Source organism: Brassica rapa, chromosome A08 (genome assembly GCF_000309985.2).
Source record: "Brassica rapa cultivar Chiifu-401-42 chromosome A08, CAAS_Brap_v3.01, whole genome shotgun sequence".
Taxonomy (NCBI): Eukaryota; Viridiplantae; Streptophyta; class Magnoliopsida; order Brassicales; family Brassicaceae; genus Brassica; species Brassica rapa.
In genome coordinates, this window is record NC_024802.2 from 7457280 (window position 1) to 7601458 (window position 144179).

At 37.6% G+C, this 144179-nt stretch overlaps 8 protein-coding genes and 5 long non-coding RNA genes across 25 annotated transcripts in view; 5 read left to right on the forward strand and 8 right to left on the reverse strand.

Moving 5' to 3' along the window:
* The window catches only part of LOC117127469 (protein DETOXIFICATION 21), an 11431-nt gene extending 1528 nt beyond the window's left edge, over positions 1-9903 (reverse strand). The window contains exons 1-6 of one of the 2 annotated variants that reach the window (XR_004450528.1): positions 9390-9659; positions 5254-5795; positions 4716-4802; positions 4494-4550; positions 4159-4397; positions 3885-4072 (exon numbers count right to left, since the gene is read on the reverse strand). Coding sequence is in view for 1 of the 2 variants with exons in the window: in XM_033277958.1 (XP_033133849.1) it covers positions 3954-4072; positions 4159-4397; positions 4494-4550; positions 4716-4802; positions 5254-5795; positions 9390-9659 (1314 nt within the window). In the remaining variant the exon portion in view is untranslated. Of the gene's footprint in view, positions 1-3884; positions 4073-4158; positions 4398-4493; positions 4551-4715; positions 4803-5253; positions 5796-9389 lie in introns of both variants that reach the window. The other variant, XM_033277958.1, reaches the window with a different exon arrangement.
* Positions 9904-10333: 430 nt separating this feature from the next.
* On the reverse strand, positions 10334-11599 carry LOC117127495. Its single transcript, XM_033278032.1, has one exon. The coding sequence runs from the start codon at positions 11597-11599 to the stop codon at positions 10334-10336; it is 1266 nt and encodes a 421-aa protein (XP_033133923.1).
* Positions 11600-12823: 1224 nt separating this feature from the next.
* LOC103833711 (glutathione S-transferase T2-like) lies at positions 12824-13720 on the reverse strand. Its single transcript, XM_009109781.2, has 2 exons — positions 13489-13720; positions 12824-13395 (listed from the first exon to the last, which is right to left on the reverse strand). The coding sequence occupies exons 1-2, from the start codon at positions 13718-13720 to the stop codon at positions 12824-12826; spliced, it is 804 nt and encodes a 267-aa protein (XP_009108029.2).
* A 3452-nt stretch (positions 13721-17172) lies between these two features.
* Positions 17173-35128, forward strand: LOC103833712. Its single transcript, XM_033277957.1, has 5 exons — positions 17173-17857; positions 17936-18581; positions 18651-18767; positions 18842-20050; positions 32344-35128. Exons 1-4 carry the CDS (start codon positions 17220-17222, stop codon positions 18974-18976), a joined length of 1536 nt encoding a protein of 511 aa, XP_033133848.1. The 5' UTR covers positions 17173-17219; the 3' UTR covers positions 18977-20050; positions 32344-35128.
* Positions 35129-62965: 27837 nt separating this feature from the next.
* On the reverse strand, positions 62966-71729 carry LOC103833641. Of its 3 annotated transcripts, none has more exons than XR_004450310.1 (9): positions 66196-71729; positions 65902-66076; positions 65730-65827; positions 65421-65649; positions 65272-65345; positions 64865-65021; positions 63785-64787; positions 63404-63569; positions 62966-63309 (listed from the first exon to the last, which is right to left on the reverse strand). It is a non-coding gene; the product is annotated as an uncharacterized LOC103833641 (long non-coding RNA). The 3 variants fall into 3 exon arrangements; XR_004450311.1 differs by having other exon boundaries at positions 62966-63319; positions 65902-66004; positions 66196-71728; XR_626244.3 differs by having other exon boundaries at positions 62966-63319; positions 66196-71728.
* Positions 71730-76432: 4703 nt separating this feature from the next.
* LOC103833642 lies at positions 76433-86174 on the reverse strand. Of its 5 annotated transcripts, none has more exons than XR_004450315.1 (4): positions 79442-86174; positions 79026-79163; positions 77360-78930; positions 76433-77259 (listed from the first exon to the last, which is right to left on the reverse strand). It is a non-coding gene; the product is annotated as an uncharacterized LOC103833642 (long non-coding RNA). The 5 variants fall into 5 exon arrangements; XR_004450314.1 differs by having other exon boundaries at positions 77360-77388; positions 77610-78930; positions 79026-86174; XR_001955713.2 differs by having other exon boundaries at positions 76433-76950; positions 77025-77259; positions 79026-86174.
* A 4760-nt stretch (positions 86175-90934) lies between these two features.
* Positions 90935-94010, forward strand: LOC117127484. 2 transcript variants are annotated; one of them, XR_004450545.1, is made up of 2 exons: positions 90935-93302; positions 93471-94010. It is a non-coding gene; the product is annotated as an uncharacterized LOC117127484 (long non-coding RNA). The 2 variants fall into 2 exon arrangements; XR_004450544.1 differs by having other exon boundaries at positions 90935-93270.
* A 912-nt stretch (positions 94011-94922) lies between these two features.
* On the reverse strand, positions 94923-97133 carry LOC117127104. 2 transcript variants are annotated; one of them, XR_004449879.1, is made up of 3 exons: positions 95842-97133; positions 95448-95568; positions 94923-95263 (listed from the first exon to the last, which is right to left on the reverse strand). It is a non-coding gene; the product is annotated as an uncharacterized LOC117127104 (long non-coding RNA). The 2 variants fall into 2 exon arrangements; XR_004449880.1 differs by having other exon boundaries at positions 95502-95568; positions 95842-97042.
* Positions 97134-97383: 250 nt separating this feature from the next.
* Positions 97384-102585, forward strand: LOC103833644 (caffeic acid 3-O-methyltransferase 1). 4 transcript variants are annotated; one of them, XM_018654004.2, is made up of 7 exons: positions 97396-97774; positions 97850-98195; positions 98226-98934; positions 99032-99187; positions 99276-99439; positions 99567-99632; positions 99772-99942. In XM_018654004.2, the coding sequence occupies exons 1-5, from the start codon at positions 97615-97617 to the stop codon at positions 99423-99425; spliced, it is 1521 nt and encodes a 506-aa protein (XP_018509520.1). In that variant the 5' UTR covers positions 97396-97614; the 3' UTR covers positions 99426-99439; positions 99567-99632; positions 99772-99942. The 4 variants fall into 4 exon arrangements, with proteins under 4 accessions (XP_009107964.1, XP_018509520.1, XP_009107963.1 ...); XM_009109715.3 differs by having other exon boundaries at positions 97850-98934; XM_033276375.1 differs by lacking the exons at positions 97396-97774; positions 97850-98195; positions 98226-98934; positions 99032-99187 and adding exons at positions 101678-101994; positions 102078-102142; positions 102233-102585 and having other exon boundaries at positions 99425-99439; positions 99772-101581.
* A 3286-nt stretch (positions 102586-105871) lies between these two features.
* LOC103833646 (caffeic acid 3-O-methyltransferase) lies at positions 105872-109583 on the reverse strand. Its single transcript, XM_009109718.3, has 4 exons — positions 108771-109583; positions 107289-107608; positions 106503-106567; positions 105872-106363 (listed from the first exon to the last, which is right to left on the reverse strand). The coding sequence occupies exons 1-4, from the start codon at positions 109175-109177 to the stop codon at positions 106061-106063; spliced, it is 1095 nt and encodes a 364-aa protein (XP_009107966.1). The 5' UTR covers positions 109178-109583; the 3' UTR covers positions 105872-106060.
* Positions 109584-113371: 3788 nt separating this feature from the next.
* LOC103833717 (RING-H2 finger protein ATL81) lies at positions 113372-114742 on the forward strand (the record flags this gene model as incomplete). Its single annotated transcript, XM_018654017.2, is given in 2 exon segments — positions 113372-113551; positions 113554-114742. Coding segments are annotated over 2 exon segments (1035 nt in total), but the record flags the coding sequence as incomplete, so codon positions are not given.
* Positions 114743-122216: 7474 nt separating this feature from the next.
* LOC103833649 lies at positions 122217-126565 on the forward strand. Its single transcript, XR_626248.3, has 2 exons — positions 122217-125947; positions 126192-126565. It is a non-coding gene; the product is annotated as an uncharacterized LOC103833649 (long non-coding RNA).
* LOC103833647 (glycine cleavage system H protein 3, mitochondrial) lies at positions 126554-127644 on the reverse strand. The gene is made up of 4 exons (XM_009109719.2): positions 127386-127644; positions 127212-127300; positions 126955-127125; positions 126554-126867 (listed from the first exon to the last, which is right to left on the reverse strand). Exons 1-4 carry the CDS (start codon positions 127495-127497, stop codon positions 126739-126741), a joined length of 501 nt encoding a protein of 166 aa, XP_009107967.1. The 5' UTR covers positions 127498-127644; the 3' UTR covers positions 126554-126738.
* Between the last annotated feature and the right edge of the window lie 16535 nt (positions 127645-144179).

Genomic DNA, 144179 nt, shown 5'->3' on the forward strand with positions numbered 1-144179 from the left:
AATACCCTCAGGTCCTCTAGCAACTTCGAGACCAAGGAAGTACTTGATTTTTCCCAAATCTTTCATCTTGAAGTGCTTGTTAAGGTAGGTTTTAAACCGCTGAATCGTAGAAATATCGTTGCCTGCAATAATGAAGTCATCGACATAGACGAGTATGTGAAGACATATATTTCCTTGGATAAGTGAGAAAAGAGAATAGTCTTCATAACTCTGAGTAAAACCAAAGGCAAGAAGTGTAGTACTGAGCTTTGAAAACCAACACCTAGGAGATTGTTTCAAACCATAGAGTGATTTGCGAAGCCTGCAGACTTTGGATGGATCAGAAGATCGGAAGCCTGGTGGTAATTCCATGTAGATTTCCTCCTCTAAGTCCCCATGTAAAAATGCATTGTGAACATCCATCTGATGTACCTCCCAACGCTTTGCTGCTGCTAACTTAAGTAGAAAACGAACAGTATTCATCTTTGCGACAGGAGCAAATGTATCTTTGTAGTCTCGACCTTCCTTTTGTCTATTTCCATGCGCCACCAGTCGAGCTTTGGGTCGCTCTATTGTACCATCAGCTCGATATTTGTTGGAATAAAGCCATTGGCAGCTAATGGCCTTCTTCCCCGGGGGTAAAGTAGTGACGTCCCAAGTATGATTGTCTTCTAAGGCAGTGACCTCGGTTTTCATAGCACCTTTGAAGCGTTCATCAAGGATAGCTTCATTAAAGGTTGCAGGAACATAATCCGAGGTGATCTGAGCAAGAAAAGCCTGATGTTTCTCTGAAAAAACAGAGGAAGACAAGTAGTCAGCGATAGGATACAGTGTCTTACCTGAGACCGGTGGAAGAGAACTCTGATCAGAAGAAGATAGAACGTGAGAGGGGTTTGTAGATTCTGTAGTATGAGCAACAAAATTTTTGAGTAGAATGGACGGCTTTTTAGCACGATGACCACGACCAAGTACTTCCAATAGACCTGGAGATTTAGTGTGGTCAGGCTGTTCTGATTCTGACGTTGATGTCGTAGGTAACACAGCCTGAGTCGGAGATGTAGTTGGAGACAAAGGCAGTGGATCAGAAGGTATAGAAGTAGGAGACGTCGATGAAGGTAGAGTCTCAGTAGTAGGAGAAGCGTTTGTAGGATTTTGAGTTGTTGTAGATGGAATGGACGAGTCTGTTGGCACAAGAGAGGGAATAGGTGGCGATGCTGGCGTGCTCCCCCTAGATGTCACCGTCGGGAGTAGCCAATCGTCTATTACGTCCTCTTGCATAACTGGTGGTGTAACATACTCTGTATCAGGAAGCCCTGGAAACTTGTCTTCGAAGAAAAGAACATCGCGGCTTATGAAGAATTCATTTGTTTCTGGATCATAGAGTCTCCATGCTTTCTTGCCAAAGGGGTAACCAACAAACAAACACTTGCGACTCCTAGCCCCAAATTTATCTTTATCTCGCGCACGCCTATGTGCATATGCAAGACATCCAAAAACGCGAAGTTGATCAAAGACTGGAGGTTTACCGTGAAGCACTTCATATGGCGTTTTGCCATCTAAAACTTTTGTAGGAGTACGGTTAATAAGATGAGCAGCTGCTAAAATACTTTCTCCCCAAAACGTGGAAGGAAGGTGTGCTTGGAAGAGGCAAGCACGAGCCACATTAAGTATATGCCTGTGTTTCCGTTCCACACGAGCATTTTGTTGTGGTGTATCAATGCAAGAAGTTTGATGTACAATCCCCTGCTCCTGAAAATATTTCCGAAGGACTGTAAACTCTGTTCCATTATCCGTGCGAATCATTCGAACGGGACGTCCGAATTGCCTTTCCGACATGGCACAAAAGTTCTTAAGTAAAGTAGCAACTTCTGATTTTTCAAGCATCAAATACGTCCATACTGCGCGAGAGAAATCATCAACGATGGTAAGAAAGTATACGGCACCACATGATGCTGGTGTGCGATATGGTCCCCAAACATCACAATGAATAAGTTCAAACGGTGCAGAAGCTTTATTAAGGCTATCGGGAAAAACCCGTCGAGTTTGCTTAGCTTGAAAACAAATATCACATTGACTAGAATCAGAAAAATCTATAATAAGGGATTTAAAAGCCGGTAATGAAGATAGAATTTTGTATGACGGATGCCCAAGACGACGATGCCACAGAACTGAAGAATCTGAAGACTTTGTAGCCCCATGAACTCGTGCAACTTTGACTCCCGTAAAGTAGTACACCCCCTCACGTTCTTCACCTGCTCCAATCAGAGTCCTCGAAAAACGGTCCTGTAAAACACATAATGTATCAGTAAATATCGCGATACACCCCGTTTGCTTTAATAATTTGGAAACACTGATGAGAGTGCAATGAAAGTCGGGCACGTATAGGACATCATGCAACATGTAATCTTTGCTAAGTCGCAAAGTTCCCTGTTTAGTGGCCGGAGAGTTACGACCATTAGGGCATAGAACTGATGAAGTAGCTATGTCATGTACGTCATGTAGTAGGGCGAGATCGCCGGTCATGTGGTGCGATGCACCTGTGTCAATAATAACGTCAGTGAGTGTAGTTTTACCAGACAAACGTTCGGACGAGAGGTTGCTCTGCTGGTTTTGTAGAAGCGTGATCAAAGAAGCAATCTGATCAGCATTGATAGAAGTTGATGCATGAGTTGCATTTGCTCGACCGCGTCCGCCACGGCCTCTGTTTGAGTTGGAACGTCCTCCACGTCCACCACGAGTACCCGAGGTAGAGTTGTTTTGTCTCTCAAGATACCATTCGGGAAACCCATGTACTAGAAAGCACTCAGAAATATCATGCCCTGGCCTGCCACAATGTGTGCACGTACGAGCTGGATCCCTAGAGCGCGAAGGTGTAGAGTTATTGACCGACAACGACAGATCCTTTGAGGTCTCGTTTTTAGCAGAGAAGCCTAAAGCATCGGTTCGTTGTTCTGTAGATCGAGTTGTGATCATGTTCTGCTCCTCACGAACTACTCTGGAGTAGACTAGGTTAAGATCAGGTAAAGGATCCTCGTCTGTGATCCGTGACCTAATAGACATAAAGCGTGAGTCATCTAGCCCGAAGAGGAACTTGTGAACTCGAGCATCTTCTTTGTCTTTTTCAATATCAGCAGCCGCAGCACAGGTACACGTACGTATGGTTTTGAGATTCTGGAGTTCCTCCCATAGTTTCGTGAGCCTGCCGTAGTATTCCAGAACTGATTGTCCATCCTGCTTGCAGTTAGTAATAGCATCCTGGAGTTGATGAACTCTAGTCCCATTCTTGACAGAGAAACGCAGTCTCAAAGATTCCCATAGTTTATGAGCATCCGGTACGTGTGCCACCGTCGAACGAACTTTTGAATCAATCGACGTACGAATCCATCCGACGATCATTGAATTTGCTGCCAGCCACCGTGCTAAATCAGGACTATCCTCCGATGGTTTTGATATTGTTCCATCAATAAAGCCAAGTTTCTGCTTAGCTTGTAAAGAATTCCGAAGCTCTGTCGACCACTCCTGGTAATTTTCATGAGTGAGAAGAACAGATGTGATAAGAACCCCGGGGTTATAGGATGGATGGAGGTGATAAGGAGATAGCTCCGGAGGAACGCCTGTAGTTGCGGAAGTAGGAGTAGTAGTAATAGACATCTAGAACGATGAATTTAGAAGTAGAAGAAGAATTAGATCAAACGTTGATGAGTTTGATTTAGAAGAAATTTTGGTAAGATCTTAGCTCTGATACCATATAATGAATATAATGTAGAATTGTGTGTCCTTTATTCATTCACCAAGAGGTGTTTATATACAACATCTTTAGCATAACCTAGCTAGGAAAAGGAAATACATAGATCGTCTAAATCCCAACAATATAGGAAACTTTATATTTATCCTAATCCCAATACCCACCATCCTATGTTTCCAAGAGAATCAATGAAAATTGAGAAAAATCAAGGAAGAAAAAGAAAACTTACTTTGACTTCCAAACCGACAACATAGCCAAGGATAACACCAGAAGGAATTCCGATAAGGTAATAACAAGCAAGGTTGACGTATGTAACATATCCTTGCCATCCTGCTCCAACAGCAACTCCTGTTCCGGTTTAAGACGGTTCAAAACTCATATTAGTTCAAAGATCGGTATGATATTAGTAACCAGGTCAAATAGCAAAATTATACCTGAGAGAACAGGCTGAACACTGTTCATGAGGATGGAACATGCTAAAAGTGGAGAAAGATCGGCAACTTCTGCTGCGACAGCTTCACTTGTAGTGAAAATGTAGGAAACTCTTCCTCTTAAGAACAAGAAGACGAAGAATAGGAAAATTCCTATAGATAGAGACGTGAAAACCGCGTTCAATGTTGCAAACTTGGCTCCTTTCGAGTTTCCTCTGCCGAGCTCGTTGGACACTCTTACACTATGTTATATATAAATAAAAAAAAGAAAAATAAAAGAATCAGATGATGACATAAATAGCATCAATTATTTTGTGTAAGTAAGTATATGTACGTACCTTGCTGCTGCCAGAAAACCAAGTGCTATCATCATCTCCAGTCCATTAATGTTGATACTACAAATAATTGGAAAAGAAGAGTCGATCGATAAATACTTGGATACTGCTATATATCTTTTACTATTCATGATCATGTTTTAATTTAAGAATCAAGTAAAATGTATTAAATTTGAAAAGATAACGGAATGGACCGAGAAGAGAGCTTAATTGTGGTTTACATACCAGATTGCAAGTGCATCTAGAGCCACCTCTGCGTTTTTCAAATTTCCAGTGAGCAGTACCAAGATCGAGTTATACCATAACTCCAAGCTGTCGAAATAACCACATAGTAATAACCAGTACAATAACTTGCGAAACTCTCAATATTTATATGTGTATATATATATTTTTTGGTTAAATGCGTAAATGTAACTATAGTTTAGAACTAGTCTACACATACGACTCGACTTATTTTAACTGAGTTATTAATATTTGACAATGTCACTCCTCATAGAAGAGCTTGTAATTTTTTTACTTTTCTCTTACTATTTCGAACATTTGTCTCATTTCCTATAAAGCTATTCTATATGAACTTTCTCTTTTAACCAAATATGTTCAATCAAATTCTAAACTAATTAATAATCACATGGGCTCCATCTTCCAGCCACAAAACTACTAGATGGATCACTCGTAAAACTTTTCTATGCAAATGTTTGGTTGATGAGACATTCCTTCATATATATATATATATATATATATATAAATAACTAACTAAGCTTACCAAAGCATTCCACCGGAAGACATGGATAGTTTGAAGACGGGCCATAAATCTTTGAAAGCCAACATAGAGAATCCTCTCCACGTGTCCTTACACCCACCGCAAGTGACGAACAAAAGCTGAGCAATGTTAGGTAACCAGAACGCAACTAGCGTCGATGTCATAGCACCAGTGATTCCAAAATCGAAATGAATCATTAGGAGCCATGACAAGAACACGTGGACCGCTAAGGAGACTGCAGCCACGTAGGCAATGATCTTGTTCTTGCTCTGAGCTTGGAGAAACATTTGGCAAGTGAATGATGGTACGAAGGAGAAGTTGACGCCAATGACCCATAGGGCTATGATCCGAGCCACACGGACGATTCGTTCCTCTTGTCCTAAGGCTAAGAGAATAGGGCCCGAGAAGATGTAAACAGGCATGAGGCAAATTGTACAACCTGTGAGAACGATCCATGATCTTTGAAGATAGATTCCGAGCATATGGTTTTGTTTTGCTCCGTAAGCTTGACCACATAGTGTTTCTAGTGCACTGGCCATGCCTAACTGTATTACAATATGTTTTTAACAAATTTACACGACGATTAATATATATTTTTAACAAATTTACACGATAATATTTAATGAGCGAGTTATAAAACAATACTATCACCACATGTATTTTTAATAGATATATTAACCTTTAAAAGCATATTAATATTATGCTTTATGAATAAATACACTAGAAAATATATTACTTTAATAATTCACTAAATAACAAATGATTTTTATAGCATATCCTCAACGTTTTAAAAACCAAACCAGGAATTATAATTTGAGTCAACCAGTTTAAATAGGTTTTAATGATAAAATTTTATAATATATATGGTAATATCACCTGAATATGTATATATACAATTATCAATCTATTTTATTTTATTTTTCTACAATTTATAGTATTAGAATATTCTAAATTAAATAATAATGAATAATTGTTTTTTTTTTGGAAATTGCTAAAACGGAACAAAAATTCAGCAAAGTTGTTCATTTGGTATAAAAAATTATTTGTCCACTTTTTTCTCTTTTACCTTTTCCAATAAAAATAATTGATAAAACATCCATATACACAAAATAATATTTTTTTGGTTGAAAAACTTGATAAATTAAATTTTCAAATTACGTTCTACTAAAATTAGAATCCATCTTCTACGGAAAATGGGTTAGTAGAAAGTGAATTCTAAATTTAACAAGTTTGTCTACTTTTTTAGAACAAAAAATCTACTTTTACTTCAAATTCTAAACACGGGGAATTTGAATTCTACTAATTTTAAAGATAACTATGTTTCTGTCAAATGCAGCTAGCTTCAACTTTTATTACGTATTCTACAATTTTTATATTAATATAAAAATTTGAAAAAAAAATTATTTTTATTAATATTTTCTAAAAAGTTGACTTAAAATAATATATATATATATAAATATTTTTTTATTTTTATTTTTAATTCGTTTTGTAATATTTAAATAGTTTTAAAATGTATTTATTTGATTAATTTGATTAATCAAGGATTACTTTTGGGATTATGAAAAATATTATACTAAAGGAACAACTTAATGATGGTATTATACCAAAAGGACAACCATGTTGAATTTTGTTCCGTGTTGGCAATTTTCTCTTGTTTTTCTTCTTTCTAAAAGCAACATCTAGGTGTTCATGCTTCTTCTTCTTCGTCTCCATTTTCATCTTACATTTTCATGTATAAATTTTTCTAACTTTTTTTTATTTCCGTTGACACAGAATTTTTCTTCTTTATTTTATCCATCATTGTATCCAATTTATTAATAAATCCAACTAAATCAAGGCTAATTGAAAGAGAAGAAATAATATTTGATGTACAACCACTGAAAGAAGAATCGTTGAAATATAATTAAATTTATAAAGCGAGTTTTTCAAGTTATCAATTCTAACAGATTTTAGCAATTTTTTTGGGTCAACACAAATCCGATTTTATAAACAACCCCAACTCCGTTTAATGACGGAGTTACGGTTGAATCCAACCGGTCGGTTCAATTTTTAAAATAATGCATATAATTTTGTTTGATTGAATATCTAAGACAATATATTAACACAACGCAAATACAAATAAAAACTATGATCCTTCAAAATAAAAAAAAATACACGGGTCAAAAATCTAATAGTTATTAATTCATTGGCACAAGTTGGTAAATATTAAAATCAAGTACAAGTTATTTTCAAAATGTATTTCAATTTTAATAATATCGATATTTTGGTTAGTATCATCAGATTAACAGTTATATTTCTCATAAAGCCAACTACTTAGTTTATAGCAACGAAATAGAACAAACTAGACATAATATATATATATATATATATATATATATATATATATATATATATAGCTGTCACAAAAGGAACTTATCCAAATATTATTAGTTTCAATATATGAAATTAAGCAAAACTAAAAATAGTAAACATAAACCATTTTTTATTTGTAAAATAAAAAACATTTTATAAAAAAACACAAAACTAGTAAACATTGCAATGGCGAATCAACTCTATTATAGTTGTATCGTTGAAGAAGCCCTAAGATATCATAATCCAGAGGAAAAAATAGTGTTTCATTAAAGAAGCCCTAAGATACATAATATAATACTACTTTGGTCTTTGGAATGTAATTGTCAACCCAATGACACGCAAGAAAAGAAACCAGCACATTCTACGACAAGTAATCAGAACAATTATATAGAACACGAAATTATTTATGCTATTTAAAAATTTCCATCGGAGAGGAAATAACTATCAGTAGTCGGTAGTCACAAAAAACAATATCAGTAGTCTACAAGAAAACACGTTTTTTTACTTTTTTTTGGTCAATCACGTTTTTTACTTTATTAGTGAATAAATGGCTGGTACACATAACTGCGAGTAGGTAAGAATTCAAAGTGATTGTTTGAAAGACATTTATTTCTAAGGCCATCCATATAGGTTAGAAAGTGCAGTAGTTTTTTACATTACTATATTTTATTTTCTAAAATCAGACTACCAAAAAAATAAAAATAAGAGAATTCTTTAGGTTTCTCAGAATTGCTAGTGTACCAAAAAAATATTTTCTTCTCCATCTATATATATATAGTAAAAGTTGTTATAATAATAATATACTCCCGTAGGATCTGGATTTCAAGATTGATGTTTATGGGTTTTTGCGGGTTGGATATAAATTGGATTGGATTATCTGTGGGTTGGGCTGGATTGAGTTATTTTACCCTACGTTAACATCTCTATATTATCATGTTATACATATCTGGTAGAGGGTCAAAAAAGCTGACATCACTGCTTACCATTTTGGTCTTCAACTAAGACCAGACACTATATAACTGAAAACCCATTTTTCCTCAATAGTAAACAACAAAATCTTTTTTTTTTCTGTGAAAAAAATAATTTATTTTTAATAATGCATCTCAATTATTGAAAAAGTGCAACACGATGACAAAAATTAAAAACCAAAATAGTACACATTGCCTAGAGTGTTTTATCATCAGAACTCTTGAAGCATATTCATGGTTATAAATCGTTATTGACGAATCAAAACCGCGTTTTCATTTATTAGTGGTCAGTATCGACGACTAGATGGACTTATCAACGTAGTGTTTTTGGAAGAAATCTTTATGCTTTGATCCATCATCATTAGAACATCTCCAAAAAAAAAACTTTATTTTAAAGTTTCTAAAACTCTATATTCGAAATTTAAAAATATTATTTTTCAAAAACAAAACTTCAAATTTAATTTTAAAACTATTTGTATTTTATATTATGGTCTTTATATTTGTCATAACTAATTTGAACATAAACATATTACAATAATATTAATTAATAAAATATTTTAAAATAACTAACACATATATAAACATATTACAACAATATTAATTAATAAAATTTTAAACAAAATAACTTAATTAAATAAAATATTATATTAAAATATAATTTTTTTTTAAAAATAACTTAATTAATATTAAACTTCAAGCAAAATACCATATTATTTCGTAAAATAATTTTTGTAATGCATATATGAAGTTATAAATTGTCTTCCGGAGATGCTCTTACCTAGATTATATAACGAAATGGAGAAGTAATAAAAGTCTTACCAAAATACCATTACTGAAACGGAGGAGAACGGTGAAAGTGATCGAGTAAGCGGCTAACTCGATAGGGCCAAGATGGCCGATGAAAGCTTGACTTATCATCGAAACTCCGAACGTAGAGAATCTCGTGAATATCGCTGGCGCTGCCACAACCCATAGCTTCTTTGATTCATTCCAAACCTTCTCCTTCATCCCCAGCTCATCCTCTTCTCTGTCGTTCTCCGCCGGCTTATTCAACAGAGCGACCGTGATATTTGCTTCTCCTCCAGACATGGTGGAATCTCGGTTGTATGTGATGGACAAGAGAGGTAGGAGGAAATGAAAGACCAGAGAAGGTAGAGAGAGGACAGAGTTTGATGGATTGGTTTGGTTTGTGAGAAGCAGAATGTGTTCTCTTTATAATTTATGTTTTTTTAGTGAAGTATTTTTCCTTTTTATTGGGAAACGAAAGCCGCCTACGCCTCTTGCAGCAAGTCGCAGTTGGTAGATAAAAAAATACTCCGAGAAATAATAAGATTTCATGACCCAAAATCACCTCATAAGATCGTCCAATTTCACCTTTTATTATTTCTTTAAATGTCATGTTACACATGAGTCTCGTGTCCGAATTTAGTTGTGTGTAACGTTATCAACCATAAAAAGAAAGAGCGGAGAAGTAACCACTTAGAGCATCATTATCCATTGTCCTTAGAATGGTGTCCTTATGATTTTTTATTGTTATTTTTAGGTTAGGACATTTGTAAGGACTTTGTGTTGAAATGATGATTATTGGTGGGACTTATTCTTGGTCTTTAGGATTTTCTTTTTTTTTAAATAATTAGTAACATATATATAAGATAAAACTTATTTCCATTTTACATATTTAATCTAACACACAAATTATCGAAAACATACATAGAGAATTAAAAGCAAACACACATTTTATTCAATTCATAGAAACTTTAAAATTACATTGGGAGATGTCCAAATTTATCCCATATATTTTCAACCAAATCTGCTTTTAATTGGTGATGGCCTGGTGTATCCCGAACATCTGCTCGACGTCCCAATGTAGCACCGAGATTTGTAGGTCGTCTGACTACAAAAGTGGGATCCTCATCTTCTCCTTGTTCAAATACTGATGCGTTTCCGTAGGAATCTCGTTCATCTTCGACAATCATATTATGGAGTATGATACATGTTCTCATAATATTTCCTATTTTGTTTTTATCCCATAAATTAGACGGATTTCTAACAACCGCGAATCTAGCTTGCAGGACTTCGAAGGCACGCTCAACATCTTTACGCACAAATTCTTGGTGTTTAGCAAATAAACAATGTTTTGGACCTTGTGGGAGTCGGATAGATTGAATAAAAGTAGCCCATTTCGGATAAATACCATCGGCGAGATAGTAAGCCAAATCGTACTCCCTTCCGTTGACATGGAAATTGACTTCCGGAGCGTTTCCGTTAATAATGTCATCAAAAACAGGTGATCTATCAAGTATATTAAGATCGTTCATAGTACCTGGAGCTCCAAAAAATGCGTGCCATATCCAGAGGTCTTGTGAAGCTACCGCCTCCAACACAATTGTGGGTTTTCCGGTTCCTCGTGAATACATTCCTTTCCAAGCGGCTGGGTAATTCTTCCACTCCCAATGCATACAGTTGATGCTTCCAATCATTCCTGGAAATCCACGTTCTTGTCCAATATATAGTAGTCTTTGCAGATCCTCCGGTGTTGGACGTCTTAGGTAGTAATCGCCAAACAACTGAATTATTCCGGCGGTAAAATGGTGCAGACAATTTCTAGCTGTTGTTTCACCCATCCGGATATATTCGTCAACGGCATCAGCCGCACCACCATACGCCAATTGACGAAGTGCTGTGGTATATTTTTGGAGCGGAGATAGGCTAGACCGTCCGGCTGCGTCTTCTTTTGGTTGAAAATACTCAATTTCTTGCGAGAGACGATGCACAATACCCATGAACAATGTCTTGTTCATCCGAAACCGTCTTCGGAATATATTGTGCGGGAATGTCGGAGTGTCGCTAAAATAATCATTCCAAAGCTTCATGTGGCCTTCTTCTCGGTTTCTCTCAATATGGATACGTTTTTTTCGTTTTCTCGGTTCAGGAGTAGTATCTGGAATTTGTAAGAATTCTTCTACCATAGTTTCAAATTCATCATCATCATCCTCTCGGTGATAATGATAATGAGAAGAAGATCCCATTTTGAATAAAAAAAAAACAAATAAAAAGTTGTAATTGTATTTGTAGATACTGGAGAAATTGTTTTTGATATGAGAAATTGAAGTGTTGTAATTGTAAAGACAATATGTTCTATAATTTATAGGTGAAGAAGAAATAATCTTGTAATTGTACATTGTTTGTTTTGTGACCCTTTCGTACATCATGTGACAATTGAAACCATTTTTTTGACATCTACTCAATTATAACACGAGTTCAATGTATGTGGAAGTGGTTACGAGTTGTATAGTCACATGTACTGACTTATAGTCACAAGTAGAAAGTAAATAATTAGAAGAAAATTGGAGATTCAAAGAGCAGACCAATTAACCAAATCCACAATACAAAGTTACACATCCGAGTCATTCAGAGCTAAGTAGAGTCACATTTTACACTAATTACCAGTCACATTACACATTAGATAAACACAATGACGAGGCCTATGAAGACTATGACAATAACCATAGCCGCAACTAAGGACTCGAAACTCCACGTTGATCTACTCTTAGCCAACTCACAGACCATGTTCTCTAGTCTAAATAGCTTCTGGTCAGTGTCATAGTCACTCAACAAGGTCAGAGCATCTACCTTCTCATCTAACTGAAGTGTGTGTCGATCCCTGGCTCTCATCTCCTCCATTACAGCCTCATCCCACCACTTCCACACATGACACTCTCCATCATCTGCATTACCACAAGTATAGTATCAGCGGAAATCCTTAGACGTAGCTATCTTCGGTGCACTCCCACAGTAGCAAACCTGTGGAATGCCGAACTCAACCTCCGGCTGAGGAGGGTACACAAAGGCCTGAGCGTTTTCGTACTCTAACTGAGCTTGGTCCTCCTGAATGAGAGCTTCTACTTCGTTGTACTCACTGTCGAACCCATCCCCACCAAACGTCTCGGACTGTGAAGGTTGTGAATAGCTGTAATCAAGACCCATGGCTAATCCGAAAACTGCAAAATATTACAAGATAAATATTATTAGAGAATTAATTTTAAAAACTGCAAACAATTACAAGAAATCATGGAGAATGACAACGAGCAAGTAAACATACTACATTAATTCATAAAGGTTTTAGTACACATCGACCACGAAGCAAATTAAACATAGTACAGGAAGCAAACAAACATATAACAGTAAGCAAATAAAACATAGACCCCGACCACATTACAAACTTAGAAACCAAACTACAGGAAGATATCTCTCTAGAAATACTCGGCGAGGAGCTTGTTTTTGGCTACTTCTTCAGCCTCACTGAGTGGTCCGGTTCTGGCTAGAAGAGTGTCTAAGATGGCAAGCTTTGACAGCTTTTCTTTCCTCTCCAAATCCTCCTTCCTCAGCTCCCAAACCGCCGTACAGTCAGCAACAGATTTTCCCTTACCCATTGCACTCCGATTAGCTTTTGCAGCCTTTACTCCTTCGGGGCGTATCTCTTCTCCACCAACATTTGGGGTGGTAGGTTGGGAATCTGATACACCGGTTTTCCGCTTTGAACTTACAGTAGCGTGAGTGGTGTTGAGGTTAAGCCATTTCTGCTCATACCTCAACACACACCACGCATGTTCAAGTGTAAATTTGGACTGGTGATCGAGGTAGAAGATCTCATGGGCCTTCTTAAGAACATCATTCTCATGCTGACCACTACTTATCTGTCGCTCCGCAGCCGCATATGAAGCACAAAACCTGTTGGTTTCTATATTAATCTTGTGCCACCTCTGCTTGTAATGAACATGTTCGCTACTTTCAACAACATTTCCGCCATCTCCACCATTCAGAGCTGCGAAGAAATAATCTCCCACTCTTTTCTAGAACGTTGAAAACTTTTGGTTATTGCCCACTATAGCATCCTTCGATGTATTTAACCAGGCACTGATCAGCATCTCATCCTCGGATGGGGTCCATTTATGTCTCCTCCCACGCTCCACGGGTATCTCTGTAGGTGGAGTTGGAGCCTCACTTTCTTGTGAACTAAACTGAGGGAACTGTTGAGATAGAGAAGGAAATGTCTCATATGGAGAGTTTTCAGGACAGACACTTCCTTGTTGACTGTTAAGAAGGCCCATATACCCAGTGGACTGGCTATACGGAATCCTTGGATCCATAGAAATTCGAAGACAGAAGCAATAAGAGAAAATATAGCGGAAGAGAATACAAGGTAGAAAGAAGATGATGGAGAATGAATGAGCTCTATGAAGGATGGTTTAATAGACAATTCCAATTAACTCAACCATAATGACCTATCTACCACAGTACATATCACTTAATACGCATCCCATTACCATAATGGGAGAAAAATAACAGCGCATTAACTACCTAAAACAAACTAGACTATCAAATCAATATACAAACAACAGTTCAAGTCTACTTGAAGTCACAGCAATGAAACTAGATAGTTAATTACGAACTAGACTATCAAATCAATATACAAACAATAATTCAACTCTACACGCTAAAGTTGCAATCAAACTTGAGTGTTCAAGACGCTTTGGTTGCAATCAAACTAGAGAGTTCAAGTGTACCACAAGTCGACATCAAGTCTACTACAAGTCTACAGCAAGTCTACAGCAAGTCTACATCAACTCTACTTCAAGTCAACTTCAAGTCTACATGCTGTGGACGGAGATTAATTACCTTGAACACTGGACGAAATGGTTGTTTCCTAGTTGTGTATCACTGGCTCTCTTTAGACGAGCCTCACCTCACCTAGTTACCTCAGAAGCAAAGGAACACACATCAGAAAAAGAACACACATATCACCCCAAAGAACACATTTCACTAAATATACACGATAACAACAGAACATCAAATATAATTTAAATCCATAAATCAACACCAGCAACTACAATTAAAATTTTATGATGGATTAATCAAGTAATCAAAGCAATGAACGAGTACGAAAATTATTTCAGATTAATCAAGTAATCAAAGCAACCGTCGGGTAAATCTTTCAATCAGATTAATCAACTAATCAAAGCAATGAACGCGTAAAAATTTCTATCAGAGTTTAAACACAAACCGAAAACAATAAAATTCCCAACCAAGTTTATCGAGAACCAACTACATGCAAATACTGAATACAGAGGAGGAACACCCACCCTTCCACCTTCGAATCGCAGAATATGATGTTGATGAGAGGGGAGAACCGTCGACAGAACCGTGGAGAGATCCGTCGGGAGAACCGTTGAGAGACCGGTCGAGAGATCCGTCAAATAAATCCGGTGGAGAAGAGAGGAGAAACCTCGGGAGGAGATCCGTCGGTGGAGAAGAGAGGAGAAGTCTCGGGAGGAGATCCGTCGAGAGGAGAAACCTCGGGAGGAGATCCGTCGGTGGAGAAGACAGGAGAACCGTCGGGAGGAGATCGAAGAGAGGAGATCGATGGCTCGAGATTCGTCGGTCGAGAAGAGAGGAGATCGAAGAGAGGCGATTCGTCGGTCGAGAAGAAGAAAAGGCAAGAAAATTAAATCACAACACTTACCCAAATCGATTATCCACACCCCGGTTTCATCGCCCAATCACACCAAGCCACGTATCACCTAACGACGACAACAAAAACATCTTAAGTTAGATATGTCCTTAGATAATTGTCTCTTTTTGATTTAAATTAAATGTCATTTATGCTAAGGACATCCCATTGGGACGCCGTTAATCTTGCCCTTACAATCCAATTGAACCACCGCTATTGTCTAATTCATGTTGACTCTCCGTTTAATTCATTTAAATTTAATTCATTTAAATGGTATTCATCCGTGATATCCGTTTTCTCGTAAAGGTATACTAGATTTTGTCCCGCGCTTTCAAAGCGCGGGTTTATTTTCCTTGAAATGTTTTTAAAAAATTTACAAATATTTAGTAAATGTCATATTTTCATATATTTGTGTTTAATTTTATAGAAGACTTAAACTTTTTTTTTTTATCTTTCTTTAGATTTTGATCCGCGCTTTGAAGACGCAAAATAATTTTCTTTTTAAAATTTTATTTTAAAATATATTTGTAAACTGTAATTTGTTTCATAGATTTTATCTTTATTTATAATATAATTGTATTAATATAATTGCGTTGATTATTTATATTTTTGTTTTTAAATGATTATCTTTGTTTATAAAATAATAATAGATTTCTAATACGTCTACACAGAGTTAGAGTAACATTACATCATCATGTTTTAAAAGGTTTCAAAACTTACTGTGTATGGAATAGGGTTTTTAGTAATTAAAACCCCCAAGTAAAGATGTTTCGTAAATAATCTCCCCAAGTATTTATCTTGTGATTTAAACCCTGAAGTAATATTCTGTTAGATTTTGTTACCCTCTGTGAACAGTGCCGTTATTTGTAGACGGGAACCGTTTACCCAGACTCAGCGTTTCATTAAAACAAATAAACAGCATGTTTTTTTCTCTTCTAAACGACAAGGAGTGTGTTCAAAACGACATGACGTTCGAAAACTCATCTTCTTAATTGATTAAGCGAAGAGAATAGAAAATCCCCAAAATTGATGAACCCTAACTTAGTTCCTTTGTGATTCTCTTCAATCACCATGATTTCGTGGTAGATTCAGACCGTGTAAGAGTTGGAGTTTAACATCGAAAGGGAGAGACAGCCGTTTGTTTTCGAGAACAGTGGTCGCAATTGTGATCGGATCAAGTTTCTTGTAAAAAGAGAATAAAGAGGACCGAAGGTTGAAAGATGTCAAAGTAAGTTGGTGTGGTGTTTTTGTACTGTATCAGATAAAAATTTTAAAACTTGTTGAGTTTTTGATGAGTTTTCATTTTTGGTTTTATCACAGGACAATTTTCTTTAGATTACACGTTGGCGGCTACTGGGGAGATGATGGCTCATATAATGGTGGTGAAAATAGATGTCGTCGTCTTGATTTTGAAGAACCAAGTATCGCAATGGTGAAAAAAATGGTGTTGGATGCTGGATTTTCAGAAAATATGAGTAGGTTCTCATATTTTCCATCTGGTGTTGTTGACGGCAATCGTATGGAGTTGTATGATGATGGTGATGTTAGAATGATGGTTAGGTCATCACAGGAAATAGAATCAATGAATCTTTATGTGGTTAGAGAAGATGATCCGTTTCTTGATGATGTCCTTCTTGGAGAAGTGGAAGAAGAAGAGGAACCGCAAGATGATGGTGAAGAGTATGATTTTTACCGTCATGATTATGTGGAGAGTGATGGTTCAGATGGTGATGGTGATGGTGATAAGATAGAATTTTATGTAGGCCAAGAGTTTGTTTCCAAGGAGAAGTGTAAGACGACAATAGAGAAATATGCTGTGAGAGAGAAGGTGAATATTCACTTTCCGAAGTCTGAGAAGAAGAAAGTACAAGCTGTATGTGTTCAAGATTGTTGCAAATGGCGTCTATATGCTTCAATAAACAGCCGGTCAGACAAGATGGTTGTGAGATCAATGGAAGGAACACATAGTTGTTATCCTGTTGGAGTTGTCGACCTCTACAGTGCACCGAAGATAGCTGCTGATTATATCAACGAGTTTAGGACCAATCCTAAGCTCTCAGCGGAACAAATTCAACAAAGATTGGGGACTTGTTGGGCTTCGGGTTACAAAAACAAAGTGTCAGAGTGCCCGACAGATTATGAAACATATTATCAGTGATGAATATGCTGAGCAGTTTACAAGAATGTATGACTATGTTGAGGAGCTGAGGAAAACCAATCCTGGATCTACGGTGATCTTAGGTACGAAAGATAGAGTTTTTGAGAAGTTCTACACATGTTTTGCGTCTCAGAAAAATGGCTGGAAGAGTGCATGCCGTAGTGTTATCCATTTGGATGGTACTTTCCTCAAAGGCCGAATGAAAGGGATACTATTGACTGCTGTGGGAAGAGACCCAAATGATGCAATGTATATCATTGGATGGGCTATTGTACCAGTGGAAAATAAAGTCTATTGGGAATGGTTTATGGATCTGTTGCGTGAAGACTTGGGTTTGGAAGATGGTAATGGCCTTGCTCTCTCTTCAGATCAGCAAAAGGGACTGATTTATGCAATCAAAAACGTGTTGCCCTACGCAGAGCATAGGATGTGTGCAAGACACATATTTGCCAATTTGCAGAAAAGATACAAGCAAATGGGACCTTTGCATAAAGTGTTTTGGAAGTGTGCACGGGCATATAACGAACAAGTGTTTACAAAACAGCTTGAGAAGATAAAAAGCATTAAACTTGAGGCTTATGAGGAATTGAAGAAGACTGTCAGTTCAAACTGGTCTCGGTGAGGTTCTTTTCTCATCTCTTGATTTTTATTTTGTTGATTGTTGCCTTGCTTATGTTTCTGTTTAAATAATTTCAGGGCTTTTTTTAGTGACATAACAAAGTCTGCGTCTGTTGAAAACAACATCAGTGAAAGCTATAATGCTGTCCTAAAAAACGCTCGTGAGAAACCGATTGTTGGCTTGCTTGAAGACATAAGACGCCATATAATGGCAAATAACTTGGTTAAGCTTAAAGAGATGGAGAACGTAACAACCCGTGTCACACCCAAGGCGTTGGCAACAATAGAGAAGCGGAAAAAGAGTTTGAAGTGGTGTCAGCCATTGTCAAATGGAAGAGGAATTTACGAGGTGGATCATGGGAAAAACAAGTACGTGGTGCATGTCCGAGATAAGACGAGTTGCTCTTGCAGGGAGTACGATGTGAGTGGTATTCCGTGTTGTCACATTATGTGTGCATTGTTTGCTGAGTATAAGGAGACAAAGCTTCCAGAGTCGGTAGTTTTAGATTGGTTTTCGGTGGAGAAATGGAAGCTTTGTTACAGCTCTCTTCTATTTCCTGTGAACGGTATGGAGCTATGGGAAACTCACAGTGACGTTGTAGTCATGCCTCCACCAGACAGGATCATGCCAGGAAGACCTAAGAACAATGACCGTGTGAGAGACCCATCCGAGGCAGCTTCTCAGCCTTCCCAGCCTTCTCAGCCTTCTCAAAAAGCTATAGTGGTAATGCTTCCATAATCCTTTATTATACTTCATTTCTGATGCTTCTTCTATAATATTTTTTTTATGCAGACATGTAGCAACTGCTTACAAACGGGTCATAACATACGGACATGCCAACAAGAGCTTGTGCCTAAACCACCAAAGCCAGCTCCACTCTTTCCCTCCTTTCATGCGAAAACTGTCATGGTAATAGACTTTGTGATTCAGTCATTTTGTTGTCCACACATGTACTGATTCACTTTAGTTCTTTTATTGTGTAGACATGTAGCAACTGTCTACAAACCGGACACAACAAGCGTAAATGTACACTCGAGCCGGTGCCTAAGCCCACCAATCAACCCCGTGGAAGACCATGGAAGAAACAAAAGACCATTGAAGACACAAACCTGGAGTAGTGTTTCATTTGGTGTAGTAGTGTTGTTATGGTGAATGATACTGCTTTTTCAGTGTTGTTATGGTTATTTTAGACAAAACTTTAAACTTAATAATGAATGAAGCTTATGGTCCTGTTAGAAACCTTCGAATTCATACAAAGACTAACTCAAACATAAACAATATAGCATACAAAGACACCTTAGAAACTGATTCATACTGAATACAAACAACCCATCCTACATAGACAACTCAAACATGAGTTCTTATTAACCGAACAAACAACCCATCCCTCAGACGACACCACAGAACCAAGAAAACTCAAATTTTTAAAGCTTAGTTCTAATAACCTCAATCAATTCTATAACCTCTCTCATATCATTCTTCAGATCAACAATTTCTTGCTTTATCTCTGCCAAATCGTTTATCATTGCCTCTTGTTTGCTAGCCAAAACACCAAATTCTTCAAGCTGAGCTTCATCAACCCATTTAAATAGGTGGTTTGGACCAGAAATTGCTCCACAACGATAGAATTTCCTTCCTGGATTGCGACTTGTTGTTGATGTTAACACAATGCTCAATGCTCCACACTGGCAGTTTCTGGGTATTCCTGGTGCCATCTCCATCGATGCTCACACTCTTCACCCTGTAAAGACAAAGCCGAAACACAATTATTCGACTTCGACTTAGGCGAATTCTATCTTCCTACTATAATAAATATTGAAAATCATTCAGACTTACCTAAAGCCCACTCGATTTTTTACCAAACAAATGAACCCTAATCTTTCGATTTGGGATTTTGAGCTTCGTGTTTTCTCCTTGTCGTTTAGAAGAGAAAAAAACGTGTTGTTTATTTGCTTTAATGAAACGCTGAGTCTGGGTAAACGGTTCCCGTCTACTGATATCTTCTCAATTTGCATTGTTTTAACCATTCATTTTTGCACATGTTGATCATTTAGGATAGCATTTAGATATGTTTAGGTTGCATTGCATTACATATGTCCTTATCAGGTGATGGAGATTTCACATGGTGACTTTGGAGTATCTAGAGATGATTTGGAGGCAAAATTGGTGATTCTCGGAGAAGAGACGCAGAGGTAAACTGTCCCAGCGGCCTTTAGCCCCTCAAGAAGCCGCTGCAAGCGTTGAGAAACGGAGACCAAGTGTGAGAGCGGCCTAACGCAGCGGTTAAGCGAAGCCGCTGTGAAAATAGATCATCCCCTGCCGCGTTCGTACTTGTCGCAGCGGTGTACCGAAGCCGCTGGAGACGCGCGAGAGATGAAGACTCAAGAAATGGAGACCAAGTGCGGGAGCGGCCTGACGCAGCGGTGTGACGAGACCACTGGGAAAATACCCCGTTCCCTGCCGCGTTCGTACTTGTCGCAGCGGTGTGATGACGAAGCAAGGAAGCCGCTGCGAGTGTCCCAGGGGCTAGGCGGAGCGGTTTCACGTGGCCGCTGCAAGTCAAGAAAGTCAACATTTTCCGGTGGGTGGTCCTATTCAAGAGATTCCTCCCAAGATTAATGAGGTTGATGGTTTGGAAGGACAAGAGGAGCTGTGCTTCATCAATAACAATGGTTCTTGGTACAGGAAGGAGCCTAACTTTCAGTACAACAACTATCAGCAAAAGTCCTACCCTTACAACCAGCAAGGAGGATACCAACATAAGCAAAACACTCAGCAAGGGAGCTATCAACCTAGGCAAAACACTCCTCCTGGTTTCAACAATAACAACAATCAGTCTACTCAAGCTCAAGGAAGTTCTTCACAAGCTCCAGCTTCAGATACAAGTGTGGATGCAATGTTCAAGAAACTTTTGGATTTTCAGGCCAAGAATGAGAAGACAATGGGTTATGAGTTCACGAAAATTCACTCCAAGATTGATGGAAGCTACAATGAGCTCAACAACAAGATCCGACATTTGGAGAATCAGTTTGCTTCAATGAACTCTCAGCCAAGTCGCCAACAAGGGGCATTACCTGGAAAGCCAGAGCAAAATCCCAAGGAAACAATGAAAACCATCACCCTTAGGAGTGGAAAACAGCTACCACCAAGAACTCTCATTAGGGATAATGAGAAGCAGGATGGGGAGGTGGTCATCAATGTGGATGATGATGTGGTTATTATGGATGAGAAAACCAATGAGGAGATCTTGGAGAAAATAGTTGAAGCAAAAGGAAAGGGTAAAATTGGAGAAGAAAAGAAGGGGGAGAATAAGAATGAAGCTGCAACTTCATCAAAAGGAGCTCTATTCAATCCTCCTCCCTATGAACCAAAACTTCCTTTTCCCGGTAGATTCAAGAGACAGCTTTTGGAGCAATACAAGGCCTTATTTGAGAAGCAAATGAGTGAAGTTCAGATTACTATGCCCATAATTGATGCCTTCATGCTAGTACCTCAATACAGCAAGTTCCTCAAAGATGTTGTAACTAAGAAGAAGAAGGAGATGGAAGGCATGGTGGTTCTTACTCATGAGTGTAGTGCTATTATCCAAAGGCTAACCATCCCTAAGAAGCTTGAAGATCCAGGAAGCTTCACTTTACCTTGTGCCATCGGGCAATTTGCTTTTGAGAGGTGTCTATGCGATTTGGGAGCAAGTGTGAGCCTTATGCCTCTCTCCATTGCTAAAAGGCTTGGCTTTACACAATACAAGAAGTGTAGACTCTCTCTTGTGTTAGCCGATCGCTCAGTGAAGATTCCCATTGGTATCCTAGAAGATCTCCCTGTTATGGTTGGAAATTGTGAGATTCCTACAGACTTTGTGGTGTTGGAGATGGATGAAGAACCAACGGATCCTTTGATATTGGGGAGACCTTTCTTGGCTACAGCAGGAGCAGTTGTGAATGTTAAGGAAGGGAAGATTGATCTTCACCTTGGAAAGGGAAACATTCTTCACTTTGACATCAAGGAAGTGATGAAGAAGCCTATTACTCAAAGCCAAGCATTCTACATTGAGGAAATGGAGGTTTTAGCTGATGAGCTTCTAGAGGAGTTGGCACTTGAAGACTCTCTACAACATGCCTTAACAATTGAGAGAGAGGTCCAAATGATTGAGAACAAGGAAAGTGATGCCTATGTGAAGATGCTGGACTCTCACAAGGAGATTAGTGATGAAGAACAGAATGAGGAGCTTTCATATGAGGATCACCATGCTTCCTCAGCTACTCAACAAGAGAATCTCCAAGAGGATGATTGGAGTGAACTCAAAGCACCAAAAGTGGAGCTTAAACCTCTTCCCCATGGTGTAAGGTATGCTTTCCTTGGCCCTAATGAAACTTACCCTGTCATAGTGAGTAGTGAGCTTAGTGAAGATGAATTGTCTAAACTTTTGAATGAACTTAGAAAGTATAGAAAGGCAATAGGCTACTCACTAGATGATATTAAAGGGTTATCACCTTCTTTATGCATGCATAGGATACATCTAGAGGATGAATCTATGACTTCTATAGAACATCAAAGACGGTTGAACCCCAACTTGAAGGATGTTGTTAAGAAAGAGATTTTAAAACTCTTAGATGCAGGAGTCATCTATCCTATTTCGGATAGCAAATGGGTGTCTCCTGTGCATGTTGTTCCAAAGAAAGAGGAATGACTGTGGTTAAAAATGATAAGGATGAACTAATACCAACAAGAACAATAACAGGACATAGGATGTGCATAGACTATCGAAAACTTAACAAAGCATCTAGAAAGGATCATTTTCCATTGCCATTCATTGATCAAATGCTTGAGAGACTTGCAAATCATCCCTATTATTGTTTTCTTGATGGGTATTCAGGGTTCTTCCAAATCCCCATACATCCAAATGATCAAGAGAAAACGACTTTCACATGCCCCTATGGTACCTTTGCTTATCGAAGGATGCCATTTGGGCTATGTAATGCTCCAGCCACTTTCCAAAGATGCATGATGTCTATTTTCTCTGATCTTATAGAGGATGTTGTGGAGGTGTTTATGGATGATTTCTCTGTCTACGGATCTTCGTTTTCTGCTTGTTTGTCAAATCTTAGCAGGGTCCTCAAGAGATGTGAAGAGACAAACCTTGTGCTGAACTGGGAGAAGTGTCACTTCATGGTTAAGGAAGGGATTGTGCTTGGACACAAGATTTCAGAGAGGGGGATTGAGGTAGACAAGGCCAAGATTGAAGTGATGGTTGGGTTAGCTGCACCAAAGACGGTTAAAGACATTAGAAGCTTCCTCGGTCATGCTGGATTCTATAGAAGGTTCATCCAAGACTTCTCGATGATAGCAAGGCCAATGACTAAGCTTCTATGCAAAGAGGATGCATTCGTCTTTGATTGGGAATGTCTACAAGCCTTCAAGAAGTTGAAGGAGAAGCTGGTTAGCGCCCCCATTGTGCAGCCACCAGATTGGGATCTCCCCTTTGAGATCATGTGTGATGCTAGTGACTATGCTGTGGGAGCTGTCCTTGGTCAAAAGAAGGATAAGAAGACTCATGTGATCTACTATGCGAGTAAAACTCTTGATGAAGCCCAAATGAAGTATGCTACAACTGAGAAGGAGTTGCTAGCCATTGTCTATGCCTTTGAGAAGTTCAGAAGCTACTTAGTTGGGTCAAAGGTCATAGTCTACACTGATCATGCTGCATTGAGACACCTCATGGCCAAGAAGGATGCTAAGCCAAGGCTGTTGAGGTGGATCTTGCTGCTACAAGAGTTTGACCTTGAGATTAGAGACAAGCCAGGAGTTGAGAATGGTGTAGCTGATCACTTGTCTAGACTAAAGATTGAGAGTGGGATCCCTATTGATGAAGGGCTTCCAGAAGAGCAGATCATGGCGATTGAAGCAGTGGTAGCAGTTTGTGAAACTGGAAAGAAGCTTGAAGAGGTGAAGGCAACTGAAGAGAAAGGGCCTTGGTATGCTGATTTGGTGAACTACTTAGCTTGTGGAAGAGAGCCACATGATCTTGAGGGATATGCCAAGAAGAAGTTCTACAAAGATGTGAAGAGATACTATTGGGATGAACCTTACCTCTACATCCTTTGTAGAGATCAACTCTATAGAAGAGCAGTAGCTGATGAAGAAGTTGAAGGGATCCTCACACACTGTCATGAATCATCCTATGGAGGGCACTTTGCTACTTTCAAGACTGTCTCAAAGGTGTTACAAGCTGGGTTTTGGTGGCCTCATATGTTCAAAGACACTCAAGACTTTGTCTCTAGGTGTGATTCATGCCAAAGGAGAGGAAACATCACCAAAAGAAATGAGATGCCTCAAAACCCAATTCTAGAAGTAGAGGTGTTTGATGTGTGGGGTATTGACTTCATGGGACCATTTCCATCATCTTTTGGCAACAAATACATCCTTGTAGCTGTTGACTATGTCTCCAAGTGGGTAGAAGCTGTGGCAAGTCCCACCAATGATTCTAGAGTGGTGATAAAGATGTTCAAAAGCACCATCTTCCCAAGGTTTGGAGTTCCAAGAGCTGTCGTCAGTGATGGAGGTTCTCACTTCATCAACAAGCTGTTTGAAAGTCTTCTCAAGAAGAATGGTGTGAAGCATAAGGTTGCAACTCCCTACCATCCTCAGACAAGTGGTCAAGTTGAGATCTCTAACAGAGAAATCAAATCTATTCTAGAGAAGACTGTGGGGACTACAAGGAAAGATTGGTCTATCAAGCTAGATGACTAGGGATGTTGTCGTGGGCTCATTTCTAAAGGGTTAGCCCGGCCCGCATGAAAATTTATAACCCTAAACCCGTATTTTTTAATGTGGGCTAAGAATGGGCCGCCTAATTTTACGCTAAGGTACCAATAGGGTTAATTATTTCTCATCTCTCTTTCAGTCATCGACATCGAAATCAAAATCAAAGATCGTTCTGAATCAAAATCAAAGGTTCTGGGTTTATTCTAAATCGAAATCAAAGGCGAGGGGTTTGTCCAGAATCGAAATCGAAGGCCATATGTTCTTATGAAGAAAATGAAATCGAAGGCTAGGGGTTTGTTCTGAATCGAAATCGATGGGCCATCTCACATGGATCTTCTGAAAACGAAAACGAAAACGAAATCAAAGGTATCTCTCGATCTTCTGGGTTATTTTCACTTCTAGTTGTTGTTGTAGATGAGTCCTTGCTTAGATGTTCCCTTTTGAGTTTTGACAATGTACGGATAAGTCTTACAGAAACTTGAATTGTTATTAGGGAGCGTTGATCTGTTCTGTACGTGTACGTCGTGCTTCCTCCTGACACCGCTAAGCTTCTTCCCAAGAATCGTCTTCTCTCCGAAGTAAGTTTTCTTCTCGTTCCTGATTCTCTCCGTTTAGGGATTGCGATTTCTTGAAGCCATTTAGTACAATCACAACATACTTCTCTGGAGTCAACTACCCCACAGCGAGTGTTTATTTCATGCTAGTATGGAAGATCGAGTTGTTGTTGAGGAGGTATGCAAGGTGTAAGGATAATGAGATAAGATTAATGGCTGTGGATATGCAAAGTAAGTTTGCTAAATACTGGGACGAGTACAGTCTTATTTTAGCTATGGCAGCAGTACTAGACCCAAGGATTAAGCTGCAGATGCTTAAGGAAGCTTATCATAAGCTGGATCCTAGAACTTCTGAGAAGAAGGTTGAAGTCGTGAGGAAGAGCCTGGAGTTGCTTTATAAAGAGTATAGTTCAAAGTCATCAGAAAGTTCTTCCAAATTTCCAAGAAAAACTCCACATGAGCTCCTTACAGAATCTCCTCTTGAAGATGATTTCGATGATGTAAGTATCTGACATAAAGTTCTTGTTTATTTTGACCTCTTAATAATTCGCTAATTGCTTCTTTATCTCTGATTTTGTTTGAATATAGGATCTGCTTGAGCTTGAAAGGTGTATCCAGTTTGGTTCAAACAACGAAAGGACAAATCTTGACATGTATTTGGCTGATACTAAGGTTGATATTTCGGCTTTCTCAGATATGGAGGTGTTAGACTACTGGAAAGATAAGCAACACAGATATGGTGACTTAGCTTTGCTTGCCCGTGATATTCTTAGCATCCCTATTACTACTGTTGCGTCTGAATCTGCGTTTAGTGTGGGAGGTCGGGTTTTGAGTCCTTTTAGAAACCGTCTCCTCCCTAAAACTGTCCAAGCATTGATCTGTACGCGAAACTGGCTACGCGGGTTTGTTGAGTTTGAAGGTAAACTCCTTGTCTTGAATTAAGTGTTTTAAGAATTAGTGTTGTTGGTTAACTCATTGTTTGAATGATTTCTTTGATTACTTGATGCAGGAGACATTGAGGAGTACTTTGATTATGATGATGAGGATGCTAATAAAAGAGCAAGTAGCTCAGGAAATGAAGATTCAAACATGTGGTAACTTCCGTGAATTTAGCTCTTATTTTATCTTGCTGTCTGTGATTGTATCTTGCTGTCTAAGATTGTATCTTGCTGTCTGGTAGACTATAGGCTTGTATCTTGTTGTCTAAGACTGTAGCTTGTGTCTTAGCTTATGGGTTCTGTAATATTGGTTTAATAATATTGGACTTTTTAAGCAGATTACTTATGGGTTCTGTAACAAAATAATATAACTTGTGTTCTTTGTGGGTTTTACATTGTGGATTTTTTGTACTTGTTTTGTTTATCTGAGTTCTTTTGCAGACTGCATACTCTTGTAGTTCACATGCTTGTTTATTAGTTTGTGACTGCTTTAGCTCATGACATTTGTTTCATCTTTTTTTTTTGGATGTTCTTTTCGTTTGTTGAATCGATCTTTAGTTGTCTCATGTTTGTTCTAGACTAGAACTTCTAGTGACTGCCATCTCTCTTGTTTTTGCAGAGAGGAGTGGAAGTTGAAACGAGTGTTAGAGACTTGAGAGTGGAGCTTTGCTTTATACCACCATCTCTCTTGTTTTTGATTTTTACACTTTATGAAGTTAAGTTGGAACTTTAATTTTTACACTTCATGAATAAAAACATGTAAACTTGGTTTTTCTAATTTCATACTTTGAATTTGAGAACAAAAATAAATAAAAGAGACTTTTTTTCATTTATATAATCACATTTTGAGTTTTTAAAAACATGTAAACTTTGATTAAATTTGATATACAAAACATTATTACATTGCATAAAAATTAATTGGGCTAACCCTAGTACCAGCCCTAACCCTATAATTAAAGAATGGTTAAAATAGGGCTGGGTTAAAATAGGGTTGGGCTTATATTACACTAGAGAGGGTTGGGCCCTAACCCATGACTTAACATCCCTATAGATGACGCACTTTGGGCCTATAGGACTGCTTACAAGACTCCTTTAGGAACCACACCTTTCAACCTTGTGTATGGGAAGGCTTGTCATCTACCGGTTGAGCTTGAGTACAAGGCATTGTGGGCTGTTAAGTTGCTGAATTTTGATATCAAGAGTGCCAAGGAGAAGAGACTTCTCCAACTCAATGAGCTTGAGGAGATCCGACTTGCTGCTTTTGAGAACTCAAGGATTTACAAGGAGAAAACCAAAGCTTTTCATGACAAGAAGATCTTGAAGAGAGAATTCAGTGCTGGAGATCAAGTGCTTCTCTACAACTCTAGACTGAAGTTGTTCCCCGGGAAGCTCAAGTCAAGGTGGTCCGGTCCTTTCAAGATCAAGGAAGTTCGGCCATATGGGGCAATCGTGTTATGGAACAAGAATGGTGGAGACTTTACAGTCAATGGACAAAGAGTTAAGCTCTACATGGGAGCCACAACAGAGGATGAGAGAACGTCGGTTCCTCTCTCCGACCCCATTCCTGCCTAGCCAAAAAGAAGGGAAGTCAAGCTAGAGACTTAAAACAAGCTCACTTGGGAGGAAATCCCATGTCTATCCTTGTACATATTTTTATCTTTTAATTTTTTTATTTTCTAGTATGTCTTTGGCTATTTTTCTGTGTCTATCAGATCTTCAGGTCCAAGAGGAGAGATTGTGGCATTAAACGAGGTGTGGTGAGGTTCAAAACGCTCACAGCGGCCAACCACAGCGGCCTAAGCATACCGCTGCGACCAAACGAGAAGATGAGAAATACGCTTCAAGTGTCACAGCGGTCTCTCGGAGCGGTCTCCTCAAACCGCTGTGAAAATACTCTACTCCCTGCCCGATTCGTACTTGTCGCAGCGGTCTTTGAGGTTTTGTGGCAAGAAGCCGCTGTGAGAGGCGCAGCGGTCCTGTGGAGCGGTTTATGGTGACCGCTGCGAGTCTCAATTGCGCGTACCGGCGTCGATTTCCGGTTCAATTCAACTGAACCGGATCGAAATCACCAAACCGGTCGCGAGCATCTCATCTTCTTCCCCAAAATCGTATCTCTCTCTCTCCCCTTATCACAAAGCTTCATACTTTCATTCTCAAAAGCTTAAGAACTCATAACTTTCTCAATTCTACACCAAATTCGTTGATTCAAGTTGCTATCTCCGTGATTTCACTTCGACTTTCCATTTCTCTACCCTTGCTTATCTGAAACAAGCTAAGGTATAGAGAAATCGCCATCTAATTTTCGCATTCAAAACTCCCAACTTTTTAAAAGTGGTTGCATGGTTGATTTCTTGTTCAATACTCGTTAATAATGTCCTCTTATGCTTGATTGATGAGTTGGGTAGATGAAAAACGACTCTAATTGAGCTGAATTAGGATTTGAAAAGTTAGGGTTCATATTGGGGGTTTTCGAAAATTGACATGGGAGTGATGTATTGATGTTAGAATCGGGTCTATTGAGTTATATAAGATGAGTATGAACGCCCCATGCTGTTTTTGAACTCATTAACTCTTTCCAAGCTTTATTTTGTTTCTTATTGATCATATTACTTATACATTTTCGAGCTTGTTGATAGCAGGACATGGGGAAAGATCGCGGACCCGGAACTGATCGCAATGTGGATGTAGGCACTTCGTCTCGAGCTGGGACAAGAACCAACCCACCACGAGCAGGCCGACCAACGCCAAACCCACCAGCTCAGGTTTACCGGCGCAAAGCTCCACAGCAAAAAGAAAAGTCGCCAGCTGAAAAAGCGACATTGGAGGCAGAGATCGAAGAGATGATAGAAGAGGGTCTTAGAGCTGAGACTGAAGATGAGGAGGAGGAAACACCTGCTCCCAAGCCGGCTAAGAAGCGGAAGAGAGTGCCTCCAACCAGCAAACCGACTTCAGCACAACTCTATGAGCGCCTTTATGATGATGTCAAATGGAACCCCATGAGATTTCCGGATGCTGAAGCTCTTCATGCGCTTGGGATCTATGAAGATGTAAGGATGATTCTCCGGAACATGGGTATGGAGTCACTACTTGGCATGAGCTACGGGGTTCACAAGGAGGTTTCTTGTGAGTTTTTGTCTACATTCTTCGTGCAATACCATTGCGACGCACATAGGACCGAGGGGTTTGGGCGCATCAGCTTTGAGATCAATGAGAAAACCTACAAGGTGGGTTTCAAGAAGCTAAGCTCCATTCTCGGTTTCTCGGACAACCGTGGGTCGTTTCTACCTGCTAGGTCGGCAATTGTGGATGATATATGGGCAGTGATTACCGGGTGGTCGCGTACAGCGGGAGAGGACAAGAGCAATGACATCTCCAACCCGGGAGTGAGATATGCCCACAAGGTTCTTACTCACACCTTTTACTCACGGAGGGAACCGGGCGGAGCAAACGATGATGAGCTCAAACTTCTAGCTCTTGGACTTCTCCCGATTCTTGAGGAAGGAACACTACTCCACACCGATCCGGAAGATTTTGAGGATTTGGGACTTGTGGGATTGTTGATGAAGCGGTTTGAGTACTATCGAGATTGGGCTTGGACAACTCCGAATGAAAAACCGACGCTGTTTATCGGGAGCTTCATTACTCCGATCTTGGAAGCATTTGGGATAGATTTGGGACCTCGGGATCAAGCTCCAGCCTCCATTGATCTTGCTTACTTGAAGAAAACCCACTACCTTACCGGCCAATCTGGAGATCGCTATGGATACCCCTTTTGGTCCACTGATCTCGAGCCTGCGCAGCTACAGATATTCCTCCCTTGAGAGGTTGACGACGCTATCTGATCCTCGGCATGTACTCTTCGCTCCAGCTGCTCATGAGCTCATTCCCGCACATTTTGGTTAACTTGAGACCATCACCAAAGTGCGCAAGAAGAAGACCAGGGCCAGTTCTTCTCGGGCAGCTCGTCCTAGTGATGCTGATGACGAAGGACCGACCACACCAGCCCCGGTGTATGGGACGGAGAAATACCACTTTCAGCCTTATGGTGGAGTTACACCGAACATTGCATTGCGCCAAGCTCTCTCTCAAAACGCCAAGTTGCTTCGGTGGAACAAGATGCAAGATTCCACCATCTACAAGCTGAAGAACTCAGTGAAAGCGCTTAAGAGACAGATGAAAAAGGTCACTGCACTTCTCTCTCAAGTGTCTATCAGTTCTGGTTGTCAACGGGACGACGTGTCGGCTGGTGCTGGTCCATCTACTCTCCCATACCCTGTCTTCTATGGACCTCCTCGTTCCCCGGAGTACCGACTCCGTCGTAGACGCAGGAACACAGCCCCTCCACACCGAGCCTCCTCCAACGAGTCTCCTTCAGTCGCTACCGATGACGACGACGACACGGAGGGAGCATCCTCCTTTGCTTAGCCAGGTATCATCCTCACCTTTCCATTGTATATACCAGTTTTTCTTCGCAATTGTTTTCGGTATCTCCTCCAACTTCCTAACACAGGGACTGTGTGAACTAAGTTTGGGGGAGGTATCAAGTATTTGATCATGTTTTCTTTGACGATTTGAGTCTCATGCATTGCATTGTACATATATATATGCATAGAAAAAAAAAACCAAAAAAATTAAAAAATTTTGAAAAACACAAAAAGAAACATGTAGTTGCATCACTTGCACTTTTAAGATTGAGTCTAGAGCATATAGGTTGCATTCACTTGCATTGGGAACAATGATTTAAAATACCTTGCAAAGAACCCTTGTCTAGAACTCAAAATGACACCCTAGTTAAACATATCAAGTAGCTTAAGCATCTCTTGAAAACCTTGCACGCTTCGAGCCTTGAAAACTCTTCTTGAAACTTGTTTGCTTGCTTGATGTTAGCATTGTTCTTAAGATCAGCTCCAATCTAAACTTGGCTTGAATGAACTTAATCTCTCTTGCATATGGGCATTTGCATACTTGATCATGGATCTCATACACATTTGGGTTATCTTATTCCTTCATGCCTATCTTTGTTAACCCAAATGGCACTCCTTACCCTAAAACCCTAACCATTCCTTGAGACCAAACATTGAATTGCATGAGTGAGGCCTCTTTTGATAGCTTGTCATGTGCAAAATCTTGAGAGTATTGGAGGCGACATAGGTTTATTCTCATCTCTTGCTAGCACAATGAGTTAGCATTTGGGGATGGTGAGAGGGGTCTGTGTGTTTTAAATTTCAATATCTTGGGTTTGGAGAGTGAGAAAGATGAGAGATATGAAAAGAGAACTCCTAGGGATATAAAAAAAAAAAAAAGATAATAATAAAAAGCTCTTGATTATGGAACAAAGAACCTTCCCCCTAATAAAAAAAAAGAGAAGATCAAAAAGAAGTTGGGGAAGGAAAAAAAAAAAAAGAGTTAGAGCTTGTGGAAAGTGGATTAAAATCCCTAGTGAGTGGGTCAAATGAAAAAGAGAGTTGTACATTGGGTGAGTGATGTGAGGGGTTTAGATTGATTTTGAGATGATGATAAAGAGGGTAGAACTTGTGATCATTTATAACAAAGTGGGGTAGAATGATGAGAATGAATCTATGTATGCATGAGTTGCTTCTAATCTTAGATAAATTTTGCATAATGATCAAGCTCCTTGTTTTGAGTGATAACCACCCTTAAATAAAACATTTGAACCCATCTTTTCATTCATATTAGACCATTGCATACCTAGCCAAATGATTGAGATCATGTGCCCATTTGTGAGACTTCACCTTGTGTGTGTGTGTGTGAATCAATGTGAGAGCTGATTGAAGGGACTTGTTGGTAGAGAGTATTGCAACTTGAGTAGAGGAAAAAAGAGTATGGATAGGCCTAGAGAAGCTAGAGTATAATAAAGAAATTGCTCATGCTATTTGCTATGTTTCTTTAGGATGTTAAGTTGAGTGCTAGGAAGTGTTACTTTTGGCTATGAGTTCCCACCTTCAAACCTCTCTCTCTTATGAGTTCTTACAAGGTCACTTGAGGACAAGTAAGATACAAGTTTGGGGGAGTTGATATCTTCTCAATTTGCATTGTTTTAACCATTCATTTTTGCACATGTTGATCATTTAGGATAGCATTTAGATATGTTTAGGTTGCATTGCATTACATATGTCCTTATCAGGTGATGGAGATTTCACATGGTGACTTTGGAGTATCTAGAGATGATTTGGAGGCAAAATTGGTGATTCTCGGAGAAGAGACGCAGAGGTAAACTGTCCCAGCGGCCTTGTGACGTCCCAGCGGCCTTTAGCCCCTCAAGAAGCCGCTGCAAGCGTTGAGAAACGGAGACCAAGTGTGAGAGCGGCCTAACGCAGCGGTTAACCGAAGCCGCTGTGAAAATAGATCATCCCCTGCCGCGTTCGTACTTGTCGCAGCGGTGTACCGAAGCCGCTGGAGACGCGCGAGAGATGAAGACTCAAGAAATGGAGACCAAGTGCGGGAGCGGCCTGACGCAGCGGTGTGACGAGACCGCTGGGAAAATACCCCGTTCCCTGCCGCGTTCGTACTTGTCGCAGCGGTGTGATGACGAAGCAAGGAAGCCGCTGCGAGTGTCCCAGCGGCTAGGCGGAGCGGTTTCACGTGGCCGCTGCGAGTCAAGAAAGTCAACATTTTCCGGGTTTGACCAGATAATTACCAATTTGTGTTTTGGTTAACCCAGGTTTGTTGGGTTAAACCAGGTTCGACTTTAAGCTACTATAAAGGTCCTTCAGACCTAATTGTAGGATCTTATCTTGTTTTCTATCTAATCACAAAAGAACTTTTAGGTGAAAGATCCTATCTTGATCATTTTTCTCTTGTGATTGCTTGATTATCTTGATCACTAATCATGATTAGCACCAAATCATCTTTGATTCTTGGGCTCATCATGGAAAGTAGTGAGTAGTCATCTTTGGATTCATGGGTTAGGGAGATTAAGGGTGATTAAGCTAGATCTAAGGTGTTTAGGTGTAGATCAATCTTATTCCTTGCTAGTAGAGGGCTTTTAATGCAACTTTAGAGTTGGCCTCTCTAAAGTTGAGCTCTAGGCATTTCATACCCGGAAGGTGTTTGATGAAATGCCTGAACCAACTCTCCTAAGCTTTTAACATCCTTTACCAAAGGGATTTGTTGTTAAAGGTGTTAAGATGGCTAGTAGACTTGAGATTAATGATTACCTAGATAACATTCAACCAAAGGGATTTGATGCTTGAGTTATCTAGGTAAATGAGCATTCATCTAGGGATAGAGTTTGCTTAGGATTGTGTCTAGGCCTAAGGTAGATATAGATTGGTTCAAAGTTGACACCTTTAGGTTGAATCTTGATCACCCAAGATCAAATCCCATAGCCCATGAGTTCTCCCTTCTTATAAGAAAGAAAGCTTTGTCCTTTATTGCATTTTAGGTAGTAATCTAGTTTAAAAACATCTCAAAAACTGGTAGCACTTAGATTAAGCATGGTCTTGCATTCCCTTTGCTTTAGAATCACTTAGAACTGGTTTGACATCCTTTATACTACAACATTTGATTAGGAGCCTTGAAACTCCTATCATCATCTACAAATAACGGCACTGTTCACGGAGGGTAACAAAATCTAACAGAATATTACTTCAGGGTTTAAATCACAAGATAAATACTTGGGGGGATTATTTACGAAACATCTTTACTTGGGGGTTTTAATTACTAAAAACCCTATGGAATATAATATAGGAATTGTATAGATTAGAGCGTGTAGTTAATATATGTAATGTTGCCCAAGTTATTCTTTAATCTGTTTATTGGAGTTTAGGAATTTGTTACAATATCAATATCTAATTTTTTAAACAATAATAATATATAAACCATTGGTGATAATTGAAATAGGAAATTAACTTAAGTTTTTTTTTTTCATTGATTAATCAACTAAGTTTAATTTGTTTGTTCATGCTTTAATATTTTTGTATTCCTCTCAAATGAGATTCGGAAAAAGTTCTTGTTTGTTTGCAGTGCCTAGAATTTGATATTTTTCTGAAACAGTATAATAAAAGCGTCTGTTATACGTACGACATGTCCACCGATACACTATTCTTAATGAAAAACTGAGAGTATACATCTGTAAAAACTGACTAACCTCCCAATCAAATTTCCATGGAATCTATCCAGAGAACAAACCTCTGCCTACTGGTTAGCCCCTTGAACATCTTGTTAACATCTTATTGTCTACAACAACAGGGAACTTTTCTCCATACTCTTTACCCATTTAATTTACATTTTTTTCGCTATGCTATTAGTAAAAGTTCCTTCCAATGAAATATGAATACATAAACAACCCGCTATATATTTCCTTGTTATCATAATAAGACTTGGACTGAAAGATGCATTCTTTGATTAACCAGCCATGTATTATACATAATACAACTATGTTCAAAACTCGCAAAACCGTACAGCACGATAAACAACCATCAACCCATAATAAGGACCTCCCATAAATTATTGCATCCCATAGACCTTTGATCGTTGAGAAACCTATATAAATGAAGGGTGTACCATGTGTCCATCAAAAACTCATGTAATATATACCAAGATAGACCACCCGATTTCCTTTCTTGTACTTCCTTTGAGATACTATGTATCCACAAAAACCTGGGACCTTTTAGTTTTTTTTTTTGCAACCTTTTGTTCCTTGTATATATGACTCTACATCCCGCTTAACGTGAACCCCAAGACCCCATGAACACATGTAAAGTGTTTAATAGAATAAGAAAAAAAGTACCAACCATAGTGAATCAAGTGAGAGAACTCTATATGCTTGTAAACACCAGAGCCACGAGAAAAGGTTATAAGACCTAAACAGTCATACTAATCCTAACATGTCAAAAGCCTACCAACCTTGTATTATCTACTTGATAAAGCTGTAATGACTTTACAAACTTTTGTGTTAAAAACCTCAAACAAATATCTAATAAGCTCAAAAAGAAATGAACAGAAAAAAAAAAACTCAAAAGAAACCAGAGAATCCAGTTCAATATTCCAAAACCTTGAAAACAGAATGGGAAAATCAATGCATAAAGAGAAATCATTCCAGAGCCACAACAATCGAATCCTCAAAAATATTAAAGATCTCGAGCTAATTTTACGATATGAGTGGTTTGTTTAGAAAACGTTTAACAAAGCCATATTTATAGTAATGAGAAATCGTGTCTGTAAATCTAGGGTTAAGATAGCTTTAGGAATATACGTATAGCATATTCCAAACTTGAAAGATATTGTGTATCAAAATATAGGTATACTTGCTATTCTCCATATATTGTGGATCTTAAAGATCTCGAGCTAATTCATATTTCAAACAATGTATTAATGATTTTGATAGTTACCCAAGTTTGAAAATATCTTAAATTATTATAAAAGAAGTATTCTTAGTTTCATTAATAAAATAATTTATATATGACCAAGTAAATTTCGTAATAACATGAAACTTTAAATTCATATTTGCTATGCTGAACATATTTTAAAAATGATATTTTTTTGTAAATTATAACAATATATTTTTAAATGTAAAACTTTCGATGGGATTAGTTTAAATTATATATTTACGTATTATCAATATTCGTTAGATTTGGTTACCTTTAATTGTTATTAAAATATTATAAAATATAGAATATAGCAAGAAAATCCAGAAAAAAATTGTGGCTTGCATTAAATCTAAAATGTCATAATTACCCTAATGAAAGAGTGTCAATGTTAGTAAAGAAAAGGGCAGACTAAGGTAAAAAGGACAATAGGATACTGCTTTAATAGTATAGATGTTTGCTTAGATATCGGTCTTTTGTTTCAAGTGGGATATAAATTTTTATTGAGATACTAGATTCTGAGGGTATATTTTTTGACTCCCGCTTAAGAAGCTGCAGAAAATATTTTTATTGAAAAAATTATTTTACGTAATGAAAACAATGATTTTTAATAAATCATATATGTTAACTTTTTTTAAAAATTATCTCAAATTTATTTATATGACTTATTTTTGATCTTTCTAAATAGGATAAAATTTTTGAAGACTCAAAATAATTCTGACGTGTATTATGATTTTGTTTATTTAACCCGTTGTTAAACTTATTCCACACTGATTTTATTTTTAATATTTTAATTTAAATAAAATATTTTATAATTAAATAATTTAAATGAAATTCAGAATTAAAAAAAGGTTGGTCCATCTTAATTTATATTATACCTTTTTAAAACTAACTATTAAATTGATTAATAATGTACAAAATAATAATCTCACACTTTCCTTAAGTAAAAGTTACGGAATTACCTAATATGATTAATGTATATATGACAATTAATGATTATGAATAATAAATATTTGATAACAATTTTTGAATCTTAGATATTTTTTTGTTTAATCTTATATTATTAAAAGATACTAAACAATCACATTAACCTTATAATAAAAATTAATTTTTTCTTATATGTTATACTTTGAATTTTAAAACGACTATAAATTACTAAAAACGTTAAATGTCTCAAAACTAAATTTTTGTGATCAATGGTTTAACTTTTTTTGTAATAACAAGATACAAATGATCATAAATCGTATGATTATATATTAATATAGTTTTAAAGTAAACTATATAACATATACAATACATAAATATGTTAATTTCTAAATTTGTATTGAAAAAATATCGAATCCTTAATATTTTAATTTTGAAATTTGCATTGAAAAATTTGCACATTAGAAATTTTGTGTTTATCATATGAGTATGAATTCTAAACAATAAATATTTATATTAAAATAAACTATATATCTATGTTCATGTCATTGAAATTTAGTTATATACCATATAAAATAAATAAAATGATTGTTTAGATTTATTTACCAAAAAAAAAATATCGTAAATAAACAAGAGATATTGTTTTGATTTATATGCTTACTCTAATTTAATTATATACATAATAAATAAATGAAACAAATACATAATACAATATATAAAATATTTTGTTCATCCCGCGCAATTGTGCGGGTCTTAACCTAGTACTCTAATATTCCTCTAGTCTTCTTCTTTTTTTGTTTTGCTGGATAGCTCGGTCTTCGTCCACATCGAGAGGTCCACGCCCAAGCCTCAAACTTCCCTGTCACGAAAACGCACCTCAGCTCTATCTGCAGTCGTGTGCTCGCGCCCAGGGGTGGACCCACTTGATGGGCATTAAAATCACTTTATATCACCAAAATATGTTAAAATGTTGTTCTGTATAGGAAATTATCAAAATATCAGTAGCAGAATTGGTAAAATATGATATCCGAATTGGTGAAACCACGCGTTTGTGGTCGGGTGGTTAAGGCGTTCCATGGATCCTCAAGGGATCCGAATTCGAATCCGCACCACACCAGATTTCCACAGCGCGGCACCACCGGGGCTTTCACATTTTCTCTTCGGAGAATAATTTACTATTTTTAAAGTTATATGATATTTGACCCCACAAAATTAGGGTTTGATTCCCACCAATGACTCCTTAAATTTGTTTGAACCCAGTCAGATTTAATACTGGGTCCACCTCAGCCCGCGCACCCAAGCTTGGTCTCGAACCTGACTCCTGGTCGACCAAGGGTGCATCCCCTCCGCGTCGTGAACCCATGTTGCTCCTCTCGAAGCTGTGGCCTTTTTCTCTTTCCGGTGTTGCAGTCATCGCGCTAGGCCGTTGTGGGAACCGAAATTCACACTGTCGATTTCCGTTTAAATAAGGAAACTAGGAAAACCCTAATTTCCCAGAGGACCCGGATATCTGTTAATTACCACACGTCAAGCAATCAGAACACGAGAATAACAACGATAAAAGTAAGAAATCGAAAAGAGAGAGAGCAAAGTAGATCTTTATTCCGAATCTGCGTATGAGCGTTACAACAAGGTATAAGCCTGGGCTCGAGAGCTGTCGGCAAGATTCCTAGTTCTAGCAACCCTAAGACGGCTAAACCTAATTGAGTCGCAGCTCGAAATAACAAAAACGGAAAATTGCCTAAATTGCTCTAAGTGCTAAGTTTGCTCTGAAAAAGTTCTTTTTACTGCTCCTCGCCTAGGACTCCTTATATACTAGCTCCAAGGTCGGTTTACGCTTTTACTCTTCTGCCCTTAAGCCGTCATAGCATAAAATGGAGATTTTCCATTTTTCCCGATCTTCATAATTATCTTCGAAACTTCCGTATTTATCCGCGGAAACTTGACATTTATCCTTCCTTGTGGGCCAAGCGTAAACCATGATGTGGTTTACGGGCTTTTGGTTAGGAAAATCGTAGGATGGGCTTCGAATCGTGTTTTAGGTCCCTTTGGGCCGTTTTCCGATTCGACACGTTTACTACGAGTTTTCCGCGGTTTCTAATCCGCGAAGTTTGATCGATGACTTAGAATAGCGGGGAACATGGACTGAGCTTGCTACGGTCTTCGGGAGATAGCATTCGAAGGTTTGACGAGAATGCATGGACTGGTGTCGTATCGATGTTCGGAAAGGTTCAATCGCTACACAGCGACCGAACTTTGGCTCGAGCCCGGTCGCTTCGTAGCGACCGAGCGGGACGATCGCTCGGTCGCTGCGTAGCGACCGAGCTTGGCTCGGGTTTGGTTGCTACGTAGCGACCGGACGGCGTGTATACGTAGCGACCGAGCTTGGTTTGTTTGGTTTGAATCCCAAAGGATACTTCTTCGTAAAAACCTCGTATAGGTTATTTTTACGAAAATTACATCTCTTCTTTTACTAACTCTTTCGGAAATACGATCTCCGAGGATTTTCGGGTGGTAATTCCATCGTAACCGTTTTTGACCCCAACAGTTAGCCCCCCAGCCCGTTAGGATCATGTATCGTAGGATCCTAGCGTGCGGTTAGGCATGTTTGGCAAGTTAGGCGTGATGGATGGAATTAATATCCAAAAGTCCGAGCTTGAATAGTAAATCCTCATGTCTTATAAGAAGAGAGGTAACTTGTTCCATAATTTTTTCACTTTCTTGTTTTTCTCTAAGATCTTTCAAAAACTTTCTATCTTTCTCTCCACCCTTTTCCTCTATTCTCTCAAGAGAAGCGTAAAGATGTCGAGCAAGAAAAAGATTGCGAAAAAAGGGTCTTCGTCCGCGAGCCCTTATGAAGAGCTCGTCGTTCCGAAGATGGAGTTCGTGCCTCACTCGGTGCATCCTGCCGAGAACGAGGCATGGTGGGTTGCTCATTATGGCTCGTTGACCCCTCCCAAGGAGAAGCTGTTCCCGGTCCTAGTCCATCGTGGAGTCGAGGAAAAGGATGCAAGCAGGACTACTGACGAGTTTCTCGCGACGATGCGATCGTTCTACTACATCCCGGATGCTGTGGAGTTCCGGGTTCCCTGCCGCGGGGAATGTGCTAACAACCCCCCGAAGGGTTACTTTACCTGTTATGAGGCGTTCGTAGTGCGTTGTCGCCTTTGGTTCCCCATACCCGAAATTCTCGTCCGAGTGTTGGACCGTTTCGAAGTTGCGATAAGTCAGTTGACACCCCTTGCCATTCAGCACCTTATTGGGATCCTGATCCTAAGCTACGAGCATGGCCTTTCCCTTTCCGTCGATCATTATGAAGCGCTTTTGAGGCTTCAACTTGTCAGGGGTACGGATAAGCATAGGTTGGTCCCTCGGAAGTTTATGTCAGTGGTTAAGAAGTTTATTTCGAACTTCAACTCGTGGAAGAAGTTCTTTTTCTTTGTCCGTATAGACGCTGCATCCGTCGAAGAGAGTTGCATTCCATTGTTCCGGAGGTTGCCGAATGATCGTCCCTTCATCAACCCTTTTGCTCCGTTCCCCGAGGACATCATTTCGGTGAGGGATCTTCTCAGGAATGGTCCCTTCTTCTGGACTTCTTTTACGCCGAAGAGGGTTCGGAAGGCACTGAGATTTGCGCAACCTGGTCCTGCTTTGGATGCGGACACGGGAAGCGACTCCGAACCCGACGACCAGAATCCCGTCGAAGCTCCGACAGCTGCGCCGGAGTCGAGCTCTTGGAAAGGAAAAGATGTCGATCTTGGCGACATAGAGTTTTCGATGGATGACTCTATGCTTCCAGGATGGGATCCGAACCTTGCTTACGGCGACGGGAGCGGTTCGAGCGAGGCCCCTATTCCGGACTTCGATGATTTCTTTGCTGGGCTGCCATCGGGTTTCGATGCTCCTCCTCCTACGAAAGAATCGGCGAGGCCGAGAGTCGTTGCGGAAGGATCTCGCATCATCAATGGGGTTAGTTTTTTTTTTGAGAATTTCTTGGTGATTGTCCTATGTATATATTTATAACATGCCAATCGATTTTGCAGGGCCTGAGCTTGCTGGGCTCGGCCATTGAGGCGGGCCATAGAGAAGCCATGGTCTACCGCTTCAAGGCGGAGAAAGCGGAGCGGGATCTCGCTCGCGTGCAAGGCGAGATGCTGGAGCGAGAGGCGCAGCTTACTCGTGATCATGCGCGGGCTGTTCGTAAAGCGGAGAGGAAAGGCAAAAGAGAAATCGTCGAGGTGATGAAAACTCGTGCATCTCAGTTTTAGGTTGAGCATGGGAACCTCAAGAATGCCTTTACCTCGGTGGGTGACTTTCGCGAGTGCCGCGGTTCGGTCGGCAGTCTTTGGAGGACGCGAGCCGATGACTATGTGTTTGAAGAGGAAATGAGCTTGATGAAGAGTGGGATGAGTGACCATGCCCATGCCGAGGCGCTTATCCCTCCGATTGATGAGAGGATTCAAGGGTTCTGGGATTCCATCCCGGTTTCCCCTGATACCGAGGAGGTTCCGACCGGTTTTCCCGATGGTGGCGAGGAAGTGGATCGTCCCGCGGATGCGTTCGGTGCTTCGTTGTCCGGGGACTTTGACTTTGGATTATGAGGGATGGATCGGTTATCCTTTTATCTGTTTTCGGCCGAGTGTGGCCTTTTGAATTCTGATTTCGTTTAGGCCTGGATGGCCGTATTTGTATTTACCGGGACTAGCCGTTGGTGGCTTTGAATCCCTTGCCGCTTTACGCGGTTTATTTATATGATAAATGTTTTTGTTTCGAGTTTTCCTGAGTAGGGTTGAAGTAAATACGAGTTGTCGTCTCGTATTTAGTTCTGATTAGACGTCCAATCTGTCGGTTCGTTCGTGATTTTCGTAAAAATTTAATTATCTTTACGATTTTCGAGAACCTTGAGATATGAACGGAGAGACATGGTTTAGGATCTCGTATCTTTTAGATATCATGCCTTGAGATGTTTGAGACCAGAGCGTTGGGTTTAGGGCAAGACCTAGGTTTACTTTCGGTTAAGGTTTGTGCGGTGACTAGCCGGCTATCGTTTTTCCTGTTGCGATTTCTTCCTGACTCGCACCGATTTAAAGTCCGCGATATGTTCTCGGCTTATATGACTTGTATGGTACGAATCGAGCATCTTCTCAGAATCAACTGGAAGTGCTAAACCAAAATTTCGGATTTTTGTTGTAGCGCGCTTTTGTCCTTGTGCTGGACGTTTTTAAAGATCAAAAGAGTGATCGGATTGCGTTTGTTTAAGACGGCTGGTGTGTTCGTCGGGGCCAATCGACGAACGGGGTGTAAGGTTTTTGGTGGTCGCGTTCGGACAATTTGTTAGCATTGTCCTTGAATTTTAACTTTTGCGACGTCTCGCAGTTATTTCGAGGATTATGCGTGTATTTTTGCGTGTTTGAAAGATGATAATCTTTACGATTTTTGGGCCGGAAGGGGCCACAGACAAGAGTCTTAACGTTTTCAGGCGTGTTCTGAAAGTTTTTTTTGTGTTTTACTGAAGCGTAAACGTTTTCAATAAAAAAAAGGACAACGTATATTGTAGTAAAAGTTTTTGAAGTTTCTAAAAACTCGATTACAATAATGAAGATTTTTCTAAGTGGGAGTATACGAGTATACGCACCCACTCCCCCCCCCTTTTTAGAGAGGGGGATAGCTGAACTCGTCTTTTGACGAGCTGCCTACGTACCCCTTTCGAGGATCAAGCCATCTCGTAGTTTTGTTTCATGCCGCGAGTGTTCTTACTCGGCGGTAGATGTCGCGATGTCCGCCTTGACCGTGTCGATCGTGGCTGGGTCGACGCTATTTTCTGGATGTTCCGGTTGAGTTGTCGCGAGGGCTTCGGATTTATGTCGAGCTTCGACGTCCGATGCGTTTGCGTTGATAGACAATTTTACTTCGTCTTCTCCCGGGGCGCTTTTGGCTGAACATCGATCTATCTTTGCGCGTTTGCCGTTTGCGGAAGTCGTGATTTGCCTTAACTTGTGCTCCGCGAGGAAGCATAGTCGCGACTGTTTTTGGCATCCCCAGATTGCCGCGACTCCGCTTGGCGTTGGGAACTTGAGACCCAGGTGGTAGGTTGACGGAACTGCTTGCATGGCATTGAGCCATGGGGTTCCCATGATCACGTTGTAGATAGCGGGATGATCGACTACCGCGAATTCGACGATTTTCGTGATCTCCTTGGCCATGACTGGCAATTGGATTGACCCGAGAGTCATCGACACTTCGCCTGAAAAACCCGTGAGCGGTTTTGGCGTCGGGATTACTTCTCTGAGTTCGATACTCATCCGCTTGAGAGTGTCACGGAAGATTACGTTGACCGTGCTTCCCGTGTCGACGAGTACCCTTCCGACTTCTAAATCTCGTATGACGAGATCTATGACGAGCGGGTCGCAGTGAGGTTGGTCGATACCGCCGGCTTCTTCCTCCGTGAAGGTGATCGAGCAACTCTGGCCGTCTCGAGGAGGAGACCATGTAGGCCAATTTGCACTTGACTCTGCCTTCCGTTGGTAAGCCTTGATGGCCGACACGGTATCGCCGCAGTATTGTGATCCTCCTATGATCATATTGACTCTGCGATGATTGTTATCGTTCCCTTTGTCATCCGGCCTCCTACCGCGTTTATCCCCAGGATGGTTTCGTTGAGGAGATTTTTCAGCGGGCGGATTTCTATCCGTCTTTGGAGGCCGATCAGAATCGAGGATGAGATCCTTGACGCTAGTTACTTCCGAAAGCTCTCCAGCGAGTAGCTTCGCGGCCAGTCTTGCTCCCAAGACTTTGCAATTGGTCGTGGAGTGTCCTCGGGATTGGTGGAACTCGCAGAAGGTGTTTTCGTCATACCCTTGATTGCGAGTCCATGTGTTGCCCGTGGTCCGGCCTTGATCCGAACTGATCGCATAGTTATGCGCCCCTTGGAGATCTTCCCCCTCGTGATGGACGTACTTGTCGTTACGAGAGTTCTTCTTTTTCCCCTTCGGATCTGCGTCTTTCGAGGATGGTCTTGCCGGCTTATGTTTTTGCGATAAGACTTTAGTTTCTCCTCGACTATGATGTAGTCCGTTGCTTTGTGGAGGGCGTCCTGGATCGTTCGCGGTTTGTCGAGAGTTATCCATTTTCTGAATTTCGACTTGTACCAGAGCGTCTTTCTCAGCGCGTCGATGGCCACTTTGTCGCTTATCCCGCTGACCCTGGACATTATCAGCTTGAACCGACTGATAAACTCGCGGAGGGGTTCGTCTTCCCTCTGGGAGAGACTCCAGAGGTCAACATCGGAGGTTTCCCTGTCTATGAATACTGTTTGAGGAATTCCGATGCGAGCTGTCGAAAACTCCCGATGTTGTTGCGACGAAGGCGTGCGAACCATTCGAGCGCTGCTCCTTCGAGATTTTCGACGAACAGGCGGCAATAGCCGGCATCTTTTTCACCGTCCTTCAGTCTTGCTCTTCCCATCGCGATGTGGAAAGCCTGAAGGTACGCTTTCGGATCGGCCGTACCATCGTACTTCGGTACTTTGATCTTTCCCGGATCGGATACCCTCATGTCCGAAATGCGACTGGTAAAGGGGGTCTTTCGAGCTCCTTCCAGCAGTCGATCGATCTCGGGGGCAGCACTAGTAGCATGATGGATTTGAGATTTTACGGCTCTCACTTCTGCCGCAGTTTTAGTGATGTAGTAGCGAAGATCGCGGATATCCGATGTCTCGTCAGTAGATTTCCGAGCCTGTCGGCGTTTACTGCGAGTGAGCTCGGTTTGCCTTTCGGCTAGTTCCTCTTGTTCGTTCCAATAGGCGACTTCTTCTTCTTCCGTCATTGGTTTTTCGAACGGGGAGCCTTCCCGAGCGGATCGGCTTCTGGTCCTTCTTGGATGTCTGTCGACATCCTCGTCGGTGTCGTTGGAGACATCGCTAGGATCCAGGTCAATGTGTTCGGCTTCGTTATCCTCCGAGTCCTTTGCAGGGGGCGGAAGATTTTCAGGGTTCCCCTTTTCGACGGGAGATTTCTCGCTAGGGTTTTGACCGGAAGGTCGTTCCCGCGCGAGTCCTGCTCTATCGAGTGGGGTGGCGAAGTCGAGCCTCTTCCCGCGGATTTTGGTGGTTCCGCGGGGACGGATAGCTTGGGTCCTTGCCGTTAAGGTTTCAACCTGTTTGGTCAAGGTATTCACGAGCTTATCCTGTTCTTCCGACCTTTTCTCATAGGTGGCGAACATCTTTTTGAACTCCTCGAGCGTCGCGGCGTTGGCTTGCGCGTTGGCCGCGGATACGTCCGCTACTGGAGTGTGGAGATCGGTGCCGCTGCCTCCATTAAGAGGAGTTTGCACGTTATCCGCGTCGTTGGTTGACATGTCAGATTGTGTGTGGCTTTTGCGGGTTAGATTGATCCGTAAGTCCCCCTCCTTCTAGCGCCAAACTGTGGGAACCGAAATTCACACTGTCCATTTCCGTTTAAATAAGGAAACTAGGAAAACCCTAATTTCCCAGAGGACCCGGATATCTGTTAATTACCACACGTCAAGCCATCAGAACACGAGAATAACAACGATAAAAGTAAGAAATCGAAAAGAGAGAGAGCAAAGTAGATCTTTATTCCGAATCTGCGTATGAGCGTTACAACAAGGTATAAGCCTGGGCTCGAGAGCTGTCGGTGAGATTTCTAGTTCTAGCAACCCTAAGACGGCTAAACCTAATTGAGTCGCAGCTCGAAATAACAAAAACGGAAAATTACCTAAATTGCTCTAAGTGCTAAGTTTGCTCTGAAAAAGTTCTTTTTACTGCTCCTCGCCTAGGACTCCTTATATACTAGCTCCAAGGTCGGTTTACGCTTTTACTCTTCTGCCCTTAAGCCGTCATAGCATAAAATGGAGATTTTCCATTTTTCCCGATCTTCATTATTATCTTCAAACTTCTGTATTTATCCGCGAAACTTGACATTTATCCTTCCTTGTGGGCCAAGCGTAAACCATGCTGTGGTTTACGGGCTTTTGGTTAGGAAAATCGTAGGATGGGCTTCGAATCGTGTTTTAGGTCCCTTTGGGCCGTTTTCCGACTCGACACGTTTACTACGAGTTTTCCGCGGTTTCTAATCCGCGAAGTTTGATCGATGAATTAGAATAGCGGGGAACATGGACTGAGCTTGCTACGGTCTTCGGGAGATAGCATTCGAAGGTTTGACGAGAATGCATGGACTGGTGTCGTATCGATGTTCGGAAAGGTTCAATCGCTACACAGCGACCGAACTTTGGCTCAGCCCGGTCGCTACGTAGCGACCGAGTGAGACGAGTGCTCGGTCGCTACGTAGCGACCGAGCTTTGGCTTGAGCTCGGTCGCTACGTATCGACCAAGCGGGACGGTCGCTACGTAGCGACCGAGCTTGGCTGAGCTCGGTCGCTACGTAGCGACCGAGCGGGACGAGCGCTCGGTCGCTACGTAGCGACCGAGCTTAGCTGAGCTCGGTCACTACGTAGCGACCGAGCGGGACGAGCGCTCGGTCCCTACGTAGCGACCGAGCTTGGCTGAGCTCGGTCGCTACTTAGCGACCGAGCTTGGCTGAGCTCGGTCGCTACGTAGCGACCGAACTTTGGCTCGAGCTCGGTCGCTACGTAGCGACCGAGCGGGACGATCGCTCGGTCGCTGCGTAGCGACCGAGCTTGGCTCGGGTTTGGTTGCTACGTAGCGACCGGACGGCGTGTATACGTAGCGACCGAGCTTGGTTTGTTTGGTTTGAATCCCAATGGATACTTCTTCGTAAAAACCTCGTATAGGTTATTTTTACGAAAATTACATCTCTTCTTTTACTAACTCTTTGGGAAATACGATCTCCGAGGATTTTCGGGTGGTAATTCCGTCGTAACCGTTTTTGACCCCAACAGCCGTATCTTGGCGTTCAATCTATATGAGATATTGCCTCACGGTGGTTGTCAAGTCGTTGCGACTCCATGAAAGCACGATTCACCACCACAGTTCTTCTATCCAACTTGTTTCCGTCTTTGCTGTGTTCTCAGCTCTCACCGCCACGTCGGTCACCGTGTGTTATTGATCTGGGCTCGGGATCAAAAGCTCATTCAATAATGGCCAAGTTCTGATAATTGCATCTTAGGTTCTTAACTAAAGATCTTGCTTCTTTTCAATTAGACCCAAAGTCTAAACAAACATTCACATATTAGTGTTTAATTTCACCTCTTAACTTTCAATTGTCCACTATACACATCTAAATGCATCCTAAAATGACTTATAAAAATATAAAAACAAATGTTAAAACTCAATAAAATTATGAGATATCATCTACCCATCTATACTATTAAATTAGAATTCATAATAGGATCATGCCTTTACTTTTTAAATTTATTTACGTTGTCATGTCATTCTCTTATTTGGATTATTTTTTACTGCTACCTTTTTCAATAATTTACTCATTCTGCCATTTATTTTGAACGAAAACTATCACTCATTAAGGGTAAAAATGTAATTGAGCATTTGGAATATATTTCCCCTATTTACACACAAATATATTGTCTGAGCCCATCAAAAATACAGCCTAACATCTACAAAAGTCAAACTAATATAAATAATGTATTTTATTTCATAACTTTCAAAGTATGTATTAATTCATATATACTACATATACAAAATATTCATTCTTCTATTTTACAAGCATGTACATCACATATATATGCTATCAGAAATTACATGTTAATGGTTTGTATCAATGTATAGTTTCTGATATAATTCCTAACAATTTTGGCAGTTTAAAATGATTTGATAGCCAAAAAAAATATAGCATCGTCGTGAACTACATTAATATTTGCCTAAAAAATTGTTAATAATATTTGGTCCATGTATTAGTTTACAGCTGCAAATACAATAATATTTCAAGAAATTATGCTATAGATACGAATATACCTATTAATATTTTAAAAGGATTTCAAAAAACGGTAACGAAAAAGACTAGTAATGACTATACAATTTTTTTTTTTAGAACACTTAGGGGGTATTGACTTAAATTTGAAGTGATTTGATTTTAGTGAGTTTTTAGATGATTTTAGGTAAATATTAGAATTTGGTGTGATTTTTGTTAAAAAACTCTAAAATCTCATCTAAAATCATAAGATTTGTTTTTTTATTTATTTTTATAACTAAGAAACTCCTTTCAAACACTTTAAAAACATTTAAAACACTCTAAAATCGCCAACTTAAATTTTGTTCCTTAACAGTGGATTTCAGAGTGCTTGTTAAAATGACAAGTTCAATAACACTTTGTTTTAAAATGGTTTTTTAAATTCTTGTTTGAATAACAGTGGATTTGTCATTTTAATACAAATCATCTAAAACTCTTAGTTGAATACACCCCCCTAAAGTATTAACTTCACCTTTTAATATTATAGACTTATCAAAACGAACTCAAACCAAAACAAAGCTCATTTGAAAGTGTATTGTTTTTATGAACAAAAATAAATTCCATACTAACCATATGTTTATTATAATTCAAACTTTACATATTAATTAAAATATGTATAATGAAAAACGTAAATTTTTATAAATTTGTAATACAATAGTATATATTAATAAGTTAAAATTGTAAATAAAATAACTTATTAATTTGTATAGTCACTACATTATTTTATTGATTTAAAGTATACCACTTTCATTAACTTTTAACAAATTTAGTTAGTATTTTGTAAACATAAAAAAATCATTTACCGTACGTATCGCTTCTCAGTCCGCCCACAAAGGGGCGAGGAGGGATTTGAACCTCCGACACCGTGGTTCGTAGCCACGTGCTCTAATCCTCTGAGCTACAAGCCCCACCAGTCTCTATTGGGGGTTATTACTCATTTTTGTACTTGCTGTTTTATTTTCGAATTATTTCTTTAATTAAAGTTAAGCAAAATTAAGAAAAGAGCGTAGAATAATAAAATAAAAAACAAAGAGTAGTAATTTTCTTATCCCATTCGGATGGATTGTATATCATAATTATATCTGACTGTTTATGTTTCTAGCATGACCACTCGATGAAATGTGGAGGGAAATGGCTGATACTACTAGAAAGATTCCTCTTTGGCTAATAGATACTGTAGCCGGTATTCTTGTGATTAGCTTTTGTTGCTCTCCATGGTGCTTTCGCATTAATAGGTTTTATGTTACGTCAATTTGAACTTGCTCGATCTGTTCAATTGCGACCTTATAATGCAATCGCATTCTCTGGTCCAATTGCGTCTAGTTTTGGTGTAGCGGCTATATTTCGATTCATCCACTTTTTCCAACGGTTTCATAATTGGACATTGAACCCATTTCATATGATGGGAGTCGCTGGTGTACTGGGCGCGGCAAAGTGCCTATGGTACCAGTTCATATTTGGTTACCGCCTTGGCTTTGGCATTTCCTCGCTCAATCTCATAAGAGAAGGGTGGGATTGACAGGATAGATCACTCTTGCAGAAGGAGGTAGAACCGGGGATCTTTGGAAATTTTTTTGATGTAGTGAGTAATAGCTCTGGTAGTTCACGATGAAAGAAAGAACAAAAAATTGAATATTATTGATATATAATTCCAATTTGGAAAATGAGGGGGCACCCCTTCACCCAAAGTTACGGGGCTATAAAATAATAATAATAATAATAATAATAATAATAATAATAATAATAATAATAATAATAATAATAATAATAATAATAATAATAATAATAATAATAATAATAATAATAATAATAATAATAAGGAATGAAAGAGAACAATTAAATTGAAATTTGCTATGAAATTTATGAAATTTATTTTTTAAATTTTAGTAAATATTAATTATTTTTAAATGCAATTTTAAAAAGAAAACGATTTTAGTAAAATCAGTCTATACTATTAAAGTAGAATCCGTAATAGAATCCCACATTTGTATGTTTTCTATAAACAATATCAGTAATACAACATTAGTTGTACCAGTAAACGGGTTGTTAACAAGTTTGTGTAATGAGTTGTACGATGTTGGGGTCAAAAACGGTTACGACGGAATTACCACCCGAAAATCCTCAGAGATCGTATTTCCGAAAGAGTTAGTAAAAGAAGGGATGTAATTTTCGTAAAAATAACCTATACGAGGTTATTTCTACGAAGAAGTATTCTTTGGGATTCAAACCGAACGATCGTCCCGCTCGGTCGCTACGTAGCAACCGAGCTCGGGCCAAAGCTCGGTCGCTACGTAGCGACCGAGTGATCGTCCCGCTCGGTTGCTACGTAGCGACCGAGCTCAGCCAAGCTCGGTCGCTACGTAGCGACCGAGCGATCGTCCCGCTTGGTCGCTACGTAGCGACCGAGCTCAGCCAAGCTCGGTCGCTACGTAGCGACCGAGCGATCGTCCCGCTCGGTCGCTACGTAGTGACCGAGCTCGAGCCAAAGCTCGGTCGCTACGTAGCGACCGAGCGATCGTCCCGCTCGGTCGCTACGTAGCGACCGAGCGATCGTCCCGCTCGGTCGCTACGGAGAGACCGAGCTCAGCCAAGCTCGGTCGCTACGTAGCGACCGAGCGATCGTCCCGCTCGGTCGCTACGTAGCGACCGAGCTCGAGCCAAAGCTCGGTCGCTACATAGCGACCGAGCGATCGTCCCGCTCGGTCGCTACGTAGCGACCGAGCTCAAGCCGAAGCTCGGTCGCTACGTAGCGACCGAGCACTCGTTTCGCTCGGTCGCTACATAGCGATCGGGCTCGAGCCAAAGTTCGGTCGCTGTGTAGCGATTGAACCTTTCCGAACATCGATACGACACCAGTCCTTGCATTCTCGTCAAACCTTCGAATGCTATCTCCCGAAGACCGTAGCAAGCTCAGTCCATGTTTCCCGCTATTCTAATTCATCGATCAAACTTCGCGGATTAGAAACCGCGGAAAACTCGTAGTAAACGTGTCGAGTCGGAAGACGGCCCAAAGGGACCTAAAACACGACTCGAGGCCCATCCTACGATTTTTCTTAACCAAAAGCCCGTGAACCACAGCATGGTTCGCGCTTGGCCCACGAGGAAGGATAAATGTCAAGTTTCCGCGGATAAATACGGAAGTTTTGAAGATAATTGTGAAGATCGGGAAAAATGGAATATCTCCATTTTTATATGACGGCTTAAGGGCAGAAGAGTAAAAGCGTAAACCGACCTTGGAGCTAGTATATAAGGAGTCCTAGGCGAGGAGCAGAGGAGGGACTTTTTCAGAGAAAACTTAGCACTTAGAGCGATTTAGGCAACTTTCCGTTTTTGTTATTTCGAGCTGCGACTCAATTAGGTTTAGCCGTCTTAGGGTTGCTAGAACTAGGAATCTCGCCGACAGCTCTCGAGCCCAGGCTTATACCTTGTTGTAACGCTCATACGCAGATTCGGAATAAGATCTACTTTGCTCTCTTTTCGATTTCTTATTTTTATCGTTGTTATTCTCGTGTTCTGATTGCTTGACGTGTGGTAATTAACAGATATCCGGGTCCTCTGGGAAACTAGGGTTTTCTTAGTTTCCTTATTTAAACGGAAATCGACAGTGCGAATTTCGGTTCCCACAGTTTGGCGCTAGAAGGAGGGGGCCTTACGGATCAATCTAACCCGCAAAAGCCACACACAGTCAGACATGTCAACCAACGACGCGGATAACGTGCAAACTCCCCTTAACGGAGGCAGCGGCACCGATCTCCACACTCCGGTAGCGGACGTATCTGCGGCCAACGCGCAAGCCAACGCCGCGACTCTCGAGGAGTTTAAAAAGATGTTCGCCACCTATGAAAAAAGGTCGGAAGAACAGGATAAGCTCGTGAATACCTTGACCAAACAGGTTGAAACCTTAACGGCAAGGACCCAAGCTATCCGTCCCCGCGGAACCACCAAAATCCGCGGGAAGAGGCTCGATTTCGCCACCCCACTCGATAGAGCAGGAGCCGCGCGGGAACGACCTTCCGGTCAAAACCCCAGCGAGAAGTCTCCCATCGAGAAGGGGAACTCTGAAAGTCTTCCGCTCCCTGCAAAGGACTCGGAGGATAACGAAGCCGAACACATTGACCTGGATCCTAGCGATGTCTCCAACGACACCGACGAGGATGTCGACAGACATCCAAGAAGGACCAGAAGCCGATCCGCTCGGGAAGGCTCCCCGTTCGAAAAACCAATGACGGAAGAAGAAGAAGTCGCCTATTGGAACGAACAAGAGGAGCTGGCCGAAAGGCAAACCGAGCTCACTCGCAGTAAGCGCCGACAGGCTCGGAAATCCACTGACGAGACATCGGATATCCGCGATCTTCGCGACTACATCACCAAGACTGCGGCAGAAGTGAGAGCCGTAAAGTCTCAAATCCATCATGCTACTAGTGCTGCCCCCGAGATCGATCGACTGCTGGAAGGAGCTCGAAAGACCCCCTTTACCAGTCGCATTTCGGACATGAGGGTGTCCGATCCGGGAAAGATCAAAGTACCGAAGTACGATGGTACGGCCGATCCGAAAGCGCACCTTCAGGCTTTCCACATCGCGATGGGAAGAGCAAGACTGAAGGACGGCGAAAAGGATGCCGGCTATTGCCGCCTGTTCGTCGAAAATCTTGAAGGAGCAGCGCTCGAATGGTTCGCACGCCTTCGTCGCAACACCATCGGGAGTTTTCGACAGCTCGCATCGGAATTCCTCAAACAGTACTCTGTATTCATAGACAGGGAAACCTCCGATGTTGATCTCTGGAGTCTCTCCCAGAGGGAAGACGAACCCCTCCGCGAGTTTATCAGTCGGTTCAAACTGATAATGTCCAGGGTCAGCGGGATAAGCGACAAAGTGGCCATCGACGCGCTGAGAAAGACGCTCTGGTACAAGTCGAAATTCAGAAAATGGATAACTCTCGACAAACCGCGAACGATCCAGGACGCCCTCCACAAAGCAACGGACTATATCATAGTGGAGGAAGAAACTAAAGTCTTATCGCAAAAACATAAGCCGGCAAGACCATCCTCGAAAGACGCAGATCCGAAGGGGAAAAAGAAGAACTCTCGTAACGACAAGTACGTCCATCACGAGGGGGAAGATCTCCAAGGGGCGCATAACTATGCGATCAGTTCGGATCAAGGCCGGACCACGGGCAACACATGGACTCGCAATCAAGGGTATGACGAAAACACCTTCTGCGAGTTCCACCAATCCCGAGGACACTCCACGACCAATTGCAAAGTCTTGGGAGCAAGACTGGCCGCGAAGCTGCTCGCTGGAGAGCTTTCGGAAGTAACTAGCGTCAAGGATCTCATCCTCGATTCTGATCGGCCCCAAAGACGGACAGAAATCCGCCCGCCGAAAAATCTCCTCAACGAAACCAACCTGGGGATAAACGCGGTAGGAGGCCGGATGACAAAGGGAACGATAACAATCGTCGCAGAGTCAATATGATCATCGGAGGATCTCAATACTGCGGCGATACCGTGTCAGCCATCAAGGCTTACCAACGGAAGGCAGAATCAAGCGCAAATTGGCCTACATGGTCTCCTCCTCGAGACGGCCAAAATTGCTCGATCACCTTCACGGAAGAAGAAGCCGGCGGTATCGACCAACCTCACTGCGACCCGCTCGTCATAGATCTCGTCATACGAGATTTAGAAGTCGGAAGGGTACTCGTCGATACGGGAAGCATGGTCAACGTAATCTTCCGCGACACTCTCAATCGGATGAGTATCGAACTCGGAGAGGTAATTCCGACGCCAAAACCACTCACGGGTTTTTCAGGCGAAGTGTCGATGACTCTCGGATCAATCCAATTGCCAGTCATGGCCAAGGAGATCACGAAAATCGTCGAATTCGCGGTAGTCGACCATCCCGCTATCTACAACGTGATCATGGGAACCCCATGGCTCAACGCCATGCAGGCAGTTCCGTCAACTTACCACCTGGGTCTCAAGTTCCCAACGCCGAGCGGAGTCGCGGCCATCTGGGGATGCCAAAAACAGTCGCGACTATGCTTCCTCGCGGAGCATAAGTTAAGGCAAATCACGGCTTCTGCAAACGGCAAACGCGCGAAGATAGATCGATCTTCGGCCAAAAGCGCCCCGCACAAGGACGAAGTAAAATCGTCTGTCAACGCAAACGCATCGGACGTCGAAGCTCGACATAAATCCGAAGCCCACGCGACAACTCAACCGGAACATCCGGAAAATAGCGTCGACCCAGCCACGATCGACACGGTCAAGGCGGACATCGCGACACCAACCGCCGAGTAAGAACACTCGCGGCATGAAACAGAACTACGAGATGGCTTGATCCTCGAAAGGGGTACGTAGGCAGCTTGTCAAAAGACGAGTTCAGCTATCCCCCTCTCTAAAAAGGGGGGGGAGTGGGTGCGTATACTCGTATACTCCCACAATCGCCATTATTGTAATCGAGTTTTTAGAAACATAAAAATTTTTACAATATACACTGTCTTTTTATCGAAAACGCTTACGCTTCAGTTTACGCTCGTCTGCGGCCTCATCCGGCCCAAAAATCGTAAAGATTATCACCTTTCAAACACGCATAATCCTCGAAAATAACTGCGAGACGTCGCAAAAAGTTAAAATTCGAGGACAATGCTAAACAAATTGTCCGAACGCGACCACCAAAAACCTTACACCCCGTTCGTCGATTGGCCCCGACGAACACGCCAGCCGTCTTAAACAAACGCAATCCGATCACTCTTTTGATCTTTAAAAACGTCCAGCACAAGGACAAAAGCGCGCTACAACAAAAATCCGAAATTTTGGTTTAGCACTTCCAGTTGATTCTGAGAAGATGCTCGATTCGTACCATACAAGTCATATAAGCCGAGAACATATCGCGGACTTTAAACCGGTGCGAGTCAGGAAGAAATCGCAACAGGAAAAACGATAGCCGGCTAGTCACCGCACAAACCTTAACCGAAAGTAAACCTAGGTCTTGCCCTAAACCCAACGCTCTGGTCTCAAACATCTCAAGGCATGATATCTAAAAGATACGAGATCATAAACCATGCCTCTCCGTTCGTATCTCAATGTTCTCGAAAATCGTAAAGACAGATAAATTTTTACGAAAATCACGAACGAACCAACAGATTGAACGTCTAATTAGAACTACATACGAGACGACAACTCGTATTTACTTCAACCCTACTCAGGAAAAACTCGAAACGAAACATTTATCATATAAATAAACCGCGTAAAGCGGCAAGGGATTCAAAGCCACCAACGGCCAGTCCCCGAAATACAAATACGGCCATCTTGGCCTAAACGAAATCCAAATTCAAAGGGCCATATTCGGCCGAAAACAAGGATAACTGATCCATCCCTCATAATCCAAAGTCGAAGTCCCCGGACAACGAAGCACCAAACGCATCCGCAGGACGATCCGCTTCCTCGCCACCGTCGTGAAAATCGATCGGGACCTCCTCGGTATCAGGAGAAACCGGGATGGAATCCCAGAACCCTTGAATCCTCTCGTCGATCGGAGGGATAAGCGCCTCAGCGTGGGCACGGTCACTCATCCCACTCTTCATCAAGCTCATTTCCTCTTCAAACACATAGTCGTCGGCTTGGGTCCTCCAAAGACTTCCGACCGAACCACGGCACTCGCGAAAGTCGCCCACCGAGGTAAAGGCATTCTTAAGGTTCCCGTACTCAACCTGGAACTGAGATGCGCGAGTCTTCATCACCTCGATGATCTCTCTTTTGCCCTTCCTCTCCGCTCTGCGAACAGCCCGCGCATGATCACGAGTAAGCTGTGCATCTCGCTCCAGCATCTCGCCTTGCACGCGGGCGAGATCCCGCTCCGCTTTCTCCGCCTTGAAGCGGTAGACCATGGCTTCTCTATGACCCGCCTCGATGGCCGAGCCCAGCAAGCTCAGGCCCTGCAAAATCAATGGGCGTGTTACAAATCCATACATAGGATAATCACTAAAAAATTCCCAAAAAAAAAACTAACCCCATTGATGATGCGAGATCCTTCCGCAACGACTCTCGGCCTCGCCGATTCTTTCGTAGGAGGAGGAGCATCGAAACCCGATGGCAGCCCAGCAAAGAAATCATCGAAGTCCGGAATGGGGGCCTCCCTCGAACCGCTTCCGTCGCCGTAAGCAAGGTTCGGATCCCATCCTGGAAGCATAGAGTCATCCATCGAAAACTCTATGTCGCCAAGATCGACATCTTTTCCCTTCCAAGAGCTCGACTCCGGCGCAGCTGTCGGAGCTTCAACGGGACTCTGGTCGTCGGGTTCGGAGTCGCTTCCCGTATCCGCGTCCAAAGCTGGACCAGGTTGCACAAATTTCAGTGCCTTCCGAACCCTTCTCGGCGTGAAAGAAGTCCAGAAGAAGGGACCATTCCTGAGAAGATCCCTCACCGCGATAATATCCTCAGGGAACGGAGCAAGAGGATTGATGAAGGGACGATTGTTCGGCAACCTCCGGAACAGTGGAATGCAACTCTCTTCGACGGACGCAGCGTCCAAACGAACAAAGAAAAAGAACTTCTTCCACGAGTTGAAGTTCGAAATGAACTTCTTAACCACCGACATAAATTTCCGAGGGACAAACCTATGCTTATCCGTATCCTTGACAAGTTGAAGCCTCAAAAGCGCTTCATAATGATCGACGGAAAGGGAAAGGCCATGCTCATAGCTTAGGATCAAGATCCCAATAAGGTGCTGAATGGCAAGGGGTGTCAACTGACTTATCGCGACTTCGAAACGGTCCAACACTCGGACGAGAATTTCGGGTATGGGGAACCAGAGGCGACAACGCACTATGAACGCCTCATAACAAGTAAAGTAACCCTCCGGGGGGTTGTTAGCACATTCCCCGCGGCAGGGAACCCGGAACTCCACAACATCCGGGATGTGGTAGAACGACCGCATCGTCGCGAGAAACTCGTCAGTAGTCCTGCTTGCGTCCTTTCCTCGACTCCACGATGGACCAGGACCGGGAATGGCTTCTCCTTGGGAGGGATCAACGAGCCATAATGAGCAACCCACCATGCCTCGTTCTCGGCAGGATGCACCGAGTGAGGCACGAACTCCATCTTCGGAACGACGAGCTCTTCGTAAGGACTCGCGGACGAAGACCCTTTTTTCGCAATCTTTTTCTTGCTCGACATCTTTACACTTCTCTTAAGAGAATAGAGGAAAAGGGTGGAGAGAAAGATAGAAAGTTTTTTTTGAAAGATCTTAGAGAAAAACAAGAAAGTGAAAAAATTATGGAACAAGTTACCTCTCTTCTTATAAGACATGAGGATTTACTATTCAAGCTCGGACTTTCGCATATTAATTCCATCCATCACGCCTAACTTGCCAAACATGCCTAACCGCACGCTAGGATCCCCCCATGCATGATCCTAACGGGCTGGGGGGCTAACTGTTGGGGTCAAAAACGGTTACGACGGAATTACCACCCGAAAATCCTCAGAGATCGTATTTCCGAAAGAGTTAGTAAAAGAAGGGATGTAATTTTCGTAAAAATAACCTATACGAGGTTATTTTACGAAGAAGTATTCTTTGGGATTCAAACCGAACGATCGTCCCGCTCGGTCGCTACGTAGCAACCGAGCTCGGGCCAAAGCTCGGTCGCTACGTAGCGACCGAGTGATCGTCCCGCTCGGTCGCTACGTAGCGACCGAGCTCAGCCAAGCTCGGTCGCTACGTAGCGACCGAGCGATCGTCCGCTCGGTCGCTACGTAGCGACCGAGCTCGAGCCAAAGCTCGGTCGCTACGTAGCGACCGAGCGATCGTCCCGCTCGGTCGCTACGTAGCGACCGAGCTCGAGCCAAAGCTCGGTCGCTACGTAGCGACCGAGCGATCGTCCCGCTCGGTCGCTACGTAGCGACCGAGCTCGAGCCAAAGCTCGGTCGCTACGTAGCGACCGAGCGATCGTCCCGCTCGGTCGCTACGTAGCGACCGATCATAGCGACCGAGCTCGAGCCAAGCTCGGTCGCTACGTAGCGACCGAGCGATCGTCCCGCTCGGTCGCTACGTAGCGACCGAGCTCAAGCCAAAGCTCGGTCGCTACGTAGCGACCGAGCACTCGTTTCGCTCGGTCGCTACATAGCGATCGGGCTCGAGCCAAAGTTCGGTCGCTGTGTAGCGATTGAACCTTTCCGAACATCGATACGACACCAGTCCTTGCATTCTCGTCAAACCTTCGAATGCTATCTCCCGAAGACCGTAGCAAGCTCAGTCCATGTTTCCCGTTATTCTAATTCATCGATCAAACTTCGCGGATTAGAAACCGCAGAAAACTTGTAGTAAACGTGTCGAGTCGGAAGACGGCCCAAAGGGACCTAAAACACGACTCGAGGCCCATCCTACGATTTTTCTTAACCAAAGCCCGTGAACCACAGCATGGTTCGCGCTTGGCCCACGAGGAAGGATAAATGTGAGGTTTCCGCGGATAAATACGGAAGTTTTGAAGATAATTGTGAAGATCGGGAAAATGGAATATCTCCATTTTTATATGACGGCTTAAGGGCAGAAGAGTAAAAGCGTAAACCGACCTTGGAGCTAGTATATAAGGAGTCCTAGGCGAGGAGCAGAGGAGGGACTTTTTCAGAGAAAACTTAGCACTTAGAGCGATTTAGGCAACTTTCCGTTTTTGTTATTTCGAGCTGCGACTCAATTAGGTTTAGCCGTCTTAGGGTTGCTAGAACTAGGAATCTCGCCGACAGCTCTCGAGCCCAGGCTTATACCTTGTTGTAACGCTCATACGCAGATTCGGAATAAGATCTACTTTGCTCTCTTTTCGATTTCTTATTTTTATCGTTGTTATTCTCGTGTTCTGATTGCTTGACGTGTGGTAATTAACAGATATCCGGGTCCTCTGGGAAACTAGGGTTTTCTTAGTTTCCTTATTTAAACGGAAATCGACAGTGCGAATTTCGGTTCCCACATACGAGTTGGACCTTTGTGAAAACAATTTATTTTACAATTTCATTTTCAAACTTTAATATCTTCATATTAAACCTTACAATCTTACTCATTACATTTACATACCTCTTACATGACTGAACCGAAACAAATAACAAGCAAAAGGAGAGAGATAGACAGAGAAGAGTGAGAGAAAGAGGGAGAGAGAGAGAGAGAGGGAGAGAGAGAGAGAGAGAGAGAGAGAGAGAGAGAGAGAGAGAGAGAGAGAGAGAGAGAGAGAGAGAGAGAGAGAGAGAGAGAGAGAGAGAGAGAGAGAGAGAGTATACACTTAAGAGGTGATTGTAGAACTGAAGAGGAAGCACTTGGGATGTTTCTCACTGTCCTAAGTTGTAGAAAGGTTCTAAGAAACAGAGAAAAATGTTTGTGGATGAAGAGTTATTTGTTAAAGTTTGTGTCTTTGTTTTGATTGTGGGAACCGAAATTCGCACTGTCGATTTCCGTTTAAATTAGGAAAGTAGGAAAACCTTAGTTTCCCAGAGGCGCGGATATCTGCTAATACCACACGCCAAGCAATCAGAACACGAAACGAGAACAGTAATAAAATAAGAAATTGTAAAAAGAGCAAGAGGTGTCTTATTCCGAATTCGTGTATAACCGTTACAACAAGGTAGAAGCCTCGGCTATGAGAGCTGCAGGCGAGATCCCTAGTTTTAACAACCTAAGACTGCAAAACCTAGTTGAGTCGCAGCTCGAAATAACAAAAACGAAAAGTTTCATAATTTCTCTAAGTGCTAAGTTTGCTGTATAAAAGTTCTCCCTTCTGCCTCTCGCCTAGGACTCCTTATATACTCGCTCCTAGGTCGGTTAACGCTTTTTCCCTTCTGCCCTTAAGCCGTCATAGCTTAAAAATGAAGATATTCTGTTTTCCCGATCTTCATGATTATCTTCGAAAACTTCACATTTATCCGCGGAAACTTGACATCTATCTTTCCTTACGAACCAAGCATAAACCGTCATACGGCTTATGGGCTTTTGGTTTAAGAAATCGTAAGTGGGCTTCGAGTTACGTCTTAGGCCTCTTTGGGCCGTCTTTGACTCAAAACGTTTATTACGGTTTCTTCGATAAAAACAAACTTCCTGCAGTTTTTATCGTAAAGTTTGATTGATGACTCCGAGTGACGTAAAATATGAAATGGTTTAGCTAAGATTTTCGGGAGATGACATTAAAGAGTAGATGAGAATGCATGGATTCGTGTCGTATCGTCATTTTAAGAGAGCTCGATCGCTTCGTAACGATCGAACCGCACACGTGCTCGATCGCTATGTAGCGACCAAGATTGGCTTCGAGCTCGGTCGTTACATAGCGACCGAGCCGTACGCGTGCTCGGTCGCTACGTAATAGCTAAGCCAACGCTTCGACCTCGAGGGTCTACAGTAAAAACACAATCATAACTGATAGATACTTGCATATTTTGCACTCTGCAGAAAAACGATTTTTTCTTCTTATAAAAAAAAAGAAGGTTGAAAATTCAGATGTGGTTCATTCAAGTGTTACTTTTACAGTTCTGCGCCCGCCCCCCTGAAAATTCCATGCAATCACATTCTTGTTAAAAGTGTCGGCTAGCTTCTCGTTCCGAGCCATGCTGTTGTGTGAACCGGAGGCTTTCTGTTTCTTCTTACTCAGAGCCTTATATCCCACCGAAGGTTTTGGATTTGGGCCTGATTTGGAGGAGTTGCCCCTGACTTTGAATTTTGGAGACACAATGCCCCTAGCCAATGCTTCTTTTTGAAAGCTAGGCCCATCAAACTTGGGCTGCCCATCACATTTTTCTTCACCAGAGCCGGCTTCTTCTTCTTCTTCGGCTCATCATCATGCCACCAGCTAAGGATGGTCTTCGACTCCATGTCCTTCATCCTGTTGCTATCTTTTCTGTCAACCAGAGGGGTTTTGCTCACATCTCCATCGATCGGTACCGGTGGCTGGATCGAAATATTTCAGATCCACTAGTATCAGTTCCTCATCGTCACCCAGAAGATCATCAATTGCTCCGACCGCACCAAGTTTTCTCCCAATCTCCTCATAGATCTCATTTAGCCAGAAATGAGTAGGAATACCCTTGACCGAGATCCATAATTCATGGTATTTGGAAAAGTATCATCAACATGAGGTTTCTGCTCTGAAGGACCAGTAATTGAAATGGCAGGGACGCTTGTTCAAAACCTTCCGGAGGTCATCCTCATAGTTAAAATCAAACTGGCATCTGGAGTTTCCAAGTTCCATACCTTGGACCCGCCCTTCAACGTCCCATATCTTTGGTTTTGAAAGAACAGCGAGCAAAGATTCAATGCTTATGTCGTCAGCATTAAGGAGACGTCCTTCAACGCTTCTACTGAGTTGTCGACTTGAGGCAGGTTTATCACCTCGTCCTTGTCTTGCTCCAAAAAGGTTGACACTGGTTTTGGACACTGATGATGCAGGGAAAGAAGCTTTCTTAGTACAGTAGAACCTCTATTAATTAATACTCCATAAATTAATAAATTTCGCCGGTCCCAACTTGAGCCGGTGTAAAATATGACATAAAATAATAAAATAATAATATTTTTAAACTCTCATGTAAATATATAGTCCCAATAAAATCATAAATTAATAATCTATTTATATATAATTTTGTATAAGTACAAGATAAACATTATACACCAAAATACTTTTATATTCACAATGAAAATACTTTTATTTTTTAACATTTCAATATATTTTGATAATATGTAGTTAAATTATATCAAAAACCACGTAATAATTTTATGAAAGATAAAAATATACACCAAATAAGATAATAAAACAAGATAAAAATCAAATTTCTAAAATTAAAATAACGTACATACGATAAAATCAAATCCACACCTTGATCTGATGTAATTCTGCGGATTGCATTAGCAGATTTTATGGCTTCGGCAACTCCATGAAAGATCGCCGATGAAAAAAATGGCAATATCCACTCGTAGATCGGCTTGGTTATATTTATATAAGGGCTATTTTGCATATTTTGAATGTTTATAAGCAGTAGGGTAAGGAAAGGATCATAAATCTATGATAATTTCCGAGTTGCAAAATCCAAATACAACCTGACTTGAATGCTTACTGGACTACTTCATATGCCTTCCGCACACAGGACAGAGGAATTCACTCCACACACGAGCCAACTCCCCTAAAAGGCCTTTCTTTCATTCAACTGGCGACGTCATCGCCTATATCTTTCTCGTTAAGATCTTAAGCTTTCTGGACGTCTACAAATCTGTTAGGTTTTATTTATAAATAAAAATATTTAAAATAGAAAAAAAAAAGAAATTTTTATAAATTAATATCTCTATAAATTAATAAAATTTCAAAGTTCCAACATTATAAATTTATAGAAGTTTTAAAGTACAATGGTAGAAGTTAAGTTGGAGAAGACGGTGAACAAGACTTTCCTCGAAGGAGAGAGCTTAACTACAGCCCAACAAAATCAGTTGGACAAGTTGGAGAAACAGAGACAGATCTGCAGGGAAAAGTGGGTTTAGTGTTCTCGTGGAGGATGCCATTTTCTCGGAGCTTTTCTGAACAAGTTTTGAAAAACTGTACAAAAGCGGAAATTGAGGAAGTTGTCACTATCTTGGAATCTCGACTCCTCGATTCTAATGTTTGGGAGCATTTTCTCTTCCTTATTCTTTTTTTTTTTTGGGAAGATTACTATAATAACACTAATTCATCTTTTTATTACTAGATTAGCTTATAATTTTTTTTAAATACTACACTGTTTTCATACCCATAATACCCTTTCTTTTTTTTGTTATTTACCAAAAATGCCATTATTAATTTTTGCCACGTCGTCAAAAATCTGCCACAAATGAATAAGTTTACCGAATAAAATCTGTGATACGAGATAACAGTTTTTCTAATCTCCGGCAGATTTATTACCTACCGTAAACTTATCAAAACAGACTAAAAATGGTTAAAGACTTTTAGGAATAAGTCCACCATACGTTACAGTAGATTTATTTATATTGGCAGATTTCTTTTCCGCTGGCAGCTTTTATATGGCAGATTTTTATTGTATGATAGCAGATTTTTAATATGTGGAATACTTTCACACAGCAAAAAAAAGTTTCTGGTAGACTTTTTAATAGTTCGGAAAATTATATTGTTTTCGAAATGGCAGACATATTTTATTCATTTATAAACGGTAAACATTTCGAATAAGTATGCTACGCAGCAGACTTATAAATTGATAACAAAACTAACTCTATATTTTAGAATACTTTTTGTACGTTATGACAGATCTTTACGAGTAATTTGTAGTAACAGACTTTTTAACCAGGCAGATTCCGGTTTGATAATTGAACCAATTATAATTAAAAATTCCAGTTAACTAATTAAAATTAATAAATTTCTGTTAAGTAATTGAATCAAAAGTCGACCACCACTAGCCGCTATTTACTAAAACCTAGGTTTAGCCGTAAAATTTCTTATTCTCCAAGTCACGATAAGAAACGACAAAGAAAAAAAAAATTCAATTTGTCATCGGTTGGTCACAATTGTAAAATACGTCATATTGCTTAGACAATTTGTTCTCATTTGCTATTTTCTGGTTAGACAATATGTCTCTTGTTTTTGGTTAGATAATGCGTCTATTTTTTACTTGTTTCTGGTTTGATAATGTTCCTCTTGTTCGTGGTTAGACAATGTCTATGCATTACTCTTTTCTGATATCCCTTTCAAGGACTCTTTCAAAGTAAATTAACATTAACCACTGGACAAGAAAATAAAGATATGTTCACAACTCAACAAAGTAGTAAATAAGTTTGGTTTCTAAAACATGAAATACAACTACATATCCGCAACCTCATCATAGATCTCAGCAGCTAACTTCATACGCGTTGTCGGGATGCACCGGTCAGAAAGTCCACAAAACCGCAACCACTCGCCTTACACTCAATATACTTCACGGCTTTTAAACACCACAGTCACCAGGATCCTCATTCTAGGCACACTTTTGAGTTTTGAAATCTTTAGCTGATGTGAACTTTTTTTTCCTCAGCCTTGCAGGAGCCATCTCACCAGTGTCTGAAAAAACCTACACGCAGCATATATGTAACAAAAACCCACACGCAGCATATATTAAACCCCTAATCTGTTGCAAAACAAAAAGTACTCATACCTCCTATATTTCTCTACGCAGTCATTTTTACAAGACACACCATACCAGAGACATCATCAGTATTCAATGGAACTTGCAGCTCTTTCCAAAAAAAAAACTATGATGATACTGTCCAGCCATTCCTTGGTGGTCCAAAGATAGATTGTATATTTCCAGAAGATTGCTTCTGCATTGTAAAGAGTAAAGTGAACAAAACAAGAAGAACAACTCTTTTCAAAAAATAAACAAGAAGAACAGTGATTCCTTGAAACCTGAACAACAACACCCAAACTGATATCGACATATGTAAAGACGAAAAACACTAATATGAACTCTGTGATGAAGAAAATGGAATTCATTGACTCCCAAAATAAATAAATAAATCGAATGACAGAGACTAACCTTAGATTGCATGAATGGATGAAATAAACTGATTGAAGCGGATATGAGCTTATAGTAGTTGGAAATCAACGAGAATAAGTGATGAAAGGCTTGAGATCGACGGAACTGTGAATTTCAGAAAGGGGATTTAGGGTTCGTCGACTGGGTTTCGGATTCACTTTCTCCTATGTGAATCAAATGTTTTAATGGTAGAGTATAGGGGCGACATGACCGAATCGATGAGGAATCATGTTAAAAAGAAAGAGAATCAAGAGTTTGAGGATTTCCCATTTTGGGGATTTAGGGTTCTTGGGGTCACGGGAAAGAGAGTTGTCATTAGGTTTTATGTTTTATTTTTAAAGCTTTTACATTTTATTTTTGTCAACATAACTGTATTTTTACTAGTGGTTTAGGAGTGTTTATTTTTTAAATTGGCTTAATTAATTTAATAGATTGGGTATTTTGGACTTTAACACACTTTTTTTTTTTTTGTATGTTATTCTAGTCATTACACACAAAATGTATGTTATTATAGGTAACTAGAGTCGGCCCGCAATGTTATTTCGAATAGTTAAAATAAATATTTAATATAAATTTTTATTAATTTAAAATTTAAATATTAGTTCAGCTCTGTATTTGTTTTTCTTTTTTTTTTAAGTCTAAAATATGGCTTTTGTTGTGGTTTTATAATTCAAAAAAAATTTCAATATTATTTAGAAAATAAAATGTGTATCAATGATATAGAGATATACAATCACATCCAATGTTGTCGTCAACCTAGATCTAATGTCTGGACTGTTCTGTTTATAATATCTGAGAAGGACATCGAGAAAGCATTGGCTTCAGAAGGAATATGAACAATGTGGCTACCGTCGTTGTTATTGACGGCTGAAAGGAGGGGCTCCAGTTTCTGAGGTTTTTCCTCGTCATTATCTACTCAAAAATTGACAATGTGAAGAGCGACACTATTCTTTTTGAATTTTTCCCAACAACCTCCAAGGCATTCTTTTCATACTTGATTGGGCTAAAAAAATAGAAGCGCAACATAAGCATCAGATAGCTTTAAAAAAAAAAAAGAACAATAGGCAAGAAAGCTAATACCTTCCAGGGAAAACAATAATCATTTGGCTGTTGATTCTTGGTGTTACAGTTTTGCAAGTACCTGTGCTAAACACCTGTAAGAATGGCTTCCTTCTCCTCATCATCCAATCATTTTCCAAGTCCAGGAAGAGGAAAGGCGTGTATTAACACTTAGCCACTGAAATCCAACCATGTACATAAATAATCACCATCATTTTCAAGTAAACAAAGCCACAAAACATTAGAGAGTAGCTATTTCCTCTTAAACTTGGTCAAACGATGGTGTCGGTTTAAAAAGGTAGTCTTTTTCGGTTTGGTGTATGTAAAACGTATCTTCCTATCAAACTCTGTTAGAGAGTCAATTTCGCAATAGTAAATATTATAAACAATCAAATGAGAAAAGATATCGTGGATATAGTGGAACTTACGGCTCCTCTTTCGATTTAGATATAATGTTTATGCTCTTTAGATCCTCATGATCAACACCACAAATCACTCCAATCTGTAACAGAAAAAAGATTTTAATCATATCAAATCAAATAAGATTAAAAAATCAATTTAACTAAAATAAACCTACCAAGAGTTAATGCGAAAGTTCTAAGAAGACGAAGACACGTTCATCGTTCTGCTACGTTGTTTAGTTGTCGGAAACTCAACTGCCGATCTAAACAGAGATCCGCAACTCTGCTTGAAATCAAAATCCTTTTACTTTATAATCCTCTCATGAACCCGACTGATCTTAATTTTACTCTAACTCCTTGAAATCAAAATCAGAGTAGGCGTAGTCAAGACTCTAATTCCTTTATCTGCAATGGCAAAACACGAAAAATCCCCTAAATCACAGATAAAAAGGACAATCCAAAAGCTCTAATGGAATAGAGTGTACCTGGGTTTTGGCACCGCAGAGAAGATTGACAGCTTCGGTTTGAGCCTATAATCTCTATTTCTCATCAACTCGAAGTTGTTGATGTATATCATAGTCCACTACACACAAAATCAAAATCCATGAATCATACTAAAATACTCAAAATCAGAAGCAGATGAAATTCAAAAATCACCTCGAGCAAATGTTGAAGATGAAGATAGTATAGTTTGAGAGATATAGAAGATGGTTTGGAGGGGAGCAAAGCATACTTTTTTATACTCGGAGAAACACCACATCTAAGAAGATTAACACATATTGAAGTGTAGATCGTGGATAAAGAAATTAAGAACATGTTCAATGCAGTGGATCTGGAAGCAAAATTAAGAACATATTGAACATGACTTTAAAAGCAAAATCACCTTAATAAAGATCTAAATTCAAAAGCTTGATAATGTTGAGATTACAAACCGAAATAGTTTAATCTTACCATGAACATGAGTTTAAGAACATAATCACCCTTGAATCCAGTAAGAGCATACCCAGCCCATCAGCTCCCCACGTTTATGGCTTTCAGAATCTGAGGAATTTCATCTCCTCTGCAAGAAAGGAAAGTCGATACGCAGTCTCGATCTAGCAATTAGGGTTACAACGCGAAGCACCTCTCTTCTGGGCTGGACGCAGCCTCCTTTCTCAGAACCCAACACGCATCAAACAGAAAAAGCCCATCACGGTAAGCTTTAATGAAACGCAGCGCTTCAGACACGTGTCGCGTGTAGAAAGAACGACTTATCTAGCTGGCGGGTGACGTGGAGGCACCAGGATTGAGAGAACTGTACTTTATATATAAAGATTTCCCTCTCTCTTTTTTTTGAAACATTTTCTCTTCCTTATTCATATAATTTTCTTGGTTGCTTTAGATTCATTTCTACTTACAAGATGTCTTATGGTGCCATAGAGTTGATCTAATTATCTAAGTGTTATTTAAGACAAGTTTTTGTGGGGAAGTATTATTGGAACAGAGAATGTGTTAATGCGTCCCTTGTAAGTAATTCGTTCTTAAATCAATAATAAATCTTTCTTAATCAATCAGTGTCTACATCTTATAGATCAAATCTAGACAATCATTTTAAGATTAACTAGATTTTGACCCGCGCTTCGAAAGCGCGGGCTTTGGATTATAGATAAAGTTTAATATGAATTAGTATTTTGGGTTTATTGTACATTATTATGTTACAAAATCGTATTATATCGAGAACAATTAGTTTAAAATTATATGACTTATCAATTAGTTTATTTGAGATTTTGTATATACATTTTTATATAACTCTCTCTCTCTTAAGTCTAGGCATTTATTCAAATCCAAAAATAAAACTGATGAGAACCGGGTCCAAGGAAATGTATATATTGGGTATTTTTTCGGACCAACATATCTTGGTTTAGTACGGATCCTAGTCAAGACTCGGATACCCAAAGTACATGAAATGTTTTGAGTATATTAGTATATTGAGTATTTCAAATATATTTTTGGTATTATAGATATTTTTTTTGTTTGTTTTGGGTTTGAGTTTTCAGTTATACTTTCAGGTTTCAGATAAAATTCTAAATTAAAAAAAAAAAATTTGGATATTCAGATAAAAGTTTGGATATTTTTAGTTTCTCGGGTTATATCTCGGGAAAAAGTTTAGATCTTTTTCGGATATTTTAATACATTTTGAGTATTTGTTAGGTTTTCTAATATTTTTCAAGTTTCAGATCATTATGTAGGTTTTCAGGTACTTATTCTTTTTAGACTTTAAATATCTGAACCGACCTAGACCTGCTATGTATTCAAATATTACATATATTTAATATGTATTTGAATTATGATTACATACCAATTCTGACATGAAAAAAAATTCAAATAACATTTGGACACGAAAAAACCTAGATAGAAAAGAACTGACCCGGATACTTAAACCTACTCTCTCATTATATTTTGTGTGTATTTTATAAGAGTTACATTTGTTAAATTGATATGGCCTAAGGTTTACTTGGTAGTTTTTTTTTAAATAATTCAATAGAACATATTTGTAAGGTTATTAATAAGTTATAAAATTTTCTTAATAATTTTTTTTATTATAATGCTTATTATAAAACTTAAGTTAACGTAATATATATATATATATATATATATATATATATATATATAATTTTGTTTTAACATATGATTTGTTAAAGTGGTTTTTATTAAATTTTATTTTGAAAATATTTGAAACTATATAATGTAAGATGTTATTGTACAATATGTTTAATGATATTATTAGTTGATGTATGGAATATGAAATATTACTTTATCTTTCATATGATTGTGATTTTAGTGACTTTAATATCCATGCACAACAAATGATTGTGATCCCACGATATTAGGAGATTTTATTAATTTTTCATGGTAACACAAAAAGATAAACGGGTTGTTAAAGTTATTAATTATGTATAATTAGAGTAATTAGTTTAGGACCAAAATTTTTTTAATTCTAATGAAATGGTCAAACAACCTTTCATAAGTAGATTTTTTCAGAATGTTTCTTTTAATAGTATAGATTTGTAATTAAATAATTTATTTTTAATTGTGGGACGTAGCTGTTACATGACGCATGCCATATGGAAGCAAGATAGATATCGACCGGATAAACATCACACGGTTTCGAAGTGTGTCATGCATCATGAAAAAAAATGGCCAGGTGCATGTCCAATGCAATTTTTCTCCTCAAACACTTTTTTTATTGTCCAAACTAGACGACTTTTGTCGCAACTACTATAATTTTAATCAAATTTATTGTCGATATTTAGTAGAAAATCAATGCTGTTAAAATTTTCAATTAATTTCCCATTCTATTGGTTCTTATTATTATTACAATACCGAAAAATAATTACCATATAATATAAACTAATTAAAAAAAGGAAAGTAAAAATGTCAAGTTTGTATTATTTACCGAAAATGATTTAATTTTGTAGTGGTAATTTTGAAACTGTTTTATTTTATTTTTTTCATCTGGTAATTTAAAATTTTCTAAAGTAATCAACATAAATATTACTACAAAATTAACTCAAAATATTTTTTGGTATTCTTACACATCTGACTAGTCAAATAGAAATCTTGATAAAGTGATAAATTAAAAAGAATTAGAAAACAAAGAGCGGATATGGTAGCAGACACCCCTAGGTTTTACTTCCCCTCTCCAGCTATATAAATAAAGAGAATTGTGTAAAAATAAGAGAAAAACAGAGAACGAAAAAGAAGAAAATAAAATTCGATTGAGATAATAAAGTAAGCAAAAATGTTGCTGGTGACGGCACTGGCCGAAATGGTGAAGGAATACACGGTGGTGCTCGCCGCAGTTGTGGAACATCTCTTCTCTCAGGCGCCTTCTCCAGGAAGAATCCGACTTCCTATTTTATAATCTCTTCCTTTCCATGATTCCAGTTCCTCTCAACCTATTTTCCTTCCTTTATAACCCAAATCTTGATGATTTTTTTCTTTGCTTACTTTGTGATTTTAATTTGAGTTGAGATGTGTAACAAATCTAGGAGATTGTCTCTAGAGATATGGGCGCATGGGAGAAGTCGGCTCCCCAGAGCTTTTGGTGGATATAATATATTTTCAGTTTATGTATCCTTCTTTCGAAAAATACGAAGGAAAAAAGAAAAACAAGTTACAGAGCTTTGTTAGTATCTCATTTTGTGGTATTTATATTTGAATTGATCTTGTTACAAATTTTTTTTAATCGAAAACGAATAGAGAAGAAGATTCTGTTTTTACGTCTCTTCTTAGTAAAGATAAGATCGGAGATACCCATCGAGAAGGTCTCAACACTCGAGTTATTTGTCTCTAAAATCAGGGGGAAATCTCATCGAACCTTGAAGACATTCGTCAACAATCTTTGTTTTGCTTTTTTTTCTTCTTTTTTTTTGCCTGAGGTGTTTTCAGACCGACTGTTGGCTCATTAACCTAACATGAGAATTGAGGGAGAGCAGGGTCCAACCTTTAGTGCATGGTATGCATGTTGGATCCATTAATAGCCTGTAGGCTTTAATGAAATATGTGAAAAGCAAATGATGTAAGGGAACTTGTCCCACATCGTTTAGAGGAAGAGAAGTTGAGCAATATATATATGTTCACTTACCATGAAAGCTTAAACAGCTTGGAGAGAGAAGAAAGATCTCCACGCGCGCCGCCGCCGCCGGCCGGGCTGAGCCCGGCTTGGGCTTGGATGGAGGACACTAGGCCCGATAAGTATTATTCTTTTTGGACCAAGTTAAGCTCAACGCTTTGCCATTTTATTTCTAAAAAACAGCATGACATTTGTGTATAAACGACATGTAGTTCGTTTAAAAAAAACACAAAGTTTATCTGTTCGAAATGGATCAATACGAGTCAACTAGAGAGAAACTTGCGGAGAAAGCTGCTCAACGTTCCACTCCGAGATCGTTGCGAGATTTTCGGAAAACGTTCGCAACAGTTTCGAAAAACCGCTCCTAGTCTTCTATTTAAATACGGACTCTCCTCTTCTCATTTTCTTTAAATTTTTCACATCGAAACCAGCATCAAAATTCCCTTAGAGTAAGTCATAAAAACGAGAGTGTTTCGTAGAGTTTATAGTTCGATAGGGCGATCACGAGTGAGGCGTGATTCGTCTGCCATGGTTGTATCCTGGGACTCTATATTCGTACAGTTCCGTCTCACTAACGGAGCGAATATTTTGAGTTAAGGAAAGAGATCATATCTCGCCTCCATGTCTCGTTGCGAATACGATTTCTTATTGTTCTCGTATTCGTTTTCTATATTCGTCTATTTCCTTAACTTCGCTTTTATTATATCGTTTACATCAGTCCGGTTTACTGGCATTTACAATCTTAACTCAAAATCGCTTTATGTCTAAAGCTCGAATCGGGTTGAAAAACGATTAATAGAACGGGTTTTGGAACCGTGTTTGCGATTTGCTTTATAGCACTTCCGCGAAACGTTTTGCTCTTATCTCATAACGATGTTTGCGATTTGCTATACGCTTATCCGCGAAACGTTTCAGCGTTATTCTAAAAACGTGTTTGCGATTTGCTTTATAGTACTTCCGCGAAACGTTTCTGTTTTATTTCATTACGATTTGCGGATTGCTTTTTAGCATTTTTTCGCAAAACGTTTTTGATACATCTTCAAAACGTTCTATAAATGAATCGTTTCAAGATCGCTTTCTTAAGCGAGTTTGTGAAACATTCTCAGTCTATAAAAATGGTTTCTGCGAACGCTTTTAAGCGAGTTTGCAAAACGGTTTTTCAAGACTTATATCGATATGATTTGGTTCAAACACCAAAAATGAAGATCGATTTTAGACTATTATTTTCTTTAAAATAATATGTTAATTGTTGAATGGAGTACTAATCCGTTTTCATGTTTTCTCTACAGGAAAATGACAAACGAGAACAACACCCCCACTCCCATGGACACCTCGGATGTCATTCAGACTCCACTCAACGCTGCAGCAACTGGCGTGACCAAAGGCGTGCCTACAGTGTATTGAAAAAGGCATTCGCCTTAGGCCCCCGAATAATATTACATTTTCTAGGGCTTCAAAATTTAAAATAATTTCTAATTTAGTTGCTTAAAGTTATTTCTAAAAAAAAACTTTTCACGAAAATCGAATAACTCAATTTCTAAATCTATATACTTTTTTTATAGGACATAATATAACATATTTACGTAATAAACTTATTCTTGTAAGTGTTAAACTTATGTATTTTGCGAAGGTGATATATCGTATTAGAAAATTGTTTTCTTTATAGTTGTATATAAATTTATTTTTAAAACTTGCCTTAGGCCCGTAAAACCCTTCGCACGGCACTGGGCGTGACAACCGCTGGAAACATCACAGCGTCAACCACTGCAGCAACAACGAGCACTTTCCTCCCTGCGGGGAATGCTGCTGATGAAACCACTCGCCGTACCCTATTCGGTGCTGGTCTTTATCAGACGGGTTCAATTTCAGCAACTGCCAAGTGGTCCGGTGGCAGTTCAAACTCCTCCGACTGTCCTAGTTGATGATGTTCACAGCCTCGCAACTGTTGACATATGGGTGCATTCCGACTTCATCTGCAAAGGTTACATTTTGGGTCGCCTCATTGACCCATTGTACCGTGTCTACTGTGAGATTCCCACGGCGAAAGAGCTATGGAGATCACTAGACAAGAAGTACAGAGGTGAGGACGCTGGCTGCCAGAAGTATGTGGTCTCAAAATTCCACGACTTCAAAATGGTGGATTCAAAACCCATCATGGATCAGGTGGAAGCGCTTCAGCTCATTGCCATGAATCGCATGCGGCTGCTGAAGGAATGTCCATCTGCGAGACATTCACAACTCTCAGCTTCATTGAAAAGCTTCCTCCAAGCTATGCGGATTTCAAGAACTACTTGAAGCACAAGAAGAAGAAGATGGGGCTCGAGGAGCTCATCACGAGGCTTCAGATGGAATCCAGAAACCGAACTGCTGCAAAGGTCGGTACAAAGGAGCACAGTGTCAACATGGCTGAGCACAAAGGCAAAGGAAAGGCATACGCCTATTCTCCTGCCAAGCCTTCCAAAACTGCTGCAGCCTTGAAGGCTTCTGGAAAAAACTTCGAGAACAAAGGTATTGAGATCAATGTGAATGTGGAGAAGTTCAAGGGGAAATGTCACTACTGCCACAAAGTGGGGCACAAAACTGTTGAGTGTCGCAAAAAGATCAAAGATGAGAAGGCTCAGGCAAATCTCACTGAGGAGGATCTCGTTGCTGTGGTGACTGAAGCAAACATGGTTGAAAGCAACAACCCCAAGGAATGGTGGTATGACACTGGTGCAACCACCCACATTTGCACCGATATGGCGATGTTCAGCACCTATCAGAAAAGCAAGACTGAAGAGAAGCTCAAGATGGGAAACACTGCAGTCTCCAAGATTGAAGGACGCGGCAATGTGATCTTGAAGATGACATCTGGACGTGAGGTCACTCTAACAAATGTGAAGCATGTGCCTGACATGAGGAAGAACCTGGTCTCGGGAACCTTGCTCAGCAAGAATGAATTTGCCACAAGCTTTGAGGCGGATAAGCTCGTGATTAGGAAGAATGTGATGTATTTGGGAAGGGGATATGTTAAGGGTGGACTTGTCAAGTTGAATGTAATGACAGTCACTCCAAAAGTTGTAGCTCCAAAAGTTTCAATGAATAAGAATGAGCCAGTTGCTTATTTGGTTGAGTCTTTTAATATATGGCATGAAAGATTAGGCCATGTAAACTACAAGTCTATACAAAGATTAATGAATTTAAATCTAATTCCTAAATGCAAAACAAGTAAACAAAAATGTGAAGTATGCGTACAGGCTAAGCTCACAAAACGCCATCATCTCGTGTTGAAAGAACTAATAAACATCTAGATGTAATTCATACCGATTTATGTGATTTAAAATACTTACAAACTAGAGGTGGTAAAAAGTACTTTGTGACCTTCATAGATGACTCCACAAAATACTGTTATGTTTATTTATTACATAGCAAAGATGAAACCTTGGAAAAATTTAAGGAATTTAAACTCGAGGTCGAAAATCAGCTTAAAACAACTATTAAAGTAGTTAGAAGCGACAGAGGAGGCGAGTATGATGGTCCGTTCAATGCATTCTGTAAAGAACATGAAATAATCCATCAAACTACAGCTCCTTACTCACCAGAATCTAATGGAGTTGCTGAACGCAAAAATCGAACTCTAAAAAAGATGATGAATGCTATGTTGCAGGAATCTGGGTTACCCCAGAACATGTGGGGGAAAGCGTTGCTTACCACTAATTATATCCTCAACAAGATTCCACACAAAGTAACTAGCAAAACTCCATATGAATTATGGAAAGGTAATTCACCTTCGTATAAATACCTCAAAGTGTGGGGGTGCCTGGCAAAAGTTGCGGTACCGCCACCAAAGAAGGTCACTATTGGACCTAAAACAGTGGATAGCATCTTCATCGGATATGCACATAACAGTAATGCTTATCGATTTCTGGTACATAAATCTAAAATATCAGATATTAATGAAAATACAGTCATGGAATCAAGAAATGCATCTTTCTTCGAAAATATTTTTCCATATAAGGAAAAACAAGGTTCAAAACGAACTCGAGAAGAAAGAGACAATGACAAGAACTCAGAAACTGAGACAAACGTCGAGATTTCTATAAATGATATTTCAGAAAATGAAGAAAAAGATGAACCTCGAAGAAGCAAAAGAGCTCGAAAGGAAAAATCTTTTGGAGAAGATTTCCTAATGGCATTTTTAGTGGAAAATGTTCCAAAAACTTTGGCAGAAGCCATGGCTTCACCAGAAGCTCCATTTTGGAACGAAGCTGTCAGGAGTGAATTAGATTCGATTATGCAAAATTAACGTATTACATAACGGATTTACCACCTGGCTGCAAAGCATTAGGGAATAAATGGATAATGACACGCAAACCTGGTGGAAAATACAAGTCTAGGCTTGTAGTTCAAGGATTCCGACAAAAGGAAGGTCTTGACTATTTTGATACATATTCTCCAGTGACGAGAATAACATCAATAAGACTGATGATAGCAATCGCAGCCTTAAGACCTAGAAATCCATCAAATGGATGTAAAAACTGCTTTTCTAAATGGTGATTTAGAAGAGGAAATTTACATGAAACAACCTGAAGGTTTTATCATTCCCGGACAGGAAGACAAAGTATGTCGACTTGTAAAGTCACTTTATGGGCTTAAACAAGCTCCTAAACAATGGCACGAAAAATTTGACAATACAATGATGTCAAATGGTTTCAAAATAAATGAATGTGACAAATGCATATACTACAAAACTACAAAAAATGCGTATGTTTTGCTATGTCTATATGTAGATGATATGCTCATTATTGGAAGCAATAAAGACATTATCAATCAAACAAAGAACATGCTCAAAGGGACATTTGAGATGAAAGACTTGGGATTAGTAGATGTAATTCTCGGGGTTAAAGTCACAAGAAATTCAAACGAAATTATCTTAACCCAATCTCATTATGCTCAAACAATATTAGAGAGATTTAAAAATTACTCTAATAGTACGGCAAAAACTCCGTTAGATCCCCAAATGCACTTGACAAAGAATTCAGGTGAAGCGGTTTCACAAAACGAGTATGCACGTGTAATCGGAAGTCTCATGTACTTGACCAATTGTACTAGACCGGATCTGGCGCATGCAGTAAACGTACTTAGTCGATATACAAGTAATCCAGGTCATACACACTAGAAAGCTATAACGAGGGTACTCAATTACTTGCGCTACACCAAAGATTTTGGGCTTTACTATGGTAAAGAACCAGCAGTCTTAGAAGGATACAATGATGCTAACTGGATATCAGATTCTAAAAACTCAAAATCCACGAATGGATATGTCTTTACACTAGGAGGAGCAGCAATATCATGGAAATCTACCAAACAAACAGTGTTAGCCAGATCGACGATGAAATCTGAGTTCATAGCCTTAGACAAAGCAGCAGAAGAAGCTGAATGGCTTAGAAATTTTTTGGAAGATATTCTTATGTGGGAGAAACCTGTGCCAGCTATACGCATACATTGTGATAGTCAATCAGCTATAGCTCGGGCTGAGAATAATCTCTACAATGGTAAATCTCGTCACATCAGAAGACGACATAAAACCATTAGACAACTTATCTCAACTGGTGTAGTCACAATAGATTACATCAAATCGGCTGACAACCTAGCGGATCCATTTACTAAAGGTTTGCCACGAGATGTTGTTGCTAAATCATCAAAAGGAATGGGTTTAAAGCCTATAACGAATGAGGATGCTTGACTGCAACCCTACCTATCATGACTGGAGATCCCAAGACGTAGGTTCAAAGGGAAAACAAAATCAAACAGAATCTAACCAAAGCACTTGAGACAAAGTAGTCTCTTCCGAGCTCCTAAGATGATAAAAGTGCTAACGAATATGTGAAGGATAAGCATAAGCTTTTAATGATTCCATAGCTTCTCAGCGGAGTATTACTCAATACTTTTCATGGTCAATCACCTAATGAGTGTGAAATGGGGCCGTTTCTAGGAGAATGAATGCAAGACTATATTCTCTAAGTTCACTCATGAAAACCAGGAATAGTTCAGGCACTACAAGAAAATGATCTTATTGTGACGAAATTTTGATACACAAATTATTTGTCACAAATTTGTTACTTTTTAAATACGTTATTGTGACTTAAGTTTTCTGTCACAAATGAGTAGCTTTTTCGTCGCAGTATTCTTACGATTTTAAATCGTATCTACTTTTGTCACAGCCAGTGACAAAATTGAGACAAAACTAACAGTCGTAACAATTGTGACAATATTATGACAATACACATCGTCGCAAATCAGTTACGAACCTGTGATGGAATACATATAGTCTCACTATGATGACAAAAAGAAATAGTAATAAAATGTAACAGAACAATATAACAAATCCGTCATATTATTAAATCGATTTACAAATGTTTTTTATGTTCTTTTTACATAAACACTAGGGCTTTTCCCGGGCTACGCCCGGGGTATTTTTATAATTTTTTGTTAAACTGAAAAATTTGCACTTATATTTGAATATAAATTGTGTATATATGTTACAATAAATTTTAAGCACTATTAAATTGGTAAAAACTTAAAATTGGTTTGAATTTATTTATTGCCTTCTGTTTAACAAATTCAAAATAATTTAACTTACAATTCGTTGTTTGTTATTACTCGAAGTCATATATAGAATGATAAGTAAGATGAGTAAAAGTTAACTAAACCTAGTTATGATGTAAATACATTTTATCTTTACTTAGTGTTTGTATAAAACAATTATAAAATCTACGGCAAACTTAAACTATGTTTTAACTTTAGAATCATTCATTTCTAATACCACATTGAACAGTTTCATAACAGACATAAGATTGAAGCAAAAATTGATTCAAACATAAGAATAATGTTATTCTTCAAACCAATTCTTGAAAATACATTACAAATAAAAAAACAGACCAAACTCAGAAGTATCCGTCATCTCGTGTCCATAAAAGGTATCTCGTAATGTCTCAGGTTAGACGGATTTGGTATAATCCGAAGACACGAACAGAAAAACACTTTTTGTCCCTGGTGGACTGATCTCCTCCGGTGCTGGAAAAGTAGCTTCTCCTAGATTATACACTATGCTATTCAGATGTAAAACATAGACACCATTAATAACGCTAATATCTTCTCAAGGTAAATGACAAATCTGGCTCACTTTGCCGTTCTGGTTCTTGCTCGTCATATTCTTCTTCGTACACATCATGGTTGTGATAACGACCATGACCATATTTGGCAAGACTTCTTGATATTCTTAGATTTTTCTCTCACTTTCTTGTTCACTTTATTTGCTCCATTCTCTAGATCCTTTTCTTCCTCTTCCTCTGCCCCTGACTCTTTTCCTGATTTCTGCATAAACGTTGAGTGATTCGCATCTGATGTGCTCCTCGCAGCTGTTTTTATCACATTGACAAAATTCCAGTCCAATTCATATTTTTTTCACTCTTTAAGTTGAAATATAGATATATGATGAGGAGTTTAGTTTAGAATTACCTTATAGCATTCCCTCGCCCTGTTTCACTCTGAAAGTAACAAAGTTCTGTTTCTTATAAATCACAAGTCTTCAAGAGAACCACCACAATAGTTTATTACATAAGTTAGGTATCATTAATCCCATTACATAGAAGCTCCTTCGATTTTTCTTAATTTACTTGTCTGGTTCACTGTGAAGTTAGAAATTGCTTCATACCAGACACATAAATCATACTACGATTATACGAAACACATTCACCCAAAAGCTTACGTTTTAGCAGCTTGTTTTCCTTTGCCAATTGCAGCACCAAATATATATGCAGAAACAGAGTTCACATGACTTTATCCAACAGTACAACTGAAAGCTTGAAGACAAATATCTATTTTTTAAAGGAGTTGGAGAGGCTTACATATGATATGCTCCATGTATGTGAAAAATCTGGAAAAATTACATAGATCAAAGAACAAACAGAGTCTGAAAAAAGAAAACAGAAATATTATTATATCACAGAAAAATAAGTACGTGCATACCCATAGAGCTCTTTTGGCACGTGTGAGAGCAACATTCATCCGTTGTATATCAGCAACGAACCCAACGCCGCGACTGGAAAGCACGCACACATGACATGATAATGACATCACGTTCTTTTTCTTCTATTTAGATGCTAGATGATGTAACTACAAAGAGAGAAGAGAGAGAGAGAGAGTAATCTGTGAATTAGAATATGATTGTATGAACTCTAAGAAATTCAAAACCACAGGGAAGATATATATACATATATATGAGAAAATAAACATATAACCCCATCACGCGTAAACCGAAGAGTAAACGCCTCCCTTGTTTCACTGTTTGTATGGAGTAGTTAAACACTGACTTAGCATCTGAAGCACTAGGATTTGGAGATCAAATATGAACACTCGGCTCCATGATTGATCAGGCATAAACGGTTGAGGAACATTCATTGTTTCCATATGCAGGTTCCATAGAGTGCTGGAGTATGATGTTTTGGCTTGTCCAGCACCAGAACAACACAATACTCTGAAATTATTTAACTGAAACACATGTCTTTAACGAATCTGGATTCTGTGCATACTCAATAAGACAGAGAATTGACTCAGAGCTCGTTCAAGATGCTAGGGATGAAATAAATTATGAGGATATAGCTCTTAATACTCCCATGACAAAGATCAAAAAATGGTGAAGATATTAAAAAGACATCAAATCTTCGAGAAATTAAAAATGAAGCTTTAGTCATTCTCATGCTTTTAAAGGAAAAACAACAATTACACATCATCTGCTTAAGCTATACTCCATTAGGTGAGACTCAATTACAGTTGCAGGACTGTGATTCCAGAATAGAAACAAATTGGGAAACACTAAATAAGATGGAGACAGTTTCCAATCATATGGAGCGCTTTTAAAAAACTAAATTTTACATTCGTGTTCCTCTGTATGATTAGAACAGGCTAACAAAGTCAGAACTGACATGGTAACCTAGTGGTAGTCTGTAGCTCTCGTTCGTTCCTCCTCGGTCCATGATCTGAACCAATAACATATGAGAGTTCAGACGCTCTGAAGACTGTTATGGACACTACAGGTAGCAAACTCATTGGTGAGATATACCATAATGCAAATAGATTCTTTGACATTATTAACATAATATTGCTGGGACTGTAGAAGTAATACCTGGCCATAGAAATGATTTCACGCTGGAACTTCCAAATCTGTCGTCTCTCTTCTCAGCGTCTATTGAAAACTGAAACCCTTCTCTTTTGCGAAAGATATGTCGGCCTTGTTGCTAATCAAATCAAGATAGCTCTCTTTCTGGTAAAATTGGAAGGTGAGAAATTTAAATCAGGGCCAAGAAAATACATTTCAACAATCTCAAAATAATAAGTAATCAAATTCCTGTTTTTGAAGCAAAACACTTTCATAGGCCATTCATTTCTGGATTAGTTGGGAAGTTGGGTAGATCAATCACCCTGATAGATGGGGTTTATAAGCCTCGACAACAAAATGGTGATTTTCCCAGTTTTTATGGCTGTGAAATTTATGTCTGAAGAAAGACATTTTCTTAACTGAAAGGAAAAGGGAACATTTACCCTAAAGAGAAAAAAAATGATACAATGACATAGCACTAAGTTTGTATATGCTTCGCTAATTTTTTTTTTGGGAGGAGGTTTTCAGGATTGAATGGAACCAACTTAAAATGAAGTGGTTTGTAAAGAAGGAAAATGAGAGGGAGGTGAAACAGATTCATTAAAAGGGTATTGAAGAACACCATTGATTGGTAGCAGATGAGGCTTAATAACAACTGAGATTGGATGGAGAGGAATAAGAGAGGACGAAGTGGAAGAGGATAGTCGTAGGTCATATGGGCCTTTAAAACTAATATAAAGCCCAAACGCAATCTTTAGAATTTTGTCCTCGAGAAAGCAGTGACGACGTGGTAATATGAAAGATTGTTATTGGTTGTTTTTTTGTGCTGAGGTGGACACTCACCTTATTCTCCTTTTAGTATAGTATAGATTTCTAAATTGATTTAATTATATTTTTATAAAGTCAGTGATTAAAAAAATATAGTTTTGATACTTTTTACTTGATATGTATATATTTTTATATACTTCAGTATTTTAAAACTTACTTCATTTCATACTAATTTAAAATATGGTTATTTACTATCTATTTTAGATGTCACTATTTTTTAGATGTATGTTTAAAATGATATGAACAGCATATACCTTTCTTATTAGATATCGGTCATATGTAAAAATGAAAAGAGATAGAATTCAAAGCTGAAACATATTGAAAATAAATGATGCTATGTATGATCGATCCATTAAGCCAAACTCAAAACTAATTACAGCCCATTACCTATAAGTCTATAACCCTAATCAATAATGAGGACACGTGTGTGCATATATATATATATATATATACACTCCAAGAGAATAGCCGCAGCCACCACCTTAGAGAGAATGAGAGATAGAAAAAAGTGAGAGATGTGCGTTTCCGATGTTGGGCACCACCCTCGTTTCTGGTGTTGTGGTGGTATGTGTGTCTCGCGGTTGGGTTTTTAATAAGGAGAGGAAGAGATCGATCTTGAAAGAACTGGGCAATCAGCTGGAGGTCAGACAAAGGCAGAGAATATTAGAGCCATTGTTTTGAGATGGACACCAATCGAGAACACATCATGGAGTTCTGTCATTGCAAGAGTTTGTATGCCTTAGCCGCCATAACTTTCGATTCCTGTGCAAGAATCAACCGAAGATAAAAATTCAGGAAACCCTAACTGTTTTCTCTCGACCGCAGCCCAGTACCGGAAGCTGAATGTAGTAGCATATATTATAATTTTTTGTCGATATTATAATATTCTTTTAAAATTGTTTATATTAATTTAGTTTCAAATACTAGTTACTTTTGTATTCTTTCACTATTATTACAAATATTAACTATAAAAATAAAGCAATAGTTTAGTGAATTCTGAATTAATCGTGATGACAAATTGTTAACTAATTAAGTCAAAAGTTTATAGATGGGGTATAACAAATTTAATTTGAATTTGTAACTATATATTAGTTATAAAGTATTACAAAATTAAAGCAACTAAAAGAGTCGCAAATGAAGACGGATTAGTGATGATTCTTTACTAGTATTAGTTTGTGACGGTTTTTTTTTTTTTTTTACAAAGTTTGTGACGGTTAGAGACTATATTTCAGTGGTAATCAGAGACGGAATTAGCACGTTGTGATAGTCACAAAATATGACAACTTTGTTACGTTAAATTGTAGTTGGTAATTGTAACATTTTCATTACTTTTATATATGGTTACTATTTGTGACGGAATAGTTACTATATGTAATGGTCGTAACATTGTAATGTTTTTTGTTACCAACAAAATTTGTGACGACCGTATTGTAACCACAATGAAATTGTCACAAATATGTCACAATATTTTTATTGTGACGAATTGTGTTTTATTGTGACAAATAATTTGGTCACAATATAACTATTTTTTTGTAGTGAGGGCCACAATGAACACAATAGAGAACTAAGTTCTACGAGAAAATGAAGCTGCGTTATGCCTGTTGTCTCGGTCTACATAAAACACCGGTTGGTTCAAGACATCATGTTCACCTTCTGGTAAAGTAAACCCGACAGATATTAACTATGAGTAGTTCAAGGCTTAAAAATGCCACCAACTCAAACACAGTGAATTTTTTGCAAACACTTTCGATAAGTCTGTCTAGTCTAGTCCAGATTAGAATAAGTATAGTTTTTTTCTTTTTAGAGTCTATCGAGTCTACATTTAGTCTAAAAATGTCTAGAAGAGTCATTTCTATTCATGTGGGGGATTGTTGGATCCATTAATAGCCTTTAGGCTTTAATGAAATATGTGAAAAGCAAATGACTTGGGCCTGTGTATTCAACAGCCCAAAGAATCATTATTTATGATGTAAGGGAACTTGTCCCACATCGTTTAGAGGAAGAGAAGTTGAGCAATATATATATGTTCACTTACCATGAAAGCTTAAACAGCTTGGAGAGAGAAGAAAGCTCCCCACGCGCACGCCGCCGCCGCCGTCCGGCCGGCTCGGCTCGGCTCGGCTCGGCGTGGACTTGGGCTTGGGCTTGGGCTTGGGCTTGGAGGGCCTTTGGCCCGATAAGAATTATTCTTTTTGGACCAAGTTAAGCTCAACGCTTTGCCATTTTATTTCTAAAAAAAGCATGACATTTGTGTATAAACGACATGTAGTTCGTTTAAAAACAACACAAAGTTTATCTGTTCGAAATGGATCAGTACGAGTCAACAAGAGAGAAACTTGCGGAGAAAGCTACTCAACGTTCCACTCCGAAATCTTTGCGAGATTTTCGGAAAACGTTCGCAACAGTTTCGAAAAACCGTTCCTAGTCTTCTCTTTAAATATGGACTCTCCTCTTCTCATTTTCTTCAACTTTTTCAGATCGAAACCAGCATCAAAATTCCCTTAGCGTAAGTCATAAAAACGAGAGTGTTTCGTAGAGTTTATAGTTCGATAGGGCGATCACGAGTGAGGCGTGATTCGTCTGCCATGGTTGTATCCTGGGACTCTATATTCATACAGTCCCGTCTCACTAACGGAGCGAATATTTTGAGTTAAGGAAAGAGATCATATCTCGCCTCCATGTCTCGTTGCGAATACGATTTCTTATCGTTCTCGTATTCGTTTTCTATATTCGTCTATTTCCTTAACTTCGCTTTTATTATATCGTTTACATCAGTCCGGTTTACCGGCATTTACAATGCATGGCTAACGTTCTAAATGGTAATAGCGGCTTTAAATGATGTGGAATGTAACGACCCAATTTCGGTCTTGGAGTTTGTTAGCCTGCTAAAGCATATGCACATATCCTAAGTCCCAATCTTTCTCTATAAAAAACCATCCAGCCTTGGTTTCTCCACCTGCAAAGAATTAAAAAAAAATCAGAAGTTAGAAAATTAGAGAGAGAGAGAGCATTAAGAGAAAGAGATGGGCAGAGCCGGACCTGAGTTTCCGGGGCCCTATCCAAAATAAAAAAAAAATTAATTTTTTAAAGATTTTTTTTTGAATTTTTTTTAAGATAAAACATTTTTTGTTTACTTAAAATTTTAAAAGAACATTTTTAGTCTATTATAATTTTTTTATATAATTATAATTTTTAAAATTTGTTTATTTTTATCATTTTTTATATTTTACATTAAACATTTATACATTTATTGTATACAAAATACATTTTTTTTTTAAAAGGGGGCCCACAAAAGTGGGGGCCCCATTCAAATGTTTCGCATGAATGGGGGTCAAGCCTGGCTCTGGAGATGGGAAACCTTTGTAGAGATGGAGCCACCAGAGAGACTGAGCCACAGCTGGAGCCACTGCACATTGTGCTCATCACCACCGTTCGCCGCAGCTGACAATCGCCGGAAACCGCCATGCCTTTGAGCTTTGTTTTCGTCCGTTCAGTAAATCGGCCATAATTTCCTAACCATTGAGAATCTCGCGCATGCAAAGCCGTGATCATGTTCCTCTCGTCAAGAAGAAGCTGTATCCACCGAGCACGCCGCAATCGGAGTCTGGACGAAGCCGCTAGAACCTCTGGAAGTTTCACTTCCGCGGGCAAGCCACGCGCCGTGCCGGGAATCGTCTCCGCCGCGCCGGGAATCGTCTCCGCCGCTTTCGACGAATAGTGCTCTAGGCATATATTGATTGTTCTGTGTCGTGTAGGCACCGTGTTTGTTTCATGCTAGAGCTAGGCCTACATAGTTATAGTGTTATGAACTGAGTCAGTGGTTTACGGTTTAGCATCCCATACCTCGCTGGGTAACTCCCCTGTTGCTTACCCCTCCTTCTTTTTTTCCATTTTAGGTGAGACTCACGATCAAAAGTGATTACATCGGTTTGGTGCTTGGGGTGTTATTGGGCTTTCAGGCCTTTGGGCTTCAGACGTTTCTACTTATTTATACATTTCAGACTTTAGGCTTTGTGATGTTTTTATTTTTCAGACGTTTATTTTATTTACTGGATTTCCAGCGTGGACGTTGACTTTCAAATATTTATAAATGGAGATTTCAGAATTTATCATTTATCATATTATTTTACTATTTCAAAAGTGACCGGTGTCACATTTTTGATATCAGAACTATTTATTTATCGTAATATTTTATTATGTAAATCGAGGTGTCACAGTAGAAGTCAGTTTTATTGTGGTACATTTGAATAAATTCATCATGCTGAATAAGTTTATTTTACGTAAAATAAACAATGCAAGATAGTATTTGAATGGTGACAATAACAACCGAAATATATGTAAAATTTTGATAATTTTTGTGATACTTTACATAATATACAGAGGCTATTACTCAATAAGTATAGAAAAGTTGTGATAGGGACTAGAATATCATACAAGTTTTGAAAATTATTCAAATGTTGGTAAACACCTAGTAAATTTCAATAAATAACCTTGGCTAAATTTTTTTAAATGTGACTAATTATAATTAAAAATGATTAAAATTATTAACAAATCCACGTCATTAATAACTGTAATCTCTTTTTTTTTTTGTAAATATAAATAATTCTAATTTGATGGCGTTTACAAAACAGTTTTGGCGATTTTCTGGACGATTTCGAAAGTGAGCCAGATCCTATATTTTCTCACCACGATCTTAGTGGTTGAAGGGTTTAGATTTTTTGAATGTGGGTTTTACACATGTTGTACTCCCACTATGCTTTGTACTTCCATGGGGGAACCACTTTCCCAACGTGATGAGTGTGTGCTATTGAAAACTGTAAAGGCTATTTGTAGATGGCCTTGGGAAATTTCTTTATCCGCACTCAAACTTTTGCTATTTCCAAATCTTATTTTCCTACTACAGACACTATGACAGAAAACATTAGACGTGTGATTCAAGACATTTTTCTTGGTAGTAATGATGCTCCCTTGTCCTACCCTCTGAAGCTGAGGAGAATCGTTTCATCTTGGTGGAGTGCCCAACTATGCCGCAAAAACAAAATCTGAGAGGCATTATTGCAACCATGCCTAGAGTTTTGGGACTGGAGGGTCTTGTACATGGTCGGGTTATGGAAGGAAGGATATTCCAATTCATCTTTCCAAGTGAAGAAGCAATGGACATGGTGTAATGACCCGATCCCGGCCCTTGGGCCCAAGCTGATCCGCGGCCTTACCATTTGCCTATGTATATATGATTCCGGTTTTAAGTCTTTAGATTCAAAGTCCATTTCATTATATATGATCCGCGGATTGTACATTCAAACCTTGCAGGATCCAAAAATAAAAGTTCTATTTCCTTGTTGCTTCTGGTGTTGTTGGACATAAACCTGAAAGAAACAAGAAAATTTTACAAGTAAAAATAAAAACTAAAACCTAGACTAAATCTGTCCACAAAATCTAATGGCAAATCTAATGTTCCCCGACAACGGTGATAAATTTGTTATGCTCAAATTACCCTAAAGCAACTCTTTTAAATAAGAAATCAATTGCAGAACTTAGCGATCGGATCCACATGAAGCGTGTGTACACTGTAGACTATAGGTATCTAAACCATTAAAGCTGAAATACAAATGAGAATTAACCTTTAATTACCTTTGTTAATTACAAGTTGTGCCACTGGTTTTTGCTTTAAAAATTCAATCAAATTAAGAGAATATTCATAATATATTAGCAACTTAAATGCAAACCAATGAAAGCTAAACATTTAAACTCCATATTAATCTCACCAGCACATTATATATGGGTCCCATTTAGTTAAATTTCACGTGTATAAACATTATAGAGTTATTTTTGGGTCCACCCCCTAGGGTGAACCTCTAGGTTCACCAACCAATAGGATTTCATTATTTCAAATTCGATATCTTTAAGAAAAAGAAACAAAATATTGTCAAGATATATTATGTTTTTAAAATAAAAAAGTTAAAAAATTAGAAAAAATAGTAGTTAGGGAAAAACGAATTTAAAAAAAAAAAAATTTTTATCGTTATCAGCAAAATACTATACCCTAAATCCTAATCCCTAAACCCTAAATCATAAACCCTATAAACCCTTGGGCAAACTCCAAACCCTTGGATAATTCATACTCTAATTCAAAAATACTAAATCTTAAAACCCTAAACCCTTGAGTGTTTAGTGTTTTTGATTTGAAGTTTAGGATTTATCCAAGGGTTTAAGGTTTACCCAAGGGTTTAGGATTTAGGGTTTAGGGATTAGGGATTAGGATTTAGGGTTTAGTATTTTGCTGAGAATGTTAAAAATATATTTTTTTAATTACTACTTTTTAATTTATTTATTTTAACCTTTTTATTTTAAAAATATAATATAACTATAGCTTGAGAAAATATTTTGTTTCCTTTTTTAAAAGATTTCAAATATAAAATAAAATAATTTTATTGGTTGGTGAACCTAGAGGTTCACCCTAGGGAGTGAACCCAAGAATAAGTCTTTAAAAAAGGAAACAAAATATTTTCTCAAGCTATAGTTATATTATATTTTTAAAATAAAAAGGTTAAAATAAATAAATTAAAAAGTAGTAATTAAAAAAATATTTTTAACATTCTCAGCAAAATACTAAACCCTAAATCCTAATTCCTAATCCCTAAACCCTAAATCCTAAACCCTTGGGTAAACCTTAAACCCTTGGATAAATCCTAAACTTCAAATCAAAAACACTAAACACTCAAGGGTTTAGGGTTTTAAGATTTAGTATTTTTGATTTAGAGTATGAATTATCCAAGGGTTTGGAGTTTGTCCAAGGGTTTATAGGGTTTATGATTTAGGGTTTAGGGATTAGGATTTAGGGTATAGTATTTTGCTGATAACGATAAAAATATTTTTTTTTTTTAAATTCGTTTTTCCCTAACTACTATTTTTTCTAATTTTTTAACTTTTTTATTTTAAAAACATAATATATCTTGACAATATTTTGTTTCTTTTTCTTAAAGATATCGAATTTGAAATAATGAAATCCTATTGGTTGGTGAACCTAGAGGTTCACCCTAGGGGGTGGACCCAAGAATAACTCTTTTTTAAAAGATTTCAAATATAAAATAAAACAATTTTATTGGTTGGTGAACCTAGAGGTTCACCCTAGGGAGTGAACCCAAGAATAAGTCAACATTATATTGCTAACAGTTCAATTAGTCCACTTTGACATCTTTTTACATGACAACTGAACATTAGTTTTTACACTCTATTGAACATTATGTATTCTGTTTTTTTTTTTATCTCTTACACATACCTATGGTACACAATTCTTAGATATTGTGGGAACCGAAATTCACACTGTCGATTTCCGTTTAAATAAGGAAACTAGGAAAACCCTAATTTCCCAGAGGACCCGGATATCTGTTAATTACCACACGTCAAGCAATCAGAACACGAGAATAACAACGATAAAATTAAGAAATCGAAAAGAGAGCAAAGTAGATATTTATTCCGAATCTGCGTATGAGCATTACAACAAGGTATAAGCCTGGGCTCGAGAGCTGTCGGCGAGATTCCTAGTTCTAGCAACCCTAAGACGGCTAAACCTAATTGAGTCGCAGCTCGAAATAACAAAAACGGAAAATTGCCTAAATTGCTCTAAGTGCTCTAAGTGCTAAGTTTGCTCTGAAAAAAGTTCCCCCTCTGCTCCTCGCCTAGGACTTCTTATATACTAGCTCCAAGGTCGGTTTACGCTTTTACTCTTCTGCCCTTAAGCCGTCATAGCATAAAAATGGAGATATTCCATTTTTCCCGATCTTCACAATTATCTTCAAAACTTCCGTATTTATCCGCGGAAACTTGACATTTATCCTTCCTCATGGGCCAAGCGTGAACCATGCTGTGGTTCACAGGCTTTTGGTTAGGAAAAATCGTAGGATGGGCCTCGAGTCGTGTTTTAGGTTCCTTTGGGCCGTCTTCCGACTCGACACGTTTACTACGAGTTTTCCGCGGTTTCTAATCCGCGAAGTTTGATCGATGAATTAGAATAGCGGGAAACATGGACTGAGCTTGCTACGGTCTTCGGGAGATAGCATTCGAGGTTTTTGACGAGAATGCAAGGACTGGTGTCGTATCGATGTTCGGAAAGGTTCAATCGCTACACAGCGACCAAACTTTGGCTCGAGCCCGGTCGCTACGTAGCGACCGAGCTTTGGCTCGAGCTCGGTCGCTACGTAGCGACCGAGCAGGACGATCGCTCGGTCGCTACGTAGCGACCGAGCTTGGCTGAGCTCATGTGTGTGTGTGTATATATAAAGGTGTGTGTGTGTGTATAAAGGTGGCCAAGGGAAATCTCATAATATGTGGAGACTTCTGGGCCAAACTTGACTTTGGAAATTGAGTGGGCCCGTCCTCGCGTCAGTGTCGAGCGATACCAAGGATGGTTTTCTAAATTTTTGATTCAATCTTCTGTTTCCTTGAACAACTGCTATTTTCTTTATCTTTAAGCTCCAAATGGCTTTATGATATCTACAATTCTCCAAAACATTTTTGGACCTTAAAAGACTCTAAAATAGATTCGAAACATAATATAAATACTCAAGTAGGACTTGTATTATGGATAGAAACCGATGAAATCCATAGTATATCAAGGTCCAAGAACTACCTACCAAACATATATTCTCTGAGCGTAAGACTTGAGATGTTTCTACTGGTGATTGGATCAAATTTGTTGTAGTTGGTTCATTTTTCTGTAAACCATGCTTGACATTCTCCTTGTACATATCTTATCAGCTCAAGCGGGTCTCTATCAATTCCTATGAATAGTTTATCGTTCCTTACTTTCCATAGATACCAAATTATCCATGGATAATGGTCTTTGTCCATCTTCGGATCTCCAATACTAGTCTTTAACCAAAAGAATATAATTCATGTTAATGTAAATGCTAGACACATGGAAAATATTTGGGAGAGACTGTGTAGCTGCTAGGGCCCATGCTTGAAGTGTTGGTGAACATTCAACGATAGTGTGAGTTACAGACTCATAAGATTTCTAACATCTCTGACAAATATTATCAATTGCATAAGTCGACGGTTCAAAATTCTTTGTGACATCTACATGTCATGTGATTAACTGATATATAAGATGACAAATTTTTTGATGAGCATTTAACTTTTGAGCAAATGCTTGGAGTTTCATATGATGCTTGGATATGTGTAAACAACATCTTCTTCAATTTTTAAGTTTGTGTTTGGCCACCCAGTATCCTGACTTAATAGTATACATACCACTTTTTGGTAAAACTCTATCAATAAGTATCACGATGTAAAGATCGGCTTATGGCCAAGCTTCTAATCAAGGGTATATTTTCTTATGCTACAAAGTTCTCAAGCATTGTGATGTCCCATTCTTTTAAGTTTTCAATAATAAAATCACTAAATGTCATTTTGGGATGTGCTACTGGGAAATTTGGCCTGGCGGAAGTGAAGCCGGAATCTATGATTCTTCTCATACTTTTACATCATAACCTGAATGTATCTTCTGCCGAATCCCCAACAACAACAGGGGCCTCGCTGTAGATAAGCTAGTTAATATGTATGAAGGGGTATCTATACCACCAGCTCGCAACAAAGAACTTAGTCTATAGTACTTACCACGCAAAACCTGGGCCACAAAAAAGTCTAGAAATTGTACTAATCTCCGCAACTGTTTTGCCAGTAGTGCTCCTATTGATAACCATAGACTTTCTCATTTTACCTAATGAATTCCTTTCTTTTGGGAACTTGAGCTCCACTAAAAAGCGAGCCATGGCACTCAATATATTTTTGCAGATCTTCAAAGGGAATATCTAACTCGACATAACATAGGTCAGAAGGATTAGTAAAATCGATTTAATTAGCATCTCCTTGCGTCCTTTTGATAATCATCTCCATATCCAGCCATTTACTATATTTTGCAATATGTTCTTAAGAAAGATAAATAATTTGCATTTCGAGCCACTAATATTTTGTAGAATTCTTAAGTATGAATCCATTCCACCATCATTTTGGATTCCAAAAGTATTCTTAGGTATTTTCATGGACTCTCTTATCAAAAATTAAAGATGGTTTATCAAAGTTGAAGTCTTGAAATATTTAAGTATTCATTGATCTGAAGTCTTTACATATTTTAAGCATTGGCGGATCCACTAAAGAGATTAGGGTGTAAAATCTGTACAAAATTTTAATTGTGTGTAATATCATCATATTAACACTTTTTATTTGTTTTCTTTCTTTTAAGTGGTACTAGGTTAAGACCCCCGCCTTGCGCGGGATGAACATTATATATATAAATTATTTTATATATTATATGTTTATAACATATTATGAAATAATAAATATATATTGAATAATTAAAAAGTCATTATCTACTACTTATATAATTAAATTGGTGCGAACATATAAATAAATTTTATAAATCAAAAAAATATTTTTTCTATTTGATATGATATATAATTAAATTTAAATGATAGTAACATATATATGGTATATTTTAATATTAATATTTATTATATGATGCTTTTTGCACATATTTTTTAATTATTTGTATCTGTTATAGCAAAAAGTCTAAATTAGTGATAACAAAATTTTCAATGTGGAATTAATTTTTTAAGTAATTTATAATATTTTTAAGAATTAAGTTATCAATACTTTTTCAAATTTTTTATCAAAAAAATGTTCAAAGAAAATTTTAAAATTAAGATATTTATGTATTTTTATATGGCATATAGTTTAATTTAAAATGAAATATATATATTTATATATTTTTTATTTTTGATACTTATTAAATAAGACTTTCAACTTATATTATTTTTTAATTATTTGTATCATGTCATAACAAAATTTTTAAATCATAGATTACCAAATTTGAATGTGAAACTTTTAACAGTTTTAGTAATTTATACTCCTTTTTAAAAATTCAAAATATGATATATAAATAATTTTTTTAATTTTTATTATATGGTTACTATGATTGTTTAATTTATTTTAATAGCTTTAAATTAAACAAATATAATTATAATACATACTTATTTTTATCAAATCTTTATTATTCAAAATCAATAATTGTCATATATACTTTAGCCACATTAGATAATTCCGTAATCTTATTTATGGAAATAATGAAGCACATTAATAATGTATTTATTGTGGTTTAATAAAAAGCTTATTATATATTTAGATGGACCAACTTATTTCTCTAAAGACTCTAAGAATCATTCTAGTGATGACACGTGGCTACAAAAAAATGTTGCAATGCTTATCAAATAATATATAGGGGATTTTGACACCCCTCAACATAATTCCTGCATCCACCACTGTATTTAAATATTTAGAAGGTAGATACGATTAGTGTTTAGAATGTACGATAATTTAGTTTTCTTAATTGATTAATCGTTATTATTTTATGGAATTTTGTTTTTTGTGTTAGAAACTCGACAATCTTATTTTTATCAAGTTTTTGAAATTTTATGAATTATTACTTTTTTTCGATTGGACAACTAATGACTTTTAAACGAACGTGTAAATTTTACAATCAAAAGAGAGAGCATATAGGAATATTTAAAAATAAAAGGTTTGAAATAACAAAGGGTAGTTCACTCGAATAAACATTTTTAAGTTTTTGTCACAAAAATAGATTTCAAAAACTAAAATGACTAAAATAGCATTTTTTATTTTGAAAATTTTAAATTTTTTTAATTTTTAAAATTTTAAATCCTACCCCCAAAACCCCACTTCTCAACTCTAAACCCTAAATTCTAAACCCTAAATCCTAAACCCTAAACTCAACCCCTTAATTCTAAACTCTAATGTCTAGATTAATTAAGAACATCTCCAAAAAGGAACTCTATTTTGAAATTTCCAAAACTCTATATTTGAAGTTTAAAGATGTTCTTCTCCAAAAGTAAAACTTTAAAGGGGAAATTTTACTTTTACACTTTGTTTGATACCACTATTCAATTTTACCACCAATTTAGGGGACATTTTCATAGATACCACTTTCATTAATGAACAAAAGACAATAGTACCCTTACCTTATCTTCTCTTCAATCATCGACTCTTCATCTCTCTTTTTGAGATCCATCTTCTCTCGGACTTACCGTCGAGATCCTCCGTTTCCGTCGAGATCCGCCGTCTCCGTCGAGATCCACCGTCTCTGTCGAGATCCGCCGTCTCCGTCGAGATCCGCCATCTCTCTCTCTCACACAACCGGCAACGAAAACGGATTACAGAGAATCGCGATTCAAAGCCTTCAAATGTTGATTCATGTTCAAGATTCACAACTCGTATGTCTCTAATTCTTGTATTCTTTTGTTTGTTTCGAGTAAATATTTGATTTTGTTCTTTCTCTGATCAAAAAATCAAAAAAGTTTGCTTTAGACTTCTCATTTGAACATGTCGATCTAAGAGAAACAATTTCCATAGTGAACAATACTGAGTTTTGACAACTTAAAACCCTTTATAAATCTGGGTTTCAAGTAATTTTAGGGGTTTCTTCTTTCTGTTATCAAAAAATAGAATACGGTTAATTTGGACTTGTCATTTGAATGGTCCCTGCTAAGAGAGAGATTTTTCGATAGTGAACATTGTATATTAAGGAATTATAACCCTTTATAAATATGGATTTTAGAATATTGTTGATAATACAACTCAACGATTTACAAGATTTTATAAAAGAAGTTTTTTAACAAGAGTTGATCGCATATGTCTATAGGACAACATATAAATGTGTGAACTAAAGAAGTCTTGTGTTGTGTTATTCTATATTATTTGTAAGACTGTTGTGGAAATACACGAACCCTATGCTTGGATAAGGTATGTTTAAGCCATGATTAGAAGTTCATATCATCCTTTTATTAACTTCATATCATTTTTGTTTTGGACTTCTCATTTGAATATGTCGATTTAAGAGAAACAGTTTCGATAGTGAACATTGAGTTTTTTGACAACTTAAAATCCTTTATAAATCTAGGTTTCATGTAATTTTAGGATTTTCTTCCTTCTGTTTATCCAAAAATAGAATACGGTTGATTTGGACTTGTCATCTGAATAGTTCTGGCTAAGAGAGAGATTTTTCGATAGTACACTGCATATTAAGGAATTATAACCCCTTATAAATCTGTATTTTAGGATATTGTTGATAGTACAGCTCAACGATTTACAAGGTTTTATAAAAGAAGTTCTTAAACAAGAATTCATCATATATGTCTATAGAACAACATATAAACGTGTGAACTCGAGAAGTCTTAGGATGTGTTATTTGTAAGACTGTTACCGAAATACATGAACATTATGCTTGGATAAGGTATCTTTAGACCACGATTAAAAGTTAACATCATCTTTTTATTTCGTCTTGCAGTTAGACAGCAATAAATCTTGCACATCTTCCTGATTGCCTCCAAGGATTTATGAAACTGGAACAGAACCACTAGACAATCCAAAAGTGATTATTCAATCGGTGTCTTGGTCAATAATGTTAAGTGTTTTATAAAAGATTATAAATTCATAAATTAGAGAGACTTATAATACGTTGTTTATTCTTTGTTACATCTTGTGGTTAATACATTATTTGGATTCTCTGAGGAATACAAACATTTGGTGACCCCAACACATCCTGATCTTGGATGACATGGATTTTTACAGTGTTGTGCAATTAGTTCAACAAGGATATAAAATGAAGAAAAGCTAAGGGGAACGAGGATTTGTGGTTTTACTTTTTGCAGCATATGATGTAGGGCAATAACACATGAAAGAAGATAAAAATGAAGGGAAAAGAAAGCTTAAGAGAATAAAAGTTTATAAATAATTTATAAAAATATATAAAACAGTTTGTAAAGTTTATAAGCTATTTATAAGGGTTTATATATTATTTGTAAGAGTCTCAAAACCATTTATAAATGTTTACATTTATAAAGGTTTATAAAACAATTAATAAAGTCTATAAACCATTTATAACTGTTTATAAAAACGTTATGAAAGTATATACACAATTAATATGGGTTATGTATTCAATTTATAAGGTTTATAGGTTTATGAACCAATTAGAAAGTCTCTTAAATCATTTATAAGAGTCTACAGTAATTTATAAGGACTTGTAGAAACAATTTATAAGAGTTTGTAAAATTGTTTATAAGGATTTATAAGGATATATAAATAATTAATAAGAGTTTATAAATCATTTATTAAAATAATTTTTGAATTTTATAAAACTTTTAAAAAGAGTTTGTAAAATTGTTTATAAGGGTTTATAAGGATATATAAATAATTAATAAGAGTTTATAAATTATTTATAAAAATTACTAAAAACAATTTCTGATTTATAAAAACAATTTATAAGAGTTTGTAAAATTGTTTATAAGGGTTTATAAGGATATATAAATAATTAATAAGAGTTTATAAATCATTTATAAAAACTACTAAAAACAATTTCTGAATTTTATAAACCTTTTAAAAAGGTTTACAATTTTTTGTAAGAGTTTATAAACCATTTATAAAGGCTTATAAAACAATTTATAAGAGTATGTAAAATAGTTTATAAGGATTTATATGTAAATAATTAATAACTGTTTATAAATCATTTATAAATGTTTATAAAAACAATACATAAATTTTATAAACCATTTATAAGGGTATATAAATTATTTATAAAGAATCTATAAACTTTTTATAGAGGGTATGTAAACAATTTGTTTGTTCATGGCTTTATAAAGTATATATTTTGTCTGGTATGTAAACAATTTTAATCATTTGATATGGAATCCTAATTTACCTTCATAATTTAGACATTAAAAACATCTGAACGACATGTTTCTTTACTTGAATTCTGGATACAATGTGTTATTTCTCTTCTTGTTCTCTCTTCCGTATAAGGTTCCCTTCATGTAACCCATTTGGTCACATGAATATTGGCACAAAATCTAGACCATTCAACGTCAACCTAACCAAACTTGATTTCTATTACAAGAAACAAAATGTAGTAAAAATGAGTAGTTTCAATTACTTAGCCACAAAATAACATGCCATTTCTTGGAAAGAGTAAGACTATGAGTTGAAAGGACTATATAAGGGTCTCATCTGAACATTAGAGATAATTCCTTGTTCTCAACAAAAAGTTGTCATTTCAAACATAATCTGAGAACATCAAGGTTTCTCCACATCACACTCTTCTCTTTTGTAAAAAAAAAACAATTGCAGCCAAATTCACTTAGATGTCCAACTAACCTCTTCAACTTTGCAAGTCTTAGGAGAGATATACGATTGTTTTAGTATAAGAGATGTCTGAAGAAAATGAGAGAGAAGATGGTGTTAAGAAGCCAACTCTGCAACTTTTATAAAGCTTTATAAATCTGCAATTCTTTGATCTCACAAACCACGTTCTTGTTCTGAGTCCCTCTTACTTCTTCAAACAGCTCACCAACCTCGTCGATCTTCAAAATCTGGACACAACCCAATCACATATTATTCCTACGCATAAGCACTCACTTCCAAAAACAAGATTCACTGTAATTTAACTCAGAAATATGCACTTCAAAGTTCAAACACGTCAATTAGATTTGGGGTTTTACATAGATTCAATTGAACAAATTTACTCAATTGAACTCGTAAATCAAATCCACTGACACAAACTATCTTTAAGTTTGTTGATCGTGTTCACCGGAGCTTGTTGGTGTTCACCGGAGCGAGATTTGGTCGGAGCAATTGGATATGGTCACTGGAGCGTCGTTGGTTCAATCATCATAACCTGATTATAAGAAATATATGGATCAAGGAAGGAATAGAAAATATTCAACACAAAAAAAATCTCAAAACAAGAAAGATCAACAAAGACATATCAAAAATGATAATATATAAGCACTACGTTCTTTACTGATAAATATTTATAAGATTTTATAAACTTGAGATTTGAAAACTTCACGAGAAAAACTCATTCTTCCTTCGCAGAAACATATCGATCTTGAGAACAAAAGCTACAATTACAGAAAGAGACGAAAATCAACATCTATTATCCTTTGACCTTTGTTAGCGTTTCTTAGCGTCGTGAGAGAAATCGCCGTAGCTTCGTCGGATCTCGCCGCAGCTTCGTACGATCTCGCCGTAGCTTCGTCGGATCTCGCCGTAGCTTCGTCGGATCTCGCCGTAGCTTCGTCGGATCTCGCCGTAGCTTCGTCGAATCTCGCCGTAGCTTCGTCGGATCTCGCCGTAGCTTTGTCGGATCTCGCCGGACAACTCTGCAGAGTCATCCAATCTCGCCGGAGAACTCGGCACCGCCGGAATCCGTCGCCGATTTGTGAGATGATGAGATTTAATTATCGTGAGATGTAAGAGAGAAGAGTTAGTCTTAGGCTTAATTAGTTAGGGGTATAAATGTATTTTGCCAATTAAAATTTTAATGGTAAAATTAAAAAGTGTAAAGTTGAAAAGTGGTATTAGGAAAGTGGTATTAGTGGCAATTCCCCAACTTTAAACTCAAATTCAAAACTATTTATATTTTATAATATGGTCCTTATATTTGTCATAACTAATTTGAATTCATAAAACTTTTGTAAACAACTAGCACATATATAAACATATTGAAACAATATTAATTAATAAAATATTTTACTAGAATATAAAAATTTAAATAAAAATAACTTAATTAATATTAAACTTCAAACAAAATACTATACTATTTCATAAAATGATTTTCCTAATGCATATATAATCTATTAGTGCATTTCGAAGTAAAAATGGCTCTCCTCATTTTTACTTTGTAGATTACCAACTAAAAGTTGTTGAAATCAGATAATATTGATACTTGTAAATACATTAGACCGGAACAAGAAAGTAAAAGATAAACATAAAATATTGCTAAAAGACTAATTTCCTTTCAATTATATTAATACTCGTGAATATGTTCGATATAAATAAGAAATAATTGTACAAAAAGACATCAAAAACAACAACAACAACCATTTTCAGTTACACAAAAAAATTTGGACAATATTTGAAAATTTTGAAGGTTCCGGATCAAACTTACTGACTATTAATGTTGTTGTAATATTTAAATTTGTGTAATAGTTATGTCTTCATGTAATTTTTTAAAATCTTTTTGTTAAGTTTTGTTTTGTATATTGTTGTTGTCTAAATCTAGCATAAAATATTTTAAATCTTCTTTTAAAGTTTTATTTAATTTTATGTGTAAAATTTAAAATCTGTAAAAAAATAAAATATTTATGAGATTTTTTTTAAGAATTAAAACAATAAACGAGAAAATATTTATGAATCATAAAGGTGATGTGTGATTGTAAGGACCAAAATGCAAATAAAAATATAATACTTTAAATTTGAACTTTAAACTTTAAATATAGAGTTTTATTTTTCAAAACTTCAAATTTGAAGTTTTAAAGTTTCATTTTGGACAACAAAAAACTTATATTTGAAGTTATAGAGTGTCTTTTAAGGATGCTCTAACTCTAGGGGTAAAAGATATGTTTACATTTTTTGATACAACATTTAAATTTATTTTGATCATATTTATTGTTAAGGTCTATATTTATAACAAATTTTTTTTTTTTCCAGGTAATTTTCTCAATAACAAATCGTGAAAATCTCGTCGTCATCCGAAATTGGACGAGTCAGTAACGACGTGTTTTGTTATTCATTAATTTTAATCGACTCTTGACCTGACCTGAAGAAAAAAGCTTGGTCTCTTGGCTTCGCAAGGAAGGGGGAAGGTGAGAAACGAAACCTTCTTCGAAAATCCCCTTCCCTTCTTTATTAATTGCTTCCGTTCTCCGAGGGAGAGAAGATGAAGCAGTGTAGTCTTGGAATTGACGGTTTACGAAGCTCTCTCTCCGCTTCCAAATCTGAACACGAAGATTCTATCTTCCGTGATTATACTTTAGACCTCTCCTTCTTGTCCTCCGATGATTCTCTGTCTCGCGATGTGGACACAACAACAACCAAAGGTATCTCAAAACTTCTTTAACTTGTTAGGATCTTCTTTTTTGGATTAGCGGATAATTGGGTACCTTTCTTTGCAGCCTTGCTAAACCCCAATCCACTTGTCTCGAAATTGCCTGAGATGCTGATTGTGTCCTCCACCGTTGCTGGCGATGGCGAGCTGGAACTGTCATGTGCCAACGCAACTGAACATTCTTCTACAGACTTTGAGGAAGATACTCCTTGCTGGATAGGAATAAACTCTCGCGAGACTCTCGCCTCAGCTGGTGCCATTTGCAGGCGTTCTACTGATGATGATCTCAGTGGGTTTCGCAGATTGAATCCTTTGGCGCCACAGTTTATACCATCCAACACTATCAAGGTTCTTGAAAAGGATGGTTTGAAGAAGTCTCTCTCTTCTGATTTCCCATCATCCTCAGGGGAATTCAACTTAGACGATGCTGCAAGCATCTTGGCTGATGAAAGTTTGGGTTTTGTATCTCAAGATGGAAATGAGTTCCAGCAATCTAAAAGGTTGGATCCTTTGGCTCCTGTGTTCGTTCCCTCAAATGCAAAACTAAGTCCTTCAGCTTTTGAGACAAATGCACATTCAACTACTTATTCAGATAATAAGTCGCTAGGGAAGGTCAAGATTGATACACCTTCGCGAGAAGCTGCTCGTATTCATATATCAGGTTCCTATAACAAGTCTCGTGGTCAGAGGAGACTGAACCCATTGGCTCCTCAGTTCTCTCTTTCTGATACCAAACCGAAAGCATATAGCTATGCAAGTTCTTCATTTAAATCTCCAACAGCAGACAGTAACTTTGGGTCTACAAAGTGGTATGCGGTGGAGCCAAACACTACCCTTTCAGTGAACGGTAATCAAGATTTTCCATTTCACGTGGTGGAAACTGCAGCGGGTTCGTCTTCAAGGAATGCGAAAGCTTCATCTGGTGGCTCATCTCCAAAGATGGATGTGATGAAACTACTTACAACGATTCATGGACTATCAGAGTTACTAACACTTGCACATGGTTCAGAATCTTCAGATTCACCGGAAGAGCTTCATCTCATTAACAGTACTGTACAGAATCTCAACATGTACATCCAAAATGGCATTCAGGAACGAAGCGTTGTACAACACAATTCATATGATCTACAGCTTTTATCTAACAAGAGTAAGGTATCTTGTTCCACCTCTTGGCTCTTGTAGATTTTTTTTACATAAATGATATTGTGTTAAATGTGTCACCATGATTCAAAATCCTCTGTGGTATTAGCTATCGATTAGAGACCTTCAGCTTCCGAGCACAAACAATATGACCGTCGACCTTGGTGTTAGAAGGAAGGAGAAATACTCTGTGGTCTCAGGGGAGACGTTTCCAGATTCTGGTTTGTATCAATATGGTGTGACCAAAGATGAGGGGTTTGGTCAGGTATGGCTTTTTTTTTTCCTCTGCATACTTGAGATGTGTGATTTAGTGTTTATCAGGAGGTAGATCTTTGGTTATGATTAACATGCAGGTTGTGGCTAAAAGTGGTTACCAGCAGAATCATCAAGGCGAGGAGCAGATTAACCCGCAGTCACTGTTCTATAAAAGCTTATGGCTAAAGGCTGAAGCAGAGAGGTGTTTGATGGTATACGAGACTTCTCTTTCGAATCCTGGTTCTTGAGGTGTATTAGAAAGGTGACATCAAATCATCCCATATTACCTCATCATTTGACATTTTATTGATAATGAAGTTTAATGCAATTTTACATGTGGTAAGGCTTGCACAAGGGGTCCTTTTGTTCATTTGCTTTCGATTTTGCAGGTTGGCATGTAAAATTTCGGAGAACAGGGCTGACATGTGTTGTGACCAAACGTGCAGAAGGATGAAGTTGGTGCTCTCTTTTTTTGTTTTTTTTTCCATTCAATTGTCATGCTACATGACTCGAGAGAATGAGTTTATTAGTTATAATCTCGGTACTTTACTTGCATAATCCTTACTGATCAAAACTTGTCTTTCTTTTTGCCAGAATCTGGGTACTGTTTGGTCGTGGAGCCTTTTGATTGCTGAAGATTTTAATGTTTTCTTGTTATGTGGTCCTGATCTTGAATTATCAGATGTATAAACAAGCGATTTGTAACTTTTCTCTTAACTATGTCATAACGCTCTTTTGTAATATAGTGCTTTTTTTTCTTACGAACTTGGAATTGAGTCGCGTAAGTCTTGGATTTTTCCATAGTATGGAAAGAGAATGACCCTAAGTAAGAAATAAGTAGTGTTCCAAGAAAGTGGTTAGCTAAAATGTGGCAGGAAAAGAAACAATGAAACAAAGGCAAAAGGAGAAATGGCTATGCAACGTGAGTTCCACAATGGCTGAAACAATATCTCCATCGCTTGCCTTTAGAGCCTTCACGGCTTTGACCTTACAGACACCTGCTTGGGTCATCACAAGCCACAAGGTCAATGTCTCTTATTTCTTGTGGACAACAAGTGGTGACTTCAGAAACATCACTAGGGATCATGGTTGCCGTGTTATGCAGCTTGAGTTTGTAGCTGAGAGCTCAGATCATGATTCTTGCCTCATTCCAAATATGACACAAGTCCCGGAATTGGGACTATTGTAAACGTCTGGCTTCGGTATGACGAGTAACACTTGAGGGATGCAATATTCTCCAGAATCAAAAAGTTTTTCATTTACCAGGAAGATTGAGAAATGAGAGTTTATGGTTAGAAAGTTTTACATTCTTGATAAGAATCTTCTAAATGGTGAGGCAGGTTTCATGCCAAACTTCAAACTTCATAACAGCTTTGCGACTTTTTTCTTCTCACTTCTATTTTTCTTAGAATTCTCATTTCCTACTCCTACATGGCCTAAAACATAAAAGAACTAACCTCAAGAACATAAAAGTTCATCTTTCAAGAATGTGTAAACAAAGAAATGCAAAGTTGACATCACTATATCCAACTGAACAATACTATCAAAGTTTTATACAATAGTCAAACACAGAAAATTCACATGTAAGAAGAAACATAATAGCACAAAGTTGTAACTCAAGCTTGACATTTTCCAGACGAGTAAAGCCTGAGAAAATGTGATCAAAGCCTAGTCATAGCCAATAGTCTTATTTTAAAAATCCCATTGGGCCTCACTCCACAAATATTGATGTTTGTTTCCTCTCCAAGACGATGATGCTCATTGACTCTGCCTGGCTCTCTGATTGTCTCTGCCTTAGCTACTTGTCTTATCAAAATCCCTCCCCGGAGAATATGCAAACCGTCTGTCTCTTTTTATGGTCAGAATTGTCAAATTAGAAGCTATTACTTCTTCTTTATAGTCAAAAAGAAATGATGCATTCATAATTTTAAGCTATCACGTCTTCTTAGTCAAAAAGAAATGATGAATTCTCAAAAGACACTTCTTGGTTCAGTTTCAAGAATCAAAGGAATCGCAAAATGGAAGAAGAAAACCTTTCTTTGTACGCCATGATCCTATCAAGCTCCTCTGTTCTTCCTATGATTCTGAAGACAGCAATAGATCTTGGCCTCTTCGACATCCTATCCGAATCTGGCCCTTCTTCTCCCCTCTCTGCTTCTCAGATCATGTCTCTCTTGTCCACTCAAACACAAACACACCACGATTCAACTTTACTCAATCGGATTCTTCGATGTTTAGCGAGTTATTCCATACTCACGTGCTCTGTTTCCACTGACCAAGGTGCCCCACGTGAGGTCTACCGCTTAGCTCCTGTTGCCAAGTACTTCACCAAGAACCGAGACGGAGGTGGCTCGTTGGCTCCGTTGGTTAATCTGTTTCAGGACAAGGTCGTGACTGACATCTGGTAAATTCACTGACAACATCCTAAACTCTTTTTGTCTGAAACATGATGCTGCACTCTTTCTTGTAGGTAATCTAATTAATTATGAATTTATTTAAGGTACGACCTAAAAGACTCTGTTCTTGAAGGAGGACTTCCATTCAACAAGGCTCATGGTTCAAGTGCAGCCGAGTTGGTAGGCAGAGATTCTAGATTTAGAGAAGTGTTCCAAAGCTCCATGAAAGGTTTCAATGAAGTTTTCATGGAAGAAGTTGTGAATAAGTACAAGGGCTTTGATGGTGTGAATTCGCTGGTGGATGTTGGTGGTGGAGATGGCTCTATCCTCCGTAAAATAATCTCCAAGCATCCTCACATCCTCAAAGCTATTAACTTTGATTTGTCATCTGTTATCAAAAACACTTCATCAGCTTCTCCTAGTATGCATAATACAAGTTCTTGCAAAACTTCTGTTGTATTGTAAAAATGATTTTAAAAGATTTTTGATTTTGGTGTATTGTAGGCATTGAGAATGTTGCTGGGGACATGTTTACAAGCATTCCTAAAGGAGAAGCCATTTTCATGAAGGTTAGTTTATTTGAGAGTTTCATTAACTCGTGAGGCTTAACAGGAAAGCTAACAATGGGTTTCTTGTGTGACTTGTTACAACTACAAAAGTGGATGCTCCATAGCTGGGACGATGAGCAGTGCGTGAAGATACTCAGCAACTGTTATCAGTCGTTACCGTCAACTGGTAAGGTGATTGTGATCGATATGGTAATCCCGGATTTTCCAGGAGGTACACTCTTGGACAGAAGCTTGTTCCAGTTTGAGATGTTCATGATGAGCATGAACCCATCTGGGAAAGAAAGAACGAAGAAAGAATTCGAGGTCTTAGCTCGCCTTGCTGGATTTTCTAGTGTCCAAGTTCCATTTACATCTCTCTGTTTCTCTGTTGTGGAATTCTACAAGACTTTGTGATATGTACTTGTACTAAATAAATTCAAGAAAAAAAGGTTCACATCCCCAGACACTATTAATCAATTTGTTGAACTCTTAAAGTATATGCGATCTCCTCTCGAACAGCAAGCAAGTGTTCAATACTCCGACTGTGACACTTCCGATCGTAAATGACCAGAAATGACACGGTCGATGTTTTTTAATGGTCGATCCAAGGTTCTCATAATACTTCCGATCGCCTTAGACCAACAACCAAAAAACACCAACACTCCTATCAAATATCACTCTAGGCTTTTCAACCCGAAGAAGCAATACCCGATAGTTAGTTCGTCCGGACAAGGACTAATATCATATAGAACCCGTACATAAAAAAAATTCTTTATATATCATTCAAAAGCTTCTTACAAAATTTGTTATAAATTAACCTCGAGGTTTTCGGTTAATAAATTTTATACATAAGAAATATCAAAACGACTTTGCAAGGATAATAAAACTACCGCTGGCTAATGTTGTTCCTTCCCGTCTTAGAGTAAGGTATCCCATCTACTGGTTACCTGCATCACAAATGAGTCATGAGTAATTAGTTTACTCAGTGAGCCTAATCCCGCACCCCAACATATATTAATAATATCTCGAGCAATTCATTTGTATGCAGTGGAAATATATTCCATAACTAATAAAAATGCATATATAAGGCCTATCATTCCATCGATGTGAATCTTATCTTAAACAAAATCTCTACGACACCCGCCATTCACTCATTCTTATAATATATATATATATATAGACTAAATCCGGAAAACCACCAAGGCTAACCGAGCCTAGCGGGGTAATAAATATAATTACCATCTCCATTAGATATTCCAAGATCGAACATCTAACGCTGCGTGCAGTTACACGGCCTCCAGGGTGCGACCCCATCATCGTGTCTTCGTGATCTTGTTCCGCATCGCAGGAACAATTCACGGTAATGCGGGAACTTTCGGAAGAGTGAGTATACAATAAGACTTCACATGATTTATACTTACATATTCAATACTATACATATGTATTAGTACTTGAGAACAAGTACTAAGGTTTGGAATAAACCTATATGATCATTCATAAATATTTATTAAGTGTTTAAACTATGTAAACACCTCACCAATTAAATATTGATCAAGAGACAAAGCCTATCAATCATCTACATTCAGTACGTTCAATCAAGAAATATTTATTCACTACTCATTACTCATCTATCTAGACTCACCTTTGATTCCATGAGATTGGCTAGGGAAGACTAAACTCGAGCTCAACTAATAACACTCCATTTCACTCCTGATTCAGAACGTGTGGATACAAGATCAGTCAGGTCGATTCCAACAGAAACTCTACTCAGCTTAGTTCAAAGCAGTTCAGTTCTATTTATGTATTTGTAAGCCATTGTTGACAGCTACAAACTTTCTATTATCCTATTCTATTGTTTTCTCTTAGGTTTGGATAGAACATTAATTCTCCTTCAGAAATTGATTGGAACTCCATTGGTTTTATCATTGATTTATTTATCTATTATATTATTCAGACTATGATTTATGTTACTGCTTGCATGTCTGAGTAATTCATCTTGTTAGGTTTAGGGATTTCATGAGATTAATGTCAAACTTATAATCAATTAGGATTGCTAGATTATCTATAGATCTCTACATCGGGATGATTTGTAATACTAGGATTTGAAATAGTTAGAATAGCACGACAGTGTGACTAATTGTTTGAACCTAGAATCATCGGATAGTTGAGAGGCACGAAAGCGCAATCAATTAACCGAACTCGAACTCTGATGGATTAGATACCTAGGCGCATATGAGAGTTGGTCTAGGAATCTAGTTGAACTTAATCGATTATGTCGTTAATGCTTGTCTAAGGAAGCATCAATCGACGCTTTGGCCATAGCATCGTCGACGCTCGATCCATGTCAACAAGCAACAGCTGAGACTGGACTTAGACATCTGATTAGTAATTACCTGCGAAAGCTGGATTGCTTACTTATTAAAATCGAGTTCTAGAATTGAATCTATAAACCATTAGCATCCTTGTTTTGAATCTCTTGATTAATAAATCCCTAAGTCTAGCGCTTTCATCTTATTGTTTACAAACCTCAATCAAGCAACCGAACAACTGCCTTGTTCAACCCTGTTCTATTTATTTAGTGCTTATTAAACTGTTTGCCTAGCTTAACCTCTTATTTGAGTGAGTAAAATCACTCCTTAGGATAATTTGAGTGATATCAGTCGTTTCCAAGATAGACATGCAAGCCTTGTTTGTTTCTTATTTAAATCCATTGTATGTTTCATTTCAGATCATTTAACCATTTTAAATAAAATCATCTTTTATCTTGTTGAGTCTTTTGTTCGTACGAACATCGATTTCTGTTGCGAGGTGTGTGAACCCGAGCAACAAATCCTCCTAGTTCGTCTTGGTGCGTCATATCCTCGGGCTTAGGAGCGGGCAAATCAAAGCCCTTCTACAACCGTTGTGTGACCCTTCGTTCCACCTTCCTTTGATTGAGTATTCGATTCAAAGTCTATCCATTTACCAACCAACAAGTGCCGATTCCCGGGAGTGTTTTCATTAGGCATAGACAAGGATCCTACAGAACTAGTCAGCTATGCGGAAAGCGAATGTCACATTTGTTTCAATGCAAATGAAATGATACCTTCATCTCCAAAAGAACAACTTAGTGAGGAACCACAAGTCTTAAGCTTGGATAATATATGTATGGTGGATGGCTCATGGACCTATACAGACCAGTTTAGTGAATGCCGATGGATTGAACTTATGGGGACGTGAAATTTAAGAAGTCGAAAGGCTGCTTTGAAAACATAATTAGAAGCAATGCGATGGCTATGGTAAGCATGATCCAATATTTGACATGTCAGAATTTTAGGATATATTGTAAAAACATGATTGCAATGATAAAGAAGCCTCAAGCATAGCCAACTTTGCAACAGAATTGGAGGCCGCAATAAAGACTCTTTACCTATGTTTCTCGGACTTTAAGATCTCTCAAATCCCAAAAGCGCAAAATAGAATTTTTGATTCTTTAGATAAGACTGCAAGGTGTTTTCATAAAGAGAGCCATGTTTATTATTGATCCAAAAAAAAAAAACCATGTTTTATTAGTTATTTTATTCTAGTCTGATTATCCAGCCCACCTCAAATTTGAGTAATATAATAGTATTTTGTTGTAAAAAAAAATTACCTATATAATTTAGTTTAATAAAGCTAATATTCCACCTTTGAGAATTTGTTTTGATTAATGAGAATATGAGACCATGGTTTTCTTTTTTTTTCTACTAAAATAGTCAGTTTCACAGCAACTTTAAGGAAAAATAGAAAATTTGACAGTAACTTAATAATCATATTCAAATATATATAAATATTCAAGGAACACAAACCCGACCACGTACAACCACATTAAGGAGGAAAATACAATAAGCTTTCTTTCATTAATAATTTCATTTAAATAGCTTGAAAAACGAAGAGTATCTTTCAGATATAAATTCCATTTCAATCTGCATATAATTCAAGGATCCAAAAAGAGTAAGCGCCGTAAATGATATTTGGGATGTTAAAACCTGCTTTCATAGCCAAAACTTCGAATTCTTCTTTGGTTCTCTCTTTGCCTCCCTGTGTTGCACACATTATTCCCACGTCGTAGAACAGTGAATTTTTGGTTGCTAGATCGGTTTCAGATATTTCTCGCGGCATTATATATTCAATTATAATGACTTTGCCAATTTTTGGTAATGCTTTCTTACAGTTTTTTAATATCGCCACACATTGGTCATCGTTCCAATCGTGAAGTATCCACTTAATCATGCAAAATAAAAATACTTTGATTAGTATTGTCATATTTCAATTATTGATAATTTATTCTATGATTTGTTTTCTTCTGATTTTGTTATCGAAGAGCTTTAACCGTATTTATTGCGAAATAGTTAGGTTTTACCTTCATGAATATGGCTTGACCCCGTGGAATTGCATCAAACATGTCACCACCAACGTGTTCTACACCTGCAAATAGTTGACTTTGTCACCATGGGGATTCAACGTAGCCTTCTTAAATTCCAGCGATCGTTTTTAGAATCAAAAAGGTCGGTAAGTTGTTGTTTAAGTGGTTGTGAACTATATAAATACTTTTACTTCAAATTATCTAGTCAAATTGTCTATGTGATATTTATTTTAGTTTTATTCTACGTAATCTTTTTAAAATTGATACTTTATTGAATATTTAAAGTGCGTTATTTGTTTACCTAATGATTTACAAAAAATTGTTTTGAGAAATTCCCTATGATAACTATTTTTAGTTTATTTTCAGAAAAATAACTCTCAAAAAGAAAAATGATCAAAATTTTTTTATTAAAGGGTAAAACAACATTTATACCCTATGGTTAATTAATCTATACGTAGGGTTTAGAGTTAATGGATGACATTTTGATGATAAGATTTCAAATTTTTGAAAAGTTAAAAAAATATTAAAATTTTAAAATAAAAATTGGCTATTTTGGTCATTTTTTTTTCTTTGAAAGCTATTTTTTTGACAAAATTTTTTAAAAAAAAACTATTTGAGAGAATTATCCGATTGTTTTTCTCTTTTAGTTTTAATTTACTGTTATATCTTATTAAAAAAATTAATACACAGTAGTCATTAAATTATATATCGCTATGGTAACAATGAGTTAATAATAAATAAAAATAACTAAATTCGTGGCTTATAATTATAGAAAATAGTTACCTTTGATTTTGGGAGCTTCTGAAACGACGTGAGGCAAGTCAAAGTTAACACCTTTAAGTTGTGGGAGCCTGGAGAGAATTAAAGCAAGATTTGCACCTAAGCCACCTCCAACATCTACCAATACTCCACCACTAAGACTATTGAACCCGTTGTAAGTCTTTAGTATCTTCTTCATTACTATTGATGTGTGGTTAAGCATTGCCTCGTGAAACTCAGCCCGTATATTTTCATTCTTCTCCATATCCTTAAAGATCAAATCCCCATATACTCTCTCGTACGGCCGTGCTCCACCCTCCAGTATTGACGCCGTGAGTTGAGAGCTTTTCTCGCCAAAAAATAACCAAGAAAATTACTAATAAGTTTACCAGATTTTTCTTCTTGCCTTTTACCATACGTATATAGAGCATGTCACAGTGTGGGTTTCTTTAACCAGTACAAAGCCGAATTTAAAAGTTGGGAACATGTCACTGGCAACTAAATTTCGATAGAATGCATGCAGACATGTTTGCCTAGCTATAGCATGTGACTAAATGAAGTAAAAATTGTATACGTAAGTATTTTCGCTCTATCTTTGTGTAAATATTGATATTTATTATCTTTAACTGAATATTTTTTTTCTCAAATACTATAGAAACTTATAACTTAAATCGAAATCCACAAGGACTACAACCAGAGAGATATTAATCAACTTTGGTAAGTAAAATTTTATGTGTATAATACTTGTTAAATAAGATATTACGTGTCTAATTCTTTCATCAGCTTCATGAATTTGTCTATCATCAAAAAGTAGTTTTTTCTACCTTTATAACATAAATAGTGAAAATAATATCAAATGATAGGTTGAATAAATTTTTCATATTATTGTTAGTATCTATTTTAAAGAGATAAAAAATAAAAACAACGATTTGACAGATAAAATAAAATTTCCATTTATCCAAATAAACACAATAATGAGGACGTAGGGACAAAAACTCGACTAACCGGTGCTTATTACTCCTAAGCAATTTCTCATCTCAAATCATATGACCCCCACTTGCAATTTCGGAAAAGAGCACTTCAAAAACAGAAATATGTTCTATATGGACCGACAATACGTTTACGATGTTGGAAATTATTCAAGAAAGTATAATTTTGGATGTTCGTTCATATGTGAAAGATGTTTTCTTGGAATTTTAAGATATTTTCTCTCAAAAGTAAGTCAAGTTTTGTGTAGAAAATATAAACCCCATGGTAGTTTAGATTTTTTTTAATTCGAATATGTAACATAAAATTTGAGTAAGTGCTAATTATTCTTGCCAAAATAAACTTTGTATTCTAACACTTGTTGCTTTATAGCAAGGATAAACCACCCCACCCATATCTAGTTTTTTTTTAATGAGACTTTTTTTAAAAAAAATCCAGGGTGGTTTGTGCAAATTTTGTAATTCGCATCCGTGACACAAAAGAAAACCATATATAAGAGTTTATTTAATATACTCATACCACATATCGCCTTCAAATTTGGGGTTGGTAAAACGCACAGTAGACGCCAAAGAAAATCTATCTTCATCTTTAATAAGTTTCCTTCCGGCTTTTCCCAGTCCGTAAACTCTAAATTCTCTTTCTTCTTTGTCATTCACCAATCTACAAGTACATACCGAATAAGCAGAAAGGAGACGTAGTAACCGATCAATCATCATGGGAGCATCAGGATTTCTTGCAGCGACTTTGGAAGCTAAATCCAAGGGTGAGAGATGGGTTCCCAAAGGTCCGGCCTTGGCAATAATCTCCAATAAATCCAGTTCTATTGCAGTTTTTATAGCGTAAGGGACGATACGAAGACCGATTAGTTGCATGGCTAGTAACATATCTTCTTCATCTTCATCTAGGGGAATTTGTGTTGAATTCATATTTAGATATTCTTTGAATGAGGATTGTGATGTAAAATGAAGGAGAGGAGAAAGGTTAATTATTTTGTGCAAATCGCTTCGTAGCGGCCTTTTAAAGAGTACTGCAATTAAGAAATCTTAAACATGCTGACACATGTATTTTAATTTAAGAGTACTCAAGTATTTTGGCAGATTCGCTATCAACGGCGTGGAAGGTGATCTCTATGATGTTATTGTTTTTTTTTTTGCGAAATTTGCCAAAACAGAATTTAAATGAGAATTTGTATTCCCTACACACCAAATATCACATATTTGCACTCCATACACTATATCCCTCTAATTTTTTTCCCCCTATCATTACCATTTACCCCCCATTCTATGGTATCTCACCATTTTTAGTATATTCAGCAAATTAGCTCAATTTAAATTCAGCTCCTTCTTTTTTTGGTATAAAACTTATTTTGTCCATTTTTTATCCCTTTTACTTTTTTCATTTTTACAACTTAATGAAATAAATAATTTTATGACTCAAAAAATTATTAAAAAAATCGAAACAATTGATGAAACACCCATATACACTAACTGGTATTTTTTTAGTTGAAAACTTATTAAATTAAATTTTAAATTATATTCTATGAAAATTAAATTTTATCTGCTAGGAAAAATTGGTTAGAAGAAATTGAATTTCAGATTAAACAAATTCATTTACATTTTTTAGAATGTACAATTTACTTTTCATTAAATTTGTAAACATGATAAATGTGAATTCTACCAGTTGTAAAGATAGCTATATTTTGGGTGAATGCAGTTTCTACTGTTATGAGATATTCTAAAATTTCATGAATGCGAAATCTAGACTGAATTCAGACGGCTACATGTGGTAAAATTTGCTTATGAAATTTATGTTTTGCTTCTATGCATGCATTGTATAAGGCACATTGTACGAATTATAAGAATAACAATATTTTTGAAAATATGGTAAGTTCAGTTACAATATATTCTAAAAATATTTGGAAATCCTTTTACTTTCCTAAAACAGTGTTTCAGCTATTTTTCTTGCTCAAAACTAAAATTAAAAATAATTTTCAATTATTTATTTTGATTTATTTTCTAAAAATCGATTTTCAAAAAAAAGTTATTTTATTTTAAATTATTTTTTAATAATATATGTAGATATTTAAAATTATAATCTTAGATATATTTTCATTTATTTATTTTTATTAAGATATATTAAATCCAATTGTACAAAATTAAAAAAATGATAATTTTTTTTATAATCATCAAAAAAGAAAACTAAACAGAATTGATATTTTAAATTGATTTGGGGATTATTTATTTATTTATTTATTTGTTTCTTTTTAAAATTTTTTAATTATATTTTAATTCAATTTTTTTTGTTTTCTTTTTCTTTTTCTTTTTGGGTCAAAATTTATTTTTGTTTTTAATTGATATATAAAAGTGAGTTTTTTAGTAGTTAATTGATAAAGTAAGAGTAAGATTGGGGATTTTAAAAAGTATTATATTAAATGGACTGATTTAGGTTGCTTTCATACTAAAGACACAAAGAGATTGTTGTTTTGTTTTATTTTGGCAAATTTTCCTTGTTTTTATTCTAAACAGCTTGTAGGTTTGGTTTAACCATATTTAACTATACGGTTATCGTTGACAAAAAAAAACTATACGATTATCATGATTTTTAACTTAAAAGGATTGGTGGTTTCGTCCCAGATTTAACTATCAACTAGAGTTTGAACCCGCACGTCCGTGCGGATATTTTTTTCTTTTATAAATGTATAATTTTGATATTAAATTTATATTTTAGTTTTATATATTATGTAACTCTATAATTTTATTGTTTAGATTTCTTAAATATATATTGATCTAATTTATTTATTTTACTTTGTTATTAAATATTATTTTTGTATACAATACATTTTTAAAATTAATTTAGTTTACAATACATTTAATTGTATATTTTATAGTATAACTAACCATATTAGAAATGATGATATAATATGTTAGCCCACATTTGAGTAAATTATGTTTAATTAAAATCATATAATATAGCAACTATATATTTATATAGCACTATAGCTATGAAAATATTAAAAGTTAATTATATTATAAAAATCATATAGTTGTATAACTATAATTTACCATCCATAATTTCATATTAATAATCAAATTCAAAGCAATGTTGTTGTATATTTCTGATGCCTTACAACTAAATCAGCAACTCTATTAGGCTTTGAAATTTTTTAAATGAATAAATAAGAAACAATTAAGTACAATGAAATCTCTATAGTTTTAAATGAAAATAAATGGTGAATGTTTTACAGATGTATAGTAATTAGGATGAAGTTAATGTTGTTAACCATAAAAATAGGAGTGACACATTTGTAATATTAAAAGTAAATTAAGAGAACTTAAAGATATCTTATTTTAAATATATTGATATCTATTCCTAGTGAAATATGAATAGGTTCAAATTTAAATGACAACATTTATAAGTAGATAAATAATATGACTCTAAATTAATAGAATAGATATTGATCGATTTTCAATATTAACTAAAGAAGTAACTGTAGTGCTGACTAGTATTACTATTATCTGATCAATAGAAAAATCATATCTTGACTGGGTTTTCAATTTTTAAATGTAAAAAAAAAAACAAAAAAAAAAAACAAGCGGACACGTTTGTTTTGTTTGGATCATATAAGTTCACAAGAAAATCGAGTATTAAAAAGTACTTTGTCAGCGTAGCATGGGGGAAGTTTCATCTTTATGCAGGTTTTGAAATAGCTAGGAGGTGTGATTCTCGACTATTCAAGAAAAAAAACATGATTTGAGTGACATCCTTGATTCTGTCAAACAAAGTGTCAATACTCTGTGGCTTGGTAACCAAGAGAATGATAAATGAATTAATGAGTGGGAATAATGATTTTCTTATCATTATTTACAATTTACATTATAAGAAATATAAGAAATTTTTGTTCTTATGATTCCTTTACATTTCTTAACATTTAAGGAATAATAGACTACAATTATTCTTTATCAAATTAGAAGATGAATAGTTTTTTTTTTTTTTATTCTTTTCATTTTTTTCTTTCTTATATTTCATATTTCTTTAATGGTTACCGGTTTGTTTTGCAAAAATGTTATTTTAGAATTTTTTTTGTTTTAACAAGCAGTATTATTTTGTATTTATAATGCAAAATTTCAAATAAAAAATGGAAAATTTTAAGTTTAGCACCATTTTTTGTACCTCAATTCATGTTTATCTTTATTAAAGAAATATTTTCACAAATATTTTCTCCATTGAAGAGGGAAAGATCCTTCTATCATTCTTTTAAAGATATTTAAATATGAATAATTATTTAAATAAATAATACTAAAATTAAAAAAAGTTTTTTATAATTTTCGAATTATACGTCTTCGAACAGGAACATTTTTTTCAAAAAAAAAATTCAATTTATTTTTGAAATTCAAAACAAATCCATAAAAAATATTTTAACTAAATATTATAGTAATTTTAGAAAAATACATAAAAAAGTCCCCCCAAACTGAACTCCAGTGATTATGGCCTTTAAAAAGTTGAAATGTCATATTTGTTTTTTTTTTTTTTTTGTATCCTTTCCTTGTTGGCCAACCAGACAAGTATTCTTTATACCAGAACGTATCTAACTGGTTTATGTTTGAACTTGAGCATGTCAACCAAACATAAACATGTAAACTGTAAACACTTTTTCCATCGGATTTTTCAAACAATTAAAAATATTGAAAACGGTGATTACTTTCTTTTTGTATACACTAAAATTTTTATACATCACTTATCCTCTAAATCGTATTAGGTTCTTTTCGATATGACATGTTTATAAAATTTACTTTGTAACTAAATCAGGGTGATGGAAGATGAATACTATTGCATTTGCGCGCTTATTACTGGTTATTCCGCATCCGCAGTCATCACTTCAGTCTCCACTGCGAGCTCTATCAAAGTAACAAATTATATTAACAAATTAAACGTAAATTTTACAAAAATCATAATTTGCATGACTCTATCAAAGAGATCTTCAAGATCTATGGAAATTATATAAACAAAGACAAAAGAGAAAAGTAAACAGAGCAAAAATTTCTTATGTCGAGTTTCTATTTTATCGAATATCTAGAATTCTGTAAAGTTACAAATTAAAAATTTTATTTAATTGGCCGTAAATAAAACCTACATTTCTCACCAAAGACTCGCTCAAAAGTTACAACACATACCTTACCTTTCTCCTTGTTTCTCTCTTCCCCACTGACATTACCTTTCCCACACGAAACCTAAGAACAAACCCTTTTCTTATTCCTCAAGCAATCTACGAAACCAATCACAATATTGCTAATACGACCGTTTTAACTCCACAGTCTTCAACATGTCTATGCCCACGACCGAAACAAACAATATTAAACCAGTCCGCAATCTCGTTTCAACGCCGGTCACAATTTTTTTGACCGGTGGTCTTCTCATCATTCTCACCAGTTTCTTCTCCTTCTTCTTCTGTGGATCTTTTCTCAAAAAACTCTTAAACATTTGGAACAACCTTAGAAACCGAAACCGTCCAAGTAACCTAATCCAACCCTCTATTCCCCCTGAACATGTTGGCCTTGGCTCCAAGATCATTCAATCGTTCCCTGAGTTTCCATATTCGGTGAAAGATCGTGGGATGGATCAGTGTTCTATTTGTTTGATAGACTTTATGGATGATGACACCATGAGGCTCATTTCTACTTGTAATCACTTCTTTCACACAATTTGCATTGATCTTTGGTTTGAGTCACACAAGACTTGCCCGGTGTGCCGACGCCAGCTTGATGTAGAACAGACCTCACAAGAAGAGCAGCCGGCTATTCCTGAAATTGACTTAGTTACATCTGAAAGCCATGAAGAGCGTTTGTCCCGCGACACTTTGACAATCATCGTTCACGAGGAGCATCCTACGACTACTATTGGTATTAATTTAGATCAAACAGACGAGATCGAAAACTATGAAAGGCGAGTGAAAGAGCCGAATTTGCGGTTTTGGAGGTCACATTCTACTGGACATTCTATTGTTGTTAAAACCGAAACCGAACAATCAGCAGAAGAAAAGGAAAAGGAAGAATTTAATATACATATTGAGATCTCTGGAGAATGTCAATTTGAAGATCACATGAGAAATTTACCGAACAGAAATCTGTATTGTGTTAGGGGAACTTACTCAGTAGGATAGAACCTAAGAATGTGAAATGGGTTGGCTAATATATCATTTACTGGATCCAACAATGAAATTGTGTTCTCTTGTCTTAAAGGTCCAATATTATAATTCTTTTGTATACCATAGGTTAAGGTATTATAGATTGTAGTCATGTCTATACTCAAATATATGTACTTGAAAACAAACCAGAGGTGTACTTGATAGAAAACCGGTGTTAATGCGATGGGTGTCAATTTTATAGATATTAATTATTTGGAAAATATGAGAGTATTCTAAAGTAGAGAGAGAGCAGTGACGATATATTTTTATTTACAAGTTGTCTAAATTTTGAAAATAGAACAGGCCAAAGCACATATGACGACGGCATCGGAAATGCAAGATGAATCGGCGGAGTTGATCGAAAGAAGAAAGCAGTCGTCGCTAGCCTTCTCCATCTGATGCGTCAAACCTCTTCTGCTCAGGTACATTATTGAAACCGTTAAATAAAGAAGCATCTAACAAGTTGTATTTGGGTGGGATCTTGATTACATTCACTTTCATCAGCTTCAACTTTGAATATTTGCTCGCTCTGTGCATGCCCAGTTGGAAAAGCTCCCAAAGAATATTTTGGGCATTAAACTACTTTTGGTGTTTTCGTTAAAGTTAATATGTCACACACCAAAGACCTAGCCACCTAGGTTTAAGTCCCAGAATGTTCGTTGAACTACTTTGGCTCTTCTGGTTGAGATCATTTGGCGTGTCGATGATGATAGCTCTCCAATAGTTGCATTTTCCTTTGTTAATTTTTGGTTTTTAGTTTTTGTTAATTTGTTTAAGGTTCGATTGTTCGGATTAAGATCGTTTTTTTACATCAGTTTAGGATCAGCTTTATTTTTTTACGTCAAACAGCCTTTTTATTATTTAACTTTGAAGTTGTCTAGGTAACAAGACCAAAATAGAACAACCAACAAAACATAGAACCAACAAAACATAGGTTCTATGACAAGATCTACTTATCTTAGCTAAAAATATGCAGTTCTATTTTGTCTCCTTAGCTTGGATTATGACAAATCCTGGAAGCTTGGAATCTTTTCTTCACTCTTTGTATCTCTTCCAGTTTAGTTGAGAAATTCAGCCATGTCTCTGGATCTCTTAATATCGCTATTACATTCATGCAATCTATCGTAAATTACTGACAAGTTGAATTGTGCAACATGCTTTTTATATATCTCCATTTCACTAGATCTATTCTATTAATTTTTTTTTTTTTAGGTCTCCTTAGTTGATAAATATTTACCATAGTGCCATTTCATTTAAAGTTTAATTAAAAATATATAGTAATTATTTGAAATATCCATACACGATGTTTTCCTTTTTCTTAATTGAATATTGATGTGGTAAAGTTTGAGATTTGTGGAATTCTTTTGGTACAGTGGTTTGACCAAGAGTTTATTAATACTTCTACTCTAAGATTTTTGGGTTGTTCAGGGGATGCAGTCATGCGTGAATCTTCGTAAAGCAGGTAGAACTGTCGGTTGTAAAATCGTCTGAAAAAATTTTCATACTAATTTGAAATAGCATAATTATCAACTGTTAAAAAAGTCTGAGACTTATGAAATCATACTTTAGTAAGGAAACATTATATATGTGGGAACCAAAATTTACACAGTCTATTTCCGTGATTGGAGAAAAGTCAAGAAACCCTAACTTTCTCTGAGGTCCCGGATTCTCTGCGAGAACCAACGACAAGTGACAAATAAATGCGGAAAATATGAAAACACAATAAAACAAATATATAGAAAAAGTAAATCTTATTTTGAATCTGCGTAAGAGCGTTGCGATCATTAAAAAAGATTATAAAAGCTTTGGCAGCAAGAGATGTCAGCGAGTTACCTAGTTCTAGCCACCTAAAGCCTTAAACCTAGTTATGTTGCAGCTTGATAACAACAAACGAAAAAGACATGAAAAAAGGTTTTGTTGATTTTCTGACTGAAACTTATGAAAGGCTGCCTACATACCCTTTCGAGGATCAAGCCGAACGTAGTTCAACTGAAAGAGTCGAACAAGAGATTGCACTGCCTGTGCGAGTTCGTGTAGTGATTGAGTGCCAGTCATAGAAACATAACATGTCGAGAATAATGCCTAAAGTTTCTAAGTGCAGAGAGGTCTAAGAGTCTCAAAAAAATTGTCCTTACGCCTCTCGCCTTCACGTCCCTTATATACTCCTCCCAGGTCGGTTTGGGCTTTTCTTTTTCTGCCCTTGGGTCGAGTTTACCTTCTCGCTAAAATATTCCATTTTCCAATCTTCATGATTATCCTTTGAAACTTGACATTTATCTTCAAACTTGACATTTATCTCTTCTCGCGAATATTTGATAAACCACCATAGTGACTTTGGGCCGATTCTCGTAAAAAAATGTAAATGGGATTTTGCCGCGTTTTAGACCTTTTGGGTTGTTTTCGACTAAAACGTTTTTACGATTTCTTTCGGAAGAATTGTGTTTAGTACACCGTCTGTTTTACGAAATAACGTAAATCAATCGTATAGCCAAGATAACAATGGTGTTAAGTTAACTGTTATCGTTTTATACGATCGATCCAAACTTTATACAAGAAAATAAGTCTTCGTCGTTTTTATCGTAAAATTTTAATGGTAACTCCGATCGAGACAAAACAAGAGACAGTTTGACCGAGATTCGAAGGAGGGAGTTCCGGAGAGAAGAATGCATGGTGTTGGACTGATCCAATTCACTTGATGAAGAATTGGACAAGACTGATCCAACTCGCCATTGGGCGAGTTGGATGTCGTCTAACTTGCCCGATGGCGGGTCGGACGAGCCTGGTTTGGTTGCTTCGGTGCTCAGGAATCTTATGTCCGTATTTTTATTTTCTTTTTAGAAAGTGTTTTCGGGAACTTTTCGACATTGATTTCGTCGTTACCTATTTTGACCCCAACAGTTATCCCCCCAACACGTAAGTTTCGAGTTTGATTCTTGCGTGAGGTTAGGCAAGTTAGGAAAGTTAGGCGGAACTAATGGTAGAAAATGGTCTGCTCACTCTACTAAGAGTGGAAGGCGATAAGATTGGAGCTGCGCCTTGTCAAGGTTTCCTACGTACCCTTGTCGAAGGGATCAAGCCTTTCGTAGTTCGTCTTAGAGTTAAGGTTCTTATAACCTGTTTTCTAGTAAGACCTTTGTGGTCTAGTTGTGTGTCATGTAGAGATTATCGGGTATGTTGCTGCCAATGCATTTTATACTGAACCTTTGTCGGCCTCGTTACTAGTCTTGCTGGCCGTTTGCTTTGGCCTAGTGTCGCCGCATTTATGTTTTTAGGACTAGCCACATGTGGCTTGAAATCCATGCCGCTTGGCGGCTTCTTTTTATTGAGTTGAGTTTTCCTTTTTAAGAGCAAGTTTGTATTCGTATGAATGTAAAGGGAAGATTCTGAGTTTTCATCTCATATTTTAACTCTTTGATAGATCATCGTATTCGTTGTTTGTTTTAGGCAAATAAATTCAAAACTTTTAATTTTGCGAAGATTCATGAACGTTGGAATATACGAAGAGACAACTTTTGGGATCTCGTATCGTTAAATACCATGCCTTAAGATGTTAGAGACCAATGTGATTGGTTTAGGATAAGACCTAGGTTTACCGTATGTGTTAGGGTGTGCGATGACCACTTTGGATTATGTATCCCATATGCGATTTCAAACTGATGCGTACGATTTAAAATCCACGATACGTTCTCGGCTTATATGACTTGTCTGGTAAGAATCAAGCATTTCTCCAACGACAATTTTTTAAGTCAAGAGAATGCTGACTAAAATTTCAGATTTCTTTTATAGCGCTATTATCCTTGTGTCGGATGTCAAAGAGGTATCTCTATGAGATTGCTAAGTCTGTTTAGGACGTTAAGAGTTTGTTGTGATCAACAACAAACGTAATGGTAAATATTAACGTTTTTGAGTCTTCGCGAAGAATATGTGTTTGATGAGATGTTAGTGCGTATGACTGTTTGGTCTTCTAAGAAGGTGTCTTTATCGAGAAATGTAATTTTGTCAAAAAACGGTTCTTCAAGCGTCTGCGACGTCTCGTGATGCTGAAGATTATTTTTTTCGTATGCCGCATTTTATTCTTGAAATATTTACGGGCTTGAAGATGTTTCACGATATTGCAAGGGTTTAGTATTAACCCTGCATTGGAGAAACATTTTGGCTCGTCTACGGATGTTCGCATCCAAAATTTGAGTTCATGTTTGGATGTTAAGGAGTTTGATTTATGATAGAGGAATTAGGACCAAGGGGTCGCGTAGATCTGTCCCTGGGAATAAGCGTTTTTCTTCACTATGCTTTGTGAAGAGTTGGCCTCCAGAGATTAATTTCGTGTATTTTTAAGGATGCTTCGTATAGCTCTTAAAGCTTTGTTACGAATGTTTTCTTACATGCCGCGTTTTTTGGGTAAAACGTTGCGGGCTTAAAGTGAATCGTAGAGTATATGGAACTTGATCGATTTTTAACGAGTACAAGTTTTCGTTAACCGTTTGGTTGTTAGGACCGAATATCGTTGTAAAGTCTTTATCATATGATTTCCGTTTCTGGGTTATACGATAATAATTTGCGTAATTATCATTTGGTGTTTTAGACAAATCGCGGATTGTCGTTTAGCATTTAAGTGACCGGATGGAACGGTGGTTCCTCAAATGTTTTGGCTTGGCATGAAGGATGTGTTCAACCGCATAGCCGATGACGTAGCATGTCAATGATTAGACCATTGCACTTTCGTGTTAACACGAAGGTCATGTTATAGTAGAATTTTCCTAAAGGGGACCCCAAATTCTGGTTCAGACTTTTACTGGAAGGCGTAATTGGCCGAGGGCCAAAGAGCGTTTCTCGAGATTGATAGGCCAAGTATGTCGGGCTTGTTTGATTTTCCACTTTATATTTAAGTTATACAATGAATGTTTAGTATAATTTTTTCTATAGTCGTATGAAAATTGTTTCGTTTTTGTCTGAGGAATATGAAGCCAAAGAGGTTTGATACAGAGCATGTGCGGAGTAAGTTGTGGGATTATTTCCTGCTCAGATGTGACCGAGGAGAATGAAAGGCAGAAGCCAGCAAGCCGTAGGGCTAAAAAATAAGATCTATAAGATCATAGTGCGAAGAGATAGAGTTTAGATTGGTTGTCCAATTTTGGATCATACAGCTTTGTTTTTGCTATACGAAAAATACTTTTTTTGTAAAATCTGGTTTGTTTACTTTCAAAAGTTACTTCGTATGACTTGATCTGATTGTACGAAAGATTTTTCGAGTAAGTATCGGGCAACCGGTTTTATGAAGATAATAAACTGATGCTATGTATGGACATGTCAAAGTAGTGTTGTTTCCGCAGATTTTACGAGAAACGTTTCTACTCTGATTTCGATCTTTGGTGAAAGTTGCTTGGAGTTACTCATGGAATGTTACCGAAGTTTATTTCGCTATGATTTAGTCGCAGGACGTTTTTTGTAGGCTTTTGAGAGGATTTTCATGGTACATTCGTTTCTGGAACGAATTGGTCAACCAACGGTAGATCTAGGCAACAAGCGGGGAGAAAGTGTTCCCTTTGTTGTGCTCCCTGCTACTTTAATTCTCAATTTTTCTTTGTCGCAAATGTTTTCGATTCTTTTTCGTGACTCACTTGGTTAAATAGAAACTGAAAGCAATGCTTTGATGCTTGAAGATTTCTCGTATGATTTTTTATTTTTATACGAAACTAGTTTTATTAAGTCGAAAAGGTCTTCAAGACTTTGGCTAATCGTCGAGTTTCAGTTTGATATTTGTACAGGTTTGCTAAACGCATTATTGTGACAAGAAATGTTGTAAAGTCCTCGAGATTATGTTCATGATGGTTTCGATATGTTGCTAGCGTTTAGACGAATCTTAGATTGCCGCTTGCCCTTTTAGGACAATTTTAATGAGGCATCGCATTGCCTAAGTGTTTTTTTGCTTGTAGCAGCGAGAGTTTTCTTTGTCAAAATCAGTTTTTGGTTTCTTGATGCCGAGGCAAAAAGTTTTTGAAGTATGGGAGTATACGAGTATAGTATACATATACTGGTTTGGTTTTTCAGTGCTCGGGAATCGTCTGTTCGAGAGATTGAATGATCCCTTCCGAGGAGCTTGTCGTGTAATAGTCTTAAAAATACGAAGTTTTAGTTTTCCGTGTTCTCAGAAACTTTCCGACATTGATTTCGTCGTTATCGATTTTGACCCCAACCAAATAGCATAGGGAACACATGATATAATAAGCTACCTATACAAAATCACATGCTTAGTAACATATTTTATATATCTTCTCTAGAGATCATATTATTTTAGAACACACTTAAGTGAAAACGTTATAATTTGATTGGTTCACTATTTTACAATGCTGACATAGCTATTTCACAATGGTGACATGGCTTTTATCATTAACCATCCGTAAACCATTTATAATTTTGCGCAATTACCTTCCTTAAACTGTTTTTAATTACAGATTTAAATCAATCTCGGTTCCTCTTTAATCTATTCTCTAGTTATGCTAATCAAACCTCTCTTGGTTAGTATCCTCGAATATCGGTTTTATACCTAATGTTGGGGTCAAAATCGGGTTACGACGGAATCACCGTCGGAAACTTCCCCGGAAATGTCCTATTTGAAAAAGAGAAATAAAATTCAAAAGAATAGAGAAGTGTGAAAACCAAAAATCAAGTTCGTAAAAATTCCGAAAAGGGTTCACACAATAAGTCTTCGAGAAAGCTTACTCAAGGCCTCAGAAAATGGATCCCGGACAACGAAATACCCATGGACCGGATGCACCGACCAACTTGCCCGTTCGGCGAGTTGGACAGACCACGACTTCTAACTCGGCGAACGGGCGAGTTGGATCAAGAAAGCTGTCCAACTCACCCTTTCGGCTAGTTGGACCAAACATGCAGTCCAACTCGCCCGTTTGGTGAGTTGGATCAATCAACCTGCCTTCGTCCCGTCCTTGTAGCTACCCCCTTCAGGATTAGATCACACCTGCTCTTGTTGCATCTCGATCGGAGTCACCGTTGGACCTTTGCGATTTGAAAACCGCAAGAACTCAATCTCTCGAATAATATTCGGATTGATCGTATAAAACGACAACGTTTAGCTGAACACCCCGAATTTCCTACGCTATACGAGAAATTTGAATGTGCTCGGAATCGACGTCGTTTCGAAAGCGCTCTTTTATAAAATTATAAAAATGCCTGTTGGAAAGCGGTCCGAAAGGGCACAGAACGCGGCTAAGAGCCCACTTACAATTTTATATGAAATCAAGCCCAACCGCTATGATGGTTTATCTTTTGTTATGCAGGAGAAGATAAACGTCAAATTGAGAGGATAAATGTGAAGTTTCCGAAGATAAATACAAATATCAAAGAAATATGGAATATTTCCGCAAAGTGATAAACTCGACTGAGGACAGAAAGGGAAAGATCAAACCGCCTCTAGAGGAGTATATAAGGATGTCGAGGTCGAAAATGCAGAAGGACGCAACTTTTCTACTCAGAACAATTTTTTTACTCTTAGAACTCTTTGCACTTAGAAACTTTAGGCATAATTCCCGACATGTTATGTTTCTATGAGGCAGCCTTTCATAAGTTTCAGTTCGAAATCAATCAAAACCTTTTTCTTATGTTTTTTCGTCTTCTGTTATCGAGCTGTGACTCAACCAGGTTTAAGATTTTATGTTGCTAGAACTAGGTAATTCGTTGATAGCTCTTGCGGACGAAGATTTTATAATCTCTTGTAATGATCGCAACTCTCTTACGTGGATTAGAAATAAGATCTACCTTTTTCTATGAGTTTGTTTTGTTATCTTTTCGTATTTTTGGCACTTGTTTGGTCACTTGTTGTTGTCTTTCGCAAATAATCTGGCACCTCAAGGAAAGTTAGGGTGTCTTGACTTTCCTCCGATTACGGAAATCGACGGTGCAAATTTTGCTTCCCACAGTTTGGGCTAGAAGGATAGGGGGTACGGATTACTCTAATTCATAGCCGCAAAACGCATGATCAAAACGATGTCTGGAAATACGAAAGACAAAATTGCAGTTCGCAACAACACTGGTAAAACAACTCCAGCAGGCACTGCACTTATGGCCAATGCTTACGCAAACGGCACAGTTCTTGAGAAAATCGAAAACCTAGCTGCAAATTTTTGCCACAGGAAGAACAACGAAACGAGCTCGCGATTTCATTGTCTAAACATAAAGGGAAACGATAAATTTTATCAAACCCCATAAGATTTGGCTCATGACCGAGCTAAAGAAGTCTCAACGGGTAAGAGTTTTACCAAAAGACGTTTTTCGAAGACTTTTCGGAAAAATAAAACTTAATCTCCCCAAAACCGCAGAAAAACCCTTGGTTAATCACGGAAAAAGGAGGCACAGCAAATCGGGTACATAACTCACTGCTGCACTTCTTTCGATTTTTTTGCGGAAAAACCTAGGTTAATCGCGGAAAAAATAAGCACAACAAATCGGGTACATAACTCACCGCTGTACTTCTTCCAAATAACTTTTGGAGAAACGAAGTTAATTTCTATAGAATCACTTGAAATCTAAAATGGCTGACGAAGACTAAACAAAGCTAAATGGGAGATCGTATCCCATCGCTAAAACATTTTCTGAAACCTATAGCTGAGTCAGCTGAGTCAGCTAGTCCATCCAGCTGATCGAGCTGAACCACTCTACTTGAGCTCAACCGAGCTTCGTCCAGCTGATCGAGCTTCTTGCTCGCATCGCCCAGCTGCTATTCACCTCGTCCAGTTTGCTCTCTTTATGTTATTCAATCCGTATAAGTCCTTTCGTCCATTTCTCGACCTAGAATAAGTTTTCCCATGGCCCATTATGATCATTCTCTTCATCACACCTTGTTCATGATCATTTCCCATTATCTGAACCAAGGCAGTCTCGTTTCTATTGAAACGTCTAGGCCCTATGTCAAATTACCGGGACAGGGATGTTACACCTTCCACTAGGACTAGCATCAGACTCCGATCTAGGCGATGAAACCCTAACAGAAGCACTCTTAGGATTCCAATTAACACTAGTAGAAAGACGAAGAGGGAGAGGAAGACTGTCGTCATCTGAAGAAGAATCTAAGATTACGATAAACAACAGCATAGGAGCGAAAAGATCATCCATAAATTCTTCAGTCGGAGACGTCATACAATTTTAAAAGCAAGAGAAGATAGGAATAAAAGAATAGAAAAAAATACAAAGACCTAAGCGACATTAACAGCTAAAAACAATAATCAAAATAAGAAAACAAAGAGGAGTCAAAGAAAATTGCACCAGTAACTGCAAATAAAAAAAAATCCAACACACACAAACAATGAAAATAAAAAGAAAAAGAGAGATGTGTTCAAAAAAGAAAAGAAAGATGAAACAATCCTTTCACCTAACAAAAATGAAGAATGATAGAAGACAAAGAGTTAACACGTCAAACTTGAAACCAAAAAATAAAATGAGTGCCACGCTGAATTGATTCGCTTCCCGAGGGGATGGAATCTCCTATTTGCCTTGATCTAACATCCGGCCAACTCAGCAACGAAAACTGAAATCTCAATATGTTTTGAAAAATCATAAACCACCAATCACAAATACATTACCTAGAACCCATGTTCGGGATCGCGCTAGACGTGAGTCGGGCGGACGGTATAGGCGAGTTAACAGAAAATCGGAGATTAATCGGGGATTTATTTTCAAGAATTTCTTTATTTTCAAATATATATATATATATATATATATATATATATATATATATATGTGTATTTATCTGCTTGTGGGAAAGATAACGATGTGATGTTGTGGCCTAGTGGTACATTATTGCTCTGTTAATCCTTCTCAAATCTCCAAAATGCTAGTTTTGACTCTATTTTTTTATTGAAAGGCAAAACTAAACATCCCACATTGGAAGAACACGAAGTTTGTCAAGAGAAAACACTCCCTTATAAATAAAGCATGATGCTCCCTTGAAGAAATCGTAAATATGCTATAATTTAGTCTGAGTCCCTTCTTAAAAGTTGGTTATGCAATTTTTTTAGCTATAAATCGGTTATTAATTCAATTAAATAGCGGTTAGTTGCATTAAATGGTTTATTGACCATTGACCGATTTTAATTTCCGAGTTGGTCAAAACGCAACGGTTGGACTCCGAGGGGCGTTTTTGTGGCCGCAGAATCGGTTGTTCGGCCGCGATTTCGAACCTGGCCTATAACGGAATAAACACCGGCCCATCTTGAGCCGGCTAAGAGTCAATGCTGACCTGACCCGGTCAACTTGAAATGTTGAGAAGATTGGCATATTAATGGCGACTTAAAGACACCAGATACACACCGCGAGTCAAGCTGCCATTAGGATTCTCCACGACCAGCTGTAAAAAGAGGACTAGTGAAAAGGAGAATGGGGATCCAAGCCTCATATACCAAAATGATATTATTTTACACTTAAATCCACTTGTATTCTTATCCATCTTATTGTTCATCATTATATCAACGTTTATTATCAATAAAAACACTTTTTTATCTTCAGATCACTACTTGTTTAACACATTTGCGATTCTAACCTTAATTTGGATCCCATGTTCTATGACCCTTTATCTTGTCGCATCAGCCTAATATTTCAAGGCAAGTGACTTCCAAAAACGTAAATCAAACTAATTTTGTTTGGTTAAATTAGGCGAGAGTTTAACCGACCCAAAGAAACCGACAATTGAATAACCTAATAACTAGGCCCAACCTAAATGATCGCGTGTAGTTAAGGAAGAATGGTTTAATAAGAGAGATGTACAAGAGCTTTTTTCTAATAAAATTGTTATTCTAACATATTGTTGCCTAACTGGTGTAAGAACGAAAAAGTAATTTGATGAATTTCGAACTAAACAAGTCGAGTACATTTCCATTTCTTAATCTACTTTTCCTTTGCTATAATATCACCGTCGTTGCTTCTACGAAAGATAGATACATATCACAAGTGGTCAAAGTGCAGATCATTGCAAAGTAATAGTTTGAACGCCATGTTGAATGGCATGATTATGCGTTGTTTCGGTCCTCCTTTTTGCCATATATTTGATTAACTTTCGCTTATTACTTCTAAGATATAGATTTACTATTTCTTATAGAAATTTAGATTTTCAAATCTACATTAGGAAATTTTACATTTTTCTTTTTACGTTTTTTATCTTTTCAAACTTATTTGCATGCTATAAAATTATGTTTTTTCTAGCAACAACCATCTTTTATTTTCATTTTAATAACTTTAATACTAACTGGCGACCCTCCCCTAAATACGTCATAGTTGTTCATCGTTAGAAAGGGGTGAAAGTAAATAAAAGATGGATTATAAAATCTAGAAATGAAAGAAAAATAGAGGGCTGGAATTTTCAAGAAAAAGAAAAAAACACTTGCTTATTGCATATGACTTGTCACGTGTGAATTAGCTGGCGAAAACATATTATAAAAGTGGCCAATACTAAACATTAAACCCCAATTATATCCATCAGCGTACTAAGAAATCATCCACCACCCAGGTACATTTCTCTCTTCCTCGCACTCATCGTTCTCGTTTTCTGTGTTTCCCCTTCCTATTCTCCTTTTATTTTCTAGGAAAGACAAATTTGTTTGGAGAGAAAAAGAGAGAAGTTGCGTTGACTTGATGGAATTGAAAAAGAACTTATATGTTAGGGCTTTGGTTTGTTCGTGCTTTGACATCTGTTATTTTTTATGTCATATAGAAACAATTTAATGATGGGTTTGTGTAAATAATATATGCAGAAATCGTGTAAAGGCATTGTTTGGTTGATGGAACAACATATATCTCAAGATCAAGCTCGTGAGTCTCTCATCGCCATCATCTCTTACACCTCATCGCTGGAGCAAGAGCCTCTAACCACCTCAGATGTGAGACCTGTCGTCACCATAAGAAACTCGGAAGATGCGGAAGAGCTCAGATCAGAGCTGATTTCCATCTCCGACCACGACTCACCGGATGAACCTATTTCCTCGACACCACCGGCCAACAGTATCTGTCGTGGATAGTAGTAAATGTACAGCACCAAGTCTTTGCTTTTGTTTGGTCTAAAAGTAGACCATTAATGTCACATATGTAAACGTCTCTCATCAATCAATATATCTTCTTTGTGTGCTTATTAGACCACTCTTATTTAAAATTTAATAAAGCTCAGCTGAGTCTCATAGCATGATCTTAATCAAATTGGTATATCACCACTGATACAAGCTGAGAGAGATGTAAAGAAACATTGACAAGTGAAAAAATAACTGAAACTTTAAGCATGGTTTCTCTTGTTTTGCTCTGAATCCTCTAGTGAGCCGCGTCTTCCTCTTCGCAGAACTTTGTGTATTCCTTTGGACCCATCAAGGATTCCAACTCTGCTGGGTTGCTTGGTTTCACCTTTATCATCCAACCTTCTTCGTAGGGGCTTGAGTTAATCTACACAAATGAAAAAAAAAAACCGACAATATCAGCTTTGATAGGCACCGCACCACACCACACACTTGGTTGAATGCAAAAACTTACCAAACCAGGTGAATCGGCGAGCTTTGTGTTAACCTCAATGACTTCACCAGAGATTGGAGATATAATCTCACTTGTGGCCTTTACACTCTCCACTGCTCCAAAGTTTTTTCCTTTGCTCACTGAACTTTTCTCTTCTGGCAGCTCCACAAACACAACTTCTCCTAAATGGTCCTGCACAACATCAACATTTACATAATCTCCCTCTCTTTAAGTCTTATCTGATCTAAACTAGGTCAGATGAGCTCTGTTTTTGTAACCTGGGCATGGTCACTGATGCCAATGGTAGCCACTGAGCCTTCATGTTTGACCCACTCATGTGAATTTGCATACTTGAGTCCTTCCAACACTTTTAACCCAAAACAACCACTAAGAGTTTTCAGACGAGAGCAATTCAACACGCAGATTGTGTAAAAGGATGATGATGGTTTTACCTGAGGAGAAGCATCTGGAGATGGAGAAAGCTGGAAGGAGATGGGATTTGGAAGCAGAAGAGGAGAGCTTGAGAGCGTTTGCTGTGGAAGAAGCCCACATTCTCAGTGCCATGTCTTTCTTGTTTTCTCAAAGTAATGTGGGGAAAAATGGTAAAGAGAGCTCTTAATAGCTTTTGTGCTTTCTATCTTTAGATGTATGGCAGAAAACGAAGGCCTCATCTTAATGGTGTCGTCGATAAAAGTGTGACCCAAACCTTGTCCACGCGCCAGAAGGACTTGAAATTAGTCCATTTGGAGGGGAAATCTATCAATACTTGCTTTTTTTATTAAAATATGGTCGGATTTGCCCTACGGACGGGTAAGCAGATAAGTGAAATAATATAAAATTATTTAAAAATTTAATGAAATTTTGGTTTATTTATATTATATTTTCACTATTTTTACTACAAAATTTACTTTTAATAGAAGTTACACATTTGTTACTATATTAAACAATATATAAAAATATAATTATTTTAATTAGTTCACAATATTTTCTTTTCTTGAATTTAATAGATTTTTAATACATTTCTTTTTAAAATTTATAATTTGAAAAATTTGAAAATGAAAAGCTAATTTATTATCCTTTTTTAAGAAAAAAATGACAAGTAGCATAAAATATGATATTAATTGAAACTGTTTAATATTTATAAATAACATGTTAGGTTGTATATTTATGTATTATTATATTTGAAAAAAAAATATGTTGTTTATAATGTTTCTTCATACTCACATCAACAAAATTTTGAAAAATAATGTATTCCGCAATTGTTTTTTTTTACTATCAAAGTTTAGGCTAAACCAAAATGGTAACAGAAAACCATAACTATTTGATGTATTGTTAACTATAAAGATTTTTTATAAAACAGAGATAAATAGAGATACCTACTTATGGTCACATATCAACAAAGCAACACTTTAATGCAAAAATGATAAAATCATAATACGGGGAAGAAAATATATATATATATATATATATATATATATATATATATATATATATATATATATAACAATTTTAATCATTTAAAATTTGTTTTATACTCCTATATAACTTATAATCATTTAAATGATTAAACCTCACATCTATATCTATATATATATATAAAGATGTTGATGAGTTGATGACCCTGATGCCACGTGGAAAGCCTTTTAATATAGGGGTGACGCGTGTCCACTAAGACTACGCGCTGCGTTTCATTAACTTTTTTCCGTGATTTATGTGGGCTTCGCTGTGTGTTGTTTGGGCTCAATAATGACCTCGAGGACACATGTCGTTATCGTGAAAAGCAAGACCCTTCATCCGCACCGTTTTAGGGTTCATCACAATCTTCGATCTCCGCCATTAGAGAGGCTGAGATGCAGAGGTCAGCGTGACAAGTCCGTTCATTGGGGTTTCAATCGTGTACATCTCCTCTATACTCACCGTTTCATTTAATCGATGGTGTCATGGGCTTTGTTCGGTTATTGCGTGATGGGTTCTGAAGATGTGAGATTATCCGGCCCGAAGAGAGAAACGGTGTCCTTCTAAAACTAATACGGTGCAAGTGAAAAGACGAAGACGTTGATCCTACTTTTTGATCTCTGACGAAGACGTTGTTCTTACACCTTCTCTGACACCAACAATGGAGTTTTGGAGAGATTCAGTGGCTCAAATCGATTTGAAGTATCTCTTTCTGGATTTTCAATGGCGTCGTTTAATCTTCTTTTCTAATCGACCAAAACGTTTCGAGTTATAGATTCATTGCCTTTATGGCCTTCTTAACTCCATCCACCAAGATCTGACATTGAATGCAAGTTTCTCTTCTGTAAGGCGGTGTATCCGCAACTATAAAAGGTTAGCCTTCCTCCCTTGAAAACCATCCTCTCAATCCATGAAAACAACAATCGTTTATTGATTCATCGTATAGTTTCTATATAGTTAGATGAGTTCCAACGAGCGGTTGCATATAGCTACGACAATGGTTTGAAAGATAGACTTGAGACATGCATCATGAGTTTGGTTTCGCTATTTTTCTACCTCCCCTGAAAAGTTGAACTATGTCTGGTTCTAAAAACTCTGTTAGAAAGTGGAAAGTCTTAGATCACGGAGACTCTGATGATGTGTTGTTCGCTTTTGCTCCAAAAAGGTCAGTCTCGATCCCTGAACATCATACTCCCCCTCTTACTAATCTTACAAGAGAAACCTCTTCTCAGTATTATGGTTAACTCATAATCATTAGTTTCATTTTTTTTTCTGTTTTCAGGCAACACTCATGCTCAGGCCTGCTCATGCTAGCCACCGTCAACGTCCACCGTCTCACCACTTATGTGACTCGGCGCAATCAGAATTTTATACTGCCCGAGTCTCCTCTATTGATTCGTTTCAACGATTCAACCACTTTGGATGAGATAACCGACTTACCTTACTAAGTTGAGTGCACTCCGCCTTTGGATGAGATAACCGACTTACCTTACTAAGTTGACTGCACTCCGCCATATCAGTTAGGTGATAGGCTTACTCTTCCACCATATATTGTTCATCATGTAAGCATAATCATTCTCATTCTGTGATTTTAGCTCTCTTTGCATTGATCAACAACAACATTTAGTAATCCACAAATCTAAAGTTGTCCTCTTTATGTAACACAGGAGAGTTGTTTAGTTGTTTAGATTTGTAGATTTTTAGAATCGTAGAATTCTTTTTGTGTCACTTGAAATAATCTTGGGTTGACTTTTGTATGGTAGCAGAGTTGTACAGTCATGAAGTATCACTTTTCATGAATGTTCATTTTGCCAATGCAACCCAAGTAAAATGGTCTGTGCAGGTGTGTTTCTTGCTGCAATATTCATATGGTCCTAGGCCCCAACCTTCGAGCAAGATCATAGAGCTAGCTGAGCGTATAGCGGCATTGTCTCCGGAAGAGCGGAAACAAATTGGTCATGCACTCAGTAAACACCTGCGGCTTCAGGAACAACAAATGATTTCGTTCTAAGGCATGAGGGAGAGAGCAAAACAAGAGGCTGGAACCAAAAAAGCATAGGAAAAGGAAAAGCCTGTGTTCATAAAATACCAGTTTATCTGGTTACAAGGCACTTTGGTGATCAATGATTCTCTCACAAAAAGTTAGTTTAAAATGCTCTGAAATACTGGTGGGATTCTACAGAATCAGCATCATACGTTTGTTTGTGAGAAATGCAGGGTTTTACAAAGCTTATGGAGGGTGGCTTTGAGATAAGGTTGATGATGATTTGTGATTGTACATTTGTACTCATATGAACAACGTAGCATAGCTTTCCACTAAGCCATTTCAAATTATTTGCTTATTTCCTTTTCACCTGTAAATCAGAGAGACAACTACCTACAAAATATGAAGATGTTCCATATCTTTTAAAATATTATGTTGTAACTTTGGAAACCCACTTTGAGTATGATCGATTGCTCATCTACATTTTTACGGCGGGTGAATAAATACTAAAAAAAAACCTTTGAATAAAATACATGTTTAATTTCATCAAATAATTGAAAGCTAAAATTTTATTCTTAAATAAAAGTTATGGTGTAGAGCGGAAAACAATTTTATTTACTTACAAATTATATTGTAAATTTTGATTAAAATTTTAAATAATAGGTTAGTTTGAGTTAAAAGTAACATTAATATTCATCATTATGTTTTGTTAGAAATTAGGAGCACAGTCAAAATTCAAAAATGTAACGATTATAATTTTTGTTGACGTTATTCTTTTGTTAGAAATAATAATATACACTCGAAAGTATGTACACCATAAACTATTACAAGGTTTTTATTTTATTTGAAATAGTTTAAAGTATTAATCCAAAATTAAGATAATTAATATTATATTTTTGAAGGAGTTTCAAATATAAACATTTGTACGCTTATATTTAGTAAACAAATAATGTTGTGTTCTTCGTCTTATGAATACGTCATAAAACAGTTCTTATGATATTGTTGATACTCATTCTGATCATTCCGGTATGAAAAATTAATATAAATCATCAGAACCGAGTATGATGATTTTAATTGTATTTACATGTATCGAAAATACAATAAAATATTTTTTATTTATTTTAATATGTAAAATAGCCCGTAAAAACCAAAAAACTAGATGAACCAATAGGTTTATATTATATTAGTGAACATACATATAAAAGTATAATATTATATAGTGAATGAAAAATTGAATTTACTAATTTGATACACATATACTGAGCATTTAACATATGAATAATGTTTTAGCAAGAAAAAAAAAATATAGGAACCATTATTTTTTTTACCCATTTACATCAATTAACTTTTTAAGGTCCATGATTTCATGATAAATAGTGCTCCTAACTTATTCTTTTTTTTTTCATACAATAGCGCACATGACATATTATTATATATTACTCCTACTTAGCTATTTGAATAAATGAACACTCTGATATTTGAAAATTTTGAACGATTCCCTTTTGTACGGTAAAAAGGTTTTATTTCAAAGTATTAATACACCATTGTAAAAAATATTTTGCAAGATAATTACATGCATTGCAACATAAGATCTTTATTACACACAATCATGGATTCTATAAAAACATCCATGCAATATTATCATTTAGTTTAAATATATTGTTAATTCATACCGCAAGTTTTCATAGTATTAATAACTTCTAAATTAATAGTAAAACCTATCTAATAAATTCTAAACTTATTTAATAACGACAGACTGTTTTCAATTGAGTGGCAGTCAAGTTGAAGTATGAATTTCATTAGGAGAAAACTATCACATTTTAATTAAAACATACATAGACCAAGCTATTCATACACTAACAAAATGTTGTTTTGGTTTAGATAATATAAACTTTTCCTTAACATATTTTTCTCGCATGCTCATTGCATAATTATATGCACATGAAGGACATCATTAATCCTATTATATTAGATTGTTCTTCATAGAATAATGAAAGTTAATGTCATTTTAATTCGGTCCAAGAATATTTATTAAAAAATAATAACATGATCTCCGAATTCTATTTTTTTTTGTTTATAATATTGTTTCAATCTACAATTTGTTTTTAAAAAATGCTTCATAAAATAAATGTAAATTCATATAAATAGTTTTTTTTTCAACTTCCCGCCCGCAGGGCGGGCCGACCCTAGTTTATTTATATAGAATTGTGAGCGAGATGATAAAAAGTCAATTAAATCTTAGTTATGATCGAAATATTCTTCTATGTTGGTTATTTAAGTTCTTAGGTAAAATAATCGTTAAGTTTACAATTGATTAAAATTCATTTTGGTTTTAGAATCATTAAGTTTCAAGATTAAAGAGTTTATTTGTACCCTTTTAACTCTCTTCCAAGTTGGGCTAGAGTGTGAATTCCAAACAATATTTAAACCACACATTTGTGTTTCAAAAAAAAAAATTTAAACCACAAATATATACATATATAATTATGAAAAAGTGATTAATGTTAGTAATTTAGTTTGGAAATTTATTTTTGTACCACTATGACAGTTATGAAATTATGTGTATCTGAATATATCAAATTTAAATCCATTTTCACATTTGTGATACTTGAGAATAAGAGAAGGTGGATCACCCAAAACCCCTACATGTGCATCTTTTTGTTTTTACTTTGAAGGATCAAACGTCACTAAAACTTCCCAACACATAACTTCCCAACACATACCAATTACTTGTGTCCAAAGAAATCATTTAAGTGTTATATCTGGTGTGTCTCATTACTCTGTTTTCTCTTAAATTCCATCAGCCACTTCAATTGTAATCCCAAGTTTTGGTGAAAACTAAGGTTTGAAGCACTTTCTTTCTCGTCCGTCTGTTCGTATATATTTTCTAATGAGCATGTAACGCTGTGGTTCTCAAGAATATATTACAATATCGGTTTGCAAGAAAACAAAAGAAACCATCTAGTTCCAGGAATCAAGATCATAAGTTCCTGAAAGCAGTAAACCAAAAATAAGAACAGTCATGTCTTATTCAATTACCTTACCAATCTCCATGCAAGACACAAAAGAATCTCTGGTTTGCAGTATGTATTTGTCACCATCCGTTTTTTTATACTTCACTGGTATCTCTTGAGCCTCTCTTTTTTTTTTTCACTCATGATACTTGGCCAGCCAATGGTGTCTCTCTGTCTTTATCTCTGACCCGAATGTTCTATGGATCTGAATGAGTACCAGAAGAAGCGTTGATGAACAGCCTGCCTGCAATCAAAGAGGTTATGTGTCTGATGATTGTGCCGATTTTAAATGTGGCCAGGCGTCAACATATAGCAACTTAGCGTGAATCAAGAGCTTCCTCAAAATTAGGGTAGACTTTTTATAAAAACTTGTTCACTAAGGTATTTAACACGACCACAACTTAACCCCAAGACCTTAGTGTACAAAGTTTAACATAGAGTTCGTTCTTACCTCCAAATATATTTGTTGCAACAACCATCTTTAGTTCTACATCAGAGTAGCGCCTTTAGTTGTCCTTCTGTGCAGCAATCCCATCAAATACACTCAGGCAGACAGTCAAGAACAAACGTGCAAGTCGCAAATGTGTGTAACGTAATAAAAAAACAGCAGAGTTGTCATCTACCTCCTTGTGATTGTCATGAGACGTTGAGTACTCTGGGTCTCTTCGTTGTAAATCGTTTTAATGCCCCTGACTTCACCAACGAAGTCTGCTAACCAAAACAACTATTAAGGCTACTTGGCAGTGAAATTTATAATCATTATATCGAGCCGTTGTAAAGTATGGTAAACAATTCAAACCTGGAAAACCAGTGTTGGTCTTGGCAAATAACATGAGGTGGTTGTAATTGCAGAACCAAAACCTTTCCATCGGCTCTCTCGTTTCCGAAAGCTCAACGAAGACGGTATGTTCCGTGAACCTAATAGAGACAGGCTCTGTTGCAGTAAGCTTGAAGAAAGCTTGAGTATCAAGCTATCCTAATCCTAAGTAGTTTAGGATCTTTATGAGATAAGGATCAAAGTGTTTTTAGGAGTTATCTATTTACAAGTGTTTCCTTTTAGGATTAGGATATCTAAAGTCTTATATAAACACAATCTCATGAGATGACATTAGTGTGAGTTGTGTGATTGAGAGATTGTGGTTTTGAGTGAGTTTCCACAAAGATTAATAAGAAGAGTTAGTTCTTGTTATTCATTGAGTTCATACAAACACCAAACGAGTTTAAGCAATATTGTGGTATCAGAGCTTACGGTACCAATATGACGGATCTTACGGTGGCGACAACGACTTCAACAAAGGAGGGAGGAATCTCTTCCATTAAGTGCCCTATACTAAACGCAACAAACTATACAGTGTGGGCCTTAAGAATGAGAATTCTCCTTAGGGTTCATAAGGTCTGGGAAGTTGTTGAGACCGAAGCAGAGGACAATGCCAAGAATGATATGGCTATGGCGCTTCTGTTTCAATCAGTACCCGAGACCCTTATCCTACAGGTAGGCGAGTTAGGGACGGCAAAGAAAGTATGGGACGCAATCAAAGCAAGATACGTCGGAGCAAAGAGAGTAAAGGAAGCTCGATTGCAGACTCTAATGGCGGAGTTTGATTGTCTCAAGATGAAGGATACAGAGACGATCGATGACTTTGTTGGAAAGCTATCTGAGATATCATCAAAGTCATCTAGCCTAGGTGAAGAGATCGAAGAAACCAAGCTTGTTAAGAAGTTTCTTAAGTGTCTTCCCCGAAGAAAATACATTCATGTAGTGGCGGCTTTGGAGCAGGTACTAGATCTAAAAACAACTAGTTTTGAGGACATTTTAGGACGTCTCAAAGCTTATGAGGAGCGTGTTGCAGAGGAAGAAGAAGTTCCAGAAGAACAAGGCAAGTTGATGTATGCAAACAGCGACACACAATCAAACCGCGGTGGTTTCAATGGAGACAGTCGGTACAGAGGCCGTGGAGGAAGATATCAAAACAGGGGACGAGGTCGCGGGAGATACTACACTCCGCGTGATGCATCACGCGTCACCTGTTACCGCTGTGACAAATTGGGCCATTACGTGACGGATTGTCCCGACCTAAAACTGAAACTTCAGGAAGCACAAGAAGTAGAGAAAGATGATACTCAAGAGGCTGATGAGCTTATGCTTCATGAGGTTGTTTACTTGAATGAAGAAAAGGTGCTTCCAAGCAAGTACGAAGTAGGTAATGACGAAGATAACATCTGGTACCTCGACAACGGAGCTAGCAATCACATGAGTGGTGATAGGAGATATTTCTCAAACATTGATGAGACCATTACTGGAAAAGTCAGGTTTGGCGATGACTCTCGCATTGATATCAAAGGGAAGGGGTCTATCGAGTTCTTGGACAGAAACGGAGAACCACGAAAGATTCTAGACGTTTACTATATACCAGATCTCAAGAGTAATATTATATCTTTGGGACAGGCCACAGAGTCAGGCTGCGACATAAGAATGAAGGATGAATATCTCATAATGTATGATCGTGAGGGAAAGCTGATTGCTAAAGCTGCTAGGTCGAAAAATCGCTTGTACAAAGTTCGAATGAAGATAAAAGAGACAATGAGCTTACTCACAACTGAAACAAGTAGCCCTCTGCGCTGGCATTCAAGGTTAGGACATATCAATTTGGAGACAATGCGATCAATGGTTCAACGAGGGCTGGTTGTTGGTGTTCCACAAATCAATATCGAGAAGAATGTATGCGGTTCCTGTTTGCTTGGCAAACAAGCTAGACAATCCTTCCCGCAAGCAACAACCTACAGAGCCGAGAAGCTACTTGAACTTATACATGGCGACTTATGTGGTCCCATAACACCAACTACAAGTGCTGGAAACAGGTATATTTTTGTCCTAATCGATGATCATTCAAGATATATGTGAACTATACTACTTAAAGAGAAGAGCGAGGCGTTTAGTAAGTTCAAAGTCTTTAAGAAAAGAGTAGAGCAGGAGACGAAAGGAAAGATACAAACCCTAAGAACGGATAGGGGAGGAGAGTTTGTATCAAACGAGTTCCATGAGTACTGCGAAGAATCAGGTATCAGGAGGCATCTGACAGCACCATATAGTCCTCAACAGAATGGTGTCGTCGAGAGACGCAACAGGACGCTACTAGAGATGACCAGAAGTTGCTTGAAGCACATGAATGTCCCAAACTACTTGTGGGGAGAAGGAATCAGACACTCCACCTATTTGCTGAATAGAATAGCTACAAGGGAATTAAAGGATGTTACTCCGTATGAGGCTTTCCGAGGAAGGAAGCCTAACATTGGTCATCTGCGAACTTTTGGATGTATTTGTTATGCAAAGATAGAGGCGAAGCTGTTAAAGAAACTCGACGACAGATCACGACTATTAGTTCACCTTGGCACAGAACCGGGATCAAAGGCGTATCGTTTACTTGATCCTCAAGCCAAACGAATAGTTGTCAGCCGAGATGTCGTATTCGATGATACAAAAGGCTGGAATTGGAAGCAAGCTGACGCAGAAGATAGCCAAGTAGGTGACTTCAAAGTTGCTGTAGGAGCTTTCGGAAATCATGGCATTGAGGGAGAAGAAACAGAGCAAAGTAAGGTCGAGTTGGTGAAACCTAGCTCTGTTGAAAACCTTGAAACAGAGGAGAATGATAAAACCGATGAAGATGAAGAAGACAGTGATCCACCAGGGCTAAGGCGATCAGAGAGACAAAGCTTAAGACCAAAATATTTGGATGATTATGTGTTAGTAGCCGAGTATGAAGGAGATAAGCTACTTTTAACTCTAAACGATGAACCAAGCAACTTCGAGCAGGCAAAGGAGCTTAAAGAATGGATTCTCGCGTGTGAAGATGAGATAAAATCGATCACTAAACTAGACTGTTGGAGTCTGGTTGAGCTACCACAAGGAGTAAAGCCGATAGGCTTAAAGTGGGTGTTCAAAATTAAGCGAAACGCAGATGGCAGTATTCACAAATACAAAGCTCGGTTGGTCGCAAAAGGATATGTTCAGAAACACGGGATAGACTATGAAGAAGTGTTTGCTCCTGTGGCGCAAATCGAAACCATACGGCTACTGATCAACCTTGCAGCTTCTCATGGATGGGAAATTCATCATCTCGACGTGAAAACTGCGTTTCTACATGGAAACTTAAAAGAAACGGTATATGTTACACATCCAGAAGGGTTTGAGGTTAAAGGAAGTGAGAGGAAAGTTTATCTATTGAAAAAGGCGTTATACGGCCTCAAGCAGTCACCTAGAGCTTGGAACTACAAGATAAACAAAATCTTGTTAGGTCTTCGATTCGAGAGATGCTTGAAGGAACCGTCTGTGTATCGAAGGTCAGTGAGCGGAGATCTTGTAGTGGTTGCTGTGTATGTTGACGATTTGTTTGTGACAGGAACAAGTCTGAAACAGATTGAAGAGTTTAAATCTGAGATGGCGATGAAGTTCGAAATGAGTGATCTAGGCAGGCTTACTTACTATCTAGGGATTGAAGTGAATCAACATGCAGAGGGTATTTCTTTGTTCGAGAACCGGTACGCTCTAAAAATACTAGAAGAAGCCGGGATGAGCTCTTGCAATTCAGTTCAAACGCCAATGGAGATGGGGCTCAAGCTAGCCAAGTTTGAAAGGGAAAGAGATATCGATGCAACTAACTACAGGAAGATTATTGGATGTTTCCGTTATCTACTCCATACTAGACCGAACTTGTCGTATTGCATTGGGGTACTAAGCCGGTATATGGCAAACCCGAAGGAATCGCATGGCATAGCAATAAAACAGTGCCTACGGTACTTACAAGGTACTACTACGCTTGGTCTAAACTTCGGGAGGTCAAAGGATGAAGCAATGAAACTAGTTGGCTACAGCGACATTTCTTATAATACAGATCCTGATGATGGAAGAAGCGTAACGGGACATATATTATATCTTGGCCAGAGTCCTATCACTTGGTGTTCTCAAAAGCAGATGACCAATGTTAGGCTTCCTTCCTCGGAAAGCCTCATACGGAGTAACATCCTTTAATGCCCTTGTAGCTATTCTATTCAGCAAATAGGTGGAGTGTCTGATTCCTTCTCTCCACAAGTAGTTTGGGACATTCATGTGCTTCAAGCAACTTCAAGCAAACGAGTTTAAGCAATAGGCGCATCACCAAACTTGAAGTTCGGATTGCTTCTGGCGACATCAAAAACACTTACTCATGAACCGAGGCCTCATTGAAGGGGAATAGTACACGTTGATTGACCCTTGGATAAGCATAGCCTGCAAATTGAAACGATGGATCAGCGTACTTCAAATACTGGATTAGCCTCCCAGTATCTCAGCAGCCTAGCCTCCACAACCGATGAACACCTCCCGGACTTCGAATCAGAAAAAAAAAACACCGTAGAGCTGGCCATTGAGAGAGATGAGTAAAAGATCGAGAATAAAAAAAGATGAGTAGCAGAGAGACGAATATCTCAAGGGGAATACTAACCTATTTATAGCGGAGATTATAGACTTTGCAGACAGAAACGACTCATTGAAGGGCTTTTAGTGGGTGTCGACATTAATGTGAATAAAGTCGTGATCCGTTACGGGAAGATAGAGAACAATTGATCGCCATCATCGCCGCCGAACTCGAATACAAACTCAGAGCAACGAAGGAGGAATCTAGGGTTAGCGACGTATGTTGTTGTGTTCCCAGGGCCTTAAACAGAGGACGCACCAAAGCCCACTTTTGTTCAACAGGCCAAAAACAAAAATTAGCCCGTACGGTGACTAAATAAATGACGCGCTGCGTTTTGTAGAGCAGGACAGGTGTCGGCACATTGTCGACCGAATTGATGATGTGTCATCCAACGTGGACCCCCTGGAAGAGAAGAAATATGTAATTTATATATAAAGATGTATACATATGCATATATATTTGGGCAATTCTCAATAGCCATTTTTAAGTTTTTTATCATAAAAATAGTCCTTAAAAAATGACTAAAATAGCCCCTTTTTATTTTGAAATTTATAATATTTATTTTTTAAAATTTGAAACCATATCTCCAAAATTTCACTCCTTAACTCTATACCCTAAGTTTAGATTAGTTAACCTAGGGTAAAAATTGTACTTTTACCCTTTAATAAAACTTCTTTCGGTCATTTTTCTCATTGATGGTTATTTTTGTGACAAAAACTTAAAAAAGATCATCCTAGAGAATTTCTCTATATTTATATTTTTGATGTTTAAGTTATTAAATTTCTTTTTTTTTTTCTTTTTGACAGCAAGCATTACAGATTCATGTTGACTTTGTAAACCAAATCGGCAACTCCGCATCCATGTGAACGACGAAGGACGTTTGTTTCCTAGCACTGCGTGCTAAGCTATCCACCCGTTTATTCTCCATTCGGGGAACATGAACGATGTCTGAGTTTAGAAAACTTCCTTTCAAAAGCTCAATATCTTCTAAGTAGCTTTCAAATGCTGGCCATCCCTCTGGTTCCGAAACCATCTTCACCAGCTGAGAACAATCCGTTGCAAATGTTACTTGAGATTGTCTTAAGTTGTTCATACATTCCATTTCCCAAATTAATGCTTCCACCTCCGAATGCAGGGGTGAAAGACTTGCCCTGACATTCCTTGCCCCTAATAAACCATCAAAACCCGGTAAAGTACTATACAAGCCTCGGCCGGAAAAAACCTCCTTATCCTTCCATGATCCATCTATGAAACACCATCGTCCTTGGGTTGCTAAAGTGGAACTAGGTCGTACCTGGTGCCCCCTCATTGGATCACGTGCTACCTGCGCCTCAGCCCATAGCGATGATTCTAATTCTGCTTTTTGAAGTGTTTCCCTTGGATCTATATCCAAATTACTGAAAACTTTATTATTCCGTCTCTTCCATATATACCATAATATCCAGGCAAATTGATGATCCTCCATCTTAGGATTAACCCGCCAAAAAAGATGATCCATATTAGCGAAAAAGGAGCTAATAGGAAAAATATTGGGAGGCGACGGTATCTTGGATAATGCCCACACTTGACGTGCTGGAGGACATTCAAAGAACACATGGTTTATTGATTCCTCCGGATCCCCACAACGAGCACAACATATATCCCCTTGTATCCCTCTCGACTTTAGATTTTTCATAACCGCTATACATCCTGAGAGAAGTTGCCATAAGAAATGTTTTATCTTCGGGGGACATCGCACTTTCCAACAAAACGCTTTTAGGGTATCCACTGTGGATCCATAAAAGTCTGGTGGTTTTTCCTTATCAGGATAAACCCGCTCCACCTGATAACCTGATTGGACCGAGTATTTTCCATTATTAGTAAAATGCCATCCGTTCCTATCCTCCATCGGATTTCTGCTTAATGGGATACTTTCAATAATTTTTACATCCTGAGGATCCACCAAAGCCTTAATTGCCAGAAAATTCCATGTTCGGGATTCTGGATTAATAAGGGAATCCACAGTGAGATCCGGGTAACTGTTTTGAAGGTTTTTGTTTGCTGGTCTTGGGCGAGTGGCTGGGATCCAAGGATCATTCCATACTGAAATAGAAGAATTTGTTCCCATCCTTTTAATTAGTCCTTTACAAACCAGAGATCTACCAGATATAATACTCCTCCAGCCATATGACGGGGAGTATGAACGAATCGGTTCCAGGGGTGAAGCATTCCTGAAGTACCATCCTTTGAAGACTCTTGAAAAAAGAGTATTCGGCTTATCAATCAGCCTCCACAATTGCTTACCAAGCATTGCCGTATTAAAGTCCATAAGATCCTTAAAACCCAGTCCACCCTTTTCTTTAGATACACATAATTTGTCCCAAGATTTCCTATGCATACCTTTTGTGCTTCCCCCTGGACTCCACCAAAACTGGACTGCTGCACTTGTTAGCTTTTTAATTGTAGCTTTCGGTAACCGGTAAACAGACATGACATGGTTTGGCAAGGCCGTAACTACCAACTTAATAATTACCTCTTTCCCTCCTTTAGTAAAAAATCTAAACGTCCATCCATTAACCCTTTTATTCAAGCGGTCTTGTACAAACCCAAACACTTGTACTTTAGAATCTCCAAGGCTTTCTGGTAATCCCAAATAGGATCCCATCCCACCTATATTCTGAATTCTCAAAATATCTCTTAATTCATGATGGCTAGTCTCCTCGATCTTATGTCCAAATTGGATTGAGGATTTCTGAAAATTAATTTGTTGCTCTGAGACAGCCTCATATTCCTTTAAAATTCGTAGGATAGTTTGACACTCCTCCTTGTTTGCCTTACAAAAGAATAAACTATCATCTGCGAACAGCAAATGAGAAATCGCCGGACAAGCTCTTGCCACCTTTAGACCAGTTAATTGCTTCACCCTTTTCGCCTTCTGTATATTCCGGATTAATGCCTCAGTACACATAATAAATAAATAAGGAGACAAAGGATCTTCTTGACGCAAACCCCGCTGTGGAGTAATGAGGCCCCTTGGTTGACCATTAAGAAGTACCCTATATTGAACCGAAGAAATACATTCCACCATTAAATTAATCCATCGAGGATCAAATCCCATTTTGTGAAGAAGAGCCTTAATAAAATTCCATTCTATCATATCATACGCCTTGCTCATATCTGTTTTTATCGCCATAAACTTATTCTGCCAAGATTTACTGGTTCGCAATCCATGAAACATTTCCTGCGCTATAAGAATATTATCTGATATTAACCTGCCCGCTACAAAAGCCGATTGTGTCTCTGAAATTAGCCGTGGTAAACACATTTTCAATCTTTGACACAAAACCTTCGAAATAATCTTGTAACCAACATTACAAAGACTTATTGGCCCTAATTCCGTCATCCTTGTGGGTCTCTCTGTTTTTGGGATAATACAAATATTAGTCATATTTAAACCTGGATCCAGATTTCCTGTAAGTAGAAAGTTAGTCACCATCTCCACCGCATCCTTCTTAATAACATGCCAAGAATGCTGGAAAAAAAGAGCTGTCATCCCATCTGGCCCTAGCACCTTTTCCGGGTGCATCATAAATAAAGCTTGTCGGACCTCTTCCTCTGTTGCCAGTTTCAATAAATGTTGATTCATTTGAGAAGAAATGGAAGGAACTATCTCTTCCAAAAAACTATCAAATTCCATTGGTCCCGTGGTCTGAAACATGGTCTGAAACAGACCGTCAAAATAGTCAACCGCCACCTTCTCAACTCCGTTCTCATCAGTTATCCAGTTATCCAGATCATCATGGAGACCTACTATTTTATTATGGATCCTCCGTTGTTTAGTCAGTGCATGGTAAAACTTAGTATTAAGATCTCCTGATGAGTGCCACATATTTCGACTTTTCTGATGCCAATATTCCTCCTCATCCTTATAAGCTTCCTGCAACTTTGTCGAGACCTCAAGAATCTCCTCTCGTGATCTATTGTTATCCATTTGGACTTCTTCCAGAGCCTGCTGAAGTTCTTTAATTTTATCCTTCCCATATGGTTGATTATCTTTTCGCCAGGAAGATATTTCATGACGACAATTATTAATTTTTGTAACAAAATCCACAATTTGTCCTCCCTGTCTTTCCGTCCAACCTGCCACGATTGAATCCATAAGGCCCTCTTGTCCGATCCACCGCTTATCAAACCTAAATTGTCCCTTTTTTTTCTTTGAAAACTTGTCTTCCAGAACAGCAACCACAGGGCGATGATCAGAACCCACCATCTTCAAATATTCTGTATAGGAACAAGGAAAAAGCGTATGACATTCCTCATTTTCCAAGGCCCGATCCAACCGACATCTGATCGTCACTGCTTCTTTTCCTTTGCCTCTCCTTCCTTGCCAAGACAGTGTATTACCTCGAGCCGGAAATTCTAATAGTCCACTATTCCTTATCATGTTATTAAAAGGGATAAAGGAAGTTGTGCATCTCAGGGAACCCCCATCCTTTTCATGATTCCCGGTAATCTCATTTAGATCACCAATAATAAACCAGGGATCCGATCGTGATAAACCAAACCGAGTTAATCTCTCCCAAACCTGTTCTCTTAACTTTGGTACTGGATCCCCATAAACAAAAGTGAGATATACTTGTTTTCCTTTAACAACCGCCTCAATATCAATTATCCTTTTACTAGAATATAAAACTTTAACTTGATGTTCATTGTTATAAAAAAGAGCCAGCCCACCACTTCTTCCATTTGGGTCCACAGTAACCAAACTATCGTATCCAAAATGAGCTTGGAACCCTTGTACGAATTCGAGATCCTATTTCGTTTCAGATAAAAATAGAAACTCTGATTTATGTTTGTGCCATATTTCCCGAAGATAATTTATGGTCCAATGACTTCCTAGTCCTCTACAATTTCAACTGAGTATTTTCATAAAAAATTATATTTATATTGCTCCAAAGAGCCATAAAGTACAGGTTTAACGATACCCGAATTTGTCCAAACCTCGTCCAAATAACTAAAGGGAATCAATGCTATCAGTTTCGAATTATATTTCAATGACCTGTAGCGCCAAGAGACCCAGAAAGCACCCAAGAAGAACCAAGTTACTGCAAAAGAACCACTAGACCAATCATACTGTAATATCAGACAAGAATGGTCACTCAAGAACATAAATTCAACTTTATGCCAGTCACCAAAAGTATAATTTATGCTCAAATTCTTACACCAGAGCACCACCATATGTACCATATGAATGGGACATATATATAAATAAATCCATACGCAAATCTCCTGGCCGCCAATTATAAGAGTCATAATCCGAATTGCCTTTATAATCCACAAACCCATAATGCAACAATGACAAGA

Excerpts from the sequence above, each read along its gene's own strand:
- LOC103833644 (XM_009109715.3), top strand. The coding sequence starts at position 97,615 with ATGAAGCAGTGTAGTCTTGGAATTGACGGTTTACGAAGCTCTCTCTCC. Across the intron at positions 97,775-97,849 it reads GGACACAACAACAACCAAAG|CCTTGCTAAACCCCAATCCA; the intron begins GTATCTCAAAAC and ends CTTTCTTTGCAG. Across the intron at positions 99,188-99,275 it reads AAGATGAGGGGTTTGGTCAG|GTTGTGGCTAAAAGTGGTTA; the intron begins GTATGGCTTTTT and ends ATTAACATGCAG.
- LOC117127495 (XM_033278032.1), bottom strand. The coding sequence starts at position 11,599 with ATGGGATCTTCTTCTCATTATCATTATCACCGAGAGGATGATGATGAT.
- LOC103833647 (XM_009109719.2), bottom strand. The coding sequence starts at position 127,497 with ATGGCACTGAGAATGTGGGCTTCTTCCACAGCAAACGCTCTCAAGCTC. Across the intron at positions 127,126-127,211 it reads GCATCAGTGACCATGCCCAG|GACCATTTAGGAGAAGTTGT; the intron begins GTTACAAAAACA and ends GATGTTGTGCAG. Across the intron at positions 126,868-126,954 it reads TCGCCGATTCACCTGGTTTG|ATTAACTCAAGCCCCTACGA; the intron begins GTAAGTTTTTGC and ends TCATTTGTGTAG.
- LOC103833711 (XM_009109781.2), bottom strand. The coding sequence starts at position 13,720 with ATGGATCCAAGGATTCCGTATAGCCAGTCCACTGGGTATATGGGCCTT. Across the intron at positions 13,396-13,488 it reads CGAGGATGAGATGCTGATCA|CTCTGAATGGTGGAGATGGC; the intron begins GTGCCTGGTTAA and ends ATTTCTTCGCAG.
- LOC103833712 (XM_033277957.1), top strand. The coding sequence starts at position 17,220 with ATGAAACATATTATCAGTGATGAATATGCTGAGCAGTTTACAAGAATG. Across the intron at positions 17,858-17,935 it reads GTCAGTTCAAACTGGTCTCG|GGCTTTTTTTAGTGACATAA; the intron begins GTGAGGTTCTTT and ends AAATAATTTCAG. Across the intron at positions 18,768-18,841 it reads TTCATGCGAAAACTGTCATG|ACATGTAGCAACTGTCTACA; the intron begins GTAATAGACTTT and ends TTTATTGTGTAG.
- LOC103833646 (XM_009109718.3), bottom strand. The coding sequence starts at position 109,177 with ATGAATTCAACACAAATTCCCCTAGATGAAGATGAAGAAGATATGTTA. Across the intron at positions 107,609-108,770 it reads AAATTTGAAGGCGATATGTG|CTCTCAACTCACGGCGTCAA; the intron begins GTATGAGTATAT and ends TGGCGAGAAAAG. Across the intron at positions 106,364-106,502 it reads GTCAAGCCATATTCATGAAG|TGGATACTTCACGATTGGAA; the intron begins GTAAAACCTAAC and ends TGCATGATTAAG.